This window comes from Pezoporus wallicus, unplaced genomic scaffold, assembly GCF_028554395.1.
Source record: "Pezoporus wallicus isolate ANWC-B61680 ecotype Strahan unplaced genomic scaffold, APGP_CSIRO_Pwel_v1 contig_6787, whole genome shotgun sequence".
NCBI lineage: Eukaryota > Metazoa > Chordata > Aves > Psittaciformes > Psittacidae > Pezoporus > Pezoporus wallicus.
The window spans coordinates 1-137941 of NW_026636951.1; the positions used below are offsets into that span (position 1 = coordinate 1).

General features: G+C 50.4%; 8 protein-coding genes across 18 annotated transcripts; 3 read left to right on the plus strand and 5 right to left on the minus strand.

Moving 5' to 3' along the window:
- The first annotated feature begins 6 nt into the window (after window positions 1-6).
- On the plus strand, window positions 7-4810 carry ENTPD7 (ectonucleoside triphosphate diphosphohydrolase 7). Its single transcript, XM_057402243.1, has 12 exons — window positions 7-69; window positions 145-330; window positions 425-630; window positions 712-865; window positions 1219-1322; window positions 1395-1451; window positions 1923-2071; window positions 2147-2313; window positions 3042-3366; window positions 3446-3531; window positions 3644-3805; window positions 3973-4810. The coding sequence occupies exons 1-12, from the start codon at window positions 62-64 to the stop codon at window positions 4199-4201; spliced, it is 1833 nt and encodes a 610-aa protein (XP_057258226.1). The 5' UTR covers window positions 7-61; the 3' UTR covers window positions 4202-4810.
- Window positions 4811-9765: 4955 nt separating this feature from the next.
- LOC130595476 (V-type proton ATPase subunit e 2) lies at window positions 9766-10414 on the minus strand. The gene is made up of 3 exons (XM_057402238.1): window positions 10241-10414; window positions 10119-10166; window positions 9766-9903 (listed from the first exon to the last, which is right to left on the minus strand). Exons 1-3 carry the CDS (start codon window positions 10342-10344, stop codon window positions 9810-9812), a joined length of 246 nt encoding a protein of 81 aa, XP_057258221.1. The 5' UTR covers window positions 10345-10414; the 3' UTR covers window positions 9766-9809.
- Window positions 10415-10673: 259 nt separating this feature from the next.
- On the minus strand, window positions 10674-15298 carry LOC130595482 (cytochrome c oxidase assembly protein COX15 homolog). The gene is made up of 8 exons (XM_057402244.1): window positions 15084-15298; window positions 13999-14121; window positions 13568-13754; window positions 13192-13359; window positions 12626-12707; window positions 12137-12291; window positions 11167-11280; window positions 10674-10944 (listed from the first exon to the last, which is right to left on the minus strand). The coding sequence occupies exons 1-8, from the start codon at window positions 15281-15283 to the stop codon at window positions 10813-10815; spliced, it is 1161 nt and encodes a 386-aa protein (XP_057258227.1). The 5' UTR covers window positions 15284-15298; the 3' UTR covers window positions 10674-10812.
- CUTC (cutC copper transporter) lies at window positions 15289-20212 on the plus strand. Of its 2 annotated transcripts, XM_057402245.1 has the most exons (9): window positions 15289-15425; window positions 15751-15822; window positions 15896-15955; window positions 16179-16388; window positions 17603-17638; window positions 18011-18144; window positions 18722-18749; window positions 19104-19209; window positions 19775-20212. In XM_057402245.1, exons 2-9 carry the CDS (start codon window positions 15753-15755, stop codon window positions 19884-19886), a joined length of 756 nt encoding a protein of 251 aa, XP_057258228.1. In that variant the 5' UTR covers window positions 15289-15425; window positions 15751-15752; the 3' UTR covers window positions 19887-20212. The 2 variants fall into 2 exon arrangements, with proteins under 2 accessions (XP_057258228.1, XP_057258229.1); XM_057402246.1 differs by lacking the exons at window positions 15289-15425; window positions 18722-18749; window positions 19775-20212 and having other exon boundaries at window positions 15639-15822; window positions 19104-19202.
- Window positions 20213-23155: 2943 nt separating this feature from the next.
- On the plus strand, window positions 23156-40351 carry ABCC2 (ATP binding cassette subfamily C member 2). 2 transcript variants are annotated; one of them, XM_057402247.1, is made up of 32 exons: window positions 23156-23316; window positions 23849-24022; window positions 24488-24613; window positions 25664-25798; window positions 26213-26335; window positions 26652-26707; window positions 26938-27169; window positions 27735-27913; window positions 28492-28669; window positions 29134-29388; window positions 29851-29916; window positions 30444-30581; window positions 30922-31068; window positions 31300-31388; window positions 31467-31529; window positions 31719-31845; window positions 32009-32185; window positions 32288-32455; window positions 32754-32940; window positions 33718-33850; window positions 34277-34382; window positions 34664-34883; window positions 35345-35499; window positions 36359-36514; window positions 36617-36816; window positions 37224-37350; window positions 37703-37804; window positions 37895-38038; window positions 38312-38470; window positions 38716-38882; window positions 39229-39423; window positions 39827-40351. In XM_057402247.1, the coding sequence occupies exons 1-32, from the start codon at window positions 23275-23277 to the stop codon at window positions 39954-39956; spliced, it is 4656 nt and encodes a 1551-aa protein (XP_057258230.1). In that variant the 5' UTR covers window positions 23156-23274; the 3' UTR covers window positions 39957-40351. The 2 variants fall into 2 exon arrangements, with proteins under 2 accessions (XP_057258230.1, XP_057258231.1); XM_057402248.1 differs by having other exon boundaries at window positions 27738-27913.
- A 686-nt stretch (window positions 40352-41037) lies between these two features.
- Window positions 41038-75609, minus strand: DNMBP (dynamin binding protein). 7 transcript variants are annotated; one of them, XM_057402252.1, is made up of 17 exons: window positions 75519-75566; window positions 68470-68634; window positions 66825-67003; window positions 64384-64506; window positions 61886-63826; window positions 49711-49898; window positions 49024-49123; window positions 48351-48498; window positions 47807-47824; window positions 46947-47146; window positions 45199-45329; window positions 44856-44960; window positions 44520-44648; window positions 43746-44078; window positions 43132-43588; window positions 42587-43041; window positions 41038-42243 (listed from the first exon to the last, which is right to left on the minus strand). In XM_057402252.1, exons 3-17 carry the CDS (start codon window positions 66967-66969, stop codon window positions 42058-42060), a joined length of 4659 nt encoding a protein of 1552 aa, XP_057258235.1. In that variant the 5' UTR covers window positions 66970-67003; window positions 68470-68634; window positions 75519-75566; the 3' UTR covers window positions 41038-42057. The 7 variants fall into 7 exon arrangements, with proteins under 7 accessions (XP_057258235.1, XP_057258237.1, XP_057258234.1 ...); XM_057402254.1 differs by lacking the exon at window positions 75519-75566 and having other exon boundaries at window positions 43132-43330; window positions 43406-43588; window positions 68470-68680; XM_057402251.1 differs by lacking the exon at window positions 68470-68634 and having other exon boundaries at window positions 75519-75609.
- A 4267-nt stretch (window positions 75610-79876) lies between these two features.
- On the minus strand, window positions 79877-92012 carry CPN1 (carboxypeptidase N subunit 1). 2 transcript variants are annotated; one of them, XM_057402257.1, is made up of 10 exons: window positions 91437-92012; window positions 88266-88462; window positions 87148-87303; window positions 86497-86679; window positions 84897-85008; window positions 84319-84458; window positions 83910-84009; window positions 81995-82113; window positions 81490-81657; window positions 80022-80143 (listed from the first exon to the last, which is right to left on the minus strand). In XM_057402257.1, exons 1-9 carry the CDS (start codon window positions 91657-91659, stop codon window positions 81523-81525), a joined length of 1365 nt encoding a protein of 454 aa, XP_057258240.1. In that variant the 5' UTR covers window positions 91660-92012; the 3' UTR covers window positions 80022-80143; window positions 81490-81522. The 2 variants fall into 2 exon arrangements, with proteins under 2 accessions (XP_057258241.1, XP_057258240.1); XM_057402258.1 differs by lacking the exon at window positions 81490-81657 and having other exon boundaries at window positions 79877-80143; window positions 91437-91975.
- A 7308-nt stretch (window positions 92013-99320) lies between these two features.
- ENTPD1 (ectonucleoside triphosphate diphosphohydrolase 1) lies at window positions 99321-130452 on the minus strand. 2 transcript variants are annotated; one of them, XM_057402261.1, is made up of 10 exons: window positions 130259-130452; window positions 106332-106465; window positions 105835-105952; window positions 104426-104576; window positions 103416-103575; window positions 102570-102800; window positions 101779-102045; window positions 100597-100716; window positions 100263-100400; window positions 99321-100124 (listed from the first exon to the last, which is right to left on the minus strand). In XM_057402261.1, exons 1-10 carry the CDS (start codon window positions 130272-130274, stop codon window positions 99918-99920), a joined length of 1542 nt encoding a protein of 513 aa, XP_057258244.1. In that variant the 5' UTR covers window positions 130275-130452; the 3' UTR covers window positions 99321-99917. The 2 variants fall into 2 exon arrangements, with proteins under 2 accessions (XP_057258244.1, XP_057258243.1); XM_057402260.1 differs by lacking the exon at window positions 130259-130452 and adding an exon at window positions 117094-117377.
- Between the last annotated feature and the right edge of the window lie 7489 nt (window positions 130453-137941).

Consider the following 137941-nt stretch of genomic DNA (forward strand, 5'->3'; position numbering starts at 1 on the left):
GCGGTGCCGGTGGAGAGTGCGGGCAGCGGGGCGATGCGCGGGCGGGCGGCGGCGGGCGCACATGGCCAGGTGAGCCGGGCCGGGCCTGGCCGCGGGGCCGGGGTTGCCTCGGGCGCGCTGCTGAACTGTGGTCTGTGCCCGCAGGATCGGCGTTTCCTGCCCGTCGTGGCGTTCGGCGGGACCATGCCCGTGTCCGTGCCCGGCACCGCGGCAGCGCCCGGTGGCGCTGGGGCTGGCTGTCACCGTGGTGCTGCTGTTGCTGCTGCTGCTGGCCACCACCACCCCTCGCGGCCTGGCCGTGCCGGGCCGCTCCGCTCGGCGCGATGAGAGGTGAGCGGGGACGGGGCTGCCGGTGGCACGGGGCGCGCCGTTGCGCGCGGTGCTGAGATAGCCTGTGTCGTGTCCGCCCCTCCCCGGTTCCCAGGTACCTGGCGCGGGCGGAGGAGCTGACGGCCACCGACACCGAGGACTCGGCCCTTAATTACGGGGTGGTGGTGGACTGCGGGAGCAGCGGGTCCCGGGTCTTTGTGTACTTCTGGCCCCCGCACAACGGGAACCCGCACGACCTGCTGGACATCAGGCAGATGAGGGACCGCAACAGCCGCCCCGTCGTCAAGAAGATTAAACCAGGTCAGTGCCGCTGCTCCTGGTCCCCTTGTGTGGGATGGGCACCAACCGCTGCCCAGCTAATGGCACCTTCTTCCTGGGCAGGCATCTCTGTGGCGGCAGCAGCGGCCCCTGAGCAAGCTACGCCCTACCTGCGGCCTCTGCTTCAGTTCGCGGCAGCCCACGTCCCGGCTCGGAAGCACAAGGAGACTCCGCTTTACATCCTTTGCACAGCAGGCATGCGGCTGCTGCCTGAGGGGTGAGAACTTGTCCCTTGTTGGGGGAGCCAGGCACCCACTGGGGTGCCTCAGCCATGAGAAGGGGGAAGACTGCTACCCTGTTCTGAGCCTACTGGGAGAACTGGGAATCCTGGGCAGGGATGTGAGAAAGGAAAAAGTGTGCTTCGAGCACACTGAGAGGTAGCTGAGAGGAGACACGTTTTACTGAAGTTTCAAAGGAGTCAATCTAGCTTCTCATTCACAAAGTGTGTTGGGGGCAGCAGCAGGGCTCAAGGGGCCGAGTGGGGGGTGTGTTGTTGCAGGATTCCCACCATCTACTGCATTCCTGCCAAGGAGCATCTCTGGTGAATGTCCCTCTCCTGTGCCCTTGCAGGCAGCAAGCTGCAATCCTGGAGGACTTGGTGAGAAATGTGCCCCAAGAATTTGATTTCCTCTTCTCCAAATCACATGCAGAAGTGATCTCAGGGAAACAGGAAGGTAGGAGCTGCCGCAAAGCACTGCTTGGTTCCCTTTAGTATATTGCTAAATGACGCTTTCTGTGTCATGCAGGTGTGTATGCTTGGATTGGCATCAACTTTGTCCTGGGACGGTTTGATCATGATGACGGTGAGTCTGGCTGCTTGTAAGAGCAGCTGGGAGGCTCTGAGCAGAGTCCTGCTGGGGCAAGCTCCAGCAGCAAGCTCTGGAGCAGTCAGCATTTGCCCCTCTGGCCAGGCAGTGCGCCTGATCCCCTAAGCCATGTGTGTGAAACCCTCCTGGACCTGGGACCCAGAGGGGCACGTGCCCCAGTCACAGGAACAACTTCCTCTAAGGGGGCACCTGCATTATTTTGCGTGAAGAGCCAGGGAGAGAAGGTTTGTAGCGTTCCTGTAGTGGCTTCCAGTGGTGGATGCTTTGAGGGAACCTACAAAGCCAGGGGGTGGCCAGTCCCAAGTGCCAGGACCTGCTGCCCTGCAGGTGATCCTTGGGAGCTGCTTGCAGGGGTGGAGGAGCCCCATGAGGCCACAGTGGGGATTATTAGTGGAAGGGAGGAGATGCTGCCGCAGGCCCTTGCTGACACATTGCTGTGGCTTTCAGAAGAGGATGCGGTGGTCACTGTAGCGCTGGGGGACAAGGGAGAGTCCCTGGTTCGGAAACGAACAGTTGGGATCCTAGACATGGGGGGTGCCTCCCTGCAGATTGCCTATGAAGTGCCTGACTCCAGAGCCTTCTCCTCCCCGCAGCAGGTGTGTATGTGTCCTTGAGATCAGCCCTTACCTTCCCTGAGCCGCTGCTGACCATAGACCTCTCTGTGTCCCCAGGAAGAGGCTGCTAAGAGTCTGCTGGCAGAATTCAACCTGGGCTGTGATGTGCAGCACACCGGCCATGTGTATCGTGTCTACGTCAACACCTTCCTGGGCTTTGGGGGCAATTTTGCCCGGCAGCGCTATGAGGATCTTGTGCTGAACCAGACCTATGTACATAACCGGTACTGCTGCCTCACCTAGCGGTGTCCCTGCTGGGGCATTGCAAAATGGGGTGCTGCTTCCTTCATGACGCCCTCCCTGTCGCATTGTCTCAGGAGCTGCCCATGTCAGTACCAGCTCCCATAGCCACATGGGCAACAGCTGTGAGGTTGGCACAGGGTGCATGGGCTTGGCAGGTGTTATCGGTGCCGCAGCTCCCTGCCTTCCTCCTCCTCCTTTCGCAGCAGGCTGCAGGGAGTCTCCTCTGGTGTCTTTCAGCTTTTCCTGCTCTGACTTTCCCTCCTTCTCCAGCACCGATTCACTCAGCACATCTTTCCATTGCATCCTTGCCTTGAGCTCTCTCTCGTGTCTCTCCTTCCCTCCGTGAAGCTGTCGCCAGAGGCAGAGAGGCTTAGTGCCCAGGTACTCCTGTGCCAGGAGCAAACTCTGCCTCCAGATCCCCGGGGGGTGTGCAGGGGTCTGGATCCCTGTGAGCTGGGAGGGATGGGATGTACCTTGTTGCATTCCGCAGGTGCTCAGAGCTTATGGCTGCAGGGCAGTGTGACAGATCAGGCAAGTTTGGCCTTGTCAGGAAGTGGCAGGGTGGGTGCCAGCATTGTGGGACACAAGGGGACATGGCATTGTTTGGTGTGGAGGGCATCTGGATGTAGGACAGCACTAAACTAGGCTTTTGGGGGGTGGTATAGGACCCCCCTGTGCAATTACCTTTCTTTCCTGGCTTGTTTTCCAGCCTGCACAGCCAGCAGATGGGGCTGAGCCCTGAGATGCCTTTCCTGGACCCCTGCCTGCCCATGGGGCTGGAGGATACAGTGGTGAGGGGTGGACAAACCCTGTTTGTGCGGGGACGAGGGGACTGGCCAGCCTGTGCGGAGGTGCTGCAGCCCCTCCTGGCTGGGACCAACAGCAGCCAGGCTTCCCTGGTGGGGGCCTACAAAGCACCCATTGACTTTGGCAACAGCGAGTTTTATGGCTTCTCTGAGTTCTTCTACTGCACGGAGGATGTGCTGCGCCTGGGGGGCCACTACAGTGCCCCCACCTTCACCTCTGCTGCCCAGGTGGGTGCTATGCCAGCCCTGGGCTGGGCAGGAGTGGGGTGTGTTTTCTGCTCTGAGCCCCAACTTCTCCTTCCCGCAGGAATACTGCAGCCAGCGATGGGAGGTGCTGACCCGGCGCTTCCGTGGTGGCCTCTACTCTGCTCATGCTGACCAGCACCGGCTGAAGTAAGTGGCTTTGGGGGAGTGCCGTGGCTGGGCCTCCTGTGGGGCCTTTGCTGGAATAAGGAACCAGGGTAGGGGTGGTAATGTCTGGCTGATGACCCTGCTGCCCCTGCAGGTATCAGTGCTTCAAATCAGCCTGGATGTATCAAGTCCTTCACCAGGGCTTCAGCTTCCCCCTGGATTACCCAAGCTTGCGCACAGCCCAGCTGGTGTATGACCGGGAGGTGCAGTGGACACTGGGAGCCATCCTCTACAAGACACGGTTTCTGCCACTCAGGTACCATTGGCTTGCTGATGGCATTGCTCAGGGAAGGGTGGTTGAAGAGAGGCAGGAGTTACCACACCAGGCGAGGGCTCTGCCACCCCTGGCAAGGGGGAGTGGTGGCACAGACCCTGGTAGTACCCCATGGCATCCCAGGCCAGTCCTGACATTTTTCTCCACAGGGATCTCCGTCAGGAGAGCATCCGGCAAGCACACACCTCCTGGCTGCGCCTCTCTTTTGTCTACAACCACTATCTCTTCTTTGCCTGCATCCTGGTTGTGGCACTGGCCATAGTCCTCTACCTCCTGCGGCTGCGCCGCATCCACCACCGGCAGCTGCGCTTGGCTCAGCTCAACCTGCTCTGGCTGGACAAGGTGGTGGTGCCGCTGGGCCAGGGGAATGGGCCATGACAACGGTGGTACCCTCTGTTCAGTTGCACCAGCAGAACCAGGACTGGTTCACAGCCTGGACTCCAAGGGCTTGGACTCCTTCTTAAAGATCATCTCAACTCTGCACTCTGTCATCTCCGTATCAGAACCAGAGGCTATGGGCTCCTGAGGCAGCTATGGACAGTGGAGCCTGGCTCTCTGCATTGCTCCAGATGTAATCTTTGCATTCCTTGGCCTCTGGCCTTTGCCTTGCTACGTGGTGTAGAGCAAAGTCCTCTGCTGCCAGCGGGCTCAAGGCTGCGGCCCTGGCAGGTCCCTCAGATAAACAGGACACTATCACCAAGGTGGCCAACCCAGGGCTGTGGCCTGAAGCACTGGGGCACCCCGTGACTCAAACAGGGGGTTGCAGAGCAACCTGGTGCAGTGCTGTAGCTCATCATGGGGGTGGCCCTTCTGCAGTGCCTGACAAGTCCATGGGCTGGAGAACAGCAGTGGCCAGCAAAGCTACTGCAGGATGCAGGTGAGCCAAGAGTTCCACTGGGCTGTTCTGCTCTGCCCAGCCTGGCCCCTCTCAGAGCATCCCTTAAGAGCTGTCCTGCTCTTTGCCATGTTTCCCTCTCGTAGGACAATCGCCCATGGTCCCAGGCTCCTGAGGACTTGGGGACTGGTCCCTAAAGCACCACCAGAGTAGCTGCTTTTCTGTACATTCCCTCCTGGGCGCATCTGCCCCGTGGTGTCCCCCACGTTAATCAGGCACAAACCAGGACCCGGGGTTCCACATTCGTGCAGGCTGGCCCTGCCCCTGGGGGAACCACCTCACTCCAGCCTAGCTGTGCACAGGCACAAGCCTTCCTCTCCTGGGGCTGGAGCCCAGCAGTGAACCAATGAAGTTTTTGTCACTTTTTACTTGAACTCAGCTGCTGCCACTTCTGTAGCAATAAACAAACCCCTTGAGCCATTGAGATGGGTCTTGTCTTTTAGTAGCAACAGCTCCTAGCTGATGCCATGATGGGACCAACATGTCTGCATAGCACTGTTTCATGATGTAATTATACAGTTGCTTTCTTGCCTGCGTTCTCTAACTCCAGCAGTTCAGCTAGCTCAGCTCCAAAAGCTCCCAAGCAAAGGAAGCACTGATCCAACCTTAAAATCATAGAATAATTAGGGTTGGAAAGGACCTTAATATCATCTAGTTCCAACCCCCCTGCCGTGGGCAGGGACACCTTATGCTAAATCATATCACCCAAGGCCTTGTCCAACCTGGTCTTGAACACTGCCAGGGATGGAGCATTCACAACCTCCCTGGGCAACCCATTCCAGTGCCTCACCACCCTAACAGGAAAGAATTTCCTCCTTATATCCAATCTAAACTTCCCCTGTTTAAGTTTTAACCCTTTACCCCTTGTCCTATCACTACAGTCCCTAATGAAGAGTCCCTCCCCAGCATCCCTATAGCCCCCTTCAGATACTGGAAGGCTGCTATGAGGTCTCCATGCAGCCTTCTCTTCTCCAGGCTGAACAGCCCCAACTTTCTCAGCCTGTCTTCATACGGGAGGTGCTCCAGTCCCCTGATCATCCTCATGGCCCTTCTCTGGACTTGTTCCAACAGTTCCATGTCCTTTTGATGTTGAGGACACCAGAACTGCACACAACACTCCAGGTGAGGTCTCACAAGAGCAGAGTAGAGGGGCAGGATCACCTCCTTCGACCTGCTGGTCATGCTCCTTTTGATGCAGCCCAGGATACGGTTGGCTTTCTGGGCTGCGAGCGCGCACTGAAGCTGGCTCATGCTCATTTTCTCATCAACCAACACCCCCAAGTCCTTCTCCTCAGGGCTGCTCTGAATCTCTTCTCTGCCCAACCTGTAGCTGTGCCTGGGATTGCTCTGACCCAGGTGTAGGACCTTGCACTTGGCATGGTTAAACTTCATGAGGTTGACATCAGCCCACCTCACAAGCGTGTCGAGGTCCCTCTGGATGGCATTCCTTCCCTCCAGTGTATCAACCGAACCACACAGCTTGGTGTCATTGGCAAACTTGCTGAGGGCGCACTCAATCCCACTGTCCATGTCAGTGACAAAGATGTTAAACAAGACTGGTCCCAACACCGATCCCTGAGGGACGCCACTCGTTACTGGTCTCCAGCTGGACATTGAGCCATTGACCACAACTCTTTGCGTGCAGCCATCCAGCCAGTTCTTTATCCACCGAGTGGTCCATCTATCAAATTGATGTGTCTCCAATTTAGAGACAAGGATGTTGTGTGGGACAGTGTTGAACGCTTTACACAAGTCCAGGATGTCCATGGTAGACATCAACTGCTCTACCCCTGTCCGTCAGTTCTGTAGCCCCATCATAGAAGGCCACCAGATTGGTCAGGCAGGATTTCCCCTTAGTGAAGCCATGCTGGCTGTCACCAAGCACCTTGTTGTTTTTCATGTGCCTTAGCATGCCTTCCAGGAGAATCTGCTTCAAGATTTTGCCAGGCACAGAGGTGAGACTGACTGGTCTGTAATTCCCTGGGTCATCCATTTTCCCCTTCTTGAAAATGGGGGTTATATTTCCCTTTTTCCAGTCGTCGGGAACTTCACCTGACTGCCATGATTTTTCAAATATGATGGCCAGCAGCTTTGCAACTTCATTCACCAGCTCCTTCAGGACCCATGGATGGATTTAATCAGGACCCATGGACTTGTGCACGCTCAGATTTTTAAGATGGTCTCGAACCAGATCCTCTCCTACAGTGGGCGCAAGTTCTTCATTCTCACAGACCCTGTGTCTGCCTTCCAAGACTTGGGTGGTTTGGTCAGAGTCTTTGCCAGTGAAGACCGAGGCAAAGAAGTCATTCAGAACCTCAGCCTTCTCCAAATCCTGTGTAGCCAGTTCTCCCGAGAGCTTCATGAGGGTGCCTACATTCTCCCTAGTCTGTTTTTTATTTGCTATGTACTTGTAGAATCCCTTCCTGTTATCTTTAATACCTCTAGCTAAGTTTAATTCTAACTGGGCCTTGGCTTTCCTAACCTGGTCCCTAGCTTCCCGGACAACATCCCTGTACTCTTCCCAGGCCACCTGTCCTTGCTTCCACTTATTATAAGCCTCTTTTTTCATTTGAATTTTCCTCAGGAGCTCCTTATCCATCCAAGGAGGTCTCCTGGCCCTCCTGCTGCACTTCCTTCTGGTTGGGATGCAACACTCCTGAGCCTGTAGCAGGTGATCCTTCAGTATCAACCAAGAGTCTTGGGCCCCTCTGCCCTCTAGGGCTGTATCCCATGGAACCTTACTAAGCAGGTTCCTGAAGAGGCCAGAGTCTGCTCTTTTGAAGTCCAGGGCACTGAGCTTGCTGCACGCTCTTCTCACTGTCCTGAGGATCTCAAATTCGAGCATCTCATGATCGCTGCATCCAAGGCTGCCCTGGAGCGTCACATTTCCAACGAGCCCTTCCCTGTTGGTGAGCACGAGGTCAAGCATGGCACCTCTCCTTGTCGGCTCCTCTATTACTTGCAGAAGGAAGTTGTCTTGTACACAATTGAGGAACCTCCTGGATTGCTTGTGCCGGGCCGTACCGTCCTTCCAACATATGTCAGGGTGGTGAAGTCACCCATGAGAACAAGGGCCTGTGAGCGTGAGGCTTTTCCTGTGTGTCTATGGAGTGCTTCATCCGCAGGTTCTCCTTGATCAGGCGGTCTGTAACAGACCCCCATAGTAATGTCTCCCATAGCTATATTCCCTTTAACCCTGACCCACAAACTCTCTGTTAACTGCTCACCTGTCCCCAGACAGTTCCATACTCTCCAGCCTATCCCTAACATAAAGGGCAACTCCCCCTCCCCGCCTGCCAGGCCTGTCTTTTCTAAAGAGCCTGTAACCTTCCATTCCAACACTCCAGTCATAGGAGCCATCCCACCATGTTTCTGTGATGCCTATTATATCATACCCCTGTAGACGTGCACACATCTCTAATTCCTCTTGTTTGTTCCCCATGCTACAGGCATTTGTATAGAGGCATCTGAGCCGAGCTCCAACTGAACCCGGCTCATTGGCTGGAGAAACCTTAACTGTTGTGATCCTTGGAGACAGCATCCTCTGCTGCCTTCCTCTAAACGGAAAAGCCTGGACACTTGGAGCCTCTGGAAGAGGCTTTTTACCTTATTCCCTACCCCAGCTGGGAAGCAGGCCACTAAGCTCTCCAGCTGCTGCACAGCTGTGGGGATGGCCCCAGCACAGGCACATACCACAGGTGAGCCTGGGCAGGTACCCAGTTCTCCTTCTAGCACATGCTGTTGCCTGTGTGTGACCCTGGTCCCACAGGACCACTGCACAGGTGGCATGAAGGAGAAAACTTTCCATGCACTGGTGTGCTTCCAACCTCCAGCCCAACAGCCAATGATCCTTGTTCTCATGGCGCAAGAGCACGGTTAGGGAGGAAGTCTGAATAAAGCCAAGACTGTTTCTCAGTCTCAACACAGCAAGTGACTGCCTCCAGCATCACTTACTAGGAAAAAGATTTATTTCCACAACACAAATTTAACAAATACAGACAAATAAATACAGATAAATTACCTCATAAATAAAGGGTAATCTAAAGCACATTGCCCTACTTGGTTCTTCTCAGAGCCTGGACACAGGTTGGGGTGGTGATGACACCTAGACGCTATACTGCAGCTCCCTCGCTGCTGAGATGGGAGGGGACACAGCACCCCTTTAATCCCCTGCAGCAGGCTGCTAAGCAAGGGAACCCCCCACCTTGCACCCAGCACCTCCCTCATCACACCCAAGGGGGCTGACATGCTCTTCCAGGATCAGCCTTCCCTTCTCCAACCCAGAATTGAAGCAAGGACCACCCCCACCACAGGGGCACAGGGGACTGACCAGGCAACAGAGGATGCAATGGGCTCTTCCCTGCTCATGCAGAGGAGCAGCCGGTGCCTGAAATGAGCAGGGATATGGCAACTAGTTGAGTAGTTTGACTAAGAGCAGGGGTTTCCATTGGGGGGCTAGGGCTGAGTGCACGGGAGGGAGCAGGGCAAGTACCGCAGGGACAGGATCTGCTGGCACTACACACAGATCCCTCTCAGGACAGTGCTCAGTCTTAGTGACTGCAGCACTGGGCCAGCTGAGGGGATCTCTCCCTGGCAGTGTGGCTGCTCCCAGGGCCGGGCTGACTAGACCCTCATCCCAGAGTGCTGCATCCTGTGCTCAGGGCCTGGTCCAGGTTGCAGTGCTCAGGGAGCGCTGGGGCACTGGGTCCAGCTTCTGTCCAGCTTCTGTCCCAGGACCTCGGGGGGGGGGGGGTGCCTGGTACAGGAGGCTGAAACAGCAGCAAGAGCTGGGGGAGGGAGAAAAGAGAAGTTAGCACCAAACTGCATCCATGAGGGAGCTCCCACAAATCTAGGGCACCACAAGCTCAGGGGGAAGTGGTCAGTTTGCTCAGCAACACCACACGGACACCAACTCACCACTGCCACAATGCACACAAGCCAGAATATCTCCCACCCACCAAGGGCCAGGCTGAACTCCCCAGCCAGACACTAGCAGGCAAGTGGGGACACCTCAGCCACCCTGGCCCTCTGTGCACTCACAATGATTTGGGTAGGGGGGTCTCTGTTCAGGCACCGGCTCCTGGGGACTGCTCACTCCCAGAGGAAGCGCACGTACCAGATGGTCTCGTTCTTCAGCTGCGGCCCGAAAAGGGGGTTGGCCTGGGCCAGGATCGCAATCAGCCAGCTGCAATGGGACCCAACCTGCCGTCAGCCCCGGCAGCACATCCCAGGATTCCGGCAGGGTGCAGCCTCAAGGGGCCGGCAGAGAAGCTGCTGCCCCGGGAGGGAGGCAGGCCGCACGCCAAGGGCTGTCCCCACTCATCCACGAGCAGGAGGCTAAGCAGCAATCACTGGGCCGGTGAAACAGGGGGAGATAGGCGCCCTGTCCGCAGTACTTACAATAGGTAGCAGCACACGGCGGTGGTGACCAGCATCGTGATGATCACCCTGCGGAGACACCGGCGTTAGGAGCAGGAGGCCCGGTCCCGCAACCGCCACCCCCGGTATCCCTCCTCACTCACCCGCGGTTCGGCCCCTTGGGCACGAACCAGGGGGCGGCGATGCCCACGAGGCCCCAGAAGGCGGAGAAGAGAACAAGCGGCAGCGCAAAGCTGTGCGCCGTCATGGCCGCTCCGCGCCCACCGACCGACCGACCGACCGACCGCCGCCGCACCGGATGCCGCTCTGCCCCCAGCCGCACGCGGCTGCCAATCCGCGGGCGGAGCGGGGCGCGCTGGCGCCACCGCCGCCTCCCATTGGCGGATACGCGGAGCCAGGCGCACGCCGGACCAAAGCCAGGGGGCGCCAAAGGGAGCCCGCCCCTCCCCGGCGCGGCGGCGAGGCTCGGCGTCCCCTTCCCGCCCCCATATTCCGCCTCATATCCGCTGCCTCGGAGCCCTGCGCATCCCGCCTCACCTCGCTTCGGAAAGGAGGCACCAGCCAGACACCAGCCGCTCCGTAAAAACGCCTTTATGTTACAAAGCTCGCACTCGCACCCGCCACCTCCTCCCTGAGCGCATCCCCGTGCGCCCGGGGTGCAGGGTCTCTGCCACCTCTGGGCACAGCTGCCCCGGGGGGCTCTTCCGCCGGCAGGTTACTTGGGGACCCTCCGGAGCTCGCTCATGAACCAGAGCGCCATGCTCAGCAGTGCCAGGGAGCCCGACTGGTGTGTGGCCGCCAGAGGCGTGGGGACATACAGGAGTAGGGTGCTGATGCCCAGGCCCACCTGCCAAGAAGGGAGAAGGGGTAAGAGCATCTGTGAATGCACCACTGACACATCCCCAGCACAAAGTGCGATGTAGAAAGGCTCATGGCTACAGCCAGATTTGCCACCCTCCAATTCAGATGGTGCATGCAGTGAGGACCCAGGTCCAGGCTGCTCCACCTCTTCGCTCCCGCTCCTGGGGCCCGCACACACCCAAGCCGGGGATAACTATTTTGTGAGTACCTGCAAGCAAGCCACAGCCAATAAGGAAGTCACTGCCATCCTGGCCCTGCGAGGGAGCGGGATCTTCCGTGAGAAGAGGTACAGTGCTGCGACAGCTGTGACAGAAGTGATTCCCTATGGATGGGGAGAGAAACAATCACCTTTCAGGCAGAGTTCAAAGGAAATGGATGCAGTGGCCTCTGGCTGCACCTTCCACGCAATAGAAGAAATTCTGTGAGCAGTATTTAACTGTAGAAACATATCAGCATCCATGACCAAATCCTGGAATCCCATGCCCACCACGTTAATGACCCTGAAATTCAACTAAATTTATAGAGTTCAGTTTTTCTCCAAATTAATGCTTTACTTTCCAACAGCTTTTCCTCATTTCCTCATGTCTTCCTTAGTGATTATTTCTGCCCTCTCCCCATCTGCCACCTTGACAGCTAATGGTGAAAGCTTACCAGTGCTCTCTTGCTGTTTAGGTCACCTCAGGTGATTCCTCTTCTGTGTCACCTAATCTTTTCAACCTTAGTGATGGCCTAGCCCACAGCAGTGCTGGCACTAGTGTTTAGTATCTGGATTGCTCTAACTAGCTGAGATACTTTCAAAGGGTGCTAATGGTATAAAGCATGTCCAGAAGTGCTGGAGGAAGCATTCAGCAACAGGATTTCCAAGTTTTATTTCACACAACTTCCCTAGACACCTCAGTAGCGAGGGCTACTCTGGTCAGAAGTTGGTGTCATGGAAATGGAGACACAAAGACTATAAATTGTGCAGGAAGAAGACGTCCTCAAGGAAGAAGACCATGCTGAAAATAAATGAGTGCTAAACTTCCTCTGTCTGCATAAGCAAATTGGTAACACGCTCTCAGGACCTTTGGGTGCCCTGGATATCACTCAAGCTGACAGAATCACAGCCCAAAGAGGACAAATTGGCTGCAGGAGGCAACTGAGAAGCAGCACAGACATAGCAGGAAGACGACACTTACCAAGATCCTGTGATCAAACTGTACAGTTGTAGGATTCTCAAAGATATTCTTCAGTATGGGGGAGAAGGCAAGGAGATCATCTGGGATCCAACGCTCCCCCATTTTGGGGAATGAATTGTACACAAGGCCAGCATCCAGCCCTGCCACAAAGGCTCCTGCAATTCCAGAGCATGAAATGAGACTTCCAGAGTAGGCGAAGGTGCACTGCAGGTTGTGCAGCTCTGATTCAAGAGCTCTGCTTGATCCTGATTTTCTTTTAGAAACATATACAGAGATCACACAGAAACAGGCAGGCTGGAAGGTGCCTCTCCACCTCCTCAGGAAGGACCAGCAAGGGAGGTTCTTGACTGTAGGTTCCCTGACAGCAATGAAGTTTTCCCAGAGAACATGATGGGGTTGCTCACAGTCCCAGATAAACCAGAGGAAGACAAAAAAATACAAAAGAGGGCATAAAGGAATGAACCACAGATGGGACAATGAAAGTCTTACCTGAAAGAGCTGTAAAGAAAATGAGAGCCGTAGTGCCATGAGCATATTGTCTCAAGCGAATGAGCTGATGGGTTTCAGGTAACTGTAAAATAAATAAATCAATGCAAAGCATTTCCAGCACTGTTTGCTGCAGGTAGGAAAAGCCTTAATGCATATACAAGACAAGGGGTTAGCCTGGATTTTACAGGAGGGATATAGAGACCACCACACAGCACAGCCACACTTCAGGTGTTCCTCTAAACCACAACTAATTGAGTCCAACCCTGTGCAGAAACTGAATTGGCCACTGGACAGTTACTGGCACAAGTGCTCAGCCAGGCACAGCCCTGCCTGAGCCTGCACAAACTCCAAGACTAACCACTTTAGAACGGAAGAGCATGAGACAAAGGAAGTCTCCCATAACCAAGAAGTTTACAGAAAGGGTGTTTTGTCATGCAGTACTGTATCAGAGTCAGGAACAGAGACTGAAAAGGAAGCACCACCACCTCTCACATCCTTCCCTCACCCTTCCCGTTAGCCCTCAACCCTCTGCTGAATTGACACTATCCTGACACACCATTCTGTACCTTGTGTCGTGGGAGCAGCAAGGACAGACCTGTCCACAGGCTAGCAGAGTACAAAATCAGTGCGGAGCCAAGGTGTGCTGCCAGACGGTACTGACTGACACGAGGAATGTCGTATGAGTCTGGCTTCTCTTCCAGCCCACTCTTCACCATGTACCACCCCAGCAGCCCCTGAAAACACAGGAGAAGGGTTACAGCCAGCCAGGGCAGCAGCAACCACTAAGAACAGGTAAACATTAGGGATAAAGCAACTTGTTTCCTCCACCTTCAACCACCTTGCAGCACTGACATCCTCCAAGCTTTCACGAATCCCTCTGTTTCAACTATGCTCAATCAGAAGGTATTCACAGGAGATGCTGCTGCTACGGAGCTCACTCACCTGGAAGCAGACCAGCCCACAGAGCGCAAGAACACAGCCCTTCATGGGGCGGCTGAGCCAGCCCTTTCGCCAGAAGTAGGCGGCAGGCAGGATGTAGGCCAAGCCCACAACGCGGCCCCACATGCGGTGCGAATACTCCATGTACCAGATGAACTTGAACTCTGTCAGTGTCATGTCATGATTCAGGCTGTTAAAGACAGTAAAAAATAACTGTTTCGTGGGATGTAGCAGTCCTATGCTGTACTTAGTGCAACATGGTGTCACCTTCCTCAGAGAAAGGAAGTGACAGTGAAGGAGCTACCATCAGACAGGCTTTGTGCACCTTCCTAGCGATGTTAGAAAGCATTTCCCCTCCCACAAGAGGCCCTCGAGTGGCTCAGTCACAGGGGGGACGCTCCCAGCCCACCCTCCTTCTGCTTTTGTACACTCACATTTTAAACTCTGGGAACTGCTGATACTTCTGGAACTCGGCTTCCCACTCTTGCTGTGTTCTTGGGGGTTTCATCTCTTTCACCAGATGCCAGTCAACCATAGAGAGGCCAGATTCTGTCAGCCTGGGAGAGATGCAAGCAAGCACAATTCACTCCCTTTCAGTATGCAAATGTACTGAACTGAAGTGAAAACTGTTATGTGCACCAGACAACCTTTAAATTCAGAGTTAGGATGGAGATCAGGGAGTCTGAGTGACCAGACAGACCTAAAATTACCAAAACTGTGTAAGAGGATGTTATCCCTAGCTGGCATCAGCACACTACGGGCAGTCTTTATAGTACGTAAGGATGCAGACATTACATTGGAGTGAGTCCAGAGGAAGGTCAGAGAGATGCTCTGGGGTCTGAAGCACCTCTCCTGTAAAGCAAAGCTGGGTGTTGGGGTTGTTCACCCTGAGGAACAGGCTTCAGGGAGACCTTAGAGCAGCGAGCAGCTTCCAGTGCCTAATGGGGGCCTACAGGAAATCTGGAGAGGGATTTTTAACAAGGGCATGTAGTGACAGGAAAAGGGGGAATGGCTTTAAAGTGGAAGAGAGTAGATTTAGATTGGACATTAGGAAGAAGTTCTTCCCTGTGTGGGTGCTGAGGTGCTGGCAGAGGGTGCCCAGAGAAGCTGTGGCTGCCCCATCCCTGTCCGTGTCAAAGGCCAGGTTGGATGAGGCTCTGAGCACCTGGTCTGGTGGAAGGTGCCCCTGCCCATAGCCAGGGGTTGGAACTGAATCATCTTCAAGGCCCTTCCAACCCAAACCATTCTGCGATACAATATGACCCTTATCCCCTAGTGTCCCCGTGCAACCAGGGAGGAAACACCCTACAGAGGCTACCACAGGTGTGCTTTGGTGGTGGTGGGGGAATCCCATGCGCGGAAGGCAGCTGCGGGCAGCTGTGACCGCTTAAGCGGGTCGCCGGTGCTGGGGATCGCCACCTCTACACGCCCTCAGCTCCACGCCCCTTCAAGGGCTTAAGCGCGGATCCAGCCCCGGCGCATAACCCGGAGCGGGCGGGGCGGGGAGCGCCGCGCTCACCTGGTGACGCCACCCAGCACCACGGCACCGGCCACGGCGCCGCTGCAGGCCAGGAGCCACCGCCCCACAGCTGGCGGGGCGGCGGGCGGCGGGGTCTGCTGCAGGAGCCGCCGCTGGAGGCCCCGCTGCAAGGGGAAGCAGCCGGGGGCCGGGGTCGGGCCCAGCGCGAGCCGGACGCCGCCGCGCGCCGCACGCATCATCTTCCGCGCGCACGGCGGAAGTGTCGCGCGCGCGCCGGAAGCCGTGGGGAGAGCCGCTTCCGGACACGTCCGGGCGTCACCATGACAATCCCCGGCACGTGACCGAGAGCCAAGCAGCGACCCCCGCGCGCCGCCAGCGCAGGTGAGCGCGCGTGCGAGGCGGGGGCGGGGCCCGCGCGGGGGCGGGGCCGAGGCGTCGTTGGGGAGCAGGGGGCGGGGCCTGCGCCGCAGAGCGCGAGCTTGGCGCGCCGGCTACAACAACCCCCCCCCCCCCCCCCCCCGCGCTCGCCTCCTCCAGCCCGCGCTTGCCCTCGCGCCCGCCGGCGGCACGGGCCAGGGACGACAGGGGGCGGAGGCCGGAAGTGGGAGCGAGGAGGCGGGGCCTGCGGCGGAAGTGGGCCGGTGGCGGTGCGGAGTGGGGTAGCCGCCATGGGACGGGCCGGGCTGACGGCGCCGATCTCGCCCAGGTATGGACGATGGCTTCCTCATGGAGGTGTGCGTGGACTCGGTGGAGTCCGCCGTCAACGCGGAGCGCGGAGGTAAGGCCCCGAGGACCTGGGAGAGAGAGTGGCGGTAGCGCCGCAGGTCTGTTTCTGACGTGCTTCTCCCCAGGTGCCGGCAGGATCGAGCTGTGTGCGGGCCTCGTGGAAGGAGGAACCACCCCGAGCATGGGTGAGTCTCGCCGCCGCCCTGCGGTGGGGTCCCCTCCCTTCGGAGTCCTCGTGCCCAGCGCGCCCTCCGGAGCTCCCCTTTCTCTTTCCCCCTTTCCTTTCCCCTCCTTCCACTTATCTCCCTTCTCGCCGACTTGCTTTTCCCGGTGCCCCCTTTCCCACCCCCCCGCCCCGGTGACGAGCCGCCGTGGCTGGGTACCGAGCCGCCAATTGCCCGCCCGCAGGGCTTCTGCAGGTGGTGAAGCAGTGCGTGCGGGTCCCAGTGTTCGTGATGATCCGACCTCGCGGCGGCGATTTCCTCTACTCGGACCGGGAGGTGGAAGTGATGAAAGCCGATATTCGCCTTGCCAAGCTGCACGGGGCTGACGGGCTGGTGTTTGGAGCCCTCACTGAGGACGGGCGCATCGATACGGAGCTCTGCACGGCGTTGCTGGGTAAGAGAGTGTCCAGTCACAAGTGCTGTGCTGAGCTCCATGCGGTATCTGCGTTGGGGCTGGGAGTGGAAGTTCAGTGCTCCTCTGTCTGGTGATGTAGAAGGAGCTGTGTAGGGTGCTTTGGTCTGTCTGTGGTCTTGCCGTTTCTCTCCGCCTTCTCCAGTCCCATGGAAAAATGTTAAATAGCTTTTTTTCTTTGTAAGAAGCTTTGCAGACCAAGGGCCACTTTCCCAGACAGCTCATATAGAAAGAGAGAGGCTTAGGTGAGCTGCTCTGATGGCATCAGGGTGTTAAAGTGTTGGATTCTCTTTCTTCTTCATTTTCTTTGCCCTTTTTTCTATGTTCTTCCTCATCCCTGCTATAGGTGTCTAAAATATGGCTTTCCTGGACTTTGTCCTTGTGTGGGTAACTGGCAACTCATGTTCATTCTTCCTTCTGACATACCCCATGAGAAAATGCATTACATAAGTGGAAATGTGTAAAAGGCTATTGGAGCTGTGGGAGGAAAATGTTAGTCCAGACCCCTGACGTGTAGGGAGAAAGTTTGCTTCCACATCTTTTGTGTGAGCAACAGCCAAAGCTAAAGAGGGATGAGCCTTTCCCTGGTGTTGTGGTGCTGAGGTTCTTGTGTGAAGGTGAATGTGCTTTACGGAGTGCAGCAAAAGAGGAGGGTTTTGCCAGGATTTGCCTCTGCTAGAGCAATGAGATGCTCTGCTGGAAACAATGTTTTTAGGGAAGCAGACAGGTTTCTTTTCATAGAAATAAGCTTTGCACAGTAAATAGAGCCCCGCAGGTGAGGTTTGCTGTGGTCTAAGAGCAGAATTTGCAGGTAGTGAAAAAAATAATAAAAGTCAGCTTTACTGCTTTGAAAGACTGCTGATCCCATCCCTTCCACAGGCAGATGATAGAACTTCCCTGCTTCTTTCCTGCAGAGAAAGACATCTCTGGTGGGGATAAGGGTGCTGCATGATCCAGATGAGATGAGAGATTTTGGTGTTACTCATAAGAACAAAGGTTTTTTGCTTTCTCAAAGAGAATAATTCCTCTCCACCAAAGAGCAGCATCTGCGTTGTTCCCAGCAAGTACTGTGATTCTTCTGAGCTCCCCAGGAATGGCATGAGAAACATCTGCCCTGTTCCACCTCGTGTTTTTCTGCTTCTAGCACAAGGGACATTCTGTACCACCCTGACTGACCGTATGTCTTCTTATTGCAGCAGTGTGCCGTCCCCTGCCAGTCACATTTCACCGAGGTGAGTGAGGCCAGCCTCTGCCCTGCTGCCAAGGGAAGGTGGGGCTGGGAGGGAGCTGGAGCTGAGCTTAAATGCTCTTTGGCAGGGGGAAAGCTCTGCAAGAGCAGGCTGTGGCTGTGCAGATCCTCCAGGAGATAAAAGGTCCAGGGTGTCCAGGCTTAAGGGGCTGCGTTGCAATCCTGCATGGAGAGCAGGTACTTAAGGAGCTAAGCATGGGGGCCCTGCCATTGCTGCGAAGGGGGCATTATAGTTAGGAGCTGTGGCTCTCAGCAGGGCAGTCACTGTGAGAAGGACTCTCTCTTTGTTGTCTCCTGAGCTGGCTAAGAGCATGAGGAGCTAAGTGATTTCTGAGCTGTTGTGTTGGTCCTTCAGCCTTCGACATGGTGCACGACCCCCTGGTGGCGCTGGAGACCCTCATTTCTCTGGGGTTTGAGCGGGTGCTGACAAGTGGCTGCGACAGCTCAGCGTTGGAAGGATTGTCCTTAATCAAGAGGCTTGCAGAGCAGGTAAGCATTCCCTGTGCTCCCCTGGATTACTGTGTCTGCTTCCTGGGCATTTCTTGAGGCCAGCTCCTTTATGGTAACTCCCATTTTTGCAAGGGAACTTCTGTCAAGGAGTGCTTGGCCTAAAACAGTTTTCCCAAGTCCACCTGGGCTGGACCCCAAAGTCTTCATAGCGAGACTAGTTCGGTTATTCTCGCTCACAGATTGCGAGGAGGGTGGTAGGAGTTGGCTTCAGCAGCTGGTGGCATTAGCCCATGCAAACAGCAAAGTGAGGTCCCTGCTGGGGGTCTCACAGTTTGTTAGGAAACTGGTACAGATGTACCTGAGAAACAGCCAGATGAGGTACAGAGGTAGGAGGAAATGGTGTCAAGTTGTCTTAGCTGTAGCTGTGTATTATTCTTCACTATTCCTTGCAAAATATTAATAGTAAAAAATAGATGGGTGAGAGTACATTAATTGTAAGCTGTGTTAGCATCCATGAGCTTATGGAAGATGCTGCATGTAAGGTTTTTTTGCTGCCCCATAGATGCATGTGGATGTGGTGCTGAGCAGTATCACTAACATATTATTCTTTTTCCAGGCAAAGGGAAGAATTGTTGTGGTGCCAGGTAATGCTTTTTTTTACTGTCATCTGTAACAGGTCTTGTAGACCTTAAGCCCCTGCTTCCTAGTCTTTTGCCCTGGGATGTGCTGTGTGAGTAAAAGTCACGCAGCCAGCTGGGGGTGGCAGAGCCCTGCAGCTGCTGCTCTGGAGGATTTGGGGACAGATCTAGATCTGTGGCAGAACATGAATCAAGGCTTCTCCCATCACATTTCATTGCCTGGGTCTCCATTGTCTCAAAGGCTGTCTTTTTCCTTCAGTGTAGGTGGTTTTTGTCCCTTAAGGGGTAGGTCCCAGGGTGATGTTAGGTCTGGGGCAGTGCCATCTGTGCTGTGTGTGACATCGCGATTCTTCCCACCAGGGGGTGGCATCACAGAGCGCAACCTGCAGAGGATTCTGGAAGGCTCCACTGCTTCTGAGTTTCACTGCTCAGCTCGCTCAGCCCGCGACTCGGGGATGAAGTTCAGGTAACTGATTATTTAGTTCTATTTGTTAGCAAAATCTGTACAGGGGAAAAGCTGGATTAATGGGAACGTGAGTTTGTAGAACAGGCATAAATTTCAGCCAGCTTCCTGGGAGCTAATTGTGCTGTTGTGATTGGGATCATGATGCATGGCTCGGTATTCTGCAGTGTGTGAATCCAGTGATGCTCCTTATCCAGACATGAGCTCTGTGCAGACCTGGTCCCTTAGGGCATTTCTTCTGCTACTGCTACCCTAGGACTCGTGAGTGCGCTTGTATGGCACTTGGGAAGGCAGGTTCTGGTGTAGTTGTCTTAAACTTGTAACACAAGGATGTAGGATTTGGGAGGCCAGTGGGGAATGGCTTACATTTGTCCACAGGTCTGCACTGGGTTTCTGTTAATGCTGTTATTGCCTTTGGATTAGTCTTTCTGTTACTGTCTCATCTTTGGTTTAGGTGGCACCAGCAGCTTCTCTGGTCACTGCTGAGACTAGGGGAGATTGTGGGTTTTTCTTAATGTCTTACTTGTCTGTACAAGCTACAGATAGTAACCAGTGGTTTTCCTGACAGGAATCCAAATGTTGCCATGGGAGCGTCCTTCTCTGCCCCTGAGTACTCCATAAAGGTGGCTGATGTTGCCAAAGTGAGGACCCTGAACGCAATTGCAAAGAACATTCTGTAGTGGAAGGCACTGTGCTGGGACAGGAGCGCTGGGACTCCAGGGTCTTCCCTGCCACATGGACAGATGGGTACTGCTTCTGTCCTCACGCCGCAGAGGATGCGAACTAGGTGATGGAGCCTGACATCTCCTCCCTTGGCTTCTCCTGAATGACTAGTCCCTGGCCTGGAAACTTATGTTGGCCATTTTAAATAAAAGGACTCATTCCCAGATGTTGCAGCAACAAGGTGTTGGGCATTATCTGGGAGGAAGGAAGCTGAACAAGTAGGGGGACTGAATTGTGTAGCACTGCATGTGATTGTCAAATAAACACTGCAGCTGCCCCCCTCTTTCTGTGGTTTTTGATTTATTTGTGTTTTACAAGTGTGACTGTGATCTGTGTTACATACCTTGAATTAATCAGGTCTCGGCTGCACCAGAAGAGAATACAATCGCATCCAGAATGCCAGGGAGGAAAATGGCTACAACTGGAAAAAAAAGCCTGCTCTGATCAAGCCAGTAAGATAGCTGGGGGTTAGCAACACAGCAGCTGCTAGAGAGAAGCACATTGACATGTAAAGGTGATGAACATGTTAAATTCTAATGAGAAGGAGCTTCTATGTATCTGACTGATACAGTGAAGGGCTTCAGTTGTGAGTGCTTGAGGTGGGGTGGGCATATCATGGAATACCGTGGGAAGACAAGGTGCTTTTACTAAGGGAGTTTCCACGTCCTTTTCCCAACATGAAACAGTAACTGCTTGTTCTCCGCATTGTGCTCAGGGGAATGTGGCTGTTGGGTTATTGCTGCCTGCATGGAAGCCTCAGTTACCCTTCAAAATACCCACTGAAAGATCTGAGCAGCATCAAAGTTATCTATTAAAAGAGTTGAGACCCAGAGGGAAAGCACTTTTATTGCTGCCTGCTCTTCTACAAATGATACAAAAGCTGAAGAGCATCCCCCTGACAGCAGAGACAGCAGACCTTCTTGGGACGCAAAAACCAGTTTCAGGTGTCTGCCCATCTTGGTAATAGCATCCAGCCTGTGAGGATGTACAAGAAAATGTAATATTTGACAAGGTAGCAGCACCTTTTGTCACTTTAAACAGAATCTGGTTATTGAATACTTATAACCAAGGCATATCTGCTGCTCAGGTGGCCTTCACCCTTTCACATGGATCCATCAGAGGTACTGGTGTCGATCCAAGTCACATCTCGGGAATGTATGTAGTAGTTCTCAACGCAGGAAGGGAATGTGCATCAGCTCTGTGCTGATGTCAGAGCCTGCTTCGGCACTGACAGATGTGCAGGCAATAGGAAGGATCCAAAGTCAGAAGACGAAATGATTAAATTTGTGATTGTGGTGAAGAGTAGTTCAGAATACATGATTTAAGAGTTCATGGCTTATGTTGTAAGATTTCATGAGTCATGGTGATGATTAAGATACCAGTAGCTGAATTAATGTGAGTATTCTGCTGACACAGCCCCCCAGCAGTACAAACACAGGTTTTTCTTTTGTTTTGTCTATGTTTATAGAAAAAGGGAAACAAAAAAGGCTTGGGGTTAGACATGGGCTTACAGCAGAGCCAAGCAGAGAAACAAACACTTCAGAGACAGCAATAAGCAGTGAGGGCTGGACTAACTTGTGAATTGTCTTGCAGAAGCCTTTGTCTTGGACCAGATCCTGTGTGACAGTTCTGAAGCAATGCCTAATTTTGAAAACCTGATTTATAAGATGGTGGACAGCAGATGGATAAAGGCAGGAGGTCACAGGGAAATGGTGTGGTGTTGTTGGCTAAAGAGCTCTTTCCACTTTGATTAGCTTGGTCCCAGTGAATATTTTCTGGGTACTGTAGTGAAGGAAGTTTTATGGAAGGAGCTGGAGGACAGTGAGGTGGATTTGTGAGTTTTTAGGAGCATGTCCCAGGTATGAGGATAGAGGAAGGGAGGAAGTGCTTGCTTTGAATGTTAAAAGATGGTTGGCATCCAGTGCTGAGCAAAGTGCTTCTGCTGTGAATGAGAGACTGAAGATGGGGTGAGGATGGGCTGTGACATACTGAAAATGTGACAAGTGATGGGACTGAACATTAAATAGGAAGGTGTCATGAGCAAGTGGAAGCAAATGCTTCAGGTGGGTATGAGCAAGGCCACAGGACACCTATGCCAGCAGAAAGAAGAATTCTGTCAGCACTCAGGAGAAGGGCTGAGGAAGTGACTGCTTCATTCACTGCTTATCTGTTGCTGCTTTCGTCAGATGTGTATTGGTTCTGGCCTGAAGGACCCAGTACTAGGGGTAGTTTTATTTAGGAAAACAAGTGGATTTAATCAGAGAAACCAATAATAATTAACCAGTGAATTGAACATTGAACCCTTCTCTGGTATTAATGATAAGGGGGTTGTTCCTGAGCAATTACTCATTGTATCATCCTTGACTTCCAAGTTACCTACTAAACCTATGAACAATGAGACAGCAGGATTCTTGCAGTCACTCTACAGTTCCCTTTTACCTACTGGTCCTCAAGAACATGCATGATGAAGCAAAATTCAGTTCTGGCCTTAGAGTAGCACCATCTGTATCTGCCCCCACACTTCCACTTTTCTAAGCAGCAGGGTGATGATTTAGTATCAATCACCCCCTTCAGGAATGGTCCTCTGGCCATCTCAGATGTTGGGGGTTGCCTTACAATGAAGATTCAGTCTCTTGGGTTTTGTGGTCAGGCAGCTGCTGTAATGTCCAGACAGCACAGAGATGTGGGGAAAGAGAGAAGCAAAAGGAAGAGCTGGGAAAGTCTCCAGGTTCTGCAGGCCTGAAGAAGCTGTTAAGAGGAGCCCAGACCCTGGAGACACAAAGACCACTGCAGTGTGTGGTCAGCTCAGCTATGAGATGCTCCAAGTTCCTAGGCCTGGAGCACTGCTGGTGTCCTGGGCCTCTGTGCTGAGTGGCACATGAGAAAAAGGGTCTTGTCATCTTTGGCTTCTGAAGGATGAGCTTTTTGGCAGCATTCAGCAGGCTTGTTCCAGCAGGAGAGGTCTGTTGCACCAAAGTAGTGTTTTCAGTGGGATAATATGAGCTCATCCGTGTTGGTGTGCGCTGATGAAGACTGTAGTTTCTGAGCAATGGCTGTGGTGTTCTGCAGTGACTGTGACAGTGGGTTCCATACACCTCCCCTTTGATCTCTTTCTTCCTCAGTTCCCTTTCCCCGGAGCACATGTGGATTCCAAAGCCCCTTTGGTCACTACTTGGTGGGTGGTGTTGTGCAATCGCACAAAGTTAACAATTAACTGTGTGTCATCAGGGATTTTGTCCCAGCACCACCTGAGGCTGTATAGGGACTTTTGTCCCAAGCATCCACCCAGGACTCTCACAGCCAGGCACAGCAAGGGGAAAGAGCCGTTGTCTCCTCTCCTGAACCATGTCGGCAGCCCTGGACGCGTTCTGTAGCTCTGTCTTTTGGGTAAGTGACTGCATCACCCTCATCGCCTGCTCTTGATGTAGGACACTCAGTGGAAGGGACAGCAGTAGATCCCAAGCCTTCTTCATCCAGTGGGACCCAACTGCCTGCGGTCAGCAGAGATTTTGCTGTTTATCCAGGACTGCCATGGCACTGAGCGCTGTGCACTGCATGTGCAGTGTTGATGTAAATAACAGTTCACTGCGTGAGCCGTGTCCTGTTTTAGCCCTGCAGCCCAGCTGGGAACATGGCAACCTTCTGGGGAATGGTTTGGGTCCAGCTGCTGCAGCTGGCTTGGCTTGGCAAGTGGTGGTTGTGGCGGAGGCTCTCCCAGGTTCAGGCAGATAGATGAGTAGAGGGACATCACCTGGGACCTTGGCTGACTGCTGAAATGCTCTGCCAGGAAAGTGGGTGCTGAGGAGAGGGGTGTGATGGGGTGGAGTGGGGTGGGCAAGTGCTATACAAATGCTGGCTCTTGTGCTGTAAGGGTCAAGCCATCCCAAGTGACTTGGTTGTTTGTCTTTGCTGCCCCTAGAATGCCTCCTACCTGGATCGTCCAGATGCCGACCTGCCAGTGTGTTTCCAGCAGACTGTGCTGGTTTGGATCCCCCTTGGCTTTTTGTGGATTTTGGGTCCATGGCAGGTCCTGCCTATGTGCAAATCCAGAGACAAGAAATCATCTGTGACCAAACTCTACATCATTAAACAGGTAGAGTGGGAATGAGGGGGCACAGATGGCAGGCAGCAGCAGCCTGGGATGGAGGGGTGGTAAGTGGAAAGCCTCTGGGCTGGAGTCAGGTGTGGGATGGAGAGATGAGAAGTGTAGGAGAGAAGGAGCAATGTGCTAGGGCACCAAATGGGATAGAAAGATGAAGGCATATCTGGGACAGAGGGGATAACAAAGCTGGGATACAGTGGGAGGGAGGGCAGAAGTGTGTACTGGGGTCTCTTGTCTTGTGGGCTGTTACCCTCCAAGTCTAAAATGTGTTAGTGCTCCTGTGGCAGTGCTCCAGCTCCACAGGGCCCTAGAAACCTCTCCCAGGCCATGTTTGGGTTGGAAAGGGTGTAATGGTGTATGAGACAGTGCTTTTATCCCCAACCGTGTTGTGTCCCATTGGTTCCCGGTCCCGCAGTGGGCTGGGTCTCCCCTCATGGCTGCTCTGTATCCCTGCAGGTGCTGACGATCTTGCTGATGCTGACGGCAGTCTCAGAGCTGGTCCTGGCGGTTGTAGAGGGGGCAGAGCAGGACCCTCTGCCAGCTGTGCAGTACACAAACCCCAGTCTGTACATTGCCACCTGGGTAAGGGATCAGTCGGTCAATGTGCTGGGTCAGGGTGTGAGATCACAGGGCCAAGCAGCAGAACACTTCTCTAGCACAGAGATCAGCAGAAAGCTGTGTCCACGAGGTAGATGTAAGCCTGGAAAGTGGGTAGCCTCAAACTGATGTGGGTGGCGCATGAGGGCAATAGGTTGAGGGTAGGTGTCTGTTTGTACGATGCTTCTCCTTTTATCCTTAAAACTGGCATGGATACTGTGCCTTTGAGAGCAGCTGAGATTTCTGGCAGAAGCCTTGGCAGCAGCAGTGTGGGATTCAAAGGACTGACTGCACAGTGTGAATGTCAGACCATGGCTTGCTGCTCTGATGTCTCACAGCTTCCCATGGGTTGATGCTCAGTTTTGTGCAGAGTCGGGAAGTGCCACAGGATACCCAGGAACTGAAGAGAACTGAGGACATAGGAGCTATTAGCTCCATGGAATATGTGCATGGAAGTTGCAGATGTCTTGTGTGAGACATGGGATAATCTAACAGTCTTAAAGCCAAAACATTCATGAGCTACACTTAAAAGCAAAAGTAACACCCCTGCTTGCTATCTTTCATATTTTGTCACGTCATTTATTTTCACTTGCAGAGTTCATGTGAGATTGTAAGGCAAGGGAACTGTTCAGGGGGGCTGCATTACTGGGACCCTGATCTGGCTTTAGTTCCAGGTCTGAAGGCAATATTCAGGAGACAGGGTGTGACACCTCACAGCTGGGCATGTCTGAAAATGTGGGGTGAGAATAACTAAAAAGAAGGTACCCTGCTGTGATGTCAGGTACCTTCAGCCCTTGCTTTTCCCATGAGGATCCTGACCATATGTCTTCTTAAAATAAACCTTTGCTCTGTGCAATTAACTCCAAAGCTTATGTAGGGTTGGCAATAAGCTTGGGCACTGGGAGCTCAGTGTCTTCAAGGCAGTGAATCCCAGCAGATCACAAGCACTGGCATCCCAGGATGCTCCAAAGGCAGGTTTAGAGCCCAGACCTAGTCCTGCAGCCTTACCATAACCTCTGATTTTCCTTCCCCCAGGTCCTGGTTCTGCTGATCCACGATGCGCGACGCTTCTGCTTGCGCAGAGACTCAGGGATACTTTTCTGCTTCTGGACACTGTCCCTGCTCTGTGGGACGTTGCCGTTCCAATCACTCCTCCGGAGAGCCCTGCAGGTTGGGTTTGGCAGGAAGCTCTCTGCTTCCCCATGGTCGTGTTCTGTCCCCAAACGAAGTCCCTGCAGACTTCGTCTCTTTACAAGCTCTCAGTGGTGTCACTGAGGTCCCAGCTGCCCTAGGGACCTTGGGGAACCAGAAAAGACCTGAGAAAGAGTTGCTGTTTGAGTCGATCCTGTCTGGGAAGGCATAAGCTCTCCAGGACCAATTTCTCCTTGCAGACCTAAGGGAGGAGGTCAGGGAAAAGCAGGGAGGGGGGTGGTGAAGGGAAGCTGAGCTAGGACCCAGAGTGAGTTTTGCACAGCCCTGTTGGGCTCAGCCATGTTCACTGTCTTGGGGGTGAACCTTGCTTCTGAGCACCAGATGGCCTTGAGACAAGCTCCAGCAGTCACCCTGGGCTCTCTGTTCTTGCAGGCGCCAATCTCTGATGTGCCACGGTTTGTCCTTTTCTTCATCTCCTATGGGCTCCAGCTGCTGCTCTTCCTTGTCTCAGGCTTCTCAGACATTGCCCCAGAAACAAAGGAGATCAAGAAGAAGGTGTGAGGTCCATGTGGGAGTGGGCTCGGGGCTCAGGGTACCACATCCTGGCTGGTGTCGCGTGGGGCAGGGTGGGCTCCATACAGACTCCTCCTGGCCCCTGTGGGAGGGCAGACCTGAGGGCTTCTGCAAGGGGCACAGCAAGAGTGTGGAGTTTGCTGGAGTTTGCAGTCTGTGTGTCCAAGGGGGACTGCTTCTGGCTGTGGATGGGTTGCAGTTGGCACAGTGTGGTTCCCTAATGGCTGGGGATGCTGAGTCAGCTCTTGTCCACACCATTGATCCTTCAGCATCAATGATGTCTTGGTTTGTACCCTAGAACCCAGAGGTGACAGCCTCCTTCCTGAGCTCCATCACCTTTGAATGGTACAGCAGGTAAGCAGAGCCATGTGGGAGGCTGAGCTGGTGAAAGGCAGGGGTGCTTTAGGGCTGGCCCAGCCCTCTTTGGAGGAGCCATCAGCACAGGATGCTTGGAGGTAGTACTGAGAGGCACCGCATTTAGGACATTCTGAGCTCAGGGCTGTGAAGTCTCTGCATTTGCAGCAAGGATTCTCCAACTGGTGTAGTGCAGAAACTTGCTGAAGGGAGATTTCTCTGCCTCACAGCATCGTTTTCAAAGGCTATCGGAAGCCCTTGGAGATAGAGGATATCTGGGAATTGAAAGCTAAAGACAAGACGAAGTCTATTTACACTGTTTTCGAGAAGAACATGAAGACTGCGGTGAAGAAGGCCCAAGCAGAGCTGGAGAAACGGAAACGCAAGAAAAGACGACGGGAAGGTGTCTTGGACCATGTGAACAACATAAGCAAGGCCCGGAGCCAAGACATCCTGGTGCTGGTAAATCTCTTCCTACTCTTGCCCTTGCATGGAACTGAGAGATCCAGGTTCAGCCTTGGGAACTAGGGTCACCTCACCTCCCTGCAGTCCCCTTTGCTGCAAGGACGGGCGAGCCTGTCACAGGGTCTTCCCTGTCTTCAGCAGATCCCCATATTTTGGAGACCGAGGAAGTCTCCATCCTTCTGCCCTACAGGAAGACAGGAACAACCCTCAAGTCTGCAGTACAAGCAGCTCCCTTATCTCTTTCCCTACCTCAGATACCTCCTAACAACACCACTCTATGATCACCCCTGGCCTCTAATTCTTCCTAGGGTGCCTGATTTTTGGCCTGAGAGGTTCAGGCTATCTGGGTTTTGCAATTGTCTTTACCACACAAGAGAGGTGTTAGTATTGGGGGTGTACAGCATGAGCAGAGGTCAGTGAGAGGGAATGTGATGGGAGGTAAAGATAAGGCTTCACTGAGGATACCTGGTCTGGGGTCTGTGGTGCTGCCCTGGGAGCATCCTTGCAGGTGCAGGGAGCCCACACAACCAGCTCCTTTACTTCTGTGTGGGCTTCCCTCTAGGAGGAGAAGCAGCCAAAGAAGAAGAAGGGAGACAAAGCGGACTTGGGCTCTCACAAGGATTACCCCAGGGGTTGGCTGATAAAAACCCTGTGCAAGACCTTCTGGCAGAACCTCCTGCTGTCAGTGGTTTTCAAGCTGGTGCACGATGTAATTGTGTTTATCAGCCCCCAGCTGCTCAAGTGAGTCCTTTCTCCCTGTCTGTGTCCATGTCTGGCTATGCACCCAGCCCCACCACCTCCCTGTGTGCACTGTATCCAACTCCACCATCTCCGTATGTGTAGATCTCCCAGCCCCACACCCTGGGGACCTTTTGTGCCCTCACCAAAGATGTGAGAATACGTCGTTAAACTACACAGTTTAATGAAGAACTGATCAGAGCTGGCTGTCAGCTCTTACAGATTGTATCTTGCTTCCTGCTTCCTCCATCATTTGTTACGCAGTCCTGCTCCTTCCTTGGAGGCAGTCTCTTCTTTCAGCCCTTCATGAATTAGCCCATCTCAGCCAAACAAGACCTGCCTCGTTTGTCCTCCAGTGCTGCACAGTCTCTGTGGATGATCTGGCATTACCCACTGCTGAATGTGAAATGCAGTGCTTCTGCACAACAGCAGAGCGGAAGTCCCCAGCTTGCTGAACATCGAGCCAGCTGGTCTGGGTCTCTGTCACTGCTCTCCTGAGGGTCCTCTCCCTGTGCTGGTTTGGAGCATCCTCCTTGGGTCTGTCTTAGGGTGAGGGCCTCATGGACTTCTTTACCTTCCAGGCTGCTGATTGCCTTTGTGTCAGATGAGGAGTCCTTTGCCTGGCAAGGCTATGTGTATGCCATCCTGCTCTTCCTGTCAGCGCTGATCCAGTCCCTCTGCCTGCAGCAGTACTTCAGCTTGTGCTTCCAGCTTGGCATACAAGTGCGTGCCAGTCTCATTGCTGCCATCTACAAGAAGGTTGGTATAGCCATGTCCCCTGTCAGCTTCCTCTAAGCTGTGCTGAGGATACCAGCATCTGCTCCATCAATGTAAGGGCAACTGGGGTGTATGCCTTTTACTTCCTAGGAAGGCACAGGAGAGGTTGGCTTGTGGGACACCCACCCAGCACTGGGGACACTGTTGGTGCCAGTTCTGAGACATGCATGCTGCAGCCCTGTGCTTGAGAACTACCAGGGGATGAGAGAGGTTTCTCCTCAGGGCAGCTGCTGCTAGGATTGCTGCGTGGGGACATGTTTCTTTGCCCCCAGCATCCAGTGGCTGCTGGTGTGCAGGCAGTGATGACAGCACCTATGGTCAGCAGAGGCACCAGGACCAAACCCAGGAGCAGTTTCCGCCTGGCCTAATTCCCTGCTCTGCACCGTGCTGCCGGCATCCTTGCTGCTCCCAGCCTGGCTTGCAGTGACTGTGCTTTCTCTTTCCAGTCACTCACCATGTCTGGTGCCACCCGCAAGGAGTCTACAGTGGGAGAGACTGTGAATCTGATGTCAGCTGATGCCCAGAGGTTCATGGACATGGCCAACTTCGTTCACCAGCTGTGGTCATCCCCCCTGCAAATCATCCTGTCCATTGTCTTCCTATGGGGAGAGCTGGGCCCCTCTGTCCTGGCTGGCCTCGCGGTCATGGTGCTGCTCATCCCCATAAATGGGTTCCTGGTTGCCAAGTCCAAAACCATCCAGGTCAGTGATGGGTGCAAGATCCTCCCTGGCCTCCCACTCCTGAGGCTCACTGCTGCTCCCCTCATTTCCACCTTCCCTTCCCTTCCCTTCCGTTTTGCTGTAGATCTTTCCCAGCCTAGGACTGACTTGGGTTGGGGGTGTCTCTAGCCTGAGCCAAGGGGTGATCAGCTGAGATGGGCTGGAGGCAGGTGAGACCTGTTCTACCATCACAGCTGAAATTAAACACGGCTGGGAGCAACCTTGAGGGCTGAAAGTGAGATATCACCAACCATAAAATAAACCTTTAGCTCCTACCTGATGACAGGGCACTGTTTTTCCTTGCTTCCCAGCAAGGAAAGGTCCAGTTTTGTGGGATGGCTTCCCTGGGCTCTGGAGCCCACCTTTCCTTTGTGACAACCCAGATGTATTTCAAAGGGTGAGCTGCTCTCTGGTTTAGGTGACCTCTGGTTCTTCCTTTTGTAGGTGAGAAACATGAAGAACAAGGATGAACGCATGAAAATAATGAGTGAGATCCTCAATGGAATCAAGGTGAGCAGTGGGGTGGAGATACCCAGGAAGCTGCTGTGCCTGTCTTCTTGCTGCACTGTACCTGGGGGTATCACACCAGTACAATCCTACAGCACCAGTGTTATAGTCTAGTTTGGGGCCCTTGTCTCTGCAATTCCCTTGGTTTCCTCCTTTTGAAAGGTTGGATACGGAATAGCTCTCGGTACCTGGAACAAGACTTGGGAGCCAAGAGAGGGTTTTCTGGAGGTTTCCTGGGTGGCCGTGGTGCTGAGCTGGCTGCCGTGGTGCTGAGCTGGCTGTCGTGGTGCTGAGCTGGCTGCCATGGTGCAGAGGGGCTGGCAGTGACCTGTACGCTGAGGATGAGGCAGTGGGTGTGCTGTGGGGAAGTGCTATAAGCCATGGGGCAGCTCAGGAGAGGAGAGATGCAGTGACCAAACAGGCTTCTGAGCAAGCCAGGAGCTGGAGATGGAGGTGTTGGCCGTCAGTGAGCTGAGTGTGGATGCTGGCATTCCTGAGGCCAGCATCTGCTCACCCTGCTCATCCAACAGATCCTGAAGCTTTTTGCCTGGGAGCCCTCATTTGAGAAGCGAGTCAATGAGATCCGGGCACGTGAGCTCAAGGACTTGTTGAACTTCAGTTACCTGCAGTCAATATCCGTGTTTGTCTTCACATGTGCCCCCTTCCTGGTGAGTGCCAGCAGGCCTGGCGAGAGCTGCACCTTCCTCAGAGCTGGGGTTGGGCTGTGTCCAAGGGGGTGGGAAAGATTGGGAACCTCAGGTGGCATGCTCCTGCAACAAGGAAGGGGCTGGCTTACCGATGCTTGGGATGCAGAGCATGGTCCTGGCTGCTGGCAGGAGAGTGTGCTGGAAAGAGGTCACATCAGAGTGGTGAGATGGGGCCCAAAGAAGAAGGGAAGCAGGAGGGGAAGAGATCCCCAGGAGGAAGGCACTGCTGAGGCAGGGGATCATGAGGGTCTGGGCTGCACTCAACCACACTGATGGTACCTTTCCCTGCTATCTATTCTAGGTCTCCTTGGCCAGCTTTGCTGTCTACGTGCTTGTGGATGAGAACAACATCCTGGATGCAGAGAAGGCCTTTACTGCCATCTCCCTTTTCAATGTGCTGCGTTTCCCCATGGCCATGCTGCCCCTGGTCCTCTCTTCCCTGGTGCAGGTCAGCCCTCACATTGGGCATGGGGATCTTATGATACCTCTGCCCAAACCAGCACATGGGGCTCACATGTATGATGGGCCTTGGATAGCCAGGGGTCAGTGCATGGGATTCTGTGCATAGCGGGGTGAGACAGGACTCACATAAGTGACACAGGGGCTCAGAGGCTGGTGCTGGTGCTCTGTGTGTATGGGGTGCTCTGCTTATGGGGCCATCCTCTTTCTGCCATGGCAGACCAACGTGTCGACTGTGAGGCTGGAGCGCTACTTGGGGGGAGAAGACCTGGACACCTCAGCTATCCACCACAGCCCCATTGAAGGCAGGTTACTTCCTGTGGGTCATGGCCTGGACCAGCCTTGTGCTTTCCCAGCCCTGAGAGGTGGCTCTTTTCTGACAGGCAGCACCGTGCGTTTCTCGGAGGCCACCTTTGCCTGGGAGCAGGATGGGGATGCTGCAATAAGAGAGTGAGTGCTCTGTGCTGTGCTGGGGGCAGATGGGTGGGGACTGGGAGTCTTTCTGTGTGTTATCTGGGGCTGGCAGTCACCTCTCACAGTGCTGCTAGAAGTGAGTGCTCCAGAGACACCGCTCTGTGCTGGCCCCATGCAGGAGCTGGCAGGTGACCTGGCAGTGCTCATGCCCTCATGTCTTTGCAGTGTCAACCTGGACATCGCACCCGGAAGCCTTGTGGCTGTGGTGGGGGCTGTGGGCTCAGGCAAGTCTTCACTGGTGTCAGCCATGCTTGGGGAGATGGAGCATATCAAGGGACACATCAACATCCAGGTGAGAGGAGCAGGCACAGGAGACTGCTTGGGAGCTCAGCGGGGAGACAGCAGGGCAGGACTGGTCATAGAGTGGTGCCTGTGGGCAAGGACAGGCTGCAGGAGGTGGCTGTGCTCAGGCTGGTGCTCTGATGAGGCAGCTCTTCTTGTCTCTATCTTTCCAGGGCTCCCTAGCTTATGTCCCGCAGCAGGCCTGGATCCAGAATGCCACACTGAAAGACAATATACTTTTTGGGTCAGAACTGGATGAAGCCAGGTATCAGCAGGTCATCAAAGCCTGCGCCCTCCTTCCGGACCTGGAACTGCTGCCTGCAGGTGACCAGACAGAGATTGGAGAGAAGGTATCAGCCCTGGGCCCTATGGGTCACCAGAGCACCTGCAGCAGAGGATAGAACCGTCACTCTGTGCCAGCCCAGTGCTCAGAGATGTTCTTTCCCTTCCAGGGCATTAACCTAAGTGGGGGCCAGAAGCAGCGAGTCAGCCTGGCCCGGGCAGTGTACAGCAATGCAGACATCTATGTCCTGGACGACCCGTTGTCTGCCGTGGATGCTCACGTCGGCAAGTACCTCTTCAAGCATGTGCTGGGGCCAAAAGGGCTGCTGCAAAATAAGGTGAGCACCCCTGCCCTTCCCACCACCCAGCCAGGCAGGGAGGGCACTGGAATGGTGATGACCATTCAGGAAGCCTGAGATTGCTTGCTTGGGAACAGAGGGGTCCTGTGGCTTTCATGTGGAGCTGCAGCAAGCAGGCGAGGCTTCATGGGTCCCCAGAGAGGGGTGCCCTGTGTCCCTATAGCCAGGTGTTGATGAGCAGAGAGGTCCACAAGTAGGGGATGGAGAGCCTGCAAGCCCATGCCTGGGGGCCACAGAGTTCTGCTATGCTCACTACCCTGCAACCACTTTATTGCAGACACGGATCTTGGTAACGCACAGTATCAGTTTCCTGCCCCAGGTTGATAACATCGTGGTGATGGTGGCAGGAGCAGTGTCTGAGCAGGGCTCCTATGGCACCCTGCTTGCAAACAGGGGGGCCTTTGCCCAGTTTCTGAACTTGTACGGCAGACAGGAGAAGGATGCTTCAGAGAAAAACACCACAGGTACTGGGAAGACAATGGGGCTGTGTGTGTGTCTTGGGGATATGAAAAACCTGGCTCTATCCAGCTCAGATGCTAGTGGTGGATGCTGTGAACCCTACACAGCTTATAGCAATCTGCAGCACAAGAACTTTCTGCCTATGATTTGCATCGAGGCACTGGGTTGAACAGCCAGCAAAAGACCTGCCTAAATTTTTTACTCCCTTTTTAGTTATGTTTATGGGTCCTATAATCTTATGTAGCAACAGGCTTCATATCTTAGTGATTCTGGGGTGAGAAAGATCCTTTGGTTTATAAACATGCAATTGGATAACAATTCATCTTTATCATGTCCCCCACTCCTATGGGGAGGAGTGGTGTCAGTCAGGTAGATGCTCACCCCAGTTTTCCAGCTGGAGTCTGACTTTTCCCAGTCCATCCCCACAGGATCCATGTCCACTTGCTCAAAGAGATGCTCCTGAATGGGAGTGATAGGACCTTCCAGATCTTGCACCTATTAACAAGCACAAATCTCTGCTTGAGGTCCCACCAGTGGTACTGGGATAAGTTGGCAGCAGGGACTACCTCCATGCAGGCCTTTAGCCCTGTGTCCCCTGTCTGTTCTCCCTCCAGCACAATGGATTTCTTCCTCTTGCTGCTGTACTGGGCTTGCAGCAGCCCTAGAGGTGTGATGTGTGGTGCTAGGACAGCCTGAACCTGGGGTGTAGCAGATGTGTAGTGCATGGGATCTGCTCTCTCCTCAGTGCCTAACCCTACCTTCCCTCATCCCTGTGCTTGTAGATATTGCCTTAGCTGGGGATGAAGAGCAGGGTGATGAAGATACTGAGCCTTTGGTGGAAGAGGGCCCTGAGGATGTGGTGACCATGACCCTGAAGCGAGAGGCCAGCATCCATCGGAGGGTGTTCAATCGCAGGTAGGACTTGACCTGAGCTCTCAGCTCTCTCCCCTGCCCCCTGCGCTGCTCCCTTGGAAACAGGCGTCTGGGGGCTTCCTGGGGAGGTTCCTGCTGGGATGCTCCCTCCATGCTCCTACCACCATCTGGGCTGGGTCAGAAGCATCTGATCTTGCCTTTACTCACATCAGTGTGTCACAGCCTTACCCTACAGTCTTACCTGAAACTCATGCTGCTGGCGGTTCTGCTTTTGGGGATGATGGCTACGATTTCATGGCTAAAAATGCCTCGGGCTTCCCCAAGGCTCAGTCAAAGCTGCCCCATTTAGGACATTATTTCCCAGAGGGCTCTAGCACTCGAGTCCCAGTGCAGCATAGGGATGGGCCCACAGGAGAGTGTGACCCATCCAGCACCCTGTGACTAATAGTGCCCATCATCTCCCTGCAGTATTAGTAAAACCAGCACCAGTTCCTGGAAGAAGGCCCAGGAGGAGCCCCCCAAGAAGGTGAAGGGCCAGAAACTGATTGAGAAAGAAGCTGTGGAAACTGGCAAGGTGAGGATGGATGGATGGATGGATGGATGGATGGGTGGATGGGAGTGCTGTGCTGCCCCGGCTCAGTGCTGCAAGACCCAGCTGTGGCTCAGAGAAGCCAGTGCTGTCTGCCTGAGGCTCCACTGCAGTCAAGAGACACCAAAGGATACAGAGTGGTGGGCAAGGCAGTGGAGGGGAGCACCATAGACAGCAAGGCGGGAGTGCCAAGGGTGTGCTGGGTGTCGCTGGCTGTGCAGCTGGGCTTTTGCTGGGCAGCAGTGATGGGCTGAATTGGTCTACAGGTGAAGCTCTCCATGTACCTGCGGTACCTGCGTGCTGTTGGCTTGTGGTATTCTTTCTGGGTTGCCATGGGCTATGTTGGACAGTACGTTGCCTACGTGGGTACTAACCTGTGGCTCAGTGCCTGGACTGATGATGCACAACGCTACCTGAATACAACCTATCCCGTGGAGCAGCGAGACCTGCGGATCGGTGTCTTTGGGGTGCTGGGGGTGTCACAAGGTGAGTGTTGGGAGCACAGGGGGTCCTGTTCACATCAGCTACAAGGGATATGGCTTGCAAGGCCTGCAGCCAGCAGTGCAGCAAGGAGCAGGGCTGCCAGCATTGTGCTCCTTTGCATGCTGCTGCCTTTCTTCTGGCTTCTGGATGAACTAGGGACAGATATTAGTCTGAAGCCAGCATAGGTTGTCCCAGGGAGTCTGTGTAGCCCCTTAGGTTTAAGATTACTGTCATCAGTTTGGAGATAGTGCTAGGGCCCAAGGCTTTCCAAAAGGGTTCAGTGTTTTCCCCGTGGTGGGACACAGTTACTGGGGCCTCCCAAGAAGATGGGATGAGGGACTATGACAGTGGCTCACTGCAGAGCTGCTGCCTTGCATCTGCTTGATTTGTCCCTTGAGCCAAAGGGTGGCTGAGGCCAGTGTAAGGTCTGAGTTGGTGATGACCATCCTGTGCTCTCCTTGCAGCTCTCTTCCTGCTGTTTGCAACCATCCTGTCTGCCTATGGTGCCACGCGAGCCTCCCGGGTGATGCACCAGCAACTGCTCAGCAACATCCTGCGTGTGCCCATGAGCTTTTATGACACGACTCCAACGGGCCGCATTGTCAATAGGTTTGCCAAGGTAAGAGAACAGCCCCAACAAGGAGAAGCTGTTTGTTCCAGCAGGTCTGCAGAACATTGGGTGGCAGCTTAAATCTGCTGCTGTTCAGCACTGAACAGATGAGCCCAGATCAGGGCCTGGAAGGGCCAGAAAGGTGGATGCGAGCTAACTGCAGTGGGTTGGAACTAGATGATCACAAGAGGGATGCGAAGAAAGTGTGAAGAGGGCCTCAAGTAGGTTACTAAGAGAGGCAGGTGCCTAGAGCTCATGTCCCATAATGAGATGTCCTTCTGGTTATGGACTCTCAATAAATATACTATTGGCTATGTAAATGAAGCTCATAAAACAGAAAATAAGAAAGGAGGGAGTACAGACAAGCAGTTTCAAGTGTGCTGCTACTCCACTTCTTCCTTTGGTGCCACCTCCTGATTTGGGGGAATAAAAATCTCTCTTGAGAGCAAGCCTATGAACCTGCTGGGTTTATTCTGAGGTGAGAAGCATGTGGTGCCCAGACAGAAGATGGATGATGACCAGCTGGAGACTTTGGCGTACCTGCATGGAGCTGGAGTCAACCCTGTCCCTCTTTCTGCCTTAATTCCTGCTCCTGCATCCTCAGTCCAGATGAAGATGCAATTCCCAAAGCTAGTCTGTGCAAAAGGGATTATTATAGAAAGCTTCTCTGTTAAATCAGCCATTCCTAGTTTAAGAGCTGTGGCCCTAACTGGGCTTGTGACCCTAGCACCAATTCAGTGTCATCCACTATTTCTGCAAGTGCCTGGCACTGCGTTGCCACACAGGCGTGTAGGGACCTGTATGTGTGCGGTTTGGGTTCCTCCCTCTCTCTCAGGTCACTGACTGCTTCTCCACATTTATGTTCCAGGACATCTTCACAATAGATGAGACCATTCCCATGTCCTTCCGCAGCTGGCTCTCCTGTTTAATGGGCATCATTAGCACACTGCTCATCATCACCCTGGCCACCCCGTTCTTCGCTCTCATTATCATCCCCTTGAGTATCTTCTACTATTTCGTGCTGGTGAGTAACTGGGGCTTGAGAGAAGCTTGTGCCCTGCTTAGAGCAGCATCTTGGTCACTGCCAGGCTTTGCGTTGGTAACCAACTCGTGTCCCTCATTTCAGCGCTTCTATATCTCCACGTCACGCCAGCTACGGCGTCTGGACTCTGTCACCAGGTCTCCCATCTACTCCCACTTTGGTGAGACAGTATCAGGCCTTTCTGTGATCCGGGCCTATGGACACCAAGCACGGTTCCTGCAGCAAAATGAGGTCACCATGGACATAAACCAGAAAAGTGTTTACTCCTGGATAATCTCAAATAGGTCAGTTTTACCCCTTGGGCCCCTTATTCACAGCCTGCAGCACCTCTGCCCAAGGGCTTCTATGTTCAAAGGGAGGTCCCTGAGAGGCTGCAGTTCTCCCTATTGATCTCGGGGTCTGCGCAGGAACTGGTAGATGCTTTGGGGGTGCAAGGGTTGTACAGCTGGGGCTCCTCTAATACATGGCATTGCCAGCACATGAGGTTACGTGTGAGACATGGACTGACAGATGAACCTGCTTGCAGAACTGGCCACAGATCATATGTAGGTGCAGGTACCATGTGTACAGTGCTGGGCTCAGGCCTGGGTGTGCAGGGATGCTGGGGGGGTGCTGGTCTTACTGGTGGGCCCTCTGTTGGGCACAGGCAGATGCCTCTCCCACCACCCCTCAGCCTCCTCTCCTGGTGCAGGTGGCTGGCCATCCGTCTGGAGTTCGTTGGGAGTCTGGTGGTCTTCTTCTCTGCACTTCTTGCTGTGATCTCAAAGAGCACTTTGGAGGGTGGCATCGTGGGTCTGTCTGTCTCCTCTGCCCTCAATGTGAGTCACTGAGAGCTTCTTCTGATTCCAGGACAGGGCTGTTCTGCAGGATGCTGCCCTGTCTGCAGCTCTGATCCATGGAGAGGCATTAGCTGGGGCGTCCCACCTGGGGAGCTGCTATGGAACCAGGGGAGCACACATCCCAGTGGGAGAGGGATCCATGCTGCTGTGGGAAGGAGCAACATCCTGCTGTGGATCAGAGATGCTGCAGCAAAGCTTTTGAAGGGCTGGGGAGTGGAGAGCTAGGGACCAGGCCAGGGATGCTCATGCCCAGGCTGAGCTGAAGCGTAGAAGTGGTTGTTCCTGGGTGCCTGAGGAACTGAGCTCTGCATCCTCTGGCTCTGCCATGCAGGTGACCCAGACACTGAACTGGCTGGTGCGGACATCTTCCGAGCTGGAGACGAACATTGTGGCTGTGGAGCGGGTACACGAGTACACGAAGGTGAAGAACGAGGTGAGGAGACCAGGGTCCAGGCAAACAGCACCTGCTCGGTGCTACCCAGCACCGCAGCGTGCAGCCCTCCTAACGCTCCCATGTCCCCAGGCTCCATGGGAGACAGAAAAGCGCCCACCCCGTGGCTGGCCCAGCAAAGGGGAGATCCGGTTCGTTGACTACAAAGTTCGGTACCGACCTGAACTGGAGCTGGTTCTTCAGGGCATCACCTGCAACATTGGGAGCACAGAGAAGGTGAGGACTCCTCTGCTTCTGTCCTCACTGCACTCTTTCCAGAGCGACACTGCATTAGAATTGGTTTTGTTCTCTTGGCTTCAGCCTGTTGGCTGGGGACGGATGGTGATGGGATGTGGCTCCTGGGGACTCAAGCTGCAGGGCAGGGACCAAAGGAGACAGTCTGGAAGATGGCAATTGCAGATGCAGGGCAAGAAGGCCCACCAGACCAACATGGAGAGCATCTGCCTTGGTTCCATCCCTGGCAGCTGGTCTAAATCACTGCTTCCACAGGTCGGGGTCGTGGGCCGGACTGGGGCTGGAAAATCCTCCCTCACCAACTGCCTCTTCCGGGTGCTGGAGGCTGCTGGAGGGATGATCCTCATCGATGAGGTGGATATAGCAACGATTGGCCTCCATGACCTGCGCAAAAACCTCACCATCATCCCCCAGGTGAGCTGCTCCGTCACCTTTCCTTGTCCCACTGGTGCATGGCCCCCCTGAACTCTGTTCCCTGGGCATTGCCCTTAGTGCATCCCTGGATGCCGCAGTGCCCAAGGACTGTGAACGTGTCATTGCCACCTTCCCTGCTCAGCTGCAGGCAGCAATGGGGGCTGGATGTGGCCAGACTTGGGGCCTGGAGCCATTGCCCTGCTGAATGGCCATGGCATGGCTGAACATGGTGCTGTCCCTGGCAGGACCCTGTGCTTTTTACTGGCACTCTGCGGATGAACCTGGACCCCTTTGATCAGCACACAGACGAGGAGGTCTGGAAGGCCCTCGAGCTGGCCCACCTGAAGACATATGTGCAAGACCTTCCCGGGAGGCTGCTCTATGTTGTGAGCGAGGGAGGGGAGAACCTGAGGTGAGCAGATGGCTGGGGGCATGCCCAGCGCCCCTCCCTTCCCTTCGTCCCAGGAACAGCAGCTTCTAGCAGTGACTGCCCAGGGACAAGGACAAAGAACCTTCTGGGGATGAAGGTGGGAGAAAACAGGCCAGGAGCCAGGGCTGTGAGGGAGCCAGCATGTGCCAACCCCCCGTGGTGGCCCAAAGAGCAAGGCACTGAGGGATGCAGTACTCAGGGTGGCAGATGGTCAGGGGGAGAAGGCTCGGGCAGCCTGGGCAGGCACAGACTGGGGCCAGGGCAGTGTGCTGCTTGCAGCAGCCCCGCCGGTGTGCACCTGGTAACTCCTGCTCCCACCTCATCCCAGTGTGGGGCAGAGGCAGCTGGTGTGCCTGGCCCGGGCCCTCCTCCGCAAAGCCAAAATCCTCATCCTGGATGAAGCAACAGCAGCTGTGGATCTCGAAACGGATCATTTAATCCAGACAACGATCCGGAGCGAGTTTGCTGACTGCACTGTCCTTACTATTGCCCACCGCCTCCACACCATCATGGACAGCAACAGGTACTGTGGGACAAGGGGAATGGGGATCTGACTCCTAGGATGGGGGGAGAGGTGGCCAGCAGCAGGAGCAAGGATGCAGCCAGAGGGGCGGGGTGGATGCAGTGACTGGGGCCACAGTATACAGAGGTTCTAGGAGAGAAAAATAGAGGGATAGGAAGGATGTCCATGCAGTAGTTATGCCTTTGTGGGGAGAAATATTTTTGGGGATCCTTCTTTACAGCAACAGACCCCAATGTTTGTCACATGGAGGAGAGCTGTGCCCTACTCACCTCTGAGCTGAGAGGAGGTGAACCACAGAACGTGGCTGCAGGAGGGGTGAGGGTTGGTGGGTTGTAGTGCTGGTGCCAGCAGTGCTCTCAGCTCAGATCCCAGGAGCTCAGGGCTTCCAATTTTCTGCTGCCAGGGTGATGGTGCTGCAGGCTGGGAGGATTGTGGAATTTGACAGCCCCGAGTTGCTGCTCAAGAAACCAAGCGTGTTCTCCATGATGGCAAAGGACGCCGGCATCACAAACACAGAAACCACCATGCTGTAGGTGGAGTGAGAGGTGTGCGGTGTGCACACGTGCAGCTCGCTCCCGCTGGCACTCACCAGACAGGCACCGGGAAGCAGAGAGGGCAGCTTCTCTGGGACAGAGGATGTGGACTCGGGAGCTGTTAATCTTGCTCCCACACCCTGCCTGCTGTGCACACCAGGGGCTGGAGCTGCCTCATTTATTCCAGCGTAGAAGGGAGATGTCTGCCAGGCAAGGAGACCACGACCGCCTGGGGGTCTTTGTTTTTTGTACATCATGCCAGGGGAACCTAGCTGAGAGATGCTTTAGCACCATGGAATGAAACTTAATCGAAGAGTGAATTTTGTAATTTATTTACTTGTGTAACTGTTTCTAGTCTTACAATTAAAAGTCTGACTTTACAGCATGCTAAATGAGCATCGGTTTGGCTTTAAACCTGACTCATGCTTGGGGGAAGCTGGTCACACAGGCTATGCAGACACACATGGGTGAGGGAGTCCAAACTGAGCAGCACAGCTGTACTCAGGCATGAACCTTAACTACTCTCTGGCAGTGGAGGTGCAGAAGCCAGGGCCTGCTTGGATTCTTTATGGCTACAGCTCTCTTTGATTGTAGCACAAATATATATAAGGCAGACCCTGGGGCTACCCTAACCACTAGTGGTGCAGATTTTGGGCCGTGGCTCCAGACTGCAAACCTGACTGTGGTGCAGGCACATACAGATGCTATGCTGACATGCACACACACAAACTGTGGTGATGTTGACAAATTCTTGACCTTTCTTTGTTCTCGAGCATGAAGGCAAGTTGTTCCACTGGGCTTGGCTGCGGGCATGCAGAGAGCCTGTGCCCTTCTTCCCTGCTGACAGCAGGGCAAGCCCCTTCACCCCAGCTGGTGGTGAGCCACAGAGTGGAGAGGGCAGTGCAATCAGACTTTAATGAGTTTTCCTGTGAGGGTTTCCTAGTACCTGAGCTGGTCCAAACACCTCACAGAAAGGTGAGATGTTCTTCCTGCATCTGAATGAAAGCCATGGGCTTTGCCCCCCGGCCCAGCAGTGGCCGGGCACTCCTTCCAGCTCCCAACACTTGCACAGGCACTCCTATACACAAGGACAAATCTTTTATTTACAGAGCAGTACAGCAAATACAAACGTTGTCCCAAGAGAAGGAAGCTTCCCTCCTTCAGGGCACGGCAGCAGCAGGTAGGACGCACCACCCTGACAAAAGGTACCACATCCCGCATGGGGAAGGCCTTGCCATCCCAGAACGTGAGCATGCACCTCCAGTGTCCTGCAGGAAAAGCCCCAAAAAATCAGGCTGAAGGACAGCCTGTATTTTGCCTTCTGCTCTGCCCCAACTCAAAGCAGGAAGGTGGGCTTGTCAGGGCAAAGATGGGTCTTGAGCACTGGAGCTATTGCACTGGCAAGGGAAAATGGTATTCTGGATCTCTGGCTCCCTTGGAAGACAAGAACCTGATGGCTGCTGCTAGCAGCAGAGCTTGGAGAGGCCCAAGACCAAGCATGGGGATAAAGCACTCGCTGGGGCTCTGCTGTGGGGTGTTCAGAGGCTGGGCCCATCCCAGCACTGGAGCTCAACTGCTCGCAGCAAACCACAGAACTGCTCCCTAGGTGGTGTGTACATGTCCCACTCTGAGGTCCTGCCCACACAGGTGAGACCAGACTCCTGCTGCTGCCAAGGCACAGGAGCCACCTTCACAAGGGCTGGGATCCTTTTAACACTACTTGGCTACAGATGGACTTCAGAAACTCATCAGCCTTCACAATTTAAACTCGCAGTGGCTCCTCAGCCTTGTTCAAGCCTAATGCCCCTGGGCCATGGCCCAAGCTTTGCTCCCCTGCTCCTGGCTGGCTGGACAGAGGAGGCTCAAACAGCACAGATGAACTCACCCTTGCCCTCAACACAAGCTACCTGCCCTGATAGCCCACCCTTCTACCTCCACAGAAGGGAGGTGGCAGCCAGCATGGTGGGGCTCAGGAGTACTGCAGTGATGTAAGGGACATCGCTGGGTGAGCAATGGGGGCTGCAGGGCTGGCCAGCCTCCTTGAGGCTCCTGGCAGTCCCAGCAGGAGTAAGGCATAGGGTGCAAGGTCCTGCCCACCATCTCACGTGTACTCTGTCTTCCGGATGTAACTAGAGGGCACATAGCCCTGCTTCCCATGTGCCTCGGCCAGCCACCACTCCTGATTGCCTGTGATGTCCTCAAACTGCAGGATCCTGAGTCTCTGGTTAGCTGACACACTCAGCTCGTTGGTGTTTCGGCCTTTGAAAGTGTAGAGAGCATAGTAGACCTGCCAGACAGAGGGAAAGCATTAGCTGGATGGTCATACCACATAGCCTTTCTGTTACATTGCATAGGACATGTAGGCTTTTGTTCCTCTCCCCAAACAGTGACAACCACAGCCCTATCATGGTCTCTGCCAGAACTGTTCCCACTGCCCAGCCCATTTGCACTCTAGTTCTCTGCACCTCAGCTGCTGGGAGAAAATATCTCATCCTCCACATCAGCCCTTTAGAACAAAGCAGCTTCCACCTCCCACCCTGCTCACTGCCAGGGAGCAGGATGACAGCCCCTGCCCAAGCAAGGAGTCAGCCCTCAGCCTCCCCAGGCAGGCTGGGGTGCTGAGGGCTCACCTGGTTGCCCTCTGACTCGCTGCTCTCCAGCCCAGAGTCTCTGTCCTCCACAGAGGGTGCAGGCCTGAGATGGGATTTGGCCAGGTGCCCATTGCGAGAGTGGGTGCTGTAGCCTGGCTCAGGGCGGCTGTAGCGGCGCTGGGACATCACTGTAGCAGCCTCCAGCGGGGCTGTTCTCTCAGCAGAGCCAAGCTGGGATGATGAGGGGGAGTCCACCTCTAAGGAAGGCTGTGGGGACTGGTATGGGTCTGCTGGGGATGGCAAGTCCTGCAGGGGTTTCTGAGTGAAGGTGACAGCCTCCCCGCTGGGGCTGAAGGTCAGCGTAGTGTTGCTGTGGGGAGAGGAGCTGCTGTGCTCTGACTCATTGGAAGAGTGGCTGCCCACAGAGACATCCGACTGGCTGCGGCGTGGGTTGTAGGGCTTCAGAAAGGAGCTGTACACAAAGCCCTTGGTCACTGCAGAGAGGGAGAGGAAGTGAGCTTACACTGAGGTGCACAGGGACCAGAGGAGGGGACTCACAAAATGGGCAGGGAGTAGCCACATACCCCCATTGTCTATGAGCCAGCGATTCTGGCTGCCCATGGGGTCCTTCTTCTTGATGACACCCACGATGTCTCCTTCCAGTAGTGAGACATCCAGGTCTTGGGCAGCATTGAAATTGCGGTCTGCCTGGAAGAGACTGTCTGGGGGATAGCGGGCCAAGAGGGCAGCTCGGATGTCATCCGACTGCAGGAGGTAGCTGGGCTGCAGAGGAACAAGGCAGGTGTGAGTTGTTGTCCTGGGCTCTGCAAGCTCTGATACAGGGCAGAGGGAACTCACCAAGCCAATAAGGGGCTGCCGCCGGGCAGACTGCCGCTCCATGCTCTTCCTTTCAAAAGGCTTCTTGGGAGCTGCCTGAGTCTCTGGGAAGAAGGTGAAGGCCTGGAGCTGCTGGAGGACTCGACTGTGCTCATCCTGGAAGATGGCAATGAGGTTCCCTTCCCTGCTGGACGCCTTCAGTAACTGGAAGCACAGCAGGGTTGGGGGTCAGAGCTTACAAAGCACTCAGAGCTGACACTGCAGCAGCAGCTTCCCCTGCAATGGGACGGGTCCCAGAGAGGCTCAGGGACAAGCTGTGTGCAGCTGCGCCCAGAGCACTGTCTGTGCTTCAGGAACCCACCGACAAGAGGGGTCTGAGCTCCTCCAGGGCCAGGCGCACAAAATCGCAGTGTGCCTCAGCATAGCCCTTCACGCAGCTGGCAAACAGCTCCTTGGCGAAGCGCAGGAACTGGGGCAGCTCATCCAGCAGCTGGGCATTGAGGGCCTCGTAGTTGTTACGGGCAGACTGCAGCTCCTCCAGCGTTCGCTTGTCCTTCAGCTTCTCCGCTCTCTCCGTGCAGTTGTGGAAATCAAGGAGCTTATCAAAACGCTTCTGCACCAGCTTGTGGGGCCCTGCAAACATGCTCAGCAGCTGGTTCAGGGGCAAGCTCACCAGCCGCTCTGTCCGCTCTTTCTGGTGGGCAGAGATGCAGACAGCATGTGAGATGAGATGCTCACTCACTGTGTGGTGAACACCAGCAGCTCACCCTACAGCACAAAACCTTTTCAGCACAGTGTAGGATCTGTCTTCCCAACGGCATTCCCCAGAGCTCCAGAGGTCCCTTCCAATAGGAATTACTCTATAATCTTACGTAAATGTGCCAGTATGGGCAACACTAGGGGAAGTACCTGAACCACTCACACAGAGATCTGTTACATTGGAGGGAGGGCTGAAAAAATGTATACCTAACAGGCATGCTCAATACACATCATAAACACAGGCACCAAAGCTTGCAGGAAGGGAGCTAGACAGGAGTGCTCACACCTCTAGCATGCTGTGTTACCCTCCCTTGCAGCCTCCCAGGGCGGTCCGCAGAGGGGTGCCCCCAGCACAAGAGAGCACAGCCTCACTCACGAATTTGGAGAAGAGCTGGTCGCTGATGAGCCGATTCACTTTCTGAAACTGGTCCAAGTCTCCACTACTCTTCTCCATGCACAAGTCCCACATGCTCACTGCTGCCAGTGCCTTCATGCAAGCTGACTCCTGCAGCAGGGACGCACAGTCAGCACATCCATGCTTGCTGCCCAGAAGAGGTCTCCCAGGGAAGCCCAGACCCTCAGAGACCACCATGTCTGGCAGGGCTGAGGGCAGGAACACTGGCCAGGGGCACTGCAGGTACACACCATGCAGGCAGGAGAGGCAATGCACTACAAGCCCCAAAGGTTAGGCATCATCCCCAGACTGACTCACCCGGACATGCTGCAGGTAGAGGGAAAGGTCCCGGATGAAGGACTTGATCAGTCGCTCCTGCATCCGGAAATTTTTCTCTGTCTCTTCAAAGGCTTCATCCTTCAGCTGTGAGAGAAAACATCTCAAGGGAGGCAATGCAGGACTCCTGCACATCCCAGAGTGCGAGATGTGGGAACTCTTGCCCACAAGCTGGACAGCAGATGGGTGGTTCAGACCCTAAGCTCATTCTGCCTTGCTGGCCTGGATCAGAGCTGCTCATTGGGGAAGGGGCGTGGGGGGACAGCAGATGCCACTGCAGCAGCACTACAGGGTGGAAGTACACCTGGCAGCCAATACACGTTACCTGGGGCGCAAAGCCTGTGAGATGCTTGAGGTGGCTGCTCACACGGTTGGATTTCTTGATAATAGAGTGGAAGTTGAGCTTGGAGATCTTTTCCATGAGGCTATCCTCATCGCCTTTCCGGTACTTTAGAACTGAAGAGATTGATATAGAAATCAGAATCCTTGTCAGCACATCACCAACAATGGCCTTTGCTGGCTTTCCCCTTCTCTACCTAAGCCTCTGCAGTCCCAAATACTCCCATAGAATCAAGAATGGTTTGGATTGGACGTCACCTTAAAGCTCATCTAGTTCCAACCCCTCTGCCATAGGCAGGGACACCTTCTACTAGATGAGACTGCTCAAAGCCCATCCAACCAGTTCTTGAACACTGCTAAGGATGAGGCAGCCTCAACTTCTCTGGGCAACATATGCCAGGGTCTCACCACCCTCATAGTGAGGAATTTCTTCGCAGTATCTACCCTCTGCCAGTTTAAAGTTGTTACCCCATGTCTATCACTACATGCCTTTGTAAAATACCATATTGTTGTGTGCCATACATCATCTTGAAATCCAGCACTGTACCACCCATAATCCTTTACTTGGTTCTAGATACACCCTACAATATGTAGGCCCACCATTCAAACTCTTCCATAGGATTATGAATAGCACTAGCATATGGCGACATAGGAGATGGAGTATAATAAGCACCTGACCTACAGAAGGCATTTATATTGCTTCTTTAGCAAATATGAGCAATCATTACACGCAGCCTATATCATCTCAGCTTCAGGAGGGCTATGCGGAAAGAGTAAAGTATAAGACTTGCATGAGTCAGGGGCTTCCAAGGGAAAACAGGGAAGGTGGCTGGCAGGTCAAAGGGAATGATTTTCCTCCTGTTGTCCCAGGGGAGCTGTACCTGGGAACCGTGCCCAATTTTGGTGACCCCAGGTCAAGAGAGATGTGGGAGAACCAGAGCTCCTGACCCACAGGGAGAGCTCAGGCCCCACAAGCAGAGCTGGGGGAGCCAGGTGGGCTCAGCCTGGCTGGGAGGAGGTGCAGGGGATCTGCTCACAGCCTGCAGCTACTTGAAGGTGCTGGGGCCAAACTCCTCTGAGTAGCGCCAGGCAACACAGAGGCCAGCAACCACAGATGGCAGCTAGGGAGCTTCAGGGTAAATCAAGGAGCACAGCTTCACTGTGAAGGTGATGCATCCCTGGCACAGGACAGCAGAAAGGCTGTGAAATCTCCATCCTTGGGGATCAGTGAGAATCAGCTGGAGGGAGCAATGTCTGATCAGAGCCAACACTGGCGAAAATCCTTCTCCAAGCAGGAGGCGGGACAGGTGACCCAGAGGGCTCTTGCAGGCAGCACCTCTGTGATTCTGTCCTGTTTATAGGTATACCTTCAAACTTAAATCTCCACATTTCAGTAAGACAGAGACTACCCTAGTTAATTCTGTGTGGTGTTTAAAATTGAGTTTTAGAACTTCAAATATTTATTCTTTTGTCTTAAAATTATTTTCATGTAATAGTCACCTAGTCAGCAGCTGCATACATTTCATATAACAGCTAAAGTTTGATGTATACTGCCTTACTTTAAGTATGCTCAGATTGCTTGGATGCAGCTCTTCTACTCCCTTCTGTGACGGCACAGACCTTGGGAGCAGATTCCCACCACAACTGTGATTGCCAGCTAAGTCTCAGGAGCTCACAGAAGCCAGTCTCAGCGCACCCACTCCTGTCTCTCCCCAGCAGTACCCAGCTGCTCACCCAGGTCCTTCCTGCGCTTGTATTCATTGATGTTAACATTGATTTCTTTGACAGCAAGGACAGCAGCTGTCAGCGGTGCCTTGTCAGGGTGAGCCTCGGGGGTGGCACTCAGCAGCTCCATCAGCAGCAGCGGGTACCGCATCACCCTTTGCACTGGCTTGATGAGGAAGGAGCCCAGGTTAATGTAGTTTGTGCAGCCCCTGGGAAGTTGGGACAAAGCAGATGCACCAGGTTACAGTCCAGTTCTGCCATACCAATTCTGCCCCCTCAAATCAGTGCCAGCCAGACCCAGAACACCAATGCCTCTAAATCCACCCTAAGTCATGCCACTCTCATATCCAAGCTCACTGCACTCCTGAACTCCTGGTGCTCCGAGATCAACCCCAGGATTCCAGACCGCACTCACAGCAAATGACCCTTCCCAGCCAGGATCCAGTCCATCACCAGAGGCACTGTGAAATCCCACACAAGCACAGCTTCACACTTAGCAGCACACCACTTGCTTCAGACCATCTGACCATCCAACTGCCCAGATCTGTTCCCCTGTACAGAACAGACTGAATGCGCTCAGAGCTGCAGTCAGTGCAGGGCTTTCCTGGGTCCCTAGGGCTGATGCCAAAACCTGCTTCCTGCTTGAGACCTCCCCATACCTCATCACCTGTGCCACCTGCCTGTGTAGGCCACTCACTGCCTCTGCTGCAAACATGCTACAGACACCCCATTCCTCCCAGACATGCCTTCACAAAGCACTGTTAGAGCCCCCAAACATGCACCCAGCTGGTGGCAGGAGGTTAGTTACAAGGGAGCAGCCAGGCCAGGCCAGACAGACAAGCAAGGACTAACAGGAAGAGTGCACTTACCACTCACTGTACAGGCTCCTGCCGGCCCATAGAGTGCCAAAAAGCAAAGAAAAGCAATGGGTTAATGGGGCGGCAGGCGTGCAATCCCACAGCCAGTGCCTTCGCCCCATCCCATAATGATACCACCAGGGCAGTGGGCAGCCGTGTCCCCCCAGAGCAGCTGCCAGCATGCCAGCTCCTGGGGCATAAACCCCCACAAGCTGGACCCCTGGCAGTCACTGAACCAGGCAAAGAGGTTCCTCCTTCATCAGGCACGGTGGGGCACAGCTTGGGAACAGAAGCCCTCAATCCAGGATATGCCACCTTCCCTGTACGTTGGTGGCCTCTGCTCAGAGTTTAAGTAGACCTACAGGTGTCCCAACATCTGCGCGCTGGGGCAGAGAGCCATCTGAACCTGGAGTCTGGTAAACTATGCAGTGACACAGCCAGCCCCCCTCCAATCACCACCTGAACTGTCCAAGCACTGCTGGCAGAGGGACAGGGATGCTGGAGACTGACCCCCCCTACCCCAGGCCTGGTGGCTGCCACAGCCAGAGGCTCCAACCTGAGGCTATCCAGCAGGTCCAGGAGTAGTTTCTGCATCTTCTCATCCTTCTCATAGGTTTCCAACAGTGCAATGGCTTCATCGTGGTTCTGGCAATACACCCTGTAGACACTTTCCAGCTCTGCACGCTGTGCCAGGAACACTGGCCCTGCAAACAGCAGCAAAGCAGGACTTTAGTGTCTCCTGGTCCCCAGCTACCTTGAACTGTGGCATGACTCATGGTGAGAAGCCCAGCGTCCCCGTTCCTCCACACACACAGCTCAAAAAGACAATCTACTAGAGCACCCAGGATGCCTCCTTATTACCCACTAGCACATAAAGGTCTCCCATGAGTAAGAAGTGGGAACACTGGTCACTGGAGCCACACAGAGAACAAAGGCACAGGCTGCCCAAGGCCTGAGTGGCAAAAGATGGCAGCATAGGAGTGAGGAATGGGGCTCACTTCAGGGCAAGGGGCCACAGAGGGCCACAGAGGGCCACAGGCACTGTGTTTCTCAGCACAGCCACCCATGGGGCAACACAGATCTCCATGGCTTTGCTGCTGGACTGACAGGGACCAGCAGGGAGGAAGCCCAGCCTCAGTGATCCTTTCCCACCATTTAAACCATTCTGCTCTGCCACTAGCCAAAGCCCATCCCAGCCTACTGAGGAAAGTTAACAGCAGATTTCATACCGATGGCATCTGAAGCCTCCAAGGTGGACAACAGCTGCTTGGAGAAGCTAATTACCACGTGGATGTTTCCAAAAAGACCCTCAAAGTCTATGTTCTGTATCTGGGGAATGGGAAGAAAGATGGGGCAATATGTCCCAGTCAGACCCAGCAGCTCCCCCACTGCCTTGCAACCCATCAGTCCTCAGCTTCATAGCAGCCTCTTGGTGTGACCTTCTCCCATCACAGTGACTTCTGTACTCACCCCCCTGCCTCCCAGTGCACTGAAATTCACATTCTTTATGTGTCCTATCACAGTGTCCCCTCTTTCCCACTGATTTCATCACTGCCCCTGTTCACCTGTTATTCTCCCTGTCCTCCCGCCCACTCTGTTCCCATACCAAGAACCCATCTTTCTCCTGACAAAGAACATAACCTAGAAACCAAACGAAGAACATTTCCTGGCCCGGGAAATGAACCTGTGGTACTTGCTACAAGGTCTCTTGCTCTCAGCAACAGCAAGAGCTCAGCAGGATCCCAAAACATATGGGCTATTGCTATGAATGCAGGGAGCAGTGAGAACCAGCCTACTCCCCTGAGCATGACTGGATTTCCTCTATGGATTCCCACGCTGCTGCTTGTCTGCCTCTAAGCACAAAGCAGACTCTGTATCCTCACCTCTTCCCACCAGTGCTGCCCCCCTGCTCCTACCTGTGCCTGCTGCAGGGGCAGCATGATCCTCTCCACGCACATCTCCAGGTCTCTGATATAGTCCCGCTCTGTCTGGAGCAGCTCCTCAATAACTTTGGACCTCTTCTCTAGCATCCTTTGCTCGGGGCTCTCGGTGGCAGCTGAGGATGTTTCCAGGGATGGTGTCTGGGAGGACAGGAGAGTCATCTCTGCAAGACAAACAAGCAAAATCAGCATCTTCCAGCAAAGACAGAGGGATAGGAAACAACTGTACCCTATGCAACCTATGAGACTGCCACACAGGCCTGTTACAGAGAGCAAAACTGTCCATCCAAGGCCCTTTCCAGAGGCCGTTCCGGGCACTCCCAGGCCAGGGCAGCAGGGAGCCCTCGTCTGTTCCCACAGCACGAGTAACGCTGGCAGCAGGCACCAATCAGCACAAACCTGCTCCAGACCGTCCCCGTGGTGCCAGCCGTGGGCAGACCCCTCTGCTACTCCCGCTCTCGACTCTGTCTCCCCAGTAAGCTCCACGGGGCTAAGCAGATCAGTCCTCGCTTCTCCCTCCTCCCAGCCAGGCAATGGCGGCGCCCCCCACCCCTCAGGCTGGGAACAGGGTCTCCATTCTCCAGCGCCGGGGCATTTCCATGTGAATGGCCGAGAAAAGCCTCGGGCACCCACAGTGCTGCTGCCGGCGGCAAAGCCTGGAGCTGGACCACAGCCACGGCGCCGCGCAGGCCGGGGCCGGCCAGGGCGAAGGCTGCTTCGGGCGGCGTAGGGGCCCGGCAAGGCAGGGGCGCGGCAAGGCGGGGGCCCGGCGTGCCGGGTGCACCCCACGGGCGTTCCCGCTACTGTGGCGGGTGGCCCCGGGGCGGGGAGACCCCAGAGCCCCTTCACAACCCAGGGACCTGCTCTGTGCCCGGGCGCCCGTCCCCTCCCAGCCACCCTGCCCCGGTGCTGGGGCCTGAGCACCGGCGGCGCGCAGGCAGCTCCCACCCTCCATGTCCCTTTCCCAGCCGGAATCCCTCCTGGTTTTCCGTCCCACCTGCGGCTCCCCAGCCGGCCCAGCCCTCTCCTGTTTTCATTGAGACATTTTATCCCCCTGCGGATTCCTGGGCCTCAGCCACTTTCTACCTGCTTTACATGCGCCCTCTGCCCGAAACCACAGCAACCGGACGTCCCTTCCCCCAAAACCCAGGAGGGCTCCCCTCCGGCACCTCCGTGGGACACCGCTCTGAGGCAGGCTCTGGTCCAGAAACACTCAGATCTCCCGTTTTATGGCTGCTTTCAGAACTGGGGCCCATGGGGTCCTTGCAGCACCCCACCTTGCCGCAGGTACCTGATTTAAGGCCTGATTTGACAAATGCTCCCCCACTCCAGCACCTCCCACACATCCCCGGCTGCTCACTCTCGATGGGATTTTATCAGAGCTGCAGCCTTGCCCCAGAGCAAACATCTGTACAAACATTTCAGCAGGACTGGCAATTAGAGATCTTCACCTCCCTGACCCCTCCAGTTACAGCCCCAAGCAACAGCATCACAGCCTGGGGGATTCCTAGCAGGGCTTGAGACTTATCCTGGTACCCTGGCACCCACTGTGCACAGCCCCAAGAGATCCCCATGCTCCCAGCCGCTTCTGCCCAGGTGCTGGGCAGGCCCTGCCCAGGATGGGGTATTGCTGTTGTGGCCTAAGCATCCTGCCTGCTGCTGGGGTTTTACACACTGAAACGACCCAGCAAAGGAAAGAAACATGGCTGAGATGAGACACAGCCTGTGTCAGCCCTTCCCGTTGCAGAGCAGCAGCGACAAACAGAAACCAGCAGTATCGGCATCAAACAGCAAATTCTCACAGCTACACAGGCTGAGGATGAACCGCTGTGCCCCTTGCAGAGGTAGCAACTTCAAAATCAGACCTAAACCCACCCACTAAACACAGTAAGTGGGAAAGCCAGTTGAAACCCTGCTCAGAAGATGCCCTCCATGTGGGAGGGAAGACAGCTGTCTTTCTAAGAAGGTGTCTCTGCTGCCCTGCCTTGAAATCAAGCCTGGGGAGAGCCAAAAGGGCTCCACGGAGGAGGATATAGTGACACAAAATTACATTTTACATTTAGCAAGCAATTACTGGAAAGAGCAGGCTTCACTGATTCCTACTGGCAAGCATCCTTGAAACTACCCCCATCAGAGCCAACCTGCACAAGCGAAAAGGCTGTCTTGGCTCCCTGCCAGGTAAGTCCCCGATGATGAACTTTATCAATTCAACTGCAGTGGAAGTCCATGAGGAGTGCCTGGAGCTAGGTTTAACATCTGCTGTTTGCATTCCCACTGCAAAGCACCAGTATCAGACCAGGCCCTGCCATGCACGGTCCTCCACAAACACCCAACAGGGATATCCTGCCTGAGACATCACTTAAAGCCTGAACAGGACACGAGACAGGAGAATGCACAGGAGGGACAAAAAACCACCAAGACAATATAGTCAGGAGGCCTCTGCAGTTCAGAGTCTAGAAAGTGACAACAAATGAGTTATTTTAAAGAAGGATATATATGTTTTTAAGGAGTGGCATTTGTTTTTCAAGAGAGCAAGCTCCAATAGGAAGGTAACCTGGAAGGAGCTGGAAGGTATTAATCTGCAATGCAAACAGTGTGTGAAACCCAGAGGAGGTGGGTGGGTGGGTGAGCTGATACTGCATGGGGTGGCCTGAGAAGAATCTTGAAAATGAAGACCAGCCAGAACAACAACCAGAAATTATCCATGCAGCAGCATTTGGGAAGACAAATGGAAAAGATTACATTTGTGTTGGTCAAAGAATAGGATTTTGCATTTACCCCCAGGCAAAATGCCACCAACTAAGCTCATACAGGACATCTCTATACCACCAAACAACCCTACTGTACTCCCAGCTTTAGCCATAGCTAACTGCTGCCACACAACGTGTCTGGCTCCTGCTCACCAAAACAAAGCTGGGGATGTCCAGCGCTGCTGGCAAACACAACAGCTCCCTATGCTCTGCCAAGCAAACCCCAAGCAAGTAAATCTAGGTCAGGTCCTTTCAGAGTGCCCTAAGGCAAGGATTCACACTTGTGAGATTGCCAGCTCCCTGACACCCTTCCTCTGCAAATCTCAAATCATTGCCTGTGGGAGGGAAATTAAACCTATCCCTGCACAGGTTTTAAGCCCAGAGCAGTCATCAGCTCAGCTTGCTGACCTAATATGATGCGAGCCACCTGTTCTACCCACTTACACCGTATCAGTATCTGCATTATCTTCAAAACTCATGCAAATTCATTCTCCTCTGGCCTTCTTGCTCTTTCTGAATATTCCAAGATTCGTTTAAAAACAAGGCTAGGCTGCAGCCAAGTCGCTTGCTGTTTATCACTAGTCCAGCATTCTCCTTCAACAATGAATGAGTTCAAAAGGTGTCCTGCTCCATTCTAAACACTTGGCGTTCACAAAATTAAAATTCAGAATTTCTTTTTAATATTTGGCTCTTCTATCTGACCAACATGTACAATACTTAGGATTTGTTTCTGAGTCTCTAAAACCTCCCACTTTTTGTATTTCGTACTATCTCTGTCGATTGCCATCAAGTTATTTTTCTCCTGTTCGTCACACATTCCTGTCTAACAGCAGCTTTCCCTAAATGAGGCTTACAAAACATTTAAATAAACCCACCCATTTCAGAGCTGTGGGGTTTGGTCACCTAGTAATTTTTCTTAAAAACATTTTATTTCACTGATTTTCTATTTAAATGTTACCTTTCAACCTGAGTCATCATGCCCATCAACTCTGAAGGCATGGACACAGCTGGACCAGTCTTCGTTAGCCTGCAAGAATCTGACTGGTTATTTCTAATGAAGCCACCAAATTCCAGTCCAGTGACAAATTCGTGTTTACCCATGACACAGATGCTAAAGGGGCATTCAGAAATGCATTTCCAAAACCAATGTTTTCAATCAGGACTTTCATAGACTCGAATTTTGTTCTCTTGTAGGCTGTGCGAGCTCTGCAATCTGCCCCTCTGAATTAAAACTTCTAACAACGTTATTTTCTCTATCCCCTTTGGTGAATCGGTGGGGAGTCCTTGGCTCTCTGGATTGGTTTAATGGTCTGTGACAGCCTCCCAGGAGCACCTGCTCTTGAGTTTTGCTAGTTCACCTGCTGACACATGGGAAACCCAAAACCAACTCGTAACCCAGCCCCTGGCAGTGAGGTGTCAAGCTGGAGCACACTTCCACTGCTGCCCTTGCCTTGGAGGCTGTGATTTACTATTGCAATCACACAGCTCATGCTGCTTATCTCAGATATGCCACTGTCACCGACTTTCTTCCAATTAATGAAAACATCTTATTCTTATACCCAACTGCCTAGTGGGAGCACACACAGAGTTACAGGTTTTATCCCTGCCCCACTCTGGAAGTAAAGTTGACCCATGAAGACCAGATCCAACAGGATGTGACCATCATGCAGACTAGGGGGCTCACCCAAACAGCTGCATAGTCCCCCAACTCCTCCTCGTCAGGGCTCACCCTCCAGCATTTCCCGTGCCATAGCGCAACCTTGCAGGGTGCCCAGGCTCCTAACGCCATCTGAAGAGGGATGTGCAGCCCATCAGCACTGAGGACAACCTCTCGAACCAACTCGGTAAGCAGGAATGTCCAACGGGAGCTGCATTTACCCAAGAGGCAAGCCCAGCCCCAGGATCACAGCTCAGCAGAGTCAAGCAGTGACTCAGGACAAAACAAACCAGCTGCAAATATTTGAAGTATGTGGACGCCTGGAGGGGAGGAGCCACTGCCTAACACAAGAGAGGGGATGAAACTAAGGCAGGGAATAATTAATCTGAGCGAAAGGCTAAACTCCCTGCCAGGAGCAGGATCTGGCTGGGGTGAAAACTCTCACTCCAGACACTGGTAACATGCCTGTAACGGGATATATCCACTGTTCTGAAAGGGCAGACTGGATATATTCAGTGTCTCTGTGCTCCTTAGGAGGAAGTGGGGAGTGTGGCAGAGAGGTGCCATGGGAAAAGATGACTTCATCCCACAGCAAATATAAATAAATGAATGAATATAGAAAACCAGGTAACAGACAACAGGCACACCAGGAACTCTGAAGTACAGAAAAGTGAGAAGATAAAGATATCAAGAAAATTCCATGGATGGTAAAATTAGGAATTCAGTTTTAATTTTTAAATGAGGAAATAAAATACTACTTTGTAACAGACTTTACTTCCAACCAGGACATAAGAAACCCTTTCAATGATACAATCCCAGCAGTAAGCAGAGAGAGTAAAATTTTCTGTAAGTTTGGCAAATAAGCCAGAATTATACAATAATTATTCTGTTTCTTTCTGTCTAAAAATCAAAAATAAGACCTTGCTAACTGTAACCTGAAAAGCCATTGCCAGCATAGAATATCCAGAAAAGAGAGCATTCTTAATCAGGTTCTACAGGGACTGTATTTAGAGTTGATCCTATTTTTCAAGTGAATAGAAAATCACTTCCATCATGTAAAGAACTGAACATCAGTTCAACAGGATCGCACATAGAGATGAGCCATATGAGTCACTGAGTGACCCAAGCTATCCTGAATAAAATGGAATTACTCAAACGAAGTAGGTTTAATGCAGACAAATGCATCAATGTGTTAATGGGAACAAGAAATGCAGCCACATGCAGGACTGTATTCTGGGGTAATGCTTCTGCTTGATTGGCCAAAACTCAGCAGGAGCTGCCTGAGCACTGCAGAGGCAGACTGGGGTTCTCAGACAAGGGCACAGGAGCGCAGCACAGTAACCCTCTGAGCAAGCCAGTGCTGACACCCACCCAGAATGCCTCACACAGTTCTGAAGTCCACTGTTTTAAAAGAGTCTAAAGGAAAAATGTGCAAGCATCAGGAAGAATAAACACTAGGTCTTCCTGTGAGTCTTTACCATGAGTATTTTAAGACTCTATCACTACAAAGAACTGACGACTGAAAAATTACTTAATTACAGTACCTGCCAGAGAAGAATACCCATCAACTAAAAAGATCTAATTTAGCAGAAAAAGGTTGGTGTGCAGAGCTGAAATGCAACACATTAGCATCCAAACCTGTAAAAGTGATGGTGACTAAGCAGCAAAGCTATGCCAGGTGGGTTCTCCTTCTGTTGATGTGGCAGGCAGACACATCTGAGTCTCACCCAAGAAGAGATGCTCCAACCAAGCAGCTGTCACCAGGCTGCACCACAAAGAAATCTGTGAGAAGTGCAATAACCCTGCTTACAGAAATGATCACCCCAAGTTAGCTCTACCAGGGCTTTCAAGTCCTAAATTCTGTTAGCTGACAGACAGGAGAAGGAACCTGGGAGAGAAGTAGACAGCATTAGAAAAAGGTGCCTGGAGCACACACAGAGGGTAAAACAGAGCCGACTTTTTCCTACCAGCAAGGCAGGACGATGTCTGCTGCTAAGTGTGATGGAAGGGCTTTTGGGGAGGCTGTCCAGGTACTGGCAAGGTCTTACATTGAGACAGCCACAGCAGCAAAGCATATATGCCAAGGAGGACTCTTCCTGGTGTAGCACAGTGACCCCCAAGGCAGGAGGAGAAACAGACCAGGAAACTGCATCCAGAGAAGTGGGTCACAGGACAGACAGAGTGTTCCAAATAACCTACAGCCTCCCTCCCTCCTTCCTGCTGCAAAACATGGGCCCTGACGGTGACGGCATCCTGCCCGGCACATCCCACAGCCACTCTGGTGCCCTGATGCATACAGCATCTCATTTAACATAAGAGGAGCAAAATCTCTTGCTTGGCATCACGGTCTGTTTCCCCAGCTCTTGCAAAAGCTGGCCAGGCCAGCACTGCTCCAGCCTCCTAAGGCTCTGTGGGCCCTTCCCCTCTCTGCTCTGCTCCTGGCTCCTCCTAACTTCTCCACTGCCCTTTGGACATCCTGGTACTGCAAAGCTTCTCCCCTCACCCTGGGGACACAGCTGAGCAAAGTCCCACCCCACCAGGGTGGCTGAGAGTGCAGAAATGCAGCCAGAGGAGCCTGTTTAAATACCTCCAGAGGATAGATTTCATGCACAGCCTTCAGCTCTGCCATCTCTGACTGTTGCACTGCAGTGCTCTTTTCCTCTATGTTTCAATCCCCCTCCATGAAGAGCTCACAAGACAGATGCTGGCAGAAGGGGTACTGCAGCAAACAGGTTTTCAGACTCATGGCAGCCCAGCAGAAATGGCAGTCCACCAAACGGGCTCCAACCAGACCCTACCACCAGACCCTACAACCTTGCCGCCCCTTCCCCAACACACACTAATATTCTTGCAACAAGCCAAGCTCCACAAAGCTGTCTGCAGCCAACTTTGCTCCAGCCACAGCATCAATGGAATGATTTTGCCTGTGCCAGGACAGCCTGAGCCCTCCAGCTCTGATATGGGACTAACTCCAGGATGCCAGCTGATGGGACTGGAGACCCAGGGATGGTTCAGGAACCCAGGACACAGGGCATGCAACTGGTGCAGCCCAGGTAAGGGACCGCTGTGGTACTGAGGTACTGGCAATGCTGGAGATACCTCAAAGTCCTGCCCATGTATAATTATGCAACTACAAGTACATGCCCTCTGCATATGCCTGAGTTCTACAACAACTTTGTCTATTTCCTCCTTTGTATCACCATACTCACCCTCTGGAGGGTCAGGAAAAGATTCCTATACACAGAATCTGCCCACAGTGGGTTATAAAGGTAAAACAGGCAGTGGGAATAACCCCAGCAGCTCACCCTTTCCCCCATGAAGAACTTCCTCAGAACCCTGAGAAAGCAGGCAAACTGGGGCTAAAGTTTTCAGGGTGCACCCAAAACGCTCAGGGCACAGATGGAGGAGCGACTGAAAGAATAGCAGTGAACTGTGGGTCTGTGCTGTCTGTGCTTCATTCCCACCTGGGCTTCTGCCAAATGGGGACAAGAGCCTTTGCAGGGCAGATGTGTGACTGACTGTACAGAGGGGTAATGATGATGATGCCCATTTCAACAAGGCCAAGGTTTCCCATGAGAGCATGGCTGTGCTGGCCACCCACCCGTCCCACAGCCCCGGTGCTGCCCCAGTGCCAGGGCAGGGCAAAAGCACACTCAAGGCAACTGCCCAGCAGTTCCCCGTGTACCTCGCTTCTCCTTCCTGGTCTGCACAAACTCTGAGTGCCGCAGGGTGCTGGGAGCCGTCCGCCTGTAGAAGCTGTTTCGCTGTAGCATGGAGCCCACCCCGTTTGCTTCCTCGGCCTCCTGCTCCCAGAGCTGGCTCCAGTCCATCCGGCCTGTGCGTACCCTTGAGCGCTCTGCTCCTCTGCTGCTCCTGGCTGGCATCCCAATACCTGGGGTTGCTCCTTCCAGCTCCCCACAGCTGTCATAGTCCATGTCCCATGTCTTGGACTGTGTGTAGCAGGTGCCTGATCCTGGGCTTACACTACTGTCTCCTGAGGACCAGACTGTAAATGCAGGAGCTTCGGAACTTCTGTCCAGACTGTTGTGGTCCATGACATGGCTTTTGTTCTGCCTGTGCCGCTCAGTATCTTCTTGGTCTACTTGGTCCCTGACACCTCTGTACCGCCTTTCCTTCTCTCTATATGCCCCAGAGCCTCCATCCTGTCTATACTTTTCCCCCTCCCTATACTCTCCAGGGTCTCCCCACTGCCTATACCACCTTTCTTTTCCCCCATAATATCTTTCATCCTCACTGTAGTTCCTAGTACCTCTGTAATTCTGACACCTTTCCCTCCTCCTATAATTTCCAGAGCCTCTATCCCCTCCATACTCCTTTTCCCCCTCCATATACTGCCCAGGTATTCTGTCCTCTCTGTACCGCCCTTCTCTTATCTCAGAACTGCAGTTTCTGTATTTCACATCCTCTGTCTCATACAGCCTACAGTTTCTACCCTCTGTATCCTGGCTTTTGCCTTCCCAAACGCCCTCTGCTCTCCTGCAGTTTGCGTACTGGATATCTTCCTTCCAAAAACCTCCACAATCTCCATTTGTGGTCCACTGGTCCATAGAAATGCCCTCCCCTCTCTTGTAACCATACCACGCACTGTCTGCTCCCCAGCAGCCTGGGTACTGCCTCCTTGCCCTGGGTCTGTCATTGCAGCGAGCCTCCCTGCGCCGTGCAGACACTCCAGCCACATCCTCTTTCCTTAAGGCACAACAGTCCTCATATTCCCAGCCAAGGAGTCGCCGCTCCTGCCTCGGATCCTCCAAGCCATGTTTTGTCCCAGGACAAGTGCACATAGCCCCGTCAGGGTGCGGTGAAGGGGCTGACTCCTGTTGCTGCCTGCTCCCTGAGGCCAGGCCCGGGCTGACGCAGCTTCTCCGCTTTGCTCCAGTGCTCCTGTCCCAAGTGAAACGCAGGTACTGCTTCCTGAAACCAGCCAGGAAGGGTACGAGAGGCGCAGGCCCAATCGCCACCAGCCCTGGCCTCCTCCACCTGCTGCCCAAAGTAATCAGTAACCAGCATCGAGGAGGGAGGCCAGGGCTGGGCAGGCTCTCACTGCCCAAACCGGCTCTACAGCTTTGCCAAAGCCTCTCTGCAGGAGGCTCAGAGGCAGGGAAAAGGAGGGCACTTGAGCATGCAGAAGCCCTGCCCCAAGACCAACGTCCTCAGGGGAGGGAAACAAGAAGGTGTGTGAGACCGCAGGAAGCCACAAACCAGACAGCATACCACATCTCCTTCCACTGCCTTCATGCTCCCACTGGGATGCAGGCTAAATGACGTGGTCTAGCAGAGGCTAGGCTCTGCTCCACACCTCACTGGGGAAACTGAGGCTTTCATGCTGCCTCTGGCTCAAACCTGATGCTGAGCCCATCCTCTTCTCGGCCCTCAACTACAGGTCCTGGGAAGAGCAGGAGAAGAGCAGAGAGCAGCTCGTTGTGTGACAGAGCATCCCTGAGTGGTACCTACACAGTGCCAGGCAGCCACAGTTGCCCTGTTCCTGCTCCAGGGCAAATGGCTGCTCTACCAGCTGACAGGAACAGGCTTGAAGGAACTATCTACGTTACAGTCCAGTGCCAACATGCACTATAAATTTCCAGGAGGCTACAGAAACACACACTCCAGTAACACTGCTCATTGCAGGGCACAACATCGTCCCAGTTTTCCATGACAAATGCAGGAGCACCTGTAAGAAACCAAGAGACAACCACAAGATGCCCTAGACAGAAAGCCAGAGAGCCCACAGATGTCATCCACATCTCAGGTTCTTGCAGCACTCATTAGGAATGTACAGCCAATGCTCCCAGCCCGTAGAAGACAAAGCCCATAGACCCTCCTACTCTAGCTGCAGGACGGTAAGCGCTAATCCTGCCCCAGCCTGGTGAGCAGCGAACACAAGACACACCAGAGCCAGCCTGCAGATTTTAAACACGTATTTTAGAAACCCACATACTTTCTGCTCTTCTTTTGGCTCCCCAAAGGACACACCAATGGGCTGGGTTCTCCCAAGACTATGCCAGCTCTAGTTTGATTGCTGGTCAATGCCTAGTGAAAGCTTTTCTCCCTCCAGTGTGCCTCCACATTCCCCAACAGTGGCAAGGCAGAGGCCATGCCCTAGGCACAGCACACACATGTTTTGCAACACCAAATTACTGATGCAGCCTGCTGCACTGAAGCTGGGCTAGCAAGCCTGAGACATACTCTCTGGCCACACTCAGATGTGACAGGAGTGATGTGACAGAGCTTGGGGAGGGCACATTTTTATCACAGGACCAGAGAGATTACTAAATCCTCAGGTCTTAAAGTGGTAAAAAATTCCCTAGGACTACCAAGGGGATAACTTCATAGGTAAGATGTCTAGGATAATGTTACTTCCTGCCTTTTTAGGCTTTCCAGTAAGCAACAGGGCACAAATTCCGCAGCATCTGTCCTCTTTCAGGAAGCACTGGGACAGTAGGAGACATTTTCCACCATAAAATTTCCCTTGAGATCCAACCTTCATTTTCATCTTCCTATCTTCACGTTATTTCATCTAGCCTCAAATCCTCTAAGCCTCTTTCCAAGCATTGTGCTCACATGCCACTGACGTGGAGGCTGTTTGTCACTCTGTTTCCCTGGTGCACCGATACCGGCCTTCGTTCCATGTACTCTGCCTCAGACACAATCCTGCAGTGAAGTGCCTGGGCTCCCCAGCACTGATTAAGCAGTGGGAGGATGAAGCAATGAAGTCAGAGTGAGTAATCCCCAGGCAGGAGCTGACATTTCACTCCACCTCCTGCATGCAGTGCCCACATTTCCTGCACATCGTGGGTTTCGCTAACAGAACTCCAGTGTCAGAGCTCCTGGGAGATGCTGGCGAAGGGACTGTGGGAGATGTATGTGGTCCTGTCTTTTCACTTTGTCTACTGTAATATCAAGTATAATGTAATTAAAAGCACTGACCTTTATATGGCATCTTTGGGTTTCAGAGCCCAAACGTGCTGATATAATCACACCAAATTTCTTCACCCCGAGTAATTTTTCTCAGCTGCACAGACAGAAGTCATCTTTTCAGCTACAGACATGCCACGATTTAAAGCTCTTTCTTGCTGTTATCAACGGCACAGCATCATTTTCCTGTCCTGGACTTCATGGATGGCAGAAGCACAGGGGTAGGCTTTACTTTTTGCCCACTAGCCCATCCCACTCCCAGGCCAGGTTCAGCACCCTTCTGTACTTCCCCTCTGATCTGAGTGACATTCCCCAAAAGTCTGTATCACCACCAGAGCAGAATGGGATGCAGGGAAACCCTGACATGCTGAGGACAGTCATACCACAGACATCAGTCAACTCAAATCTCAACTGCAGCACCACCAGCAAAGTCACTCTGAAGCTGCTGCTTACTCCCCTACAGCTAAGAAAGGATGAGGCAGGGAGGCTGAACCTGTAGCAGCTGTGTTTTCACTCAAGAGCAAGGACAAACTGGGAATGGATCAGATCAAGGCTCTGGATGTATGGTGGGGCTGAACAGGAGGTGGGAAAGTTGGAAGGAAAAGGGGTTGGGGAAGGCCAGGTCTGAGGGATGTCCAGAGAATGACACTCTCTGAGGCAAAATCATGATGATTTGTACTATAACAATGCTTACAAAATGACCAAAATCAGGAAGTAAAGAAGGAAATAAAACACTGGCTCCAACAGTGCCTGTACGCAGCACGACACAGCTGTCCCCCTGAAGCATCCCATCCCATGCTGCTGCACTCACCTCTGAGCTCCTGCAGCTCCACACTAAGGCTCTCGATGTTGGAGTCACAGAAATCAAGGTTTTCCAGGGTCTCTGCTCTCACCAGCTCATCCTGCTGCTCCTCCAGCATCAGACTTAGCTCAGCACGGGTCTTGCCATAAGCCTCCAGGTCTCGCTCCACCTCTCCAATCCTCGTCAGAAGAATGGAGCGGGGGGAAGCTGTTTCTGCCTGAGTCAAGTCCTCACGTCCCTCCTCCACCTGTTGCTCCTGGGCACTGGGCTGCAGCTGTGCAGGGACCACATTCTTCCGCTGGTTGCTTGGTGGAGGCCGGGGTGCAGGCCGTGAGGGCTTGACGGAGAAGGACAGAGACCTGCCTTTGGGCACCTGGCCACCCACTGCGTGCACAGCGGTTGTTGCAAAGCTGCTGGGCCGAGGAGGGGGTGGCCGCAGGGCTTTCCTCCTCTCTGGCTGCCTGGTGTGGGGTGCAGATTCAGGAGACCCACGGACAATGTCCTTCTCAGAGCTGTAGTCCAAGATAGAGAAGTGGCGAGAGACCTTGTCCTGTTCAGCACTGGTACTCGACAGGCTCTTCTCAAACTGTGCCAGCTGCTCGGTCAGTTTGGAGTCAAGGTCTGTGCAGCCATCCCCCTGTGCTGTGAGTGGAGAGCACTCCCCCCAGTTCCCAGCCCGTGTGTCCAGGCCCACCTGAGCACCTCCCAGGCTGGAGGAACAGGGTTTGGACTTCTCCTGTTGACTGTCCACACAATTGTCCAGGTCCTGGGCACTGCTCTGGCTCTCCTGGGGCTCAGATGCTGTCCAGTTGTCAGGAGAAGTCACCTGGCTCCTGCAAAGATCCTGGGGAGAGGGAGGAGCTTGGAGGGGCACAGTGGGATGGTCTCCATCATGCTCAGGTAGGGTGTGAGTTTCTGAGTTTCCTGGGGAGGCTGAAACAGTCCCCACAGTCTCCAACTCACCTGCTTGGTCAGGCTTGTTGCCTTGCTGGGGAGGCAGCTGAGCAGAGGGGAGAAGGCCATTGACTGTCTTTGTGTGGCCAACGGGAAAGGAGTCTGCTGTGCCTTTGGAATATGGTCCTTGGTGTCCTGTGCTGGGAAAGGTGTCATGCTGTCTCACGTCAGTGGGAAGAGGATCCCCTGACCTCCCTACCTGGTGAATCAAAACGGTGTCAGGCTCAGGGTGTGCTGCTAAACCATCCTCCTTTTCCCTGCCATCCTTCCCTGGCAAAGGAAGAGATTCAGAGCAAGTATCTTCCAGGTCCTGATGGATGGTCACTCCACAGCTGCCTCCATCTTGGGGATCCGCAGCACCTGCCTTATCCCTGCAAGCCTCAGAGGCTTCCAGCCTCACAAATCGGTGTGGAAAGATGCCACGTTTCCCCCTCAGCTCCCCTTCCAGCCATCCATCCTCCAGAACGCCTATGATTCGAATCCTGTCACCCACATCAAAATCCAGTTCCTTGGACTCCAGTGCTTGGAACTGATACAGAGCAACACCGTAAGTGCTCCCTGGCTCCTCCTCCTCCTCGGGTGGTGCTTCCACTGTCCCATTGGTGTCACAAGTCTCTGTGGGTTCTGGATCCACTGAGGTTCCTGATGCTCGCAGAGGAGTAAGCAGTTCCACAAAACCCTCTGGGAAGATGCCCCTATGGCCTCTGAGCTCACCTTCGAACCATCCAGGCTCTGGGATGCCAACAATGTTGATCACATCCCCTTCCCTAAAGTCCAGTTCCTCCTCTAGCTGAGCAGACAGGTCCATTAGGGCCCGGGCTTGGCCCAGTGAGTAGGCAGGCACCTCCAGGAGAGCGCTCTGGGACAGCTGACGGCTCTGAACTGAAAGGCACAACTCCCGCACACATGATGAAGGGAAAAAGCCCTTGGAACCCCAGCTGCTTCGGCCCTGGAGCCAGCTGGAGGCCAGAGACCCCCCCAGGATCACCAGGTCTCCTGCAGGGAATGAGACAAACCAGTTTAAAACTGCCCTCATGACTGCTTCCCACCTCTTATTCCTGCCTCCCCATGTCCTTCCTTTCTGTGGGTGAGGTCTCGTACTCTGCACAGAGTGTACTGCATGCTGAGGATGCACAAGAAAACAGAGCAGGGGTAAGGCATGAAGCATTGGCAGCCTCCTGCACATGAGTCTAAGATACACAGTTTTGGCTGCCAAACTCTGAAGGTCCACCAAAGCTTTGATTTCTCCCCCAGATGCAAGTATAAGATCTGGGGACTGGAAGGCAGTTAAAAGGCAGCTGGAAGTTTACTATGATCAGACAACTCCAATTTTTGGAGTTTCAAGAGTAAAAATAGATCATGAGAAACTGGTACCAGTGTAGCCGAAGCCCAAAGGTCCATGGTGGATTTGATATGAACCACATCATGAGGTTATTAGGAAATTCCTCTCTCTCTCCTGTCACTCTAGGCAGGATGCTGTGACTGCATTCATGCTTCTGGAAGGCCAGGTGAGGGCTATGAGGTTCCAAGCAAAAGAAGGGAATGCTGATTACCTCTCTGCAATGACAAGCTCCCTGGCTCTTGAGACGTGAAGTCACTGGTACAAACAAACAGTTTTTCTCCCTGCTTCAAAGGGGGAATATCCACAGGTTCCACAAAGCTGCTTGGAAACTGCCCTAAAATGAAAAGCAGTTGTCAGCAATGAGTCTTTCCTGTAACCCACCACCACTCCCTCCACCCTCCTTCCAGGCTTTGGGATCTATTAATATCTTACTGAAGGAAAATACCCAGCTACCCAGGGCACCTCCTTAGTAGCATGGTGGAAAAGGAACAAGTTTAGGAGTTGGGAATTCCTGAGGTTTAAAATGCTTAAGAGCTAACAGGAAACAAAAGACTCTGTGCCCTGGCTCACTCCAGGCAATCAACAGTCTGTGTTCATTACTGAGACTGTGCCACCAGCATGGAGTTTCTGGGAATAGACATACTAGATTTTCTCTGCTTTTGTTATTTGCTTAGCAGCTCACAGCCTGATGTGGACTGAGATCCAGTAGTGCTGGATAACAATCCACTGGGCACATCCACTTGGTGCTCTTCTCTCTGTAAGGCTTGGCTCCTGTATGGCCTCAGCGTGGAAGCCAGGCCACTACACTCAGGATAACCTTGTCTATGAGTCACAGGCTCTGTCACAGCTTCAGCACCACTGAGGCTCCAGGGACCTTCCTTACTTTATCACCACTGTGCACCTATTTCACTGTGGCACCCACTGCTGAATGCCCAGCTATTCTGAACAGGCCATAGCCAGACATGGCAGCACACGCTTGCTGGCCATCACAAGATACCACCCAGCTACTAATCTCAGTCCTGGGAGCACAGGATGTGGCAGAGCCCACTGCAAAGGCTACTAAAAATGTCATTCCTGTCTTTCATGATTTGTGGCAAGGGGACTTGATGCAGTATGGGTTAGTAGCACTTCCAGCATTCACGCCTGATGCTCCAATAGAGACATCTCCAACCTGGAGACACCATATCCTAGACACCCAAAACTCTGCACTAGGCTTAGACAATTTGGCATCTGTTATCATTAACCTGAGATGCAACCAGCAGCCCACAGGTTACTAGGCTTAATAGCTTTCTTCACAGTTTTAACCAACTCTACCTCTTTTTCCATGTCTTAAGTTTCCTGCTCTGTAGATGGAAACAACCTAATGCTGTTTGAAAGGAAGTCATGGCACTACATTAAGTATTCCCCAGAGTACTGAGTATCATTACCGGTAGGCTGCAGCACCTCCACAGCTACTCTCAATAGCACTTTTTTCAATTCCCTACAACTTTAGCTTAGAAAACTGGGCAGAAAACTACAACAGCTGTTCCAAGGGAAAGCAGGAATGCAAGTGGGTTTTGAGTTAAAGGTCACTAAAAACCATTTGGTTTGACTTCAGTGTGTTTCTTTATCTTTGAGCTACGACACACATCTGTTTACTATTCCTTAATAGCTTCATCTTCTTGAGAACAAGCTGGGAGACAAAACTGTGGTGAAGCAGATACTGGTGATTTCTGCAGAAGTAATTTGTGCCCAGTGACTTCAGCAACAGCAGGATCAGGCATGTGTTCATTCAATGCCATTCATCAGCTACATGGAGCATAGGAAATAAGTCCTTGTCTCCACCTTTGCTCCTGTTCATCTTTGTTTTAGCCAGGAGACAGCTTGCAGTTGTTAGCAGAGCCCAGACTGCTGCTGCAATAGCAGCCCCATCTCCACGACCGACGATGAAACTCCAGTCCTGCTTCATGCTGACGACAAAGACAGGCTTATGCTTTGAAGTGGCCTGGTTTTCATCTCCCTGAGAGCTCACACATCCTCTCACCATCAGTATAAAGATGAGAAAGAGCTGCTTAGACAGAAGACTACGAGACTCTGTTTCACTGAGAGCATATTGCTGCTTCAGAAGTTTCCCACGCCCCTCCAAAAGTTTAAGTCTTGCACACTACTTCAGGCACCCAGCTAATGATGGCAGCTTGTGCAGGAAAATGCTTTAAAGCGGAAAGGAGGAAGTGGAGCTTGGAGGGGCACACATACTCCGTCACTAAGTCTCCCACTGACTTGACCTGACAAGGTCACTTGGATGTGGATGCATTTCCACTCTGGGTGCATCTGTTTCCTCTCTCCCCTTCCACTGTCACAGCAGATCAGTGCATAAACTAGCCAGGAAATGGGCTGTCTCACGACAGAGGACTGAGCAACTAGTCTTGTGAAGCTCTAATCTCCTTGAGAACAGACCCTCCACTAATCTCTCTCAAAAAAACCCAAGCTGTCCCAACAGATGATGCAAAGCTGGCAGGAGACCAGTGATGGGCAACCTGCACCCTCAGTCCATGAAAGATTCAATAAATTCAATCTGGTCCTGCACAGCACTGGCCAAGGGAAGGTGTGCTTACAGAGTGGACATTTAGCTGGCACACCTGTAGATCTAGGTGCCGCATTTCCAGCTCTCACCTGTGACACCTTCCTTCTTGCCAAGGAGCCAGAACTCATCCACCACGGACAGCACCTCGATGACATCTCCCACAAAGAGAGGCAGCTCTTCAGAGACGCTGGGACAGAAATCAAAGACTGCTCGTACCACAGAACCAGCCTCCATTGCACAGGGTCTGAAGGTGGATCAGTACCTAAGGCTGAGACACAGCAGGAAGTTTGATGGCAGCCAGAAGCACATGAAATTATCACATATACATCCAGAAAGTAAAACCTTCCTGACCAAAAGAGGCAGGCACAGTGTGAGGAGGTCCTGTCCTGAGCTCCCTGAAACCCCTTGTCACATAAAGCATGCTGCAGGAGCAGAGGGTCTCAAGCAATGCAACCCCCATGGTCTATCCTGCCTTGTCCAGCCCTCTGGCTGTCTCTGTGGGGACACCTGCTTGTGCTACAGCGGAGGGAGAAGCAACAAGAAAATTGGAAGGCAATTCCCGTCAGGAAGGAAGCAAGAGAAGGGAAGGAAGCTCAGCACTTCCCTGACATGCAGTGCAGGGCCCTGAGCCCAACAGGGCTGAGTAGGCAGATAGCACCACTCACCTGCACAGTCCCTCCACACATGTTCTGATGGGATGGGGAGAAGTGTTCCCCTCCCCGTGCCACTACTCAGGGAGACAAGAACTGCATGCTGGACCAGAGTCACACTTCTGTCCAGCAAGAGAAGATGCACAAAGTTCACTCAGGCAAGCTCACCTCACCATCCTCTTCCCCACTGGCGAACTCTTCCCACCCCTGCCTGTTCTCACCCAGCCTGTGAATCCTCGGACTTGGCTCAAAATGCCCCTTCTCCTTTTTATGTACCAGGCTCAGCCATCCATGGGAGGCCTCACCAGGGCTTTTGGCAGAAGCCAGGCTGAGATGAGGGTGCAAACCCTGCCCAGGCTTAAATTCCCTCTGGCAGGGCGAAGGCAGGCAAAAATGTCCTCATCAAGACCTACATCCTGTATCCCCCCCTTCCTCTGGAAGCAGTTGCTAAGCCAGGACACTTTTCTGTACTGTCTTTGCTTTGAACCAAGCAGTCTCATCATCAATGCAATACAACACGTCAAGGCAGCAGCAGTCCTGCAGCTACAGTTGCTCCTTTCCCTCTTCCTGGACCACTTGGGAGAGGAACTAAAAGGCACAGCCGTCCAAGGCAACCAGGAACTCTTAAGACTACTCTTCAACATCTGCACCTCAGACCGGTGCTTCCCGCTACAATCACACTTGGAGCATGGCACTGCCAAACACCCCTCCAAGACATTTTCAGAGCCCTGCCATCTGTGAGGCCAGGATACCAGCATCCTCCCCACCAGCACCCCCCCCCACCCCCCACCCCGGTTGCTTTCCTCCCACATCACAAGTAGAGTCCCTGCTCCGTCCAGTCTGACACAACTTGCCTTCACTGGACTCAACCTTCTCCCCTCCCAAAGTGCTTTTACATGCATGGTGAACACTCACCACCCTTCAAGTGCCACCTGGCTGGTAACCCATGTACTCAGCATGGCTTGTCGAACTGTCCTGTCCAGCTAACAGCAGTAAGAGCATGGTGACGACAGATGCCACCACCCACAGTGAGCACATGGGGCCCCTGGGGCCCCATTTCTCCATATAGGCACGCAAAACCCACCTGAGCCCTCAGAGCCGGGAAGAGGAGAAGCTAACACAGGGAGGAGAAAAACATCCCTGCTAGCGAGGTGCAGGCAGCCTCCAGCGCGAGTGCCAGAGAGGGATCCAGCCAGGGAAAGGCTTTCTGCTGACAGGACCACTCTGTTTATCCAGTCCAACTCACCTCCTGGGAACAAAGCGGGTTTGTGCTCGGCAGGAACAGCTTCCTCAGCACGTCCCTCCCCACCCCCAGCCGTACCCCTGCTGCTGCCAGCATGCTTGGCCCAGCCACCCTCACCTCGGCCAGCCGGCCCTCACTCCTATTGCTCTCCACTGCCTTCCCCATAGCATGTGGGCTCCTTGGGGCACAGGCTGTCCCTTTGTCACCAGCATTGTGCTGGCTGCACAAAGAGCCCAATATCCAGCCGCCGACGGCACTTTGCCACCAAAAAGAGATGAATGGACTGGAGTGAATCAGGAGCACAAAGAGCTGCAGTTCGGGGTAGCAGGAACCTACTGAGGCAGAAGGAGTAACAGTATTAAAAACATGACCATGTGGAGCAGGAAAAAAGATGGAAGAGCCATCAATTACCTTGGAAATACTAGAGACAAGGGAGGATCCCTGCACTGCTTGAGGTGGGGTGTCTGGGACATAATGCTGTATGCTCTGACCAGAATGGGCAAGCAGCAGCGACAGGCACAGCAGTAGCAGCCCCCTGCAGGCACCGGAGGCTGCTCTCCACCCTGAAGACTGGCTGCCAACATTGTTCAGGTCCTAGGAATCCTTGCCATGGTCTGAACATGCAAACTTCACAGCTGCACTAGACAAACGGCAGGGGGAAATAGCGCAGGCAATATTTTTGGGGTAGTTTCTCCAGGAATGCATGATGGCACAGTGCGACTTCTTGCATATCTTCTGTCAAAAGTGTAATGTAAGAGTGGGATGAGGAGTGCCAGGACTACAGCATGTGTGCTGCAGACCAAACCTTGGTTTTGCTGCAATCACTGGGGCTGAGGTTACAGCCCTCCCACTGCCCCAGGCTCAGATCCTGCCCATGAAAACAGCAGCGTCACTTCCTTAACTCACCTGGAGCTCTGGGGACGCATTAAAATGTAAAAGATTTTCCAATGAGACAGAAGATCAAGAAGGTAAGGCAGGACTGCAATTGTTCCATCATGTATATATTAGTTGCGGTTATAACAAAACACGGGCATGACCATATTCATGTGAAAAGCATTCCCTGAGAGCCAGCCCATGAGGTAAGAAAATGTAGTTATTTCTGAAACTGCCAAAGAAGGAATCCCAACAAGCTCATGTTCCCTCATCAGTACCAAGAAGAGCAGGATCGATTCCTGACTCCAATAGAGCCCAGACAGCATACCACTGTATTTGAAAGCAATGAATCAGCCTTGTGAAGTTTGCTTGCTCCATAACACGAACTGAACACAAAATGCTATGTTTTCCAGGACCTTGGCCTTGTTTTACTCCATGGAGTGCTGCTGCCAGAGTTTTCTCCAAATCCCCACCTAGAGGAGGAAGCCTCCCAGCATCTTCCACACTGGAAACTTAACTGAATCCAACTCTTCAGGCTTAACGATGGACCTGAGCTTCTCCCAGATCCACCCTGATATCTGGTGAAAACATTCAGCAACAGCTCATGCAGGGGCTCCAGCAGGAAAAGCAGAGCGCAGGGAGAGCCGGGCTCCGCCTGCGATTCCCAGTGAGTCAGGGCTCCTGAGGGCTCGCCAAGCACCGTCCCCTCTCACCTCTAGGACGGGTGATCCCTGCCTGCCAGGGGTCAGAGGGAGGGAAGGCTCTCCACAGCTGAGCCAGCACTGGGACTTCACACTGGAGGAGGCCAGGCCTGCGAGCGGCCGCACTCCTGCCCCGGCCCAACAGCGGACCCGCATCCAAACACAGACTCACCCTGCAAGTATAAAGCAGCAGCACAGCCCCGAACTAAGAACCCCACTAAGAACACGCTGTCTCTACCTCGCTGCCTGGTCCTGTACAAACTAAGTAATGTGCTCCTGACGCTTGCCTACAGCCTGCCCGGTGCTTGACACAACCACATTGCGCAGCAAGGCAGAGAGTAGATTCTCAGGGCATTAATCACTCCCCCCAGCCTGCCTGCATGCATGTTCAGCACACATTAACATGACCTCCATGGAAGACTGCCTAGTCCACCATTAGCTCTGGAGTGTGTCTGGTCCAGTGTGGGCTGATGAAAGGAGTGACCAGAATGAAACGATAGCTATTAGCTCTGTTACAATACTGGTCTGAGACCTTCAACAGAGACTGGATCAAGCCACAAGTAGCCAAGAGAAGGCACACACTGACAACTTCTTGTATCCCTCCTTTCTTTTTGCAGCTGAAGTTGTGCAGGGTAAGAAGTCTCAAATAATGGACTCACCACCACGACTACAAATGGTCAGGCATTTGCTCAAAGTGCCGTAATTTAGATGGAAGCAGACCTACTGAAAATGGTGATACAAATGTCCTTTTTGCATCTTTTTAATGGTAAGGGTGAGCAAATAAGTCTCTGATGAGTTTCTGTACCTCAGAAACAGGGATTCTGCCTTCCCTGGTTTGCTGAAAAATGCTGAAGCAAGGATTTCAAGCACTTAAAGAGATAAGGCAGAAACCTTTTTAGGCTGATTACAGAAACTATTAGCAGCCTTAGTAAAAGGAGAGACCCTGAGGGTTTGCAGACACCTAATCCCTGGTATGCCCAGAGCGATGATCAGATCACGAGATAAAAAGCAGTAATGGATGAATGCCACAGAATTAGCAGTGAAACCCGCAGACTTCACAGGCACTAAAACCACTTGTCTCTCTCAAATTCTCAACTTCTCACCCAAGAACCAGTGCTGTTAGAACCTGCTTGTGCTGTAACTGAAAAATGAACATTTCACCAAACAGACCCAAAACATGCAGTGTGGGCTTCCACAGGCACAGCTAGTTTGAACAAGAGGGACAAGTGGATTCTTGTGCAGCAGATGCCTAAATCTCTCTAACTTTAAAGCCTGCCTGAGCAGCTGACCAGGAAGGAGTCAGATTCTCAGAAATGTACAAAAGCCACATCTGTTGCAGCATGATTAAAGAAATTAACATTAAAAATATTAAACAAATACTGCCAGTGATCTTTCTTAAAGATTAAAAAACTACATGCATTTCACCTAGGTCTTTTCATGCCTCCTTCCGCTCATTACAGCTCAATGCCTGACAAGAGGTACACCCTCCAGCTGCTGGCTTCAACAAGAGACCTGCTGCAGCTCTCACTACACTCTAGGCTGCAGAATCGGTACCTAACATGCAGTGGGAGGAAACCAGGAGTGATGCTTGGCTTCTCATGCCATTGTGTCAAGAACAGAAGCTTACTAACTACATGCCGAGGCATTTCTACCCTCTTCTTCTGCTCTTCCCCACGGTCTCCAACAGCCCTCCTTTCCTCCTCCTTTCCTCACTGAATCTGCACAGCCTGCACAGTCCTCATCCACACTTCGAGTTTAGGACACTGCCTGCACACCAGAACACCCTGACTGCTCACACCAGCCTTCAGAACCATTGCCACCCACAGTCACTCCCCCTGTTTGGAGCAGAACATGTTGCTCTGTAAGCTCCCAGAGGTCCCTGCTTGCCTGCACATTCCTGGGTGAGATAAACAATACCCCACTGAACCAGGCTGCCTGAGCCATGGCTGGGATAGTAGGCCTGTGGCTCAGGCAAACTGCAGAGCTGACTCTATGAATCCAGACAGAACGGACAATGCAGCAAGCAGGGCAAAACCCAGACTAATGGTGTGGAGGAGAGGAGCCTTTTCCCACTGGGGAAATGCTGACTGCTGCAGCCTCTCATTAAGATGTTCTGCTTGTCTCAGCAGATCCCAAAGAGCCCCCCTGCTGAGCTTCACACAGTGAAACACCAGATCTACTCTTTGGCACTCCACCTCCTAACCCCATATGGCTCCCAGAAGGAAGAGGAATCTTCTCACTTTAAAAAGAAATAGCTTCTTTTGCTTTGACTGTGACCAAACCTCATTGGAACTAATGCATTCAGGTTGGATCAGCAAGCCCTCCAGAACCAGGACCACCAAAGACAAGGGCTGCTTAAGCAAGCTCTGGCCTCCTACCACACATGTGGCAGTTTGGGGTATTTGCCACAGGAGCTCTGCCACATACCACACACATAATTCAAACCACTACTTCTCTCCAGCAGGGCCCTGGCTACCACACTGTTCTCACCTGCTCTGTTGCAGGAGGACATGGCTGAGGGCAGGCTGGTGGCATTTGCATGGAGTTAAGTGTAGCCTGGGGAGGAAGGAAGAGGAGCTTGTGCTGGCCAGACAGCAAGCAAATGAAAGTCATCTGGAAAACAGAGTGCAGCATCAATTTTAAATGCAAAGCAGAACACCTTGCCACAACATGTGAGCAAGGAGACTGTGATGGATATTTAATCTCTGGCACTGGGGACCCAAGCATGCAAAGGCCAGAACACCAGGTTAGGAGACAGAGTTTCCCAAATTCTGCATGGAGTGGCTGCACACACCCTACAGAGCCGCTACCAAGTCCTGTCTTCTCCTACCCCTAGGCAAATGGTTGCCTCTCTTGCCATTTTTTCAGACGGGCTAAAACAATACGATTTAGAATAAAGCACAGACAAAACCCCAAGAACACTTCTGCTGTGTGCTACCCCTGGCTGGGCTGCAGGGGTAAGTAGCATACAATTACAAAACTAGTCATTACACCTTGAGTATGCATTCAAAACAGGCTGAACTGGGGCTACAACAACATTCCTTAACACTGGAACACTTGACTTTGTACCCTGAACAACAATTTTCAAGATAGCTTTTGGACAGAATCCCACTATAATGCTTTGATTGCTGGGCAGGGAGTCCAGAAATCTGGAAATTACTTAAGTTTGACTTGGAAGCCCTGCTCTTCGTTCCTGTTTTTCACTGCTTTTTATCTACAAAGAACCTAAATCCCCAGCAAGGACTTTGCTGATACCTCTTCCTTTCAGATCCCCAAGGTGCTCCTGAGAAAGCAGCAGATTTTATACCTAAAGAAAGGTTCTAAAAATAAGACAAAGCAAAAGCTGTGTCACTCAGAAGTGGGGTTGAGCAATCCTTAGAACATGATTAGAAAAATACTTTTGCTAGAGGTCAAGGGGAAATTATCAGTTAAGGTAGTGAAATGCTAAGATAAGAACAACTCAGGCTGTCCCACCCAAGCTCACATCACCACCATCACAAAGTCCTTCTGAACAATCACCCACTGCAGAGATGCCTCAATGGCATGCAGAACCCTGACACGTCACACAGCCACGCTTCTCATGATAGCTACCAAAGTCAGTGCTCTGCAGGGCTCAGAGTGTCACTCCTTTCCTCCCTCCTACTGCTCAGCTCCTCCTGTCCCCTTTGTTCCCCTCCTGTCTCCCCCATGTTCACATCTCTCTAAAATGGCTATATGTTCATATTAGTTCCAAATACTGATGCTAAGCAGAGCAGCTGGAGAGAGAACTGAAACCTTTGGCCTTGGCAGAGCAGAGGATTTCAAGAACAGAATGGCAGAAGCCAACTCAGAGATGTGGACATTATGAGTGCTAGGGAGGGCCTTGCAAATAAGCAGGACACATTTAGACACAATGCCCAGCACGGCTTGAAGCCAGAGGAGTGAGTCAAGATGAGGGGGATGATGGTGACGTCTCGTAGCACGGCAGAGGCTGTATTTGGCAAAGCATCTGCAAAACTGCAAATCTTGTATCTACAAACTCGTTCAAGCCTTTTGCAGAGGAAAAGAGGATTGCAATGGAAGCAAAGGAGAGAAAGGCAGAGGCAAGGGGAGAGAGCCTTCTCAGAAGGGAAAGTTATAGAAACATGACAAACTTCAAAACAGATATGTTTATGACATAACTTGAGGCTTTCTAGGTATTACAGCAAGGAGAATGAGATGTGATAGAATGGAGGTGTGAGCAGTGCTTCAGAGGGAGCAGAGCTGTTTGAACACATACACACCCACCCCCCACGGCTAAATTGCATCAGGGACAGGATCAGCTGAGGAACTGTTCAGGGTCAGCAAAAGGGTCAGTACAGGAACAGCTGCAGCCTCTCAGGTGGTGCTGAGGGTGAGCCAAGCCTACATCCCTTGGCAAGGCCTCTGGAGGTGGCACCTCCAGTTCATCGCTCTTAAAGTACAAGGCAACAGTGTCAGACTGGCAGCAACGGAGGGATTTGCATTTCCTATGGCGAGAAATGTGGAACTCTCCTGATTTTCTCTTCCTAGGCTGGTACAAGCAGAGCGGATGGTCTCAGAGGAGCATCTGGGGAAGGCGCAGCACTGCAGTGTGGAGCTTCTGCTTTGTGTTCAACCACCTGTGCCACCCTTCACCAGTGCTACTGCTCCAGGCCCAGACGTTCACATTTTCTACAGCACCAAAGTGCTCCCCTGCAACCAGCTGTCCGTTCAGTCAGTGTCAGCCACCACCAGCTGCACGCCTGCCTGGTGGGTGACCACCCCCGGTTACCACTGCTTGTACAGACCAAAAGCCAAAGGGACGCAATGTAGGGAGTACACAGGCAGCTCTCCCTGTACCCCAAAGCTGCGCTTTCCTGTGCCCGAAGCGCTCCTAGGGGACCATGGGCACCGTGGGACAGAGCCAGGGGGTACAGCAAGCACCCAGCCGGGCTCGAGTGCCTCACGCTGCCGCAGCCCGGCTGCTGGCATGAGGAGCGCACCCAACCGAGCTAGCAGCACCCAGCCAGGGCCACCAGCCACCCGAGGGCCGGCCAGGGCAGCCCCCAGGGCAGGCAGAACCTCGGCCTCGGCAGGGCGGCGCAGGGCAGAAGGTGCCGGTATGGGATGAGAGAGCAGCAGGCGCCGGGTTGAGACGGGAACAGAGGCGGAGGCCGAGCTGCGGAGGGGGGACGGCGGAGGCGCAGGCCAGGCGGCCGAGGGGGCGCGCACGGAAGGGGGAGGTGGAAGGCCGGCCGGGCGGCGGGGCAGCGGCGAGGCCGGGCGGCGGCGGGCAGTGAGCACCCGGCTCCCCCAGCCACTCCGGCGGGTCCCTACCTTCTCCCGGCCCGCTCCGGGCGCCGCAGCCGCTCCGGCCCTGCGGGTCCCGCTCCCTCCTCCGCCCCCCTACAGCTGCCCAGCCCCGCCCGGGCCCAGGCCCAGGCCGGCCCGGCCCCCAGCGCCCGCCTGGCCTCGCAGAGCCCCGCCCGGCCTCGCAGAGCCCCGCCCGGCTGCCTCCGCATGGCCCGGCCAGGCGGGCGCGGCGTGGTGGCGCTGGGAGGAGGAGCTGCTCCACGGGGCCGGGCCCACAGCCTGGGGGACTCCCGGGCCGCGTGACATAGGGATATCCTCCTTGGCCCCACGGTGCGAGGCAGTTCCCCCAACGGACCACGGGGACACCTCGATGGGGGACACGCTGCCCAGAGTGGGGTGCAGCCATTCCGGTAGCCAGCAGGCTGGGCACAGCACCCATGGTCGGGTGCTTGCAGGGCACTCAGGAGTTTGGTGTGGAGCGAGACAGGCAGCTGCCTCTTCCACTTCTGCCTGACAAAGCGAGGCCTCCTCACAGACACAAGCAGCACCGGGGCTCTCCTTTCCCGCTGTAGCTTTCTCCTGGGTGTTTCTCGCTGCTTCGTGGGCTGACAGCTGACAAGTGGGACTGTGCTGTCCATCTGGTGCAGTCTCAGTTCTGCTGCTAGGAGCTGCCTTGGCTGCTTAGATACACTGTAAGATCATGCCAGAGCACCAAGATGGGGAAAAACAAATAGCTCCAGACAGGAAGCTGTGGAAGGGAGGGCCACTTTGTGCATCACACTCCGGTTGGGCACACTAAGTGCAGTATGTCCTGCACTAGTTTTCCTGGCAGGCCGAAAAAAGCCTTTGTGCCCCAGGGGATACCATGCCTCAGCAACACCGTGTAAAGCCCGGAGTCTCTCAGCCCCCATAGCAGTTACCACCGTTTGGCACTTGTTAGTGCATTTAGCTACACTTCTCCATGGCAACCACGCAGCTCCCAGCTTGGCTTGCCACCAGCCAGGAGCGGGGTATGCAGGGTGCGTCGCACGCGCTGCTGTGAGTCGTGTCGGTACATGAACAGGCTGGGCGCTGACTCCCCGCCTGCTCTCCTGAGACAGGGACCCACTGTGCTGTCATGGCTTGAAGTTGTTGGCAGAGTGCCTGAAAGTGCAGAGGGAGCTGGGTGCTCTCTTCCCCACAGGTATGAATGCTTGTGTATGGTTCGCTGGAGCTGAAGAATGGACACCAGCCCCTGCCACAGGGCTCTAGATGTCCTCTCACCCTAAATTTCTGCTGGTTTTGACTGCTGAGACAGGTTTTGACTTTTTGGCTTTTTGTCATGCCAGTCCCTCCTGCAGCCTTTCAGGTCACTGCCATGCCCAGTTCTCCTCTGCTGACATCCCCAGCAGAGCTGCCTCACTCTTCTTTGAGTTCAGCTACTTGCATTTTCCCTTTATCTGCGTCCTCCATGCCAGCCACAGAAAGCAGCATGCATTGCATGCACAATCTCATCCACTCTCCACAGTGGGGTTTCTGCTCATCCCCCGGTACTCACAGGTGTGCTTGTAAGAGTTTTGGTTCATTCTTCTGGGCCTGGCTTCAGTTTGTTTACATGTTTCTCCAGTGTCTGCATGCAGATCTGGTCCCCTCATCTCAGAAAAGTTAGAATGGAAGAAGGTTTGGAGGCAGGAGGTTATAGATGCTCAGAGGTGTGGGAACAGACTGTACAGTGAACAAGTGTGTAGACTGTGATTCTTCAGCTTGGAAGAAGGATGTAGGGTGGAGGAAGAGATCTACAAAATCATGAGTGGCCCAGAGAGGATGGGGAGGATCGGCTGTTTGCTGTGTCTTCTGACACAACCCCGACAACTGCTTTTGCCTTGACTGGAGTCTCGAACACGAAACCACTGCACTGCAGATGTTATGTTCAAAGGTTTAGCTCTGGTATGCTTCTTGCAGTATGGGGGCTAAGTTCATGGCAAGCCTGTGAGAGTCGTGCTTAAGCAAGTGCTGCCTCAAGAAACATTTTGTAATCATGTTTTCACATGGAGAGTTTGGCCACAGCCAAGTGGAGCTTTACCAAACTGTTCAACACAAAAATATTCAGAGCTGGGAGGAGAATGAGCTGGACAAATCCCAGCCTACATACAGAGTCAGTCCTCCAGGAGCTTGTATTTCACAGGAACCCTCTTTTAGGGGAAAAAGCTTGTGACTGAGATAAATTTTGCTGCTGCGCTGCCAGCTTCACAGCAACCTGCGAAGGTGAGTGACGTGGCTTCTTGTGCTGGCTGTCCTGTTCTAGAGAAGTGCTCTCCTCTGACTCTGCCCTGGAAAGTAAAGGGAATTGAGATGGTTCTGCATTTTCTGGGACCACAAGAGGGCAACATGAGAGCACCCTGCAGCCAGCAGCCTCAGCAAGGCGACGGCTTGTGATGCTGATGGCATGGGCAGCTGTGTGCGGCCTGAGCATCTCCCTGGCCAGGGGCTGCCCAGCTGAATTACCCAATTGAGGGCTGCTCCCTGGGAGCCCTTTCCTTGCTCTCAGCTTCACACACATCCTCAGAGGTGTGTGGTTAGCTCAGCAGCTGAGCTAGTACCATGGCTGGAGGCAGCAGTATCTTCCTGGATAGGTGGTATCACCACCTCTCTTCCTTGGAGAGGTGGTGACAGCAAATCCTTCTGCATGCTGCATGGGGCCAGGCTGTGAGATGAAGGGTGGCCTCCCTCATTCTGCCTGCACGTCCACCAGGAAATCTTTTTGGACAATGTGCACTGACACGTGGCTTCAAACAAGAGGCTCCAGGATCTGGAGTGATGCTGCTGGGCTTGCCAGGGAACAAGGAGTTAATGCACACAGAGTTAGAAGATCTTGGCCTCACCATCTTTTTCACTTCCATCACAAAAAGATAGAAAACTACAGAATATGAATTCTCTTGTGAATATAGAACTGGGCATTGTCTCCAGCACACACTGGCTTCTGCAGACCAAAATCCCTAACAGCCAAGGTTAAGTGCATTACCATTCCTGGCACTTTTTTGCAATAGCCTGTATAAGTACTATGTGAAGGACAGTTTGCTCTGCCTTTCCAGTAACAGACATGACAGAGAAACAGCTTCTGTTAGCAGGCAGAGCTACAAGAGTGTGTGTGCTCCTAGGGCTGAAAATGCCACTAGCATCTTGTAGCAGACACAGAGGAGGAGGTGATGGTGAGGGATGGAGTGCAGAGTATTACATATTCAGTAGGGTGGTAGGGGCTGCTCACAAATGATGAAGAGATGTTCACAAAAGTGGAGGAGCAAGGGGATGCCTACGGGACACTTTTTGCACAGGCTTGAGACACGGAAAGAGCCAGTGCAATGGAGGGCTGTGTGGGTGAGATGAGGATAACCAGACAAGTACATGGGGCACATGGGTGGGACTGTGTATCCCTCTGGTGTTATTTTCTATGAAGAATGCTAGAAAGGTTTTACCTCATTAAGGTATTTTTACCATGGAAATAATCAGCTTCATTGCTAGTCTTGCTTCCATTTGAAACCTGCCCACACAGCCTAAGCAGCATTTTAAGACCCAGCCTGTAGTACCCCACTTCACTGATCATGTCTTCCCTAACCCAATTACAACTCACTGGCATCATACACGACATTTTCCTGTTGCATATTGAGAAGACTAAGGTTAAGGTATTTGTCTCAAGGGAACATTAAATCAGCTGTCTTGCACTTCTACTTATCAGCAGTTGTCAGGCCTTACCTAGTTGCTCCTGTGCTCAGACTAACAGTATGTGTTGCCTAGAGCAGACCCTTTAGCGAACTATGTGGTTTGGGTCTGAAGACATAAGGAGATGGGATAATCCTTGGCTTTTGCCATCATTTCAGCCTGACTACACATAATCAAAACCAGCTACCAGAAAGTCCCATCTACACATCAAGATAAATACCATCCAGGAGAAGACTTTGGTCCACTACCTCCCAGTGATGCATTTATACTAGTGGCATTGCCAATCAGTGATAGCTGTGCTATGGGTGGGACAAACTGTGTTCAGAGCTGGTCACATCACTGACTGCTTTAAAACTGGCTTCCCCCTAACTTCAGGGTCTACAGGCTGCAAGCATCATTACCTGAGGGAGAAGCATGGCACTGGCATGCAGAAGGCTAGTGCCAGGACTCACATGCCCAGCTTGTGAGTGCAGCAGTCAAAGACAAGGGCCTGGATTCATTCTCTGTGGTATACACTAGAGTCTGGGCATCTCACATGGGCTGTAGCAACTAAGTCCAGGAGTGAAGGGAGCACAGCTCTCTGAAATGGAGCAAGTGCCAGAAGAGAGCTCGGCAGCTACACACTGCCCAGGGAACCGCAGCGCAGGCACATTTTGTTTTGAATGAGTTCACGACTTGCTCAGGGATTAAATACTTCCTTGTTTAATACCCTAATCATTTGGGCTAGTTTCATGCTGGACTGTTGGAAAGTTCACTGGCTGGAGTCATCAGCCAGGCCTCGTGTAAATGGCTTCCCCAGCTCTCAGCCAAGTGAGCTGTCCTCATCTTCCTGTCCCCCAGCGGGTGGCTCTTGGCACTACCTTCTTGTGAAGGGCTTTGTTGTTCATGCGTGTTCCTGAGTTTTTACGCTCCGGGGGCTTCCTCACCACATCTTGTTTGAGCTGGAAATGTACCTGGAGAGAGAACAAAACTAACTGTGTTACACCATGTATGTGCTCTGCTGGCTCAGGGCTCTGCAGGACCTGCCTCTGCTGCTAGCCTTCAGAGGCTGACTCCTGGGCCAAGATAAGCAGTAAGGGGCCTCAAATAGTGTTACAATAGAATGGGAACTCGGTTCTTAAATCAGCTGGAAACGTTTTTTCCCCCCCATGGAAAATGTACTAACAATCAGCTACATTTCTTATGCAGAGAGATGCTCCTGTGGCAATGTTATGTCGTAGGATTCTTTGGAAGATGAGCTGTGAAAGGCAAGAGACTGAGCTATGCTCTTTCTTCATCTTTTCTCACCAGAGAGTAGAGAAATAGCACTGCTGTGAATATTTAATAGACAGGATGGTTTAGCCCTTTTTCAGTTGCATCTCGTTAGCTGAATCCTGCTTAATCGGTCTTTCAGCAACCAGTGCTTCTAGTAGATCCAAGCAAAAAATTCCAGGAAAGAAACTCCATCCATTACAGCCATGCAAGCAGGTACAGGTGGGAGAGGGAGATAAGGAGCATGCAGGACACAGCATGAGATAAACATGGAATGGGGAGGCCACACAGAAAGGTGAAACTGGATGGGGCTGTGTGGGCTTCCTGGGGGAGGAATGGGTGAACAGTGGGTAGGGAAGGGAAGGTGCTGCAAGGGCAGAAGGAAATGGGGACAAGGGGGCTGCCGTGAGGGGAGATCTGCAAAAATCAGACCATCAGAGGACAAACCAGTTTTCTACAGTAACATGATAAAAGGAAAATCTGTTTAAAAAGGAAAGCCAAAGAGCTGGGTGCATAACCTAGCAAAACAAAGGCTGAGACTGGGCTTGACAGCTCTCTATAAATACATCAGGGAATAAATACCAGGGAAGAAGAGGAACTATTTAAAGCACAACATTGGCATAAGAACAAATAGGGATAAGCTGACCATAAACAAATTTAAGATGAAAATTAGAAGGTTTCTAGTCCTGAGAAAAGGGCAGCCCTGGAAGAACTTCAGAGGCTGGGTAGGGTGGGATGAAGAGATGGAGGGTGGGAGAACCACCGCAGTGTATTTATGGCAGAGCCTGACCAGTGTACATGCAGTGAAGCAAAAGATGTGCCAGGATGCTGCAGCTGTGGGGTTCCTGTCGGCCCTTAGAGAAGGCTGCATCCATGGTGCCACCACATTCACAAGGTAACAGTAGGGAAAGGAATCACCATCTACTGTTTTAATAACCAATTTCTGGTTGTCCCGTCTCCCCTCAGAAAGGCACTTTAGGGACCACATGGTGCCAAGAGCACTTCTCCCAGAGGTGCTTGACTGTTCTTTCTTTGCACCGGGTTCCACCTGTCTTGGTTGCTCTTGGCAGAAAGGCAGATTTCAGCCTCTTGCTACCAATCTGGTAATGTGTTTTGTACCAGGCAGGATGGAGATGACAGCAGAGTACTGAAACCCACAGAGCCACACGGATAGCAAAGCCTCAGGGAACAGATACTGTCCCCACATCATCATGTCCTGAAGAACACAGAGGATAGAGAAGAGCTGAAGAGCTCCAGACAGCCAGAGGCTCTCCCCAGGGCCAAGAGGCAAAAGGACACAGGAGCTGGCACAGCAGCCCAGTGCAGGCTGTGAACCCTCAGTAATGAACTAAGAAGGCATCATTGCCTTCACCCTGTCCCTCTCTGTGAGCTGTAGAGAGCCCTGTGTCAGCCAAAGACACCCTGTAGCCACTGGAAACGCTCTTCATCCCATCTCCTTTCTCTACTGCTCACTAGACATCATTTGCTACATTTCTTTCTCTGTGGGGTGAAGACATTTTGGGATACCCTTGTGACTATGCAGCCTGACTTACCAATGAAGGTGCAGCTGGGCCCACGGTTGTTGTGATCGTCTGGGGCTGGTACCCCTCTGCAGAGGCTGTGACAGTGTAAGTGCCAGGCAGCAGCAGCCGAAAATAATCCCCCGTATTACCTGGAACACAAGATGGGAAGAGAAAGCACTTAAGATGCACAAGGAGCAGTGCAAAAGGTAGTCCAGTAGGTCTTGCCAAGTGTACTTCCCTGAGGATGTGCAGCCTTCAAAACCCAGGGAATTTTTTGCCTTACTTCGGAATCTGCTGGCTACTGCAAGGCTGGATTCACACTGGTAGACTGCAAGTGATGTCTCATTAATGCCAAGGAGTAGAGGTCAGTCTACATGTAAAAACTAAATGAAAGGGGACAATAAAGCAGCATTGGCCATGCCTGTGCAGGGAGCCTACAAATCTAAGAGCTCACCAGTCAGATGACAGCAGACCTAAGGACAATCACAGCTTCAGTCTGACATAACACAATCTCTAATACCTGTCATACATTTCTGCCTCATTTGGATTATCATCAGGGTTTTAATTGCTCATCAGCTCAGCTGCTGATTCTCCCTGCATAAGCACCTCTCAGGAGCACTTTGACAGGCTGTGTACTGGTGTGGTTAGGGACAGGGGACAGTCAACAGTAAGGCAGCAGCACATTATGGATTAATTTGACAATTTGAGTATATTCCCATCTATGGAACTGGATGGGTTTTGCAAATTTGAGTAATCGTAACAGGCAGCTTGTGTTATTTTGGCTTAGGTGGGGCTAACTGGTAGGACTGAGACACGAGTCAGGGGCTTCCAAACAGGGAAGAGCTGGGGGAGCCAGGTGGGCTCAGCCTGGCTGGGAGGAGGTGCAGGGGATCTGCTCACAGCCTGCAGCTACTTGAAGGTGCTGGGGCCAAACTCCTCTGAGTAGCGCCAGGCAACACAGAGGCCAGCAACCACAGATGGCAGCTTGGGAGCTTCAGGGTAAATCAGAGAGCACAGCTTCACTGTGAAGGTGATGCATCCCTGGCACAGGACAGCAGAAAGGCTGTGAAATCTCCATCCTTGGGGATCAGTGAGAATCAGCTGGAGGGAGCAATGTCTGATCAGAGCCAACACTGGCGAAAATCCTTCTCCAAGCAGGAGGTGGGACAGGAGACCCAGAGGGCTCTTGCAGACAGCACCTCTGTGATTCTGTCCTGTTTATAGGTATACCTTCAAACTTAAATCCAGCACATTGTGATTTTGTGATCTCTTGCGCTCTCCCCTTTCCTATGCAGGCTGGCATAGTAAGTGCCAAATATTACTGTTACTGAGTCACAGACCTACAGCCAGGAGTTTTGATGATTTCATAGTCTGACCTCTGAAGAGCTGGAGTATTGGCTATTTTCTGTAGCCAGTCTGTAATGTCTGATCCAGTTGGAGAAGGGTGTTTATGAAAAGGAGGTTAAAATAGGCCAGCAAAGGAGAAACCACTACAACTTGGATAAGCTCAAGTGGCACTTCATTCTCACTATAAATTTGTACGGCTTGAACTTTCAGTCTTTCATCTTGTTCTGCTATCGTGCCCTTTGCTATCAGCTATTTAGTCCTGTGTAGATAAATAATTGAGTAGATTATTCCTTCGGTCTTCTCTTTGGTTATATACAAATGCATTTTCTCCTCTCTCTCAGATAAAACAGGATCTTACTTTCTGAAGTCCTTTAAAATAAGGTTTACAATTCAGTTCTCACCTCTTTCTTTCCTAAGTTTTCCTAAGCCCCTGCTGGTTCAGATTGCACAGACACATTTCTCATAGCTAGTGTGCTTGGGAAGCAAACCATGCTGGCCACACATACAGCCTCGCCTGCTAACATCCTCCCACGTACCCAGGTAGCCTCCAAGAAGCTGAATCCAAAAGGGAGAGCATGCAAGGGGACCGACAACCCACCAGAGGTGATATCATGGCTGATTCCCTGAACGGAAATCACTGCTCCTGCAATGCCGTTGTTGTTCTCGTCTGACACCATCCCTTTGATGCCCTGGTGAACCTGCAGGGAGGGAGACAGACTGCTGGGTCAAGGACCCCCCTTTATTCAAGAGGGTACTTTGGTAGAGGTACATTGGAGGAAGGCATAGCTCTAGAGACAACCCTACCTTTCCCCATACCATTGGCTCTCCTGATTCTGCCTAGCAGAGCCAGTCTATGACACAACAGCCTCCATGAAGGCCACCAACAAGAGCACCCAGTGAGCTCCATGGCCACCTCCCTTCCACGCCTGGTGCCTACTGGTCTCCTACCATCAGAGCCCATGGAGGCCTGCAGGACAAGTGTGCAGGTATCTGGAGTGCCCCCTTACCTCTTCAATGAAAGCAACAAGAGCCTCCCGGTTGGCCATCCACTGCCGCTCCAGGTCCTCCTCAGGGGGGAACTTATTGCAGCTCAACTCCAGGGTGATTTCAAAGCAGTTGGTGTAGAGGTAATTGAAGTCCTGCATGCCTGGAAAAGAAAAGCCTGTGTGCCAGGGGAATGCAAAGCCACCTTCCCTCTCCACTCCCATGTCCCAGGCATCCTGGCCCCTGTCTGTCTTCAGCCAGAACTGTTAATTGTTCAGCTCTTCCTCTTCACTCCCCAGGTGCAGCCTCCTCCATTACAGCATGACTAAAGCCTTCTGCTTTCTTCATTGTGCAGTACACAGCAGGTCTCTGCAGCCCTCAGCTATTTCTGTGGCTCTTTCCCAAGCCACCTCCCATCTTCCCAAGCCATTTCCCTGTCTGAGATGCAGACACCAGAATGGTGTCTAGTGAATGGGCACAGTGCTATCATCACAGCCCCTCCCCAATCCATCCTTAGGTTCCTGGGGTTTCTCATCTACCCTTTCACGACTTCTCAGCTCAACACCTTCCTGCAGATGGTGTTCAGCTGCTCAACCCTCACCTTTGCTGAGCGAGTACCAGGATGCCCCATTCGTGATGCCATCGGCAAAGTAGTCCCCACAGTTCCAGCCACGGTGCATCCAGCCATGGGCATAGGAGTAGGTCTTGGCCAGCTAGAGAGAGAGCAGCTGTGGTCACCTCTCCAGCCCCATGCGGTTGGGGATCCTGCCTGGCTCTGGGCAAAACATCCTTCCTCCTGCACAGGCTTTGCTGGGGAGCGTCGGAGGGAAGTCAGATAGGAGACGGCGCCTGCATTTTACTGCTGTGAAACACAACACGAGGTGGCCAGGACCTCTACAAAATGTAGGCAGATGAAGGTGGAGGAGGAAGAACAGAAATCTGGAGAGCTGGAGGCTTGTTGATGGCACAGACAGCTTCTGCCCTACTCCCTAAAAGACAAGCGGGAGTGGAGGGCACTGGGCCCACGCAAGGGCACTCAGCTGGCCCCCACACAGCAAATGGCACTATCAGAGGGAGAAGATACATGAGGAAAATGAACCAGTATTAGTTCTGATGCAAATACCATATATATCAGGGGAATTTGGATTAGGAAATAGTTTGGGCAACTTCTGGTTCTAGGAACTGCTTGTTTATTGCCCTTATTAAGATTGCTACTTATTTTTAGACATGAAGGCAGGGCTAAAATTGGGCCACTGCATCTAAAGCCTGTCCTCTGTGTAAGATACAGTTTAAAAGAGACTGGTGTTCGCATTTTCTAATGCAAACCCTATATGCTTGTATTATGGTTCAGATGCTGGAGTAATCTCGTTCTGGCAGCAGGACAGCAGTTATTTCATTACATTTCTGACTTCTGAGGCTATGTGGGTAACATTAGCCTAGGCCCCAGACTGCAGCCTCTCCACATCTGGGTCCGAGCACAGCCCTGATCCCAGCAGGTCCTGGCAAGCCCCGGTACAGCCTGAGCCTCCAGTGAAGGCTGAACTCCAGCTCAGTCTTATTTTTCTTATTAACTGTTCTAACACAGACTTGCTTTTTCTAGTGCCGGTATTTCCTAATGGAAGCAGTGACGGAAGGCACTGTTTTCTGGGACATTTAACAATGGATAGAAACCACAGGCTTCAGCTAGCTTCAGCTAGCGCTAGCTAGCAGCACAGACCCATACAGTCCCTGATGTCTGCCTTTGCTCCTGGTGCTTTTCTTTGTTCTACTTATTCTTTACCATCTGCAAACCTCTGCTGGTGGGCACTCATCTCCCTTATGCTGCTCTCAGCAGACCCCCAGCCAGACCCTGCCACTGCTCTAGTTAAAAAACACCAAATATATGCCTGCTATGATGGTGCAGCAAAGCTGGGAGCAGGCTTCAGCTCTGGAAGAGTGGGGTGGCACTGGTGGTACTGGAGTTATGGGTAAACCAAGCACGGCAGGGCTCCCGAGGGTTAAGACTGACTTGTCCATGTGGTGGGACCTGGCTCATGAACTGGTGGCTGGCAGAAATGCTGTAGTCTGCACATGGTTATTTCCAACACGTTTCTTGGCTCAGCTCCTGCATGAGGCAGTGACCAGAGACTCCCACCCAGCTCTCGCATGCTGCACCCTGGCAGGGTTGCAGGAATGCTCACACACACCAGGGCCAAGCTCACCTTCTGAAACAACTTGTCATCAGGGGTAGGAGTGTTGACCGTGCGCCGGTGGCTCCTGAACCGCTGGTCCTGAGACTTGTCATAGGGGTAATTTGCCACCACTGCTCCACCGTGCAGATTGGCAGAAAGCACAAAGTTGTAGCTGCTGATCCACTGGATCACAGCCAGAGTCTCTGGCTCCACCTGTGAGGAGAAGAGGAACGGGAACAGGCAGAAGAGCTCAGCTACCTCTGGGCCAGCTGCTGCTCCATGCTGGGCTGTGGTGTGATTGGTCACATCGGACCCTGACCTGCAATGTGCCTGCTTCAGCCCTGGCAGTTTCCTGCATTCTGTGATGTACAGAGCAAGCTCCTCCTGTGCATACCTTGTTACACCTCTCAGCGCAGTACCAAAACCTGAGGCACAGGCATTAGCCAGCATGTGCCACTTCTGCTGCCCTTTGCATTTCAGCCTTCTCCCCAAGCTGGCCATGGTGCCAGCCTCTGCAGGAAGAGGTGTGAGCTGGGATAGGGGACAGGATTACATAATTGCTCTGCATGCAGAAGGCATGTAGGAGACAAGCACTGTGCAAGCCAAAGGACAGTGTATTTGCTTGCATGCTGAGCCCCTCTAAGAGGATGCTGTGACCCTCACAACATCTCAGACCAGTACCTGGCTTTTCCAGTTGTCGGGCAGTGGGATGTGGTGATTTGGCCCACTGATTTCCCCAGTGTAGTACATGAATGTGTTGAGGTCAGGGAAGTTGCGATTCAAGTCCACTCCGTTGGCGTTGTTCCTCCCTGTCAAGTATCCGTTGCTGTCTGGGCCCTGTGGAGCAGAGGTGCATCATGGGTGTGAGTACAGGGTAGGTGTCAGGGCAGTGGGGACCGGCCATCGTAATGCCTTGAGTCGTAACATGCATGCTGGGGAGGGACTCTTCATTAGGGACTGTCGTGACAGGACAAGGGATAATGGGTTCAAACTTAAGCAGGGGAAGTTTAGATTGGATAAAAGGAAGAAATTCTTTCCTGTTACAGTGGTGAGGCACTGGAATGGGTTGCCCAGGGAGGCTGTGAATGCCCCATCCCTGGCAGTGTTCAAGGCCAGGTTGGACGAAGCCTTGGGTGGCATGGTTTAGTGTGAGGTGTCCCTGCCCATGGCAGGGGGTTGGAACTAGATGATCTTAAGGTCCTTTCCGACCCTAACTATTCTATGATTCTATGTTATTGCTGGTACGGGAATAAAGAGTACTGGTACTCTTTACTGACAGGGAAAGTCAGTAACTATCTTAATTTTCTGGGGTGACAGAGCAAGGCACAAGCCAAATAAATGATTTCAAATTGCTTCAACTGAAGGAGCCATGAATAAAATACCTCCATGAGGTCTAGCAGTGCAAAAGCATGGATGAGCCTTCGGAGGGAGGACTGGAGGGCTTCTCCTCTGTCCCATCCCTGTCTTTTCGTGCTCATGACAGTGGCATTCAGCTGCCACTTCCCCAGCCTGGGGCAGGAGATTCACAGTGACCCTCCTGTGACAAAGAACTCCTAGGGAGAGTAAGTCAGGTGTAGGAAGCCTCCTCAATCACCTGCCAGGGCTACCTGTGGCAGGACACAGAGCCCTTGCCATGAGCAGTGAGAAGCAGTAACACTGACTGGGTGGGACATATTTGGCAGGGTGTGGAGAGCAAGGATGCCCCCTCCCCATAGCCCCAGTGAAGGAAGGGGATCCCACAGGGATTCGAAGGGCTTTCTGCCCCTACCCGGCTGGAGGACGTGATCGCTGCCTGGTACCTGCTTGGCAGCCACTTCGTACCCGTCGGGGTTCATGGAGGGCATGATGTGGATGCGTGTGTCGTGGATGAGGTGGGTGATCCTCTCGTTGCCCCGGCGGTACTCCTCGCACAGGAACTCGGAGAGCTGCAGCAGCAGCTCACGGCCCAGCACCTCATTCCCATGCATGTTCCCAACATACTTGAACTCCGGCTCCACTGGAGAGAGCAAGAGAGTGACACCATCAGCCAGGACTGGGATGGGGCGAGGAGTCAATTCCTACTGCAAGGAGCACACACAAGCCCAAGGGACCCCCAATAAATGTTGTGAAGTTGCCCTTTCCCTTGGAAAATGCAAACTTCAGTGAGGGAGAGCGGTACAGTGCCCGTATGGGCTCCTCTCCATTTTGCCACAGCCCAGACTTTCCATTGGGTTCCTGCTTGCCTTTGGAGAGCACAAGAGGATGTACTTGCAGCTGGTCTGGTCACAGGCTGCGAAGAGGCAGCACACAGGCACCAGGGAGCACCGGCAGTATTGCTGCTGCTCTGGGGTGCCAGGACCTCCCAGCTCTACAGTGGGTGGCAGGGGAGGGGACATTTCTTCCACCTCCGCCCTTCACAATTTGCTCTCAGTGCCCCTCACCTACATGGCACATTCCCTGCTCTGTGTGCTTTAAGGAGCTTTTCATTACCCTGCAGGATAAAATCAATCTCTGGCTCGGGGTAAGCCATGCTCTTTCACTAGAACTTGCCTCTATCTGTGGCCGCCAGCCCTGACTCCTGTGCTGGTGGGAGGCAGCAGTGGTTTCCTCTCCCCATCCCCTCTACCTACCTCAAAGGAAAAGGCTTAGGGGCTTCCTCACCCTCAAGGGACAGGAACAAGAGCCTGAAGAAACCCTCAGCAGCTGGGTTGAATCAAACTGTCCCTCAGGCAGCTCCAGTATGAACAGAAAGATCTCTTGCCACTGTCTTTTCTAAAATGAGGTCTCAAAATACAGACTTGGAGACCACAGGGAGGCAGTGCCTGGAGCAGGACTCACTGCTCTGCTGAAAGAGAGGCAGCACACATGACAGATGGGTTATGCTTTCCCAAGGGGTCTTTTAAAGCAGTTACTTGTAGGAAAAGAAAATTTCCCATTGCAGGCTGGAGTCACCACTGGTAGGATGAAAGAGACATAGGGAATTCAGTTAGAAAGGGAGCCTGATTTTCAAAGGGTCAGGGAAAAATAGGGTGTTGTTATAAATGTTGGCTTGCCAGATCTTGAAACTCCCATTGTACTGTGAGATTTCTGGCCACCAGCAGTGATCAGACTCACAGTGACAGTGTGCAGCCTTGCTGCTACATACAGTGTCCGTCAGGATCCATGGGGCAAAAGGCACCACAGTCCCATGTTGGGCATCTGCTGCTTCCAAAATGCACCTTTGCTGTGTGTGGAGGAGACACTGTATCCAGACATGTTGAAGATGGATTCTAAAACAAATTAGAATTTTGGCAAGAGATTTTGCTTTTCCATATCTTTTGATCTCTCTGCTTCAGCGCAGGACACCACAGGTGGGCAGCATGTTTTGACCTGGTTAAATTTCAGGGACATGAGACTGATTTAATTGGATAATCTAGTTACAAAAGCTATAAAAACGTCCTGGGGAATATGTGCAGCTTTTATAGAAAAAAACTAAGTTCTCAGCAGGGATTCTCCTTCTCTGCTTTGTTCGAGTCTGCAGCAGGACTTGTCAGCCTTTTTCAATATGCAGACACCTAAACATTATCCATGTGGACACACAAGCCCTAATTACCACACGTGAACCCAGTGATTCTAGCTTGCTTTTTGGAGTTACTCTCTGTGGCCTTCAAGGGAACCCCCAGTTTCCTAAAGTCTTTGTGCTACAAGCTGAAAGTGCCAGTCTGAGCATGGCCCAGGCTCTGAGGAAGGCCACAGGTCCATGCTGCCCACCTGGGGCAGGTGAGACCTCGGTCACCTCCTGCTGCCCTTCCAGCTGCTCTGCTGTGTTTCTGCAAGTCTAAAATCCACTATTGCACTGCCAGTCTCCTTTGCTCACTCCTTGCTTTGAATCAGCCCCTGATGCACCGTGGAGGTGCCCAAGGTGACCTCAGCACCATGCAGGTTTCCCTGTATAGAACAGGGCTGCTGCAGAGGTGGTCAGGGTGTGAAGCCTCCCGTCCCATCTCCTGGCATCCCTGAAGGTGATACTCTTAGCTGCAGGAGGGGAGCAGGGTGCCCCCGGCACAGCATGTCTTTGGGCAAGCTGCTGCTAAGCATGCAGTGTTGGGGGGCTTGGGGTGGTGCTTCACTGAGGGGGGCAGAGATACAGGTCCTGCTCACCCTTGCAGTGCTGCTGGCAGTTTTCCACGTGACATGGCTGCCTGGACTTGTCAGCCCCTGCTTTAAACTACACCAGCCAGGATCTGAAAAAGCAAAGGATCCTGCAGAAAATAGGCAGAGCCCTGTCTGCATCTGAGGCCCAGGGGCACAAGGTGGGGAAGCGCAGGAGTCCTGTGTGCACAGCCCCATCCCAGAGAGACGGCTGGTCCCCTCAGGCTCCCCAGAGGCACCTGGCTGCCAGCAAGGTCTGGCTCAGCCGTGTCTCCGTGCTGCACAGGCAGCAGCCCAAGGGGCTATTGCTGCCAAGGCTCTGCAGGGCCACGTGGCAGCAGATCCCCGAGAGTGGCCTGTCACAGGGGCTGCACAGCCTGCAGGGCTGGTGCGGCTGCAGGAGCCCAGAACCCACTCTGCTGTGGTCCCTCACTCGATGCCCCCCGCTTCGGGGTCTGAAGGAGGAAAGGCGGCACTTTTCCCTCCTGCCACTATCCAGCAGTGAAGGGTGAAAGGTGGGTGCTTCCTCTCCCTGCCTGCACAGCCCTGTTTTGGGAGGGAGAGGATGGCAGGGCATGTGGGGTGCTGGGATGGACTTGCCTGGGTTCTCATGTTAACTTGCATTGAAAAAACAGAGCTCCGTTCAAAGTACGCGCCTGCACCATGCTGCAGCTCATGAAAGCATGGTGCATGCATGTGGGTTTTTCATGGGCGTCCTTGGACTGGCTGGGGGTCCCTGCCAGAGCTGGCACCGCCTGACATTGCCTAGAGTATGGGCTCGAAATAGTGCTGCATGGCAGGGAGCATGGTGATGAAGCCTGGCCTCTCCAAACCACCATCCCCAACCCCCCCATACTTACGGGGCTCGTGGATGCCTGGGTAGTCACTGAACTCCAGCACATAGAGGTGTCGGCCCTCGACGCTGCGGCCAATGCTGTAGATGCGGGTGATGTAGGGGCACTGGCTCTGCACACGGAATAGGGCCTGCACCATCTCCTCATAGCGATGGTGGAGGAAGCTGAGGGCGGCCGCCCCCTCGAGCAGGAGCAGCGCTCCCACGAGGGACCGCAGCCACCGAGCCATCCTCCCACGGCGCTGCGCGCCCGCACCAGCTCCGGGCCCTCGACTCCTTCCCAGCCGGCAGCTTAAAGTGCAAACTCCAACCAGCTCTTTCCAGTTCCCGAGTGCCAGCCCCCTGCACCTGCGGGCGGGGGGCGGCGGGAGCGGGGCTCGCCGGGGCCTCGCGGCACAGGAATGCTACCCCCGCCCGCCCGCCGCCGAGCCCGCTCTCCGCCGTCGGAAGAGGTTCCCCCCCTGCTCCAGCTCACTTATTAACCGGACAGTAAACAGGCCCCCGCAGCCACTGGCTGTCACTGCAGAAGAAGCGCAGGGCTGGAAAACTGGCTGCGGAGGGCGCTGGGGCTGCCAAGAGCAGGACAAGCGGCGGGGCGGGGGAGTGCGGAGGGGGGCGGCGGGTGGGGAATGCCTGTCGCAGAGCCCTTCCGTTGGACCCGAGCCGAGCGGGGTGAGGATGGCGGCGGGGGGGCCGCGGTGCCCGCACGGCTCCCGCAGCCCTGCCCGGCTCTGGCAGGTCCCGCCGCTCCTCCGCGGGTCCCGGACTCCCCAGCTCGGAGCCGCGCCTGCTCATCTGCCCCATCCCGGGGAACCAGAGGGAGGCATCACAGCCGGCTCCTCTGCCCAGGCAGTCCCGCTGCTCCGGGGTAAACGGAGGCAGGGGCAGCATCGCCCTCCCCACAGCTGCCTACCCAAGCAGCCGAGCCAGTATGTTCAGGGGGAGGACAGGGCAACGTAGTGTTTTGAGGCAGAAGTCTGCTGCGCAGGTTACAGCACGGAGAGCTCTGCTCGGAGGTCTGGTCTCACCCTGCTGTGTGCTGTGATACTGAGCTCCAACAGGGACTGGACAACTATCAGCAGAAGAGAGCTCAACAGCTTAAGGGCAGATGAAAATGCTCTATTGTCTGTTAAGAAACTGCAGGCTGTTTCTGGATTTGGGGGAAGCTTGTTCTTCTCCATCACCTCGAGGTCCCTGTGCTCCTCTCAGGGGCAGCCTTGCTCTGCAGCCTTACCCCGTGGGGCTACAACTCCAGCAGCTTAGTGGCTCTGGAAAACATCTGTATAAGGACATCCCTGACATAGAACCCAAACATGGGCACAAGCAGCCAAAAGATTTACTGCCATGGCTGGACATGTGAGGAGAGAGGCTCCCTTTGCTAACATGAGTGTGCCATGCTGCTCTGCCCGGGTCACACTAGAAAGGAGCTCCTCCTGCCATCAGCAATGGGATTCTCAGGATACTCAGTGCCATGCTAAACATCCGCCTTCCCTGCAACCTTGACATGGATCCACACTGCATTGCTCTAATGACAAGGATTGCTGTAGCTGCCTCTTCCCCCAACAAAGCATTCTCTACAAGTGCTGCCCAGCACTGCTGCTTTCCTACCTGTCCTCCACATCTGCTTGGGCCACCGACCGCCTTTCTGCCTCAATTTCCCAGGAAGAGCACCAGTAGAACTAGGGAGCCCTGTTCATAGGATCTAACACAAGCAGTGCAGGCTGGTGGGCAAAGCATGTGGCTTGCCTCCTCCTGCCTTGACTTACTTAGACTTTCCGGCTTCCAACTTTATTCTGTCACAGTCCACCATAATGCTCCTTTCTCTCCTTGTCGCTGTGCCTGCTTGGTCTTCTGCCTCATCTGCACAGTACCCTCCTCTCAATTATTTCTTCCCACGCCCCCCCACCAAAAAAAAAAGAGAAAAAAAGTCCTGTTTTTGAACAAATGTCTCTTGAAGACATGAGAGAAAAAAAAATACTATACATAAAGACAGCAGTGGCCATATTAATACCTTCTCCCAGTTAATCATCCCACCACATCCCTGCATATCAGTCAGTCTCACACCTTCAGGAGCAGGAATGGCATTGCACCATCTTTAATTGGGTGACAAGAAGCGGTGCTGAGGTGCCAGCTTCTGCTAGCACTTTAGGAAACCAAGGAAATGTAGCTGAGGCTTTGGCGGGGCATGGTGACCATGGGTATGGTAGGACAGCTCTTATCTCTGCAGCAAGATGTATCTGGTGGTATTCTGTAGAGCTGGCAGCTCATGCAGCAGTGGGAAGTGCCCTTGCCTCTTTCACATCACTGCTCTCAGGGCTGCTGTGTTCCTGTGGAGCTGCTCTCTCCCCAGCTTTCAGCGACCAAGGCAATGCAGAAGAGGTGGGCAGGGTTCCAGCGCTAGCCAGTGTTACTTGGCAGCCAGCGGGTGCTAGGCAGGGCTGTAGTAAAACAGCACAAACACCCATGTTTGGTCTATTTTTCCCCTCCCCATACTCTTCCCAGGCTGTTTTGAGTATCCTGGTACAGCAGTGGCAGAGCTGGAACTGCAGTGCTGCCAAGGGACACATGAGAAAGGCTCTCACTTTCCTATGGAGACAAGCAAAACTGATGTGAGAAACAACAGAAAAAAGAAATGCCAGACCATTAGATCCAAAAAAGGAGCCATGAGCAAAATCTGGGGTGGGTGTAGAACGAATCTCACGCACTACTAGTGTAGGGATTGAGGCAGCCTGTTATCGGGCAGCAGGTTTAAATCAAACACAAGGAAATAATTTTGCACACACTGAAATTACCTCATCAAAGCTGAAAGTTATATGAGTGCAAAAGAGCATAGGATGAATTCATAGAGAATGGGGCAGCTTCAGCTATTAGTTATGCAGATCCAGAAGCAATTGCTCATAAATTTCCTATGCCCCTGATGGCTAGAAGGATTATGTTCCTTCTCTAACTCTCCATCTGAATCCTCACGCACCACTCAGCTGGAGACCAGTGCCAATGCACTGCATGTCTGATCTGACCTAACACAATTCTTACTACATTCTAGGAAAACAACATGGTAATGAAGTTTTAAGCCAATGGTAAATTTGGACATGTTAAAAAGCACTGATGAAAGCAGAAACAAACGATATAAGACATTAGCTCTTAGAAACAGTGCAAGAAATAAACAAAGACTTAATTTGGAAAATGCAGCTAATACATCTGGGATGGATCATCCGCTTCCCACTCCCAGATGTTCAAAGATGGAGAGACCTTGAGGCGGTGGGAGAAAGAGGGCGAGCAGGAACGTGCTGTGCCACAGTGGCACGAGTGAGAAGAATGTGAATGCGATCCCTGTCCCATCCTTCGTTGCGCAGCTGAGCGTTGCAGGCAGCAAGGAGCCGATCCCTCCAGAGCTGCCCATGGAAAGACTCCACCTGGTGCGTTTGCTTTAATTCTGGCTGTACTGTTACAAGAGGAAGATTGGAAACTGAGGAAAGTTGAAGCTAAGAGCCGTAAGAGCTAAGAGCAAACTGGGGGGAGTGCGCACTGAAATGAAAATGAACCATGACAAGCATGTTTGCCTTGGCAGAGATACAGCTCTGGCTACACACAGAGGCAGGCAGGCACATGGCCCTGTGAACCAGGGGCACAGCCCCCCCCATCCTTCACTTGGTTTTGGGGGTTTTAGTGCCAGTGTGATTCTGGTGGTGCTGCCTGAGGGAGAGAGAAGGAAAACGAGGACAGAGGACTGTAGCCATCGAGTGTGTGACAGGGGACGACAGGCTGCTCTGGGGAGGTCAGAGTAAAGCTAAAGCAAGAAAAGATAGGGTTTGGGCACTAGCAGGCTTCTGGTGAACAAGTCCACCTGTGTGAAGTGCCCAGAGCTTGGGGTGGACCAGAGTGCCTTTCTCTGCCAGGAGAGCATGCTGCCAATCCACCAGGAACTTCAGATCTGACCCAGGAGAACAGCAAGGAACTGGCAAGAGAGGAAATCCCATCTCAGGACTTTTCCATGTTTAGTGCCAGAGGCTCCATTCCCAATACTGGAGAGTTCCCGTCTTCTGGAAAACAGCACAAAACTTTTCTGGCATCAGTTCAGAAGTCTTTATTATGATAAGGATACAGAGACTTGTGCGTGCACCGAAACAAAGATCCATTTTATCAGGACTGAACCACAAAAAGCAAGTGCATGGGCTGGGTAGCAGGGACTGTTGTCCTCCTTGTGTCTCCCCCAGCCCCTCCTGCGAAGGCTGTTGAGCCCCATGGTACAGCCGGCAGCTCTGCAGAGCCTGCATATCCCCCCTGGCACAGAGCATGGGAAGAACTGGGATGGAGAAGGAGGGAGCACACATCCAGCTGAGAGCTGTTCTTGGAGAAGCTGGGGAGCCCTGGCCAGCACCAACACTGCAAATCAACCTCTAACCACAGAGGTGATGACCTTGCTTCCGAGAGCTTTCTTGCAAGTGGAGGCTCCACTGTGCTTTGCTGTAGGGCCAGAGAAATCAGCTGTAGCCTGTGCAGAGGAGAGCTCACTGTGTTGAGGAGAGCAAAGGGCACTCGGACCCTGAAGTGGGGACTGGTTGTTTTCTGCAAGAGCTGTTCATGCTGCCGGCACCCATCCTCTTGTGAGAAGTACTGATAGTTTTGCCTCACACCTGACACTTGGGTGACTGTGCGAGAGCTTGTGGAAGTCATCAGTCCCAGAAAGACAGGAGCTGCTCCTGCACCCTGCAAAAAGCTGTCTAATCCTCCTGCAAGAAACCTTCCCAAAAATGGACCACTCAGTGTTTTAACCCAAAGTAGAGACACTCATCCCACCGCACTGCAGCACATCTCAGGGCTTCCTGTGGCAAAACAGGAGACACCAACGTCTGGAATCTCAGCAGCCCAGCAGAGTGGATAGTGAAAAAATACTTGCAAGACAAGAACATGTGGTGTTAAAAGATGCTTTAACCCAGAAGAGCAAAACTGTACAGGAGCCAGTGGCTGCAAATTAAAGCCAGAAGCTACCAAATCAGAAATAAGGCACAGATAATTATCAGTGAGGCAGATCAACTGCATTAACAAGTGATACCATATTACTGGCATATTTGGAAATTCCCCCCACTATCATTAGTGACCTTCACATATGCTTTGGGTAGCTCTGCAACAGATATTTCAGCTGCATACAGCTGGGTCAGATGCAGCACAGAAGCAAAGAAATTAATGTTTATTAAACTTGAACTCTTTGACCAAGAAATCTGAATAGCCTCCATGGACAAAGTCCATCAATAGCAGGAGAAGTGGGGAGAAAAATCATACGCTTTTCTCGGAAGGTTCAAGAACAGCCATTGATATGCAAGGGTATATCAATACCTGGGTATTCAGGGTATATCATCCCTGATAGGATGTCTTCAGTCAACCAATTCCTGGAGCCTCAGCCTGCTCAAGTGGTTTTTAAATAGTGTGTCTGGTGCCACCTTAGGAATTCTAGCTCTGGAGAGACTGGCTCATAAATGTGATATGAAAGTCATAAGCATTAAAAACAATGCAACATTTCATATTGTTTATCTTAGTTTGGGGCCTGAGGTTGCACTCAAGTCATGCTTACAGCTTAAAAAAACAGACTCAAACCAAAAGGTAAGAAGAAAGACAGGAGGGAGTAAGCAAAGATACCAGCTGATCACCTGACCCCAGAGTCAAGAGCTAGCAATATTAATACTGTGGAACTTGCCATAAAGATAGAGAACATTGCTAAAACTCTCCTTCCAGGTTCTGTATTTGACCTTTTCCTTTGGCATAAACCCTCAGCAGGGACCAGGAGAGCAGACTGGCACAGGTGTTGCCTACACACCAGCTTCCACATAGAGTTTCTTCATCAGTTTCCAACTTGTCCCAATGAAACTGCTAGTTCCAGCATCACGGACACAATAAAGCAGCTGCCAGATCCCTGAGGAAGTCTCAGGAGAGGAATTGCCATTCTTCAGGTTTCCACACTGATGCACCAGCTCATGTGGGGAGCTTCTCCAGGTCACCTTCAGTCTACTGTGAAGACTCCATAGACAAGGGAAGTGTGTGTGTGTATCCTGAGTTCCTGAGTACATCCATATGCAGGATGGGGTGTGTTGCAAGTGTGGCTGACGGGGGAGCTGAAGCAGCTTTAATCACACGTTACTCCTGCATGCTTTCCAGCCATGACCAAAACCTACTGTTAACCTCTCCTCTACCTATCTTTGCTGAAAACAACAGAAGGAAAATTCCATCTCTAGATGAATTAAAACATCTCAATGCATTTGCAGATAAAGCAATAACTGGTCACTGGACAAACAATATGGGAAAGTGTCATTCACAGGTTGATCTTGCTTGATTAATACATGTTTCAATGCAGTCATGTGGAAGGCAAAGAGGCTCATGTTGAGACAGTGATGTATGGTGTGAGACAGTAGCCGTTCTGGAATGCAATGACTGGAAAAATAAAGCCAAGTTACAATACCCCAACTGGAAAATCAGCCCCAAAACTTTCTCTTAACTGAGCAGATCTGGCCCGGAGATATAGAAATGGGGAACATAGAGCATAGATCAAACCCAGAGGGTGTTACTTTTATATACACTATTAGTGACTCTACTACCACTCACTTTTGAAAACTTTGGTGTCCATGTTTCAGAAAGATGTAAAAATTTTCAAAGAAGTGGTGTCAAGAGCTACAAGTGGGGTCAGCACAGAGCACTTTACAGACTGAAGGTCAGTCTGCTTAGAATGACAGAATGATGACTTGCAAGCACCAACAAGGAAAAAGGGATTTTGGTAGCAGAGACTTACTCAGTCTTTCTGAAATGGGCAGGACAAGGTCTGTCAGAAGCTGAAGCCAGCTAATTCAGAGGAAAAATAAGACACAGATTTAAAAAAAAAAAAAATTAACTGCCCATAGATCTTACACATCACAGGGTATATTTTTCCCTTACCTTTAGGTCCTTCCACATGTTATGACTCCTACTTCCAGGCATGAAGTAGAAATAACTTGGGGGACACTTTGAAGCCTGCACCATACAGAGGGACAGGGTGGGAGGGCATGAAAACCCCAAGCTCAGTGTCTGTGCTTGCCTAAAGGATGCAGCTTTACTGGGGTTGCACATCCTGATCCCTCTGTGCCTTCTACACCTTTGCTCAGGGAAACGAGCAAAGGTGTGTGTTTGCCATGTCTTTCTCTCACAGTATCAGTTTTCTTTTGGCCTCCAGCACTTGCAAGTCATTAGGATAAGAGATTTCCAAAATTTCATGGGAGGAAGACAGGCACCAGTGGTTTCCAAGTGTTCTTATGAAAATGGATTTCTGACCTACCTCTTTCCTGGGGAGGGGGCACCAAGGAATGGAAAGTGAAAGAAAGTGATTCATAAACCTGATCAGTGGCATCACCTTAGCTGTGTGCTAGAGGATGAGCTGCGGTACTTGCATTCACAAGCCCTGGGTCTTATGGTCCTGGGATAAACTTAAGCCATGAGGGAAGGAAAGGTGAATTTTCACTGATTTTGCTGGTGGCAGGAGTGGTTCAATCTGTGTGTGCTCATGCTAGTTAACTGCTGCCAGCTGCCTATTTATAAAGGAACTTCACCTAATAAACATTTTCTCTAGATCAGAGGCTGCCTTATGATCAGCACAGTGACACTGGATTGCTTTAGTGAGTATGTACCTGTAGGCATGCAGATCACACCAGAGTCCTTCTAGGCCTAAGCACTCACTACTGGCCAAGGATCCTCGGCCAGTACAAGCTGTTCCTATAAAAAACAGCAATGCCTGGCTGGGAATTCGTGTCAAGATGTACTCTAGGAACATGGGAATGGCTCAGTGAACAGTGAGCCAACTTTGGTCCAGCAACATCAGGAAGACGTGGGAAACAGGCTTCTTACCACCTGCAAAAGGAGCAGATAGCCACCAGAGGGCTGATGACCACCAGCACACTCGGTTTCTTCATCCTCATCCCTTCTTTTCCCAGGGTGGCATTTGGGAGCCTGGCCAGCCTTTGGGGATCAGCTGGGTGCAGGTGGCCTTACCAGCTGTAGGGCTGTGAGGGCTCAGGGCATGGAGAAGTGAGCAGAGGGTATGGGAAGGGCTCTTAGGAATAGCTTCAGTGAAGGACGAGCAGGATCACCCTGGGTGTGATCGTTCCCAAGAGCTCAGTGGGATGCATGACCCTGAGATTACCCTTGCAAGAGCACTGGCTCCCAAAGATTGCTGCGGTTTTTCTCTTTATAATGCTGTGCACAAGGCAAAAACCAACCAGCAGCAACGTTTCACTGAATGAAAGTACGACCCATTCAAGGGGGGGGGGAACTCCCACTCGTCTGTCCTTGGCAGAGAGAGGTGGTGAGCCTGATGTCCCAACCTCTGTCAGTGCGAGGCAGAAGAAATAAATGCCCTTGTTGTACACAGTCAGTAGCTTCAGTGAGAGGGGCTCTGCAGTACAGCCTGCTCTGCCGGGGTCTAGCCCTGAGTGGCCGTGGTGACATGGCCTCTCTTCTCCTAATGCTCGTCCTAAACAATCCCCTTCTGCAGGCACTTGGGCTTGTGGAAGAGAAGCCAGGCAAACAGGAGCACAGACGCCAGCACAAGGGAGCACAGCACCATAAGCCCCACATAGCTGCCGTAGGAAAGAGGGGGTACAGCAGGCTCCTCTGCAGGGATCATGTTGGTCAGGTTCAGCATGTAGCCAAGGGTCCAGCCTGCATCGCTGCTGCCGATCTGAAATGGGAGAGGAGCGGAATCAATGCTGGGACATGCAAGGGCTGCCTGCATCATTGCCAGGGCAGTGGCACCCCTGGAGACAAAGGCTGTGCAGCAGAGGCTGCAGTTAGCTGCCCTCCCCGCCATGGAACACACCTTCCCAAGGAAGTGGATCCTTTGCCAGTTGTTTTCAGTGAAGTCATAGCCATTTTCCAGGAGGGAGAGGATGTAGGCTCCAGAGAAGCAATATTCACTCAGGTACTTTTCTTTTATTTGATGATATGCTGTCTTCACCTAGGGAGGGAGGAAGTCATCAGGCTGATCAACACAGCTTCCCGCTGCTCCAGCTTGCACCTAAGCATCCACTGCAGGTTCTCGGGAATATTTCCCCTCTTGCCTTGGAAGTTACACGCCAGCATTTACCCTACAGAAAAATACCAGCAATTCTTGCCAACCAGCAGCCCCAGCATGCTGCCACTGTACTGCTCACCTCATGCCAAGGCCGGGCGCAGAAGCTCTCAATGGTGGTGGCCACTTTGTCCAGGGCAGCGGGGCTTTGTTCACTGGTAAGATTCAAAAAGTTCATCACAAAGTAGAAAGCAGAAAAGGCCTGAAGGAGAAAGAATATTTTAACCTGATGGGGCTTCAGTATGATCAGGATAGCAGAAAGCCTGCAGATGAAAATGGTTTTATTTAGAGATGGAGAAATGTAAGAAGTAACACCACACATATAAAAGTAGGGATACTTTCAAGAGCAATGTCACTTGAGACATGCCCTGCAGAGCTGATGAGCTAAGGATCCCAAACAGAAGGTGGAGGTAGGAACTTCACTGACCACAGTATCTGAAGAACTACAGTAAATCCCTCTCCTCTATGCACTGGTGCCAGAGTGGCACATAGTGAATGCCTCTTGCTGTAGCGACCACGATCCCATTTTGGCAACTGAATGAGACGAGCATGCAGCCAATATCGCCACAAATAGCAGAGGTCTTGGTCTGAAAGGACTGTATGCAACCCCTGAATGTAACCCAAAGTCCATAAAACCCAGTGCCAATAGTTGATAGACAGGGGGCAGTTTATGAACAGGGCAAAGGGAGTATTAACAGTTCCCTCAGAAACCCTCACAGCCACTGAAGTCGCACAGCTGTAGGGCTGATGTTCAATGTGGTGCTGCATATGATATGTGTTCAGAGTGTGCACTGGCTCCTCATCACATCTGGGAAGCAGACAGGCGAGCTGACTGATTTGTTCCTGTAGTGCTCACACACTTCTGGATGAATTTAAGATCTGGTGCCGTCATTGACATCAGGAGACAAGGTTTATAAGAGAGTGTCATGCATGGCCTGCAGCAGGCTGTCCTCCCTCTGGTGCTGGCCATCAGGAAGGACTACTTGAAAAATGAATCAGTAAATGGAGCACCCCAAGGACATGCCCACAGGAATGGGTTAGAATGGGAACAGTGCAGTAATGGTAGGCCAGTATTTACTGGGGCAGCCCTTACACATGTAGTCCTCACAGCAAGTGCAGCACCAATTTTGTAGTTATATGTCCGAAAAATGATCTTGTAAATGATTTCCTGCACCAGCCACGAAGAATACACTCTAGCATTATTTTTAGTTTCTGCTCTTTTGATGCTCTGGGTTACAAAGAGTTGAAGGATGAGAAGACTTACCCCAAAGTCCCCTTGTAATGGAGGTAGGTATATCCCATTGAAGGAGCAACTGGAGTAAGGACAACTGGTTTTGTTAAAGAGTTTCTGGATGTTTCTTCGGCACTTCTGATAATCTCCCTCTCCCTGTATATATAGCTGGCTGAAAGGGAATTGCTTTTTCTTGGCTGATGTACAAGGGGTTTTGAAGAGGTCACTTATATTTACAGTCCTCTGATACCCCTGGTGAAAGCATGGATCAAGGAGGCTGCTGTTCTCCATGGTCTGAAAGTAGAATCAACCCAAGCTGTTACACTTCACTCTGGAGTAATACTTGGGAAAGAGTCACAAAGAGCGGCCACAAGACCACAAGTACATCACACCAAGGTACACACATCAGGTCAGAGTGATGAGGATGGTTTAAGACATTGGCAGTGATTTGGGGGATGTGGGTACTGCCACAGGCTCCCTGTAGGACACTGGGAAAATTACTTTCAGACACATTTTGTGAAGGTGCTGTTGATTTGGGATTCTCAGAGACAGTGAAACATTACCCCCCAGAAGTACTTCAGTTAAGCGCGTACTACTGCTATCCCATGCCCAGGAATCAAGGCACCTCAAATTGGTAGTACTTTGAAAATGTTGACTGTGATCGCTTTGGGCATCTGTCCAGTCTTTATGGAGGATAATGACATTCCCAAACCCAGACTAAGGGATGAGACATTTAGCTGGGACACAGAAAGTTGTACACCAGTATGTCAAAGCTGAGAGAGTCCAGGATCTCCACTGGCATTCACAGATGTACTTGCCTGTAGATCCTCGGCCAGTTTCTGTTGCAGAGCCTGGTCCTTCCCATAGCACAGAAAGCTGTGAGTATACACTAAGTAATCCTTCCCATAGAGACGGAAGTAGAGCAGGTTCTCTGGGGACTCAGAAGAGAGTTCATTTGGTACAAAAGTAATCTGAGTTGAGGCTCCTCCAAGGTCCAGTGCTCCTGATGTCTCACTTATGGATTTCAGGGAATGTAGAAGTTTTTTCCAGCCGGACTTTAAAAAAAATAAAAATTCAAAAGTAAAACCAGGTACATCAGGCATGAGGGGGGAAAAATAGACAAAGGGGAAAAAAAAAAAAAGAGGAAGACCTCTGAGGAGAGAAGCAGAAACACAGAACACAGGAAAGGCAGGAAGAGCTGGAGGGGGCTCAGAAAGACAGGTCGTTCATGTCTGGGTGTTTGCAGGAGCACTAGGAATATGAAATCTAATACAACTGTTATGAGAAAAACCAGTCAATTTACTGTTTCAGCTCCCAGATGATTTATAAGCTCAATGATAAAAAATCATTGTCAAAGTTTGCAGGCACCGAAGTATTTTAGATCAGGAAATGAGGAAGATACAGCAAGTGGCTTGCTGTACCCAAGCAAAGTTATCAAAGATGCTGGTGTTTTATTTCAGTGCTTTAAGCCTGACTACAGTGGGACATCCTGATACCAGTACTCCTCAGGACGTACTCATGATAATTGCTGAGGCAAGATGTGCAGCTTCCTGATCTCTGGTAAACAGCTTACAAGAGAAGACAGTGGCTGCGACACCCTCCTGCAAGGCACAATTTACAAAGTGCTGAAAGGCAATGATTCAAATATGGACTTGCTGTTGATACAGTACCTGCTTGAAATTGCCCAGCAGGTAGTTAATGGTGATCCATCCATAGGCTCCTTCTTCCTGACCACTGATGATTCTGGCACCCTGGAAGTTGAAGGGAGCTGAACGTAGTGTCTTCTCTACTGAGGACAAGACTTTGTCAGCTGCACTTTTATTCTCCAAGCTGGATGAATGGAAGAAAGGATGGAGTGACTCTGGCTGACAGCTCTTTGCAGCCAGTGGGCTTTATTCTGAGTACACAGGCTGCAACTCCCCACCAAGTATTAGAACAGAACAGTCATTCATATGGGTAAATCCAGCTCTAACTGTCCACCTCCCTCTCTGTCACACCTTGCAATCACAGCTGCAACCAGCTCTGACACAGATCCTGCAGCTGAGAGTGGTGCCTGGAACAGAGACCAGAGCTCTCTTGTTCTCCTGGAGCAAGTGCCCTGAAGAGACTGCACCGTGGAGATTGCTCTCACCTTTTGCCATTACCATTACAGAAGAAATCCATCCCCAGGGAGATTTCCCAGGCAATATGTATGTAAAATCAGCTCCCTGATCAGTCAGGCAAGAGGTCCAAGGCACTCCCATGAAAATCACAAATTGGAATTAAAGGAGGACATGATTATAAAGTTACCTTAGCTCTGATAATCTTGGGCTGAGTCAAGTTATGTGGGGAGCTGCAAAATGGATGGGCTCAAAAATCCTGGGTCAGGCCTAATACCAGACTGTGGGGGATGTCAGAGCATCCCCTGAGCATCAGATCGGGCACTGCTACCCTCTTGGTGTCTGCGCTGCATATAGTGGTGGAGATGATGGAAGGTTGGACTGAGTGGAGATGGACCTGCTGGACAAGTAAGGGACGAGCCCAGGGAGACTCGGGAGTCAGAGAAGCCAGCAGCAGCAGAGGGTATCGGGGCAGTGTGATCTGGCAGCATGTCCAAGGTTTTTGCCCAAGAGGTCTCCACTGAGCACCCGGTCAGTACCAGGCACAGTGCTGCAGGTGAATGGGACAAGCTCTGCAGTACCTGAGAAGCCGCATGCCAGCAGTTGCTCCGAGGTAGACGGGTGTCTCTTGGTGCTGCTTTGAAGGAATCACATCTTCTGCTTGTCGTAGGCACTGTGCCAGAGAGGGACCTGCCTTCTCTGTGGCATGGGAGTAACCTGAGATCCCAGGGCCTGCAAGAAATAAGGACACTTCATTGCTCGAACTCCAAGCATACCCCCAGAGTGCTGTCATGAGCACTCTGTATTAAACTGCATTAAACTGTATCACTATCACAGGCAGCAACATCACATTCAGCCACTCTATTTCTAAGGGGTTTTTGAAACCCTACAGCGCCAACTAAGCCTGATGCATGCAGACAGCCACAGCACCCAGCATCTGCCACCCTGCTCTCCACGGAGCAGGCTATGAAGTAATGATGAGGGCTGCAATGAGACAGATAATTTGCTTAGTGTGTCCTGGACATCTGCAGACTCATCTCTGCTTCTGCCTGGGTGTACCCTGGATCTGTGCCTGAAAATCCCTGACACTTCACTGCACTGGGTCCTCCAGGGGAAGATGCTGTCATTTGTTTGTGTATTGTATGTGCACATTACAGCACTGAGTGTCTTGCAGCTATCCCCTTCATGCTAACCCAAAGAAAAATTCGTTGTCCCTCCCTGCCACATGTCCCCTGGTGAATGGACTGCCCCAGGACCAGTGCCTGCGTGAGCAGTGAAGCCCACTCTGCGCGTGCTCCAGGTTGCTGTATGCTCAATGTGCTGCTCGTGGTGTGGCATGCTGCAAGCATCAAGTGGCTGTTGCAGCAGCTCAATAACAGCACGTCTCTCCCCTGCAGTGCAGTCAGGCCTGAAAAGACCCCAGGCAGGCTCGGACAGCACTTCTCCTCCACCCAGAGTGCGCTGATCCATGGTGGTCTGTGCTGTTCCTTGTCATGTGTATCCTTGAACTTCAATTATGCCTTTCTAAACCATACACTATCTACACAGCAATTAAATAGAATAAAGAATAAATGATGACATGCATAAGTTGAGCAACCTTGGCCCACAAGCACAGTGCCTAGCTTGCAGAGAAGCCTTGAAAAGAGCAAACCATGCCCTCCCCTCTTGCTGCCTGACATTCATTGGCACTTCAGCAAGGGTGCATGCAGGCGCTTTATTTATTTAAGTACATTCTTTGGTGTAGTTTTTTCCAATAAGCACTTACTTCCAAGCATCCTAAAAACAAAGGAAAAAGTAGATCCAGCTTTCCTCCCAGGAAGGTCAGCCATACACAGCTCCCTGTGGGAAGCAGTGGGATATACACGACCTCACAGATGTAACACTGTTTTCACTATTGACCTCTTTCTCCAGGTTTTTCCTCCCACACCCTTTGACTGCATTATCACTTCTTCATCCCATCCCCTTCCATATGTCCCTTTCTTCCTCTTACCTTCGACTTTACACACCTCCACCTGCTGCACCACCCCAGTGTCATTCTCTTTCTCTGCTGGCCACTCGTACACATACAGGTTAGTGTGGGACGACCCCGCATCCAGCACAATCCCATACTGTGGGCAAAACAGACCATCATTGCACCTGAGGCACCAAATCAGACACAGCATATGCTGGTCTCCACACCTGGGTGGGACCAGAAATAAGCAGCCTATCTGGCAGCTGTGGGAACATTACTGTGTGTCATTACTCTTCTCAGGACTGCTTCAGTGCAAAGTTTCCATCAAAGGACACAAGAGCAGAAAAGCAGCAAAACATCAACTAGGAGATGATCTGTTTTTACCATGAAGATGTAAAATAAGATGTGGAGGTACATGAAGCCAGAAAGAGATGTTAGCTGGATCCAGCAAGGGCAGCAACATGTCCTGGAGCACTATACACACCTAAAACCCCCAGCTTGGCTTGTTTTCCTGTAAAAGCCCCAGCTCATAATACCTTAATATTCTTCGGAAGTGGCTTGTTTTGGGTCACTGCTACAGCAATTAAAGCAATTACAGCCAAAGTAGAGAGGAATCCCAGGATGAGTAGAATCTTTCTTGTCCAGGACATCTTTGGTTTGGTACCTGTGACTAAAGCAGAAAAAGGATGTTAGTATCCCAGCAGCCCATTTCACCTCACACCCCAAAGGTCTTCATGCACGTTCCTGCAGACCCTTTCAATTATGAAGCATCTGTCTTGGCCAATCCCTTCTCCATTTCCTGTACCATGTCGTCATGTGGGATTTCTTAGAGGTAGAGCTCAGCCCCAGTGTCCTTCCGCCATACCATATATAAAAAGCATAACTTTGTAGAATCTAAAGCTTTAACCCTTTTACTAGGAGACATTTCTCCTAGTGTACTTTGTGCTTCAGATTTTTTACAATGTTCATAACAATTTACAACATCTTCACTACAGTGACACATTTAGGAAGTATAACACTAACATTTCAGTATGTGGCAGTCAGTTCAAGCAATGCTGTCTTGCACCTTGGCAAGGCTATATAAAAAGTATGGACTGCACTACACAGGGTATTTAAGAAAGCTTTGGAGATTTCTGATGCCACTTCTCACAAGGCCAGTAAATTATAAATAGCCTGTATTTTCAGAATTGGCATAATATAGTTAAAAATAGCACACTTTGCAGAACTCAGACCAGTACGAGTCCTTAACTGTTACTGATATATTTGGTATGACCTATCTAATAAGTTAAGACTTTTATGGCTTAAAATACGTGGTTAGCAGCAGAATTCTGTAAAGAAAAGCCACTTATGGCTCATGCAAATCATTCACAACCAGTATGTCATTTGAGCTTTCAGAACCAATATCTATACCTTCATTTGTTAGTGTCTAGCATGATGCTGTCTTATGTATTTTCCTGCTTTGGATTCTCTTTCATATATCCCATAGTGGAAATCTCACTTCACAATTTAGGCTCATCCATTTTTGGTATTGTTTAATAGAATACCATCTTACAACACAAAGCTCTAGAAAGGGTGTCAGCAAAAGTATTTTCCAGATTTATAACCTAGCTGTAAATTTAACACTTGGAACTAAATAATAGTTTCATCACTCTAGGGGACACACCTGCTCCCGCTAGGATGTGAAATCTATTTCTACCCATACTCAAAAGCACTAGTTGTCTGACTGCTCACACGAGTAGTAATTTTCTTCTCCTTATACACAAATACCCTAGGAGATGTTTAGAAATACATTATGGGTCATCCAGGATGACAATGCCTCTGTGCAGGCGACCACATCAACTATCTTCACGCTCCAAGAGGTAAGGTGACCGAACCTGCTCTGTATCTGCATGCTAGAACTGAAGTTCCAGAGGTCATTCTCCAGTCCTCAGGTGATACTGGGTCAATGCTCCAAACCCATCTTGCCCCCCCCCCATTTCATGCATGAAAATATGAAAAGCTTTCAAGTTCTGAACAGGGTCATTTTCTAATCACTCTGGTTTCATGTGAAAGATGGTCCCAGGTGCCAGAACTATACAAACCCAACCTTACAGATGACCTGGAATCCCGTTAGCCAAAGTGAAAAGAAGCAGCACAACTCAGGAAATCTTTGACTGCAAACAAATAACATCTTCCCACCTATCTAGAGAAAATGGAACCTAAAAGTACCAAGAGAACTTGTTTTGAAGATCTCCAAGCAGGCAGGTCCATTGGAAACCTAATGCTGACCTGGAGCTATGCACTTATGTGCAAATCTGTTGACGCTAACTGGAATCTGGAAGCTTGTTGTGCTTGCATGTTGTGAGTGCCTGTTAGAGGCACAGCGTGCTTGCCAGTACCTCCAAGAATGCTGCTTAAAATAATAGTCTAGTGCACATACCAGACAGCAGGAGGTAAGAATGCGTTTTATACAGCTTTATTCAAAAAGGCTGCTGCACTCTGGGTTTGAAGTTATCAGAAACAGCAGAGCATGACAGATGTGAGACATTTCTTCTTATTGGAGAGAGCATTTGGCTCAGGTTGTGATAGCACTGAGAATGTCTGATGAACAAAAATTATTTTAACACTAGAAAAATGATTTGATTAAAACCAGATGCTATAATGTAAAGAGAGCTGAACAGTATGAATGTGAGGCCAGCATGCTTGACAACTGAAACTGCTGCTGACAGTTGCACAGCACATCTGTCTAATTATTGCCACCCTTACTCCGAGATCTTGCCTAGAAACAGCCACTACTGGCTTTGTTAGGTGTTTACTGTCATAGGAACAAAGCATGCGTGACTTTGCATCATTTCTAAGATTTTAAAACTTCCTGTTGTGATGGGTATTGTCTGCTCTATCTTTTCAGCAGCCACACTCTGAAATTAGCAGCATTAGCAGCAAAGAAGGAACAATTTTCTCACTGTAATGGACTATCCCAATAAACAACTTCAGAAATCCCTCGTCTGTAGGCAGAGACATAATGGTAATTATCTGCATCCCACCTGCAACCTGAGATTAGTCATATTTTCCAAGGCATATTATTTCCTTAATCCTGAACATGACTTCTGTGTGACTCTTAGCTTGGTAGCATGAGCACTTTTCAGGACTCTGGAGGGTGTAGATTTGTGCTTTTGTTGCTGTATCCTATACCAGAGCACCCATCTGTGTGAACTCTTAACACTCCCAAGCAGCATTTTGTGGAACTGTTTCATACTAGAAAAGGTACAAAATTATAATCCAGAAGGCAGCCTAGCAACTAACCTTCCAAAGAGCACTCAAAGTGTACAGACTTGAATAATTATTTAAAAAACCCCAAACCACAACACTGCAAATCCAGATAAAGAAGTCAGTGTAATCAAAACTTGTCTGCCATTTACTCAGAAAGGTGAGGTATTTGAACAAGTTCCCTTTTCTGCACACTTGGTTACATCCATCAGCTCTAGGCACAATTACAGTTCTGCAGTGGCTAAAGAATCAGCTTATTTCCTAAACTCTGCCAGTTTCTTTGAGCCCCACATCATGTTGCTGAATGCCATGCAAACACTCCTTGGTCTCCACCAAGTGGTGCAGTACTGGACCATCTACCTCCTCTGCCAGGCCCCAGGACTTTTCTTCTATTATCAGCTCTTTTCCTTAGCTAACAATTAAGCAGGCAAGATCTTTTGTCTTTGTGCCCAGCCAGAACCAAACAGAGACAGATTTCTGTTCTTTCTGCCATACTGTCCACTTTAAGGCATGATAAAAACATCATATAAGGGGCAGAAGTAGACACAGAAATGACACTGCTTTTCTTCTTTTTTTCTTCACTCCAAGGCTCACCCAGACTGCCTGGTGCCGGAGCCAGCTGTGCAGGCACTAAGCACTCTCCAGATGTTGGAGCACAACCCAGCTGTGCAGGCATCTCTGTTTCTAATTCTGGTCTCTGTTTTTTTCCTGCAGGGGCAACTACTGGTTCCATCCAGTGATTGGTACATGTACCAGAACATAAGCAGATCTTATTCTGTCAATGATCAACTAAGAATGCCGCTGATAGCCACTTCTGTTTTGCTGCAGAAACTTTTTTGTTCTCTGTGAATAACCCAGGAAAGGCCAAACCAGCATGGGAGGGAGCTCTGTGTAAAGGCAAGGAAGCAGGACTTCCAGACGAATAGGAAACTGCTCTCCACCCAGCATCATGCAAAGTCACCGGCAGCTCTGCACGCCAGATGTCACTCACAGCCAAGGCTACCCACACCTCCCAACTCCCTTCTTACCAAACAAGACTTGGCACCAAACGTTAAAAGGAATCAGGCAGCCAGCTGCTTTTAGAGATACACTAAGGATAGACTAAGGCTGGCTTAAGGACTGAAATCAGGATTGTCAAGCAGAAAAGGAGAGATGGTGTGCACAGCCTATAGCCAGGCCCAGTTCAGGTAACCTCACTGTGACCTGTCACCTCTAATAAATACAAATACTGTTGTAAGCTCTGGTTTAGCACAATATCTAAAGTTGATGTTTGCTTTTTTGTTTGGATGCTCATGCTCAGCCTGTCACAGAAAGGATCACAAGAGGCTGTACTGCAAGGCCATCACTCTTACACTGCGCAAGTGCCACACCGAGAGACAGTTCCCACTGTTACTTTTCTGCTCTCAGGCCACCTCTGTATGGTTGCAAACATTCTAATTTTCAACCTTTATTTATTTATTTATTCCCCCTGTCTTTGTTCCACCTCTGTCTCAAAATGTCTGCAACTCTCAGTCCTCCTGGAATTTATTCTCTTAACCAACTTATAAGAAATGATCTTTTCTGGATTTTTGTCTTTCCAGCCTTCTCCATCTACCTGAACAGTCCAGCAGCCCTTCTCCACGTACAAAATAATCTGCTTTTATTTTTCTTATAAATTCTGACCAGCACTGCAATGAGACTAGCCTTGCACTGCAATGTACCCATTACACCAGGATATAACACTGTCCCAGGCTAAATTAAGTGAGGTGGGGAGATGTACAGTCTCAGACACATGATTGTCTGCCATCATGGGCAACGTTAAGTCAACTCTCCCATGCACCTCTGCTATGTAATCCCAGCAAATTCACATTTAATCACATTTAATTAAATTAGCATTGCTACATGCTGTAAGCAAAGGGAGTTCCAAGACACACTGTCTGCTGCCCACAAGGCTTGGAGTGACGACAAAGAATAAGACGGCGTCTTATGAATCCTGCCCATCAGCTGGCAGCTACCTCTGCTGCAGATCGCCCACATTGCTGCTGCAATCTGTTTGTAGTCTCTCCAATAACTGGTTCCTAAGCATATGTCCAGTCTTTAGGAGAGAGCTGCTGAATGCTCACAGGGACATGGTTTAATGGTGGCCTCAGCAATGCTAGTTTAACAGCTGGACTTGATCTTAAAGGAGTTTTCTAACCTAAACAATTCTATGATTCTATGCAATCATGCAGCCCATCAAATGGGAATATAGTCTGCAGGGCTCCTGAACTTAAATGTATCAGAGAGACACAGAGCAGTGCTGAGAAGCCACTGAATTATATGACCCATCACACAGGGACACAGGCATACTTGAAGACTGAGAAAATGTACGGACTGAAATGAGTCAGATACCACTGTATTTTTAAAGCAAGGAGCAACAACTCACCTGCCTGCCTGCCAGCTGAAAGTGCACAGGAGTCCATGACTGAAGGCTGCCTGAATCCCTCAGCAGTCTGAATGCATTGGTCCTGGTTTCTGTTGGGGTAGAGTTAATTTTATTCCTAGCAGCTGCTGGAGTGCTGCCTTTTGGTTTTAGTATAAGAATAATGTTGATACCACACTCATGTTTTAGTTGTTGCTAAGTAGTGCTTACTCCAAGTCAATGACTTTTTAGTCTCTCATGGTCTGCCAGTGAAGAGGGGCACAAGAAACTGAGAGGGAGCAGAGACAGGACAGCTGACCCAAACTAGCCAAAGGGATGTTCTATATCGTAAACCATCATGCTCAGTATAGAAACTGGGGGCAGTCACCAGAAGGGACTGATTGCTGCTCAAGTTGGGCTGGGTGTTGGTCAGTGGGTGGTGAGGAGTTGCACTGTGCATCACTTGGGGTTTTTGGGAAAGGAGTGTTACTCCTTCTTCTCTCTTTCTATTCCCTGTTATTATTCTGTTGTCATATTTTACTGGTATTTAAACTATTAAACTATTTTCATCTTAAGCCATGGATTTTTTAGCTTTTTTCTGTTTCTCGTCCTCATCCCACTGTGTGTGGGGTGAGTGAGCTAGTGGCTGTGTGGTACTTAGTTGCTGGCTGGGGTTAAACCATGACAGCATCCAGCACTTGTGACCTGCTCCATAGCACAAGGTAAGCTGCTTGAGCAGAAGGACCATCTATCACAGGAAGTGCTTGCAGACAAACATCATCCACACTCAGTAGACAGGCTTGCTCTGGCAGTGCAGCCTGTGCGTGTTTACTAACTGAAGGAATTCAAGTCTATTAAATTCTGATAGCAGTGATGGCAGTGAAAGGGGATGGGAGCTGTCAGTGCTTCTGTTCAAGGTGGACAGGGGACACACACATTATCCTTCTGCCAAAGGAAAATAAGACTGTGGTAGTCATTACTTTTTTCAGGCTGAATTGCACACTGGCTGAGATTGCCGAATTTGCATCAGGTTTTGAGGGACACTACCTAAAAGGCACTTCTACCTTCAGACCTACCACAACCAAACACCCAAGTCCATAAACACACTGTGGAAGAGCCACACTGCTTCATTTATCAACCCTTCCCTGAAATTTTCTCTGTCCCCATCTAACTTCTTACTCATTCTTCATCTGCCTTTTTCATTCAAACAAGCTCTTGTCCAAGCTACCTAGGTAGCTTTTGCTGCAAAGTAATGTATATCACCTGTTTTGGGTGAACATTTTGGAAGTTTTTTCTTAGGCTGGCAAAAGGCTCAGGTTTATCTTATTATATAGATACAAGCACATATATAGTAAGGGAATTGCTTTGGTTTAAGAGGTTTTATTTCAAAATACCAGGGCAAGACACTGGAAATGTTGAAGTTAGAATTCAAGCTCCAGCTCAGGATTCTACATCACTTTTTACAGCTGTTATGTGGAACAGGCTCTGCTCCAACTTTTAATTGTTCATCTGGCAAAGATCATGGCCTAAATACTGGTGTGATCTCTGACCCTCCTTGTGGTGCGACATACAGTTATAAATACACTGGGTATAAATTTACTGGATTATGTTATCCCAGATTAAATACTTATAAGTGTTCTGGATTAAATAGTTATGAGTGCTGAAGCACAAACATTGAAATGTCAGTGAAACTGATAATCCAAACAATGTAGTATGGATTTTTTGTATGCCATCCTTCAGAGACATTTGATACTTTAAAATCGCACAGCCCTAAATACGTCAAACCTCAGCAGACTCCTATGGGTCTAGGCTACGCAAATGGGCATAGTGCTTGAACTAGTGTGTGCCATCTCTGCACACACATGTGTTAGTGAACTGGAAGATGAAGAGTACACCTATGTCTGTGCTAATACCAAGTTGGGAGCAAAAACACACTGATACATAGGACTGGAATTCAAAACAAGTTTGGTAAATAGGGGAGAGCCTGGGGAAAACATCCAACTCACTTGAGTAAGGACAAGGGTAAATACGACATTTAGACAACAGCCATTGCCCAAAGACAGCAGCATGGTGAGCAATCAGTTAAATAGCTCTCCCAGAGAAAACATTCTTGCAGCTATAGCAGTTTGCAGTAATCCTTCCCTCCATCTAATGCTAGTAGAGACTCCTATGAAGTTCCATGCCCAATTTTGGACACTGCCTTTCAGGAAAGAGTAGACCATTTGGAGAAGCTCCAGAAGAGAATGAGAAGAAAGATCAGAAGTCTGAAAACTTGACCTATGAGGAAACATTGAAAGAATTGGGTTGTTTCATTTATAAAGAGAAGAGCAAGGGAGACACGTTTGCTGTCTTCAGACAAATGAAGTCTCTGTCTGCCAGTGCTGTTCTAGCTGATCCCGCCTCAGGGAACGGGTGGCCCCTGAATTTTCTCCCAGCTCTGTTTCCTCCATTCAGAAGGCAGGGAGTCAGCCAAAGGGGGTGATTCACTCATAAGCCATACTGTTAGCAAAGACCAGTGCAATGCATATGCTCTCCTCATGGGATACAGATACATTTGAATATATCTGCTCCCTCCTTCCCCCATCAAAGCTCTAGGCTGCATTCAGACGTAATTCAGCCTGCCCTATGCTATCCGTATGTACAACATTGCTTGGGGGAGGCGCATCTCATCCTTTTGCTGTGTTTACAGTTCTGCCTGGGATACGACCCTGGGAAATTGCACAAGACACATTGAAGTCACCCTGTTTTCCTGGAAGGAAGAAAAGCACATGGCAATCCTGGAGAGCTGGTGCAAAAGCCGAGCAGCAGCAGCAAGAGATGGACACAAAGGAGCGGGCAGAGCACACAGGCCTCTTCTCCCACTTCTGCAGCCGCCTGCGCAGCCAGCAGTAGCACAGAAGGACTTTGTGCTCAGGGCAGTGTCAGTGCCCCACTTACACCAGCCTGCAGTGCAGGTTTACTGCTGGAGGGGTGATGTCCAGGGTATTCTGGGCAGGAGCCCTGAGACCTAGGTTACCCCTCCAACAAATCCCCCATTCACCCTCTGCACAAAGTGGATTCTGCTGTCAGAGACCTTCCTATGGCACCCGGCAGTGCTGGGTGTTATGCTCAGCCTCTTGGCTGCTCTACCTCCGTCTCCGCATCACAGCCCCTCATCACAGCCCCTCTCCCTGTTATACACAGCCTGCTCCTAGACGAGCCAAAGCTTTCCTAATGCCTGTTCATTAAATAGTTCCTCTATAGGAAGATACTCTTCTGTTTACATCCCAGCAGTCAGATCAAGATACTCAATACTCTCAAATACAAGCAACAAGTGGCAGAATACTGCTGACACAGTAATATTTAGACAGTTAATTTTCACATTTATATGATGTTTACTGGGCTTCTAAAGCCTGTACCCTATTTGTACTCATTTCTTTAGGATTCAGACATAAAAGAGGTTGTCAGGTTAGAAGAAACAATTGTTAGCAGTAACATCAGTCTTCTGCCAGGAAACTTCTGATATTAATTTGCTACCAGCTCATCAAAGCTCTATTTCAACTGGAGAAGATTTATTGCTGTTACCCACAAGGCTTGAAGTTTCATCAGAAAATATCCAGTGAGTTGAAGATGCCCCCTCTCCCCCCGCTTATCACCTGAGTTATTGCTTGAATATACTTCCTGATATGAAGACATTTGTTTTAATTTCTGAGGGAAAACCAAGCATCAAGCAGTGACACCTTTTCAGTGTTGTTATTATTGATAGTTCTAATATGCTGACTTGCAATGGGCCAGTGATGTTGCTAGGCTTCCTTTTGTGCTCAATATCCTGAAATGCTTCTTTGCTGCTCTTAAATCTCTGGCCATGATTTTTTCCTTATGCTTATTTTGGCCATCTTCTATGCTTTCAAACTTTGCATTTGCATTAATTGCAGCTTCCTTTCTCCCCCTAAATATGTATCTTTTAGAGATGTTGTTATTTTTCAAATTAGCATAACTTTCAACTGTTGGATTAAGGCTTTTGGAGAACAGAGTAAGTGAATAGGCTGCTTCCGATTAACATTCTTATTTGGCTATTTTAAATATTCTGCTGATTCTGTTCAAGTATTTTTAAATTTGAGCAATCACTTCTTTTAAAAGCTACTAGATCTTAGTTGTTGACACAGAATAAGTGTGCATTATTCGTGTAATAATTTATAACTCTCATAGCAATGTTTTTTTCTCTGTCAAGATTTGGGCCAGTACACATTTCTCTTGTGCTGGAAGTAATGCATTGCAAATTATGAGATGATCACCCTCAGTTTTGAGGAATTACTCTGTCGTTCACTAAAATCCACCATCGTATCAGCTTCCCTCATCCTTATATAGACAGTCAAACCCTTCCCTGTTTCCAGCATCCTGGCTGGGGATGGGCACTATCCTTCACCCACTTTGGTCACTTGCTCCCAGTTCAGCCCTAAGCAGCTATTGTCTCCAACTGTTTAATTACTATTGTTGCTGCTAAAGACCACAGGGCCATTGCTTTAATAGGAAGACTGTGACTCACACATCACCAACTCGGTATAGCTCACCCTTCCCTGTGCCCCATCAGCCAGCCACACCAGAGGGATGTAGAATTTGTCACGGCAAAAGAGAGGAAACAGCCTCGAGCAACGTTCCCCCCCCCAATACCCACATTAGATCAGCAAGTTCAGAAACTTCCTGGAAAACACAAAGTCCTCAGCACTGTAAATACCGCTGCCCCAACAGGAGGTTCTGGCAGGGGGAATGACCACAGAGGAAATGCACTGAAACCCCTCACCACCCACCGCGCTCCTTTCCTGATGCTTAGAGCAGTGTAAAAACACACCCTCCCGGTAGCCACCAGTTTCCTTGTACACGCTCTCCACTGACAGCCTCTCCTGCCCTGAAGCATCTGCCAAGCCTCTTGCCACATCTCAAGGACGTCTTTCTCTGAATCACAGATCCTGGGGATTGCCTCGTGTGTTGAGCAACAAACACTGCTGCTTTCAGGGCTCACTTCCCCAGCTTCCAAAAAAACACCACGGCTGCCCAAAGCGCCACACGTGAGCAAACAGAGCAGCCGCCTGTGCTGCTGCGGCGGGGGGACCCGAGCTTCCTCAGTGTTTCTGCACAGCAAAGCAACCAGCTTTTCTCCTTCAGTTTCACTTCCCAGTCAGCACTGAAAACCATTGGAGACCGATCGCAGAAGCACAGACACTGTTCCAGGCTGGGGCAGCATCAGCAGAGCCACTGGCAAAGTCCCTGGAAGATGAGGCCATGGATGCGGAGAGACACATGGTACCCATTCCCCAGCAGCCTTGCATATGAATGCATATGGTGGGGACCACTGTCATGCATACCTGTGCCTAGGATTTTGCTTACACCTGGATTGTGCCACCCCTTGCAAGTGTGATTTCCAGCACAGGTGTTTGCTCTTTTAGAGGAGCATATCTCAGGCCTACGAGAGACCCAGTGAGTTTTCCCTCCCTTAAAGCGCATAGTACTCATCTGCAGCAGAGGAAACTGCAGGCATCTTCCCTCTGCAATTAATTCTAGCAGATGAAGCGAAAGGCCCCTTGCTATCCAGGGCAGAGCAGCAGCCCCACCGCCTCCTTTCAGTAAGCCAAAGTTAAGACTGCATGCATAAAAAAGAGCTGTCTAGTTAAACACTTCCCAAATCGCCCCCATACCTCCAGCTGTCAGCACTGGTATCTCCATTCCTCACTGCACAGCACAGGACAGGGAACAGCGGGGATAGTTTCTGTCTCCTGCTGAGAGTACATCCACTGTCTAAGCTTTGTGGAAAAACATACTGATTTCTCAGAGGTCAGCCTTAATAAGTAGGATTCCCACAAACCGTGAGGAGAATTCAGCTCATGATATTTGGCATGAATATCATGCTCTGTTCCTCGTGCTGCTACAATTTCCATTTCAAATAGCAGGAAACAAATTACCCTGTGGTATTTCTCAGGACAACCAGTGGGAAGGAGCATGGGACCAAAGACTGTTGCAGGGCACAGGCCTTGACAGAGCTCCTGAGCGTAAGAGAAGAAATACTTCTTGGAGGTTATGTAGATAATAAGTTAAATATGAATCTAAATTTTCATGGTTAAAAGAGCATCTTGCAAGGGCTGGAGCCTCGTGCAGACTTACTGGGTGAATGGGCTGGCACAGGATGTTATTAATCTCTGAAGTTCAGATTATTTATTACTGGGACATGCAGTGAATTCTGTGGAGAATTAGGCTCAGGAAAAGAAACCCATTTATAATCAAGCTGTAGTTTGGCCTTCAATTGGTATGTCTTCATCACTCCCGCCCTCAAAGTCCCTGCCTCAAACAGTTCAAAATAAAAACATGAACTATTTTGGATAAGGCAGCATGGGCACAGAGTGGCAACAAGGACAAGGGAAGGTCACAGCAACCACCCATCCTTCTGACAAGTGTCTGAGCTGCCCTGAGTGCTACATGCAAGGTGCTGCTGTGGAAGCGTTGAACCACCCTCGCCTCTGGGTGAGGCATCTGCAGATACTGCACCGGGGACTGGGACAGAGACCAACACTCTCCACTGTAAAAACCCAAAATAATGGAGGTTACCAGCTGAAGAAGTGACAAGCTTGTGACATGGCCACTACGGCAAAGAGGACAGATTTATAGCATGGAGAAGAGCTGCTGTCTGGCTCTGTTAAGATGAGCACAGCCTCCCAGCAGCAGGAATGGCCAACAAACCTGCCCCCCCCCCCAAAAAAAAAAAAAAAAAAAAGCAGCTACAGGTCTGCTGCATTTCCCATGCTCTCCTAGCACCATTCTCCCTCTGTGTATGGGAGCTCCCAGGCTCAAGCCAGAGCCCACCTTCCAGCCACGGGATTCCCAGCCCAGCTGCAGCTCTTAGCACAGACTTCTTTCCTCATGTTTTCTGCAGGAGCATTGAAAAGGTTATTTATTAACAGCTCTGAACCAAAGGAGCAAGAAAGAAAACAAATCCGTTTGTAAATCAGCTAAAGAGAAGACTTGTGACTCTAATGGTCTTCTTTGTAATTCCTTAAGTGTGGCCTGGAGCTGCACTGGCATCACTTCTTGTGATGCTGAATCAGCAGAACAGCCCCACTTGTGCAGTAAATAGCCCGATAAGGGCAGAATAGTCGTGAAGAAGAGAGCACTAACTTATGCTGTGTCCAGATTTTTCTTGGCTTGTTCCAGGATTTGGGAAGATTGATAGCGGTCAACTTTCTCACCACTAAATACCAAGCAGTGACTCATATTACCATCTACTTCTGTTATACAGGACATATGCTTTCCTCTGGGACAAGGTAGGAACAGGATAAAGAGAGAAAACTCATGCAAGAGTCACCTCAAACAATACCAGTCAGTGCTAGCTGAGCTCCCAGATAGGGCCATAACAATCCTGAATACTTTGCCAGACTTTTTCCTTTGATAACATATCTCAAGGGGGAGAGCTGAGGGGGGAAGGAGAACAAAAATAACAAAACACTGCTCTGTTTAACAGTTACCCATAGCAGAGAAAAGCTGAGCTAAAGTTTCCAACAATTATCAGTACAAAATCCAAAAATAGACATGCAATGTACTGGGTTTTAATTTAAAACTGGCTGGGACAGGACTTCTATCATGTGGATTGAAAGCCGTATGTAAAAGCACAAGGCAACATGATGATAAGATGATAAGATATCAAGATGGTAAGACATGCTAGAACAACAGCATTAAAATGCTCAGTATAGCACTAATATGGATGAAGGATCAAAGGTGTCAAGCAGAAGTGGCAAAGTGCAGTATAATTCATTGTGAAGGAACTGCACATCCAGGGTGGACAGATAAATAATATCCAAGGTATCTATGGAAACCACCATCCTACACAGGAAACAATAAAACTTGGAAAAAGAAAACCAGGAGAAAAATAACTCGTATTTCAGACACTCATACGGACAATAACACTAATTGAAAGCAGGATTTGATCCCAAAGAGGTGGGGCTGGCTTAAGGAGATGTGAAGTGTGGAAATGAGAGCTAGCAGGCTGAAGGACAAATAGGAGCTTTATGGTAACTCTGCAAAGAGAAATCTGTGTGGCTGCCATCTCAGAACAGATGTGGGAGCCATAGCTTTAAAATCCATTTATAAACTGGCTGAGCACACACAGCACTCTTGTTCAGATGACTTTCAGCAGTGGGTCACCTCCTGGGCTTGTGACTGCTCACCCTTTACACAGACACATGGGATGTCAACTTTGGGTGGGAATGGTGAAGGTAAAAGGCTAGTGAGTACCTTCAGCTTTGCACCTTCCATCACTGAAAGCATCAGACAGCTTTCCTTGCCCTCCAGTTTTGTTTTGTCTCATGTTTTTGCCGTATCAGTTTCAGCCTCTCACAGCTCAGTTTGGACCTGATGATTACGTTTTTGTGCCACCCATCACACCAAAACCCACAACTCTTAAACTCTGATGAGCTTACCAGTTATAAATAAAGATTTCTCACCTTTTTATCATTTAAGAATGGAGTAGTTTTTAATGTCGCTATGATGCAGGAAATTAATGTAGCAACAGCACAAGACCTCATGGAACAGGAAGATGTTTCAATAAATGGTTTCAGTCACGCTCATTTTCTCACCCGTGCTCACTCCTCCCATACTCAGGCACCGAGCTCACCCAGGTGCTCTGGTAGGATCCTATGTAAGGTGGGACCAAGGTTGCCAGATGCCCACCCCTTGGGTTTCTCCTTGGTGGCAAGCTACAAAGTTTTGAGCAGATCTTTTGCCATCTTTAGGACCTAACAGCTACTACGGCATGATCCGTTGGCTTTGAAATCTCTTACCTCAATCCCCCCAAAATCCTAGGACAGGTAGTGCCTTCCCCTCTCTCCCCCTTCATTTCGGGTGCCTTAACTCCAACAGTCTGCCTTCCTGCTGGGAGAGGAGGAGGAGGACTTGCACATGGGATGTGCGGAGACCTTGCTGTAATCCATCTGTCATTAGAGCGCAGTTTTTTTTTACTCAAAGAGTCATTTGCATGGGGACTTTATCAGCACTCACGCCTTCTTCTGACAGACCATCCATGCGAGGCTTATCAGGGTGCAGGTTGCCAAGCTTGTCGCAAACACCACGTTTGTCAGCGTTTACCCAGTTTTAGTGCAGTCAGTCACATCCTTGCTTATCAACACAGACCATTCTTTTAACCCATGATTTGTTGCTCCTTCTAGTCTTCTCTCTCACACACATACGCTTCTATTTGTGTTTTCTTCAGGCCAGTTGTAGTATTTCTGCTTCTTCAGCTGCATGCCTGTCTCATGCATGATGTGCCAGGACCTCTGTTTCACATGCCATCATCACAGCTGCAAAAAGGTCTCCTTGGTTTGGTTAGGTTATGAGGGACTAATAACAGCAAAGGAAGCAGGTTGAAGGGCTGGTCTGGGGTCTGCTCCTGCATGCAGCTCTGATGCTTGGATGTAGCCAGGTCTCCTCCTTGGAGCTGTGGCACAACATGCACGAGTGCAGCACCAGAGGTGGTCTCTTAGAAGTTAAAGGATGCTGAAATCCAAGACAGGAACAATGCAGCCTGTCCCTGGGTGTCACTACCAGACTCACAACAAGGGATTTTAGTCAGTTTACAGATCTCATTGACAATGTTAGAGCTGGAGCTGTTTTCAGTCTGTCACATGCTGAGCAGCTCCCAGTGACAATACAAGGCAAGACCATTGTCAATAATGTAGTGCAGACCTGGTAGTGTTCCTATGGCCAGGGTGGCAGGGCAAGGCTGGCATTAACCTCAGCTTCCCCCATAAAGCTCCTGGTGGGACAGGGTAGCTGCAATTATCCCATGGCAGAGCCGTAAGACTCACAAGGAGGCTTTTGTGTGCACACATTTTCTCATGCTCATGTCACAGCCTTGAGTCCAGCCTTCTCTCAGCACATACACACCAAGCAAGGCCAGGACTGCCTCACTGCTTTCCCACTGTTCCCAGGCTCCCCGTGACTCTGTGGCTTTCACAGCTGACTCCAGCTCTCAGCACTGCTGTCTGCCCGCAACATATGGGGAGCTAATACCAAACAGGTAGTGCTGTAGCCAACCATCATACTTTTCTGTCTGTTGAACCTTAGCCTTTCCCTAATAACAAATCATAACATTAAACTTGTCGCAGTACTCTCCACCCGTATATACTGCTAAGGAGTTTACACAGGTCAGCACCATTAGCTCCATCTGATGAAAAAGCACAAGGAAGCAGCAGATAGCCAGCCTTATGCTCTGTCTCTGGACCACCTCATCCACCCTGGGAAGCTCTCATGAGCCAGGGCTTGCAACATGATCCCTCCTGCAGAGAGACAGAGTTCCCAGGGTCCGGAGAAAGAGCAGCATGCTTTGGCTACACCTACTCTTAAATTCATCTTCTGTCATTTTGACATATTCTTTCATGTTTTGCCAGACTAATAGCAATTTGGAGATTATTGATCTGGTAAAGCACACACAAGACTTGTGCTACAAGATATATGTAGTTCTGCTACAACTTTAAAAACATGGGGAAAAAATGGAAAATATCATTTAGGTTAGGAGAAACGTGCTGACGAAGAGAAACACAGACAGCAGAGCCTTGTAGCAAGACAGAAGGCATTCCCTGTGTTTCCTTCCCAGAGTCTGACTTCAGAGGAGGAAGTAGCAGAAACCAGTAGACTGAAGAGAATTGCTTACTACTTTATAAAGGTGTCAGGGACTAACGGCAGTCCTGCTGCTGTGTTAAATATAATCTCTAGGAAATGGTAGTAAACCTAAAGACTAACTGCTACACCACACCAGAAGTTCCTGAGATGTGGTCTGCAATATATTACAATGTGTATTTATGGTTACAGTCTCCTGAGAAGTAAAAGCACAGAAGAAGCTCTCCAAGATCCGTATTTTCAGAAGGGCATCTATTCACAGCAAGGCATATGGGATCCAGCTAGCATTCACACAGACACTCAGTGGCCACAACACTAGAAGGTCCTTAAATTGGCAGAGAAATTACTAGTCTCTGGAGCTGAGACATGCTTTGTAACCTAAAAAGCAACTGTGAAATTACTGTCTTTAACAAGAAGTTCATACATGGGGCCAGGTTCTGTTGTAAAACACTATTTTTAAGATGAAGTACAAAGGCTTAGCTTAACAGTTGAAGCTTAAAGGTTCTCTTAACTCCTGTTTTCTCTGGCACAGTAAGGGACTATCCCACCTTTTTTTCCATAATCTTACCTTGTCCTTGTGTAAGTGCAGATTCCATTTCTAATTTTTCCTTTTATCAGGCTACTGTTAAGGTGAGTTAAGTTCTGTGGTCAGGCTGAGCATCATGAGACAGCATGTGCAGACCATCAGTGGTCTGACTATCCGTTCCATCGGGCAAGGTATGTGTAGCTCAATCCTTCAGGTGTTAAAACCAATTGCTAAACTAATCTTTAAACTTGTAACCAATTTGTTTAAAAATAAGGTCTTAATTCTCTCTGGTTAATGACAGAATAAATCCTAAACAACACTGCTGGAACATTCTTTCCTTTATGGCTTTCACACTTTTTGCCACAACAGTATTTCTAAGTCGTGTAAACATGAGCCTGACAATCAGGTTTACTGCAGTAAAGTTCTTTTCAGCTTCAGCTTGGTCTTGTGTTTACTGTAGTCTTAGACAAAGCTGACAAGCAGCAAGCTTCCTATACTATTTCAGGAAAGCAAGATTAAATACATAGAAGCTGTATATCAACTTATTTGGCACATTCAATTCAAAGCAAAATTGCAGATTTCCAGTGTGTTTCCCACAAAGCAGCTGGAACCAGCAGCTAAGGGCTGATGTTGGCAAAGAGCAGATGTTCGCTTTGGCAGGAACTGCTACCATTCTGGCAACGAGCAGGTAGGAGGAAGTGACAACAGAGGAACAAATCCCATTCTGTTACCTGTCCCCACCACCAAGCCCATACTCTATATCAGAGCTCCATCATCCCTCCTGCTGCACGCCTACTCCCTGGCCTTTGCCATGCACCGTGGATGTTTTCATCCTATCAGCTGCAGAGTCTCCTAATTCTCCACATCCCTCAATTTTGGAGGAGTCTCCCCCTATTGCTACAGCCCAGGGAGGAAGGTGCAGAGGCTGCTGCCTCCCCTACCCCCAGTTGCTGTGTCACTACTAGGGAACGTTAGAAACCGCAGCAGCTGTACAGCAGTTCCTGCTGCTCGGCTGTTTTGAGAGTCCTCAGAGCTGCATACAAAACTGCTGTGAACAACTGAGGTGTGGAGATGGTTTCTTTGTCCTGAGATGCTGACTCACCTTCCTCAGCCAGCACAGAGCTCAAAGGCCACTGGTGGTTTGAGCTTTGGCTGCAAGATTGCAGATAGTTAATGAAAAACAAGCTAATTCTCATTCCTCTGTAAAAATAGGTCCATTTTCTTTTCACCCTCTCCCCCAGGAATGATCTAGCAGTCACCTCCCTATATGATCAGAGCAAAGATTATCAGGAGGATCAGAAACAGAGCAGAGAATACAAATTAAGCTAAAAGCCTTTAACTTGTACTTACAAAAATAAAAATGTTCATTCAGAGCTGCAAGTCTCAGCCTGTAAACCATTCAGTCACCACATAAGGGTTACTTTTTTTGGTCAGAAGAGATGTAGTGTGCAGCTGCATGGAGGTCCCAAGGGAGCATGGGACAGTGTGGGTCAAACTGTTAGGCACGTGTCTCCTTGTACCAGAAACTTAATCACTACCTACAGAGTATGTTGACATTACAAGGGGAATTTAAAAGGCAATGTGAAGGCAGACAGTGAAGCAGTTCTGCGTATCATGGATAGCTCTTTTCAAGCTGCAAGGGATCAGTAAAACCCAAAAGGATTCAGATAAGAACTGTAACAAGCAGAGTTGTAGGACTGCTGGTGGTGGCTGAGCACTAACATAGTAGTGACAGCAGTGACTGCTACACTGCCTGCATCGCCCCTGAATGGGAACTGCCAGCACAGTGCAAGGGACAGAGGGACAAGGAGCCCCAAGAGCAGGTTAGGAACTTATCTTTCCAGCCACATTTGGGGAGAGCTAATGCATGAGAGGACGTGAGCAGATGAATTTGTTCAGAGTGCACTTAGTTGATTCTGTTCTCTTCCATCTGGTCTCTCACACTTTTTCCCTTAACTCATTTCTTAATTTGTACTGCTAATGCAGCACTGTTTCAGAGCACAGGGCTGTTTTTGTGTCACTCCTTGTCTTACAGTGAAGACCCCCCCCCAGTAACCTTAATCTGAGTGACTTTTAACCTTTCCTCCTTCTGTTCTCCCAGAACGCTGACAAATGTGGTGTTGGCTTTCAAGCCAGATGAGCTGAAAGTTATTGCAGAAGAAAAGAACATGGCTAGTGTCAAGGACAGACGCCTTTTCTCTTTCAGCAGCACAGATTTATGTCAAATTACGCTGGCTGTAGAAGTGCACCCTTAGGCTCTGCTATTCCCCAAGTGAGCATACTGGCAACAGCTCTGTGGCTAGAAAATGCTGATGGAAGTGTCTGCCATAAAGCTTCAGCCCTGCTTGGGAGGGGAAGTTTCCACTGAGCTGAAAGATGAAGTCAGTCCTCACATGTATCTGACAAAACCGTAAGAATACAATTTAAGAAGAGGTTCCCATCCAGCTCATCTTTCAGAAAACGAACAGGGGTGCTTCTCTTGTGAACATGATCCAGAATTTTATAATACAAGTTTGATCAGTCTTAAGCAATACTAATCCCTCATGAGTTAGCTCCCCAACCAAAGTCATCTCAGCAATAATCTCAAAGTCATCCACTTTACCCCAAAGTTCAGCCTAAATACTTCTGTCCTTAACCACATCCTAACCACCTCAAACAGAGGTTCATTTTCAAGCTGAGAACCCAACTCCTGCCTCAACACACTCCCAGCTCCATGGAATACTGTCACTGAGCCTTGGGCTAGTAAAATGGTACAAAATACCTAGCCAGGGGGCATTAACCTCAAAGTCAGGTTTGCTAGTTGCTCCCAACCTCACAGATGCTAAAAGTGTAAAGATGTCTTAGAAAAAGAAGGAATGTGACCAAGCCTGACACTTTTGCACCATGCTAAACCTGTTATACAACTTAGAAAAGGCCAAAAAGTTTATCAATTATTACAGCTTTTGTAACCCTTCCCTTTTGAGGTGTCCCACCTCTTACATTTATTCTTTTCCCTCGAGACATTCCGTGAGGGTTTTCTATGTACTTCTGGTTAATTACAAGTCTAGAGGCAAACACAGGTTGCAGTGGTCACAGTAAGGTTGACTAGAGAACAACCTTCTCCCTCCATGGTAATGCAGCTTTGCATCCAATATAAGAAAGCAAATAAACTGTAAGTTATGGATGTCACAGATACAGATATATATACAGATGTGTGCATACATATGCACACCTCTCCAGATTTTTTTCCGGACAACATTGTCCAGAAATCTTTCTAGTCTATTCAGTATTTGAATGTCCAATTTTCCTCCTGGAGTTGCATTAGCTGTGCTTTTACAAGTTTGGCTTGAAGCCTATTATTTGCTCTTTATGTTTCCAACCACTCTTGGCTTCTTTAGACTTTTTCCTCTGACTTAATTGGTATTTGTACTGGTCCTCCTAGTACTGACAAACTCCATCTGTAAATCAGCAATGATTTTATACTTTTTAGATCATTATTGAGAATGTCTAATGCCATCAGGCCTCTTACAGAATACCTCTGAAAACACAGCTGTTTAATAATGATTTCCTTTGATAACTATTTTTGGGGTCTGTTGTTATTCAGGTCTCAATCCATTAGCTCATTCTTTGCTGGAGAGTCATAGGGAGACTGTAATCAGAACAATATCAGAAATACATCTATTGCTGTGGAGAAGTTTAAACATGGGAGATATTAATATTTATTGTTTTCAACCACATTTGCTATTTCTGAAAAATAAAATGTGCAAATAATTAGCTGGAAAATAGACCAGATAAAGGACGACTTGCCTTCCCAGCCCTGCACTCATAACCTGCCCTGTGGCTATCAAATACCACCCATTGAGATTAGTTCTTCCAGCTCCTCTTTCATGAGGTGGTTCCTAAGAATCAAGGATTTTGGTCCTTAGAAGTCCCTTAACTTACAACCTATATTTATTCAATATTCACTTGGTTTTAAAGAATACTTCCCCTCCCCCCTAAAACTTTGATAAGCCTCCAGCCTCATTTGAAGACATAAATCAAGAAGAGGACTTTAGTAGTGATAATGTGCAAGACAAAATACAGCCTGTTTTTTCCAAATGAGGATCACACCAGGCTTATTTAACGTCTATTTTGTTAATTTTTTTTTGTTTGTAAACAAAAAAGAAGTCTTCAAGAAAGCAAAGACAAATTAAAAGGTCTATCAGTATTGAAATACTACCCCTCCTCCTTACAGATGCATTCTTTAGCCAAGAAAGGAACACATTCCTTAAAGTTCTTGCTGCAGATTCTTATAGGCAGTGCTATCTCCATTCCAGGATGCAGATTAATATAGGATGCAGATTAATATACTCACTTGAGGAGACCCATATGATTGCACAGATTACTTCCATCTGGAATTGATACTTTTCTTTTTGATGCGTTTATGTCCATTATCCATTTTGACAGTGTTACCCACTTCTATCTACAACACTATTCTGAAAGCTACTTTGACAAGTCTTATCCTCTACAAAATTAAAGAACATGATCAAACTAGCCATTACACTTAATTATTGGGGAGACCTACCAGGTAATTTAGAGAGAACTGATATAAAACTAAATTGGCAATAGGCTATCCAGTGCCATACTGCTGGGATATTGGGTAAACAAAAGCATCCTTCCCATTGCCTGGGATGTCCCTAGTGTTCTACTCTAGTTTGTTGAAAATTAACATCATAAAGCATAAATCTTTTCAGTAAGTATTTAGAACATTTAATTTCAAGCTGTTATAAAATTTTATCACCAACTCTACCCACTGCCCCAGTATTAATACTCAGAACAGGCTACTTAGTTATAATAATTAAATGAAATATTTCTCCATATTGGAATTCATTTTATCCCCCCAAATTTGGAAGAATATTCAACCAGCAATTATGTGGGCTTTTTTTTTTTCCTGCATCATCATGAAAATCTTACCCTTATACAACTGCTAGATACATTATTTTGTTTCTAAAGCACACACAATGCCTCCGTTGAATTGTGCTTGGTCCTGCAAACTTTGGATTTTCCCCTTACATCTTCACTTTCTCAGAATAATCTTCCTCAATTCACACTCCATGTTTTCTGTCAGATGTTCTCCATTTCCTCTTTGTCCCATTCCATTTACTTGGGTTAACTTCTATTTGCTGCCTTCACTGCCTGAATGAACTAGCCGAAGTTATCCTCATTTTTCATTCTATCACATTTTGGTTTATTACCATTCCATGCCAGAACAATCACTGGTCCATAGAGAGGAGTCAGACAACAGTGGAGGTTGATTCATCATGTATGTAGAAGCTCCAAATCAGAGTTACTACCTCTTGCCAGTACCTTTTATGTAAAAAATGATAAATATTAGAAGGCTTTCTGCTTTTTACTGCTGTCTGCACGAGATCAGTATCATTCTTTCCCCAGACTGAAGCCCTCCTATGTTTTTCAGTAATGTATTTTTTTTCAGACTGTCACACTTTCTGCCCATGAAGGTATTCATACTGATAACTAACACAGTCTGTTGCTCTGTATAATTCTGCTGCTCACCCCAAACAGAATATCCTCCTTGGCTGCATTAGCATATTGATCCAAATTTCAAGACGGAACTGACAGGATCAGTATTTAAAATACAGGCTTCCTAAAAACGAAGAATAGCATTTCAAGCCTGTTTGTTATGTCCCTGTGGACAAGACTCCCAGGAAACAGGTCTCTCACTGAAACACTCCCTAGTAATTCCTTTCTGATGAAAGGACATGCCCTCAGTGTGCATTCATGCCTCATTTCAAGGTGGAAACTTTCCTGTTGGCTGATAGATAACTGCCTGTCCTGGACTCCCCTGAGCTGAGCCTATTGACCGCTGCCTCTGAAGACATACTGCAAGAGGTGTTTTCAAAAACACTGCCTCGTGTTTTCTTCTCCCACACACAAAATGTGGTTTCTTGCTATTTATTGCGCTAATTTTCATTAGGCTCTTGCAAGATGACTTGCATGTTTTGCAGGTCAGCCCATTCTTACACCATCACCGCCTTCTGCAATCAGCTCAAGTGCTGTCGACTTTCTTCATTTTCATTGTTTCTTTAAAATCCCACTTTCTAAAAGAAGGCTCATTTGCTCCTCTGCTAAATCAGTTCTCATTGTCTAAGTTTCTTCTCTGTGATTCCTTACCTCACTAGAAAAAAGACATCTTTGTTCATGCATTATATTTCATTTTTAGAATGAAACTTTTTAAAGACTGTTTTCAAAGCTATTCTTATCTCCCTTCTCAGCAGAGGCAGATTATTTCTAAATATTTCCAGCTTCACTCATGACTGCATAAACTAATGAGCTAACCTTCTCCTTCTGCCAGTCTTTGCTTTAAATTTGATGTACGTCAGACTGAGAAAATGCTTCTTTCCCTCAAATGCCATACATTACATTCTACAAAATTAAAAACTTGGAAAGGTCTAGTTTACAATTTTATCTATTCCAAAAAAATACCACATTTTGATTCCCTGTTGTCATAACAATGATAAATGAGAGAGACTTCCACCTGGTACTGAACAAGAAACTATCAAAATAGTGTAAACTATTACCCCCTAAGCTTCTCACTCAATTTAAAGGCAAAGTTTCTGCCCAGATCTTTCGCCAGTTTACTGCTTCTTGCCTATTTGTCTGAGTTCCTGATTTGTATTTAAAAGCCCTACACAGAGCTCAGTACTGTCAGCAGTATAGAAGGATGGACCATGCTGCAGAAGTTGCCATAAACAGAGGGTAAGGCACAGATAGACAAAAGCTGATGCTAAACTAGGTAATGCTTCTGCCAAACGTTAAGCACGACTAGTGCTGCTACGTGCACCGTGCCACCTAATTATAAAAGGCAAACCCTAGTACAAGACGTGTATCTCGTAGAAAGATTACCGTGCAACACACATCTCCAGGTAATGCCGATTCCCTCCCCGATCCCCAGGGTCGCAGTTAAGGCGAGGGGGCTCGCAGGGGGATGCCCCTCTCCCGAGCCTGCTCTGGCCCGGAGCCCACGCACAGAGAGCCCCTCGTAGGCAGCACAGCAATTCCTCCAACCTCGGGGCTACGGCTTTCCACCGCGGTTTCCTTACAGCCGGTACTTCCACTGAGTTTTTGACCCCACCATGCGCTGAGTGCGGTTCTCGGCGCCGCGGGAGCTCGGCCCCGGCTCCGGGCGGGCACCGCCGGCTCTTCCCCAGCGCGGCGGGGAGGGAATCCCTCGCACTGACGCGGCCAAACTTCTGCCAGACGCCGGCGCGGAGCCTTCGCTCCCGCCCGCCCCGCTGCACGCCCGGGGACCCAACGGCCACCCCCCACCCCTCCATCGCAAGTTAACATTGTCGCTTCAGACACGGCTGGGAGTGCAAAGGCTTGATGATGATGATGCTGGCCGGGGGAGGACTGCGGCAAGGCTGCACCCACCCGGGCGAGCTCCCCCGCGGAACCTTCGCCTACCGCCGGCAGAGCCCCGCGGGCGCGGAGGGAGGGACGCGCCACCCGGGGATGCCGCAGCCGCAGCTCCCTCCTGAGTGGCACATCTCAAGGAGCTCCTCATGAATATGCAGAGCCTCCGCCGAGCGCCGGCCGCGGGATGCCGCCGCCCCGGGGGTGCCCCGCCGAGCCCTGCCTCCCCCCGCGGTGGGGTTCGGGGCTGCTGCCGAAGGTCAGCGGCTCGCTCCTCTCCTTACCCTTTGGCTCGTCCATCAGTGCCGGTGCTCGCTCCCTCCTCCCCCTCTCTCCCTCTTCCTCTCTCAGGCTCTGCCGGCTCTGAGCCGCCTTAGTGAGAGGTGCTCATGAAAATGGGCGCTTTAGTGGTCCATGGCTGTGGGAGGGGTTAGTTTAACTCTACATGACTCAATCCATCTAACTTGCAGGCTGACCTCCTGCTTTCCTTAAGGCACTGATTACCTCCGCGTTGCTGCGTTACCAGCGCCTTGGGCTTCTCCGCCGGGTCGGGGGATTCCGCTGGGCCGGAGGGAGCGGTGCGTGCCCGGGGGCAACCCGAGGGGACGGCCGGCGCTGGCTGCGCTGGGGCCGCGGTCTGAAGCAGGATTTCATCTCCAGGTCCGGGGAAAAGAGGTCATTCTGGCTGCAGAGAGAAAGTATGTTGTTAGTTTTGGTGTGGCGCTGTTGTGTCCCGTGTCACACCCCCCCCTTTGTTTTTTAATTTCATTTATTTTTTAAATTGCAGAAGACTGAGTAGATCTCGTCCATGTCAGTGAGGTACAGAGAGAACTGTCCTGAGAAAACATGACCGTCCTTGTTTCCAGATACGAGGTCCTGCCCACAGAGAGAACAAAATCCCACAACCAAAAGGACCAAACAAACATCAAAAACCCAATACAAAAGCAGCTATATTTGCAATAACTGCTCACAAGTCACCTTGTGCACCTACCTGCCCCGTAGCATGAGTTGATATCTCTGGGTGCATCTCCTGGGGAACGTCAGGAAAGAGCCAATTTTGACTACTTGCCTGGAAGGCCTGAAAGGGCCCCTCTCCCTCCCTTTACCCCTGCTGAGCCCTTGCACACCTTCCAGGTTGTAAATAAGAAATACAGAACAGTGCTGCAAGAGTCTCAGCAACTTTTCCTGATAGCCTCTGACATTCAGGCGCTGTTCTAGGCACCGTACATACCCCCACGCTCCCGCCTGTGGATCTGTCAGCCTCCCACTCCAAAGGAAGTTGCCAACCACCTTTTGGTGGCTGCAAACCAAGAGGAAAGGAAGTTGCTCTTTCACTTCTCTCTCAAAGCAGGGGCCACCAGCTTCCCAGCACCTTCCCTGCTGGTCACCCGGAGAGTGAAGTCACAGGAGCACAGGCTGCTCTCAGCATCACTTGCCATGCCCTGCCTGTGCCACAGCCTGTTCCCCTCTCAGTGGTATCACTTTTACCAACTCACCCTCCTGCTGCCGGGGCTTCTCTCTGCAGCTGGACATGATCCAGCTCATCACCAGCTTCCAGACATCTTGCCCCAAGGAGAGGGAAGAAGAGCAGGGTCCTGGTGCTGGGACCTGAAAAACCACATCTGCACACGGGGTTTGAAATCCCTTCTGTTACCGCAGCCCCCTCACAAACAAAGACAGGCCCTTTTTGTTTTACAAACAAATGTTGACCTAGCCTGTATTACTGCAGTCTGATAAGACAACAGTCCTCCCGGGAACAGGAAAATAGGGATCTACAAAATAAAACAATCTACACAATTAAGGCTTGACTGGGTTAAATTCTTTCTGAATTACTGTCAGCCTTATTCAAAAGATCAAGGAGCCATGTTTCAGAAGACAAAGCTGCAGGTGGACTGTGTTTACCATCTTATTCAGAAACAATAGCTTGGGAGGCACATGGGAGAGCTGACTTTACCTCCAGTGATAACAGGGCAACATTCATAGAGGGTTTAGAGTGGTCACCTGAACACCAAATCTTTTAAAAATTAGAGTGTAGTTGATGCAATGCTTAGTTAATAAATGCAGCTTCAAAAGCCTTTGCTGTACTGAATGCCACCTGGAATGTGGGACTGGTTTTCAAATGGCTGTGCTTACACTTGCTGCCTCTACAGCTACGAACTTGAGACCCTCAGTCAGCTGGGCTTATCAAAGGTTTCACTTAAAGGCTGAGGAATCCAAATTTAACAAGTGGAAAAAATCTACATGCCCCTCTCAGAAAGACAGAAATGATTCCATGCCATGTGTAACATCTCTTATGATTGCTTGGACAGACATATTTCAAGTCCTTTAAAATTACTTATGTCTCCTACAAACTACAATGAACTCCTTTTATAACAAGTCTGCCATGACAGGGTGTTGCGTTTTAGGTTTGTTTTTTTTTTCTTCTCTAAGAAAATTCAGCTTCAAACTGAAGACAGATGAAATGTTTATGGGAAAGGATGGGACATTGTTAGTAAGTGATAACAAAACACTCAACAGCCTTTACATGAAAGAGGAAGCTGTCACCTAGAAAGTACATAAACGCCCCTATGAGGAAGGGTTGCAGGGAACTGTAATAGTTATGGTCTACCATATCCATGTACTAAAAACATCCAGGTCCTTCACAGACCTGTAGGGAACAGATTTCTGAGTTGAAGATCATCTACTTGAAGTGATGGACTGATAAAGATATGAATAATATTCCTGCAGCTGCAGGAGCAGAGAACAATGCTGCACAATATTTTGCAGCTGTTCAGTTTATGTGTAGGACTGTGATGAAAGAAACTTTCCCCCTTTGGCTGTGACAGAGGAGTGGAAGGATGGACTTTGTAGCCTCATGTGACATGACATGCAGACTTCCTTTTCCACGGAGGGTCAGATCCAGATTCGCTAAAGCAGTTTGGTTCTGCCTGCTGATCCTTCTGCCTTTGGGCAAGTATCTGACTGCAATCCACAAGCCAGCAAAAGGCAGCAGTGGATGGATTCTGTGTCATTTCCATAAGAAAACAAAACGAGGAAAAAAAAGCAGCCCCAAGGCAGACATTTGTGCTCAGATAAGGCTCCAGACAGTGTGAGGAGGAAGCTTGAAAACACAGAAATAAATTAAAAAAAAAAAAAAGGAAACCAGAGAGCTCAGGATGTCAGGATGAAGTCTCCACACATCTTGAACAGGGGTAAGAAAAGCAAAACAACAGTGGAGTGCCATTTGTCTTCTCCTAGGACAAAAAGAATAGAGCATCCTGTGCAATTCTGGAGAAACAAAAATAAGTCTTAAACATCCATCTTCTTCCTAGCCATGGTAAGAGCTTAGTATCAATCAACTTGCTCCTCTTAAGTTTACACAAGTTATGTGCATTTGCTTGTGTCTAAAAACATGAAACTTTATAAATGTCTAGCTTTTGCTGTTTTGCAGATGAGGTATGCTGCCTTTGGGACTCAGAAAAGGAGCAAGAGCGAGCGAGCACTGAGACACGTTAGCTTCATTTCCAGCAAACAGGAGACAGAAGGAACTGAGGCGATAACACTGGAATCTAGGGCCAGAACCTCTCCGCTTTGAGATGGGGAAGGAAACAACTATAGGAAAAGAGACTCAAGGAGCCTGGGAACAAACCTACAAGCATTAGAAGCATAAATAGTTTGTTTCCACAGAAAGAACTGGTATGAAAACAACTGAAATATTTTAAACAGAAACAGGCCCTCCCATCACTCATCTCAAGAGCAGTATCAAAGTCATCTGTGTCTGTATTTGCTTAGGGGCATGGCCTGGGGATATATTTTGATAACAACAAATGTATGCTTAAGTAAGAGTGGAGTGGCAGCTTCAAGAAACTTTGTGTATAAACACTGGCCGTAGCAGAGATAGGCTGAATATTCCTCAGGCTTTCCTAGACATTTAGGCCCAGTGTGCTGGTTCGTGTCACCACCTTCCAGGAGGCAGCCCTAGGAAGGGAGGGGCACAGGCTTCCAGCCCTCCATTCCCAGCATCTCTGCAACAGATGATAAATAGCGAAGCTCACCAGAAAGACACTGAACACATTATATTGCTGGGACCAGAGGGAGCAAAATTCCCTACAAAGGGAAGATTGATCCAAGTGATAAGGACAGCTTCCTACTGGAAAGGAAGGAAGAGGGGCCAGGCATTAGAAAGACAAATAACCAAAAGCACTAATGGTGCCAGATTTTAATTTTTTACAGTTTTCCACTCCTTGGCCCACTCATCCCACACTGCAATCACCTCAGACTTGACAGTTTTCACAACACAGTAGGCCAAGTCCTCCCCACATCTCCAGGTTCCTCTGCAATAGCTGAAGTTCAAATGCTTAATCTATATACACAAAACACTTCCTCCATGAAAAGCAAACCTCTTGGCTGACTTTTGGAGAAACAAAGAAGCAAGAAGCTATACAGTACTGTCTGTGTGCACTGAGCACTAGTTCTAAAGAATGCAATTCTCTGAAAAAGGAAAAAAAGTACTTCTGGTATTTAGGTAAAAAGACATGATCTGCAGCTTCATCTTGATGCAATGGATTATTTTTCCTTATTTAAATTTATGAAATGCATTATCTATAAAAATTGCTTAAGTTCCTTGCCTTGGCGCAAATATTCGTAACCCTCTTCTCAGAGAATACCACTATGCTGTCCCTATACTAATATTTACAGATTTTGTCACCCAAAACCTGTGTATCACCTCTAAGGTAACACCCTTTTTACTGCATTTCTCCTTCAATTCTTTTCAGCCATCAGTAAATGTTATCTCCTCTATTGTTCAGCTCCAGTACAAGTCCCTTTCATTTCGTTTCTGTCTTGCATCAGACCGTGTCTCTAGTGCTGGTTCTTCTTCCACTTTAATGTATTTTCCTCACAGACCCTGATGCTATTTCGTTTTGAAGTGCAACAGAACCATCTAGCTTGTCTGTTACTCAACTACTACCCTGTCATCATCTCTGCTGGCTGTTTTCTCCTCAATCCATGTTAAAGTTTCACAGCCTTTGCCTATCTCTGTTATTATGATCTCTACAAAACTGGAGTAATGAAGGTCATCAGCATTGTCAAAAAAAAGTGCATTTGTAGAGGTGAATCAATCTTCTAGTTAATTTGTTTGGTTTTGTTCTTCTAAATAGTTTTGGGTATTGAAGAAAAATTGTATTTTTACAAAAGAAATGAAACAAATTTACACCCTTGCTAGAAATCCACAAAACTTCAGCAAAGCATGAAAACAAGTTTCCATTCTCAGCCTCAAAATAAAAGCAACATGAATGATGGGCACTGAAATGTCATTTGAAAGGAGATGTACCATTTTCAAACACCTTAAAATGCCAAACTAGTTTGCATATTCATTAGCGAATTATCTATTAGGTGTAACTCCATAACAGGCTTGCGATGCCTTATATTACAGTTGCGATATACTTTCAATACTATTATCTCTCATCATTAAAGATTCTATCACTATCTTTAACTTTACAAAAATACATGAACACATTAGAAGTAAAAACAATTAGCCTTCATAAGCACTACAACTTAGTATAAAAAAAAAGTATGTTCTGAAAAGTAACATGTCATATCACTCATTATCCAAGTATCCAGTTAACAAAACAGTAGCTGCTCTTTCTGCTCAGGTTATTTCATGCACCTGATGCACCCACATCACCCACATCAGCTGTGACTATTCCAAACCAAATGACAGAGGATCTTCGATGTATGTGGTAATTTTAATAAAATCATCTCAGTCCCAAACATAGGCAACACCTTGCCTTGTAAGTCTGCTTCTCAGATCATTAGTCATCATATTTATACAGCACATCGGTACTCCCCTGCTGGCAACAGAGCTCTTGTTTTTAACTTCCAAGCATCTGCAAATAGAGCTAGGCATTATGGGTTTTAAACAGATATACCAGTGTTGGTGGTATTTCCAAGTCCCTTGATCTTTTATTCTTATGGTCTGCATCTTTTAGTATCCTCCTATTGTTTTATCTGACAGAATTGTCAGGCAATCCATAATAATGTCTTATCAAAGCAAAAACTTTCAACATTCCAATGCTCCCAATGAGCAAGGAGCCTTCCCTGCCTACACAGGGGCAGCTAATAACCACCATAAGTCTCATTTTTAATAGGACCACCAATTCCTAGAAAAGAAAGGAGCTCTGTAACATGAAGTAGGTGAGACTTATGAAAAGGGACTCCAGCAGAAGACAGCAAAAGTAAAGAAAAACATAGAAAAAATATTCTCAAACTTTAAGAGGATATAATATGAAAAAAAACCTAGAGAAGAATGTGTCAGAAAAATCAGTAGTAAATATTTGAGCTAATAAGTGAAGATAGTGAGTACTAGTTGATCCACCTAACAAACAGAATTTGAAATACCTCCCAAACTTAGTAAATGACAAAGAAATAAGAAAAATAAGCAACATACATACAGGCCTCGAATAATCGCTATCTGAAGACTAGAGAATAAAGAGGCTGTTTTATTACCAGCTCATTTGCATAGTTTTATGACCAAAGTTAACTTTTGTCCTGTTAAATCTTAATTTGTCATGCAACACATTGGTAACCAAGAAAAAAAATATACATATCACCAAAAGCAGCTGTTTTCAAAAAAACCCTGTACGTATTTAGAACAGATTAAGTCACACAAGTTTAATATTTCTTCAAAAAGATAAAAGTAGACAGAATATGGGAAAAAACTCATGTAAAATGAAATGGAATAACTTTAAAATAAATACTTTTTAAAATGCCTGAATTCAGCCTGACTACCCACTCACCCTCTGTTAAGAGATTTGTTCTTTAATGAGTGTCCAAAGGGGAAAACCAGTGGCAGCAGATAGACACACTGCCCGTCAGGTGTCACTCAGTCAACAGCAGAAGAGAAGTTGACTGCACCCATCCAGAGGGACTATCTGAAGACAGTGGAAAAAAGGCAAAGATCTTAAAAATCCCAAACACCTAATATGCATATGTTTGTTAACCATATGCCATAAATATACCCATGATAATTCAGCCCACCTGCTTCACTATATTCTAGAAGCATAAAATGTTCTCCCTTCTAACAGAGCCACAAAAGTAAACATTGCTTTGGGAAATAATTAAGCACCATTGTTTGCTTATTTACCATCTCTTATCAAAGGGGAATCCATTAAATCTCTGCAACTGAAAAAACCTGCTGCCCTGTTCACAACCCACCTCATTTCAGTACATGCCTGCATTGAGTTTATGCATGGCCATGAGCACTATGGAGAACTATCTATAGAGATGCGAGTTCTCGGATATTTTCACACTTGCTTTCAGACTCTCACTGAGATTTTTCTCCATGTGAATTTATGTATGCCTTACATGACTTTAGATATAAACATTTCAGTGTGGTCACCTTTATTTAGTGTCTGGGATGTTTCATTCTTTTTTAGTTTTGCACTTCAATAGACTGACAAAGATGGCAAGAAAAGGAGACTTCAGAGAAATCTTGAATTTTAGAAAATAGTATATCTTAGTTTACTGGTGATTGACATTTGACTTCCACAGGTTCTAGTACTTTTGCTTTATATAAGGTTTCCTTCACCCCATTTCAATTCTGTTTGAATTAGCTGAAAAAGTGGCTATATGTTTAAAGCAAACAAACTTTATTTTTTGATACTTGCATTGATTTACAAATTTTTGGAAAACACAAAACCCAGAAAGCTTAAAATTCAATTCTAAGTTGAGAGACACGCTTACAAAAGATAGAATTTGTGCATATGTTAACAAAGGACAATCAGTTTGGGGACCATACATTCATGTATATTGCCTGCACAATATAAATGGCTTTCTACTTCTTCCATTTCTTTCAGTGGACTTCCATTTTTCCACCACCAGCTACAAGTAATTAGCTTGATCACTGTGTTATAGATACAGATCTGCTTCCTTGCTGAATATACCTAGGTAATTTCAAAGCACATTTACCTTTTTCTCCTTGAGCTGTT

Excerpts from the sequence above, each read along its gene's own strand:
- CUTC (XM_057402245.1), top strand. The coding sequence starts at position 15,753 with ATGGACGATGGCTTCCTCATGGAGGTGTGCGTGGACTCGGTGGAGTCC. Across the intron at positions 15,956-16,178 it reads AGGAACCACCCCGAGCATGG|GGCTTCTGCAGGTGGTGAAG; the intron begins GTGAGTCTCGCC and ends GCCCGCCCGCAG. Across the intron at positions 18,145-18,721 it reads TCAAGAGGCTTGCAGAGCAG|GCAAAGGGAAGAATTGTTGT; the intron begins GTAAGCATTCCC and ends TTCTTTTTCCAG.
- DNMBP (XM_057402251.1), bottom strand. The coding sequence starts at position 66,969 with ATGGAGGCTGGTTCTGTGGTACGAGCAGTCTTTGATTTCTGTCCCAGC. Across the intron at positions 64,507-66,824 it reads CAAGAAGGAAGGTGTCACAG|GGCAGTTTCCAAGCAGCTTT; the intron begins GTGAGAGCTGGA and ends TTTTCATTTTAG. Across the intron at positions 43,589-43,745 it reads AGCTCAGACCCCTCTTGTCG|TTACTGAAGGCGTCCAGCAG; the intron begins GTGGGTTCCTGA and ends CTGTGCTTCCAG.
- ENTPD7 (XM_057402243.1), top strand. Across the intron at positions 1,452-1,922 it reads ACGGTTTGATCATGATGACG|AAGAGGATGCGGTGGTCACT; the intron begins GTGAGTCTGGCT and ends TGTGGCTTTCAG. Across the intron at positions 3,532-3,643 it reads GCTGACCAGCACCGGCTGAA|GTATCAGTGCTTCAAATCAG; the intron begins GTAAGTGGCTTT and ends CTGCCCCTGCAG.
- ABCC2 (XM_057402247.1), top strand. The coding sequence starts at position 23,275 with ATGTCGGCAGCCCTGGACGCGTTCTGTAGCTCTGTCTTTTGG. Across the intron at positions 23,317-23,848 it reads TCTGTAGCTCTGTCTTTTGG|AATGCCTCCTACCTGGATCG; the intron begins GTAAGTGACTGC and ends TGCTGCCCCTAG. Across the intron at positions 34,383-34,663 it reads AAGCTGTGGAAACTGGCAAG|GTGAAGCTCTCCATGTACCT; the intron begins GTGAGGATGGAT and ends ATTGGTCTACAG.
- ENTPD1 (XM_057402260.1), bottom strand. The coding sequence starts at position 117,121 with ATGGAGATACCAGTGCTGACAGCTGGAG. Across the intron at positions 105,953-106,331 it reads CACTTCCGAAGAATATTAAG|TATGGGATTGTGCTGGATGC; the intron begins GTATTATGAGCT and ends TTTTGCCCACAG. Across the intron at positions 100,717-101,778 it reads CATTACAAGGGGACTTTGGG|GCCTTTTCTGCTTTCTACTT; the intron begins GTAAGTCTTCTC and ends TTTCTCCTTCAG.
- CPN1 (XM_057402257.1), bottom strand. The coding sequence starts at position 91,659 with ATGGCTCGGTGGCTGCGGTCCCTCGTGGGAGCGCTGCTCCTGCTCGAG. Across the intron at positions 85,009-86,496 it reads ATGACAAGTTGTTTCAGAAG|CTGGCCAAGACCTACTCCTA; the intron begins GTGAGCTTGGCC and ends CTCTCTCTCTAG. Across the intron at positions 84,459-84,896 it reads CTGGTACTCGCTCAGCAAAG|GCATGCAGGACTTCAATTAC; the intron begins GTGAGGGTTGAG and ends TTTCTTTTCCAG.
- LOC130595476 (XM_057402238.1), bottom strand. The coding sequence starts at position 10,344 with ATGACGGCGCACAGCTTTGCGCTGCCGCTTGTTCTCTTCTCCGCCTTC. Across the intron at positions 10,167-10,240 it reads CCCAAGGGGCCGAACCGCGG|GGTGATCATCACGATGCTGG; the intron begins GTGAGTGAGGAG and ends GTGTCTCCGCAG. Across the intron at positions 9,904-10,118 it reads GCCGTGTGCTGCTACCTATT|CTGGCTGATTGCGATCCTGG; the intron begins GTAAGTACTGCG and ends GTCCCATTGCAG.
- LOC130595482 (XM_057402244.1), bottom strand. The coding sequence starts at position 15,283 with ATGATGCGTGCGGCGCGCGGCGGCGTCCGGCTCGCGCTGGGCCCGACC. Across the intron at positions 14,122-15,083 it reads GTGCTGGGTGGCGTCACCAG|GCTGACAGAATCTGGCCTCT; the intron begins GTGAGCGCGGCG and ends CATCTCTCCCAG. Across the intron at positions 11,281-12,136 it reads AGTTTGATCACAGGATCTTG|GGAATCACTTCTGTCACAGC; the intron begins GTAAGTGTCGTC and ends CCCCATCCATAG.